The sequence below is a fragment of the Lepisma saccharinum genome, chromosome 16 (genome assembly GCF_977018435.1).
Source record: "Lepisma saccharinum chromosome 16, izLepSacc3.1, whole genome shotgun sequence".
In the NCBI taxonomy this organism is placed as follows: Eukaryota; Metazoa; Arthropoda; class Insecta; order Zygentoma; family Lepismatidae; genus Lepisma; species Lepisma saccharinum.
In genome coordinates this window covers 46,348,944-46,468,293 of record NC_139244.1, presented here as the reverse complement: position 1 = coordinate 46,468,293, position 119,350 = coordinate 46,348,944, and the positions used below count along the sequence as shown (strand labels likewise).

General features: G+C 38.6%; 1 protein-coding gene across 1 annotated transcript; it reads left to right on the top strand.

Annotated features, from left to right (window-relative positions):
• Positions 1 to 2,995: 2,995 nt before the first annotated feature.
• Positions 2,996 to 119,070, top strand: LOC146000455 (FRAS1-related extracellular matrix protein 1-like). The gene is made up of 27 exons (XM_083138113.1): positions 2,996 to 3,099; positions 7,016 to 7,150; positions 9,586 to 9,750; positions 14,242 to 14,406; positions 17,620 to 17,764; positions 20,554 to 20,769; positions 22,293 to 22,459; positions 24,258 to 24,395; positions 25,815 to 26,531; positions 45,427 to 45,602; positions 48,204 to 48,683; positions 52,163 to 53,388; positions 58,371 to 58,599; positions 69,257 to 69,407; positions 71,166 to 71,348; positions 73,128 to 73,250; positions 77,670 to 78,007; positions 85,526 to 85,636; positions 87,364 to 87,464; positions 88,416 to 88,566; positions 94,348 to 94,550; positions 97,848 to 97,963; positions 103,888 to 104,082; positions 110,376 to 110,547; positions 113,348 to 113,518; positions 116,960 to 117,104; positions 118,922 to 119,070. The coding sequence occupies exons 2-27, from the start codon at positions 7,040 to 7,042 to the stop codon at positions 118,974 to 118,976; spliced, it is 6,150 nt and encodes a 2,049-aa protein (XP_082994239.1). The 5' UTR covers positions 2,996 to 3,099; positions 7,016 to 7,039; the 3' UTR covers positions 118,977 to 119,070.
• The last annotated feature ends 280 nt before the right edge of the window (positions 119,071 to 119,350 follow it).

Genomic DNA, 119,350 nt, shown 5'->3' with positions numbered 1-119,350 from the left:
GGATCGAATAGCATGATAATAATAAACAACAACAATAATAAAATTCGAATAAAATTTATTTAATTAGGTATATATTATTAGTGTATAACAATAATTTTAACCATAATAATAAATATTATTTCTTTTACTGTTGTAATCGTAGTATATCAATGTTTAGTAAGCTTCATTTCAACGTCAAGAAGTCTTCTCAAAAACGAAACTGTTGGTCGAAGATCAACATTGCCTTGGAAAATATTAGTATTTTTTCCTTATATCAGCATCCAAAGGATCCGGGAAATTGCCAATCTTTTCTAGGTACCTTTGTTTCTCTATATCATTCAAAAATTTCAAGTGATCCATTTTGTTTCCGATCTTTTATAAGAAAATAAGATCTGTGACGATCTGTATTCCACTTGTTTACATTGGAAAATTTGTCAAACCGGAAGTTCTTTCCCCGCCAATCGATTTGTCTGATCGATTATTTTTTGTTTACTCAGGAATAACCCCCATAGGATTTTGGGAGGAGCTTCAGCCCCCCAAGCCTACCATCTGGCTACTTGCCTGTCCGCCGGGTATCGAATCCCAGACCCCTTGATTGCAAGACGTCAGCGTTAGCACTACGCCATCGAGATCATTCCTGAAAACTAGTCTTTCTCGATGAATTATAAAAAAATAAAAATAAATAAAAGAAAACCGGACTTCATGTTATTCATTGTTATTTAATGGCTTCGATTCGAGGAAACATTGTTTGTGTTTAACTGATAGGTTGCCAGAGAATGTGTAACCATGTCCTGTTCCCAAGCATGTTTGTTGGGATAGCCTAATTGAGGAATGAAACTGAGGAAAACAGAACCCAGAGGCGGATAGACAGAAGGAGAGAATAATTGTGTTCTCAAGAACATTCACAAGAGTAACATAAAAATCTTTACCACTGACAAGTCAAAAGTGGTTGACCTTGTGTGTTCAAGAAGGCTAATTGAAAATTCGGACTACATAAACAAGTTACCACGTGGTCCTACTGCTCTTCACTGTGCACAATTGTAGTTCATGGGAGCAGAGTGCATGGGGCGAGCAAAGTGATCACTCAAGTACGTACTTGATGATCTAGGGCATGTGCATGGCGACGAAACCGGAGGGACTGGAAGGGGAAGCCCCCCCGACAAGGCCCAACACATTTAATAGGGCTTCCCTGATGGAGCAGTGGTAGCGTCGTCGCCTTGTAATCAAGGGGTCCCGGGTTCGATACCCGGTGGAGGCACAGTGGGTCGGATCCCACTTTAAACCGTAGGCCCAGTCCCGATTAGCTTTAATGTGCATAATGTGGACTTAAAACACGAATTAAAACAAAAAAGAAAACATTTGTTTCTGCTTTGAACCAGACAACTTCTCAAATACATTACAATAAATCTTCATTTTGTACAAATTAATTTTGCTCAGTAATGTTAAAATTTAATGTAAAATGGTTCAATTACTACTCTACACTACACAGTGGTAGCGCTTAACTTGCTGATTTGAGTGGGCTACTGATGCCTGTCAAAGATTTTGGTGGACCACATCTTCGAATAAAAGTAGTGTATTTTTTTAATGTTCACATTGCCATTACATGATAAAACCTAGGATTTATTATCCAATAAAGGGAAGTCTGAATTTAGTAGAGAAAGCAAATTATACAAATTCATATATTGCATAACAAATGTGTTAAATTTTAGGCTCAGATCTGTATAATCCAGGAAACAGATATGCTGAATTCGAATTTAACAAAGTTTCCAATTCACTATTAACTATACACACAGGATGACCATTGCCTATTCTTGGCGCTGACTCTGATTCTATAACCCAACTGAATAATCTATTTCCTTCAATTTATTTTGCCTTCGCTGTATGGCAACTCTTGCCGAAAACATTTTTCCAGCTGTGAAACCATGAAACTTTGAATTAAGACAATACTTCCCTACTAAAATAAAGTTTCGAATGTTACACAAAAAGTTTTATTTTCAATAGAATGCTTATTTTTTAAGGAATTCTAAATAAAGGAACATAAACAAATAGGGGTTCAAATTATACTTTTAATAAATACTACAAATGTGTCTAGCGTTACAATTAGCTTAATGATGTAACAAAAGAGAAGACTATAACTGAACGTGTGTTAAAAAAAATGTGCCTTGTAATCAAGGGGTCCCGGGTTCGACGGAGGCACATAGTGGTTCGAATCACAGTTTAAACTGTTAATCCAGTCCCGATTAGCCTTTCTGTGCATAAAGTGGACTTAAAATACCAATTCAAACAACCAACCAAAAAAATCTGGATATTAACATGTCCATACTGCAACAAGAGAATAGTTGGGACAGGGACATGGGTGTCCGGCAGGGGGCGGGAAAGGGAGGGCACGTTCCGCCCCTGGAAAATGTATCTTACCATAAACTTATAGCATACTTATAGATTATACACATGGTATATTATTTCTAATTATTGGAAGGATGTTGCAGGAACAGGGGCAGCACTATTATGGGGAGAAATATGTCTCGTTTGGAAAAAAATTACCCCTCCTTGGAAAAATCCTGCGGATGTTCATGGACAAGGATTAAAATGAATTGACTGTCTCGACTTTTAAAATCAGACGTCTCATAGCTGTGCGCCCGGTGGGGGCATAGTTGTTCAGATCCCACTTTAAACTGTAGGTCCAGTCCCCCAATCAATCAATCATAGCTATGCGCGAGTCTTGGTTTATGTAGAATTGCTCATTCATGATAAAATTGTTTAAGTAGACTTTACTAATTTTACTGTCTGGTGGAAAAGACAGTTGCCAACCACTAATAAAAACATCCAGGATTTTAGAATGTGATATCGCACAGTAACTCACAATTATGGGCATAGAGACGTGCTTTATAAACAAACCTTTCTCTTCACATGCTTATGTTTTAAAAGTACGTTATTCATTAGGTGAGAAACTGCTTTTTGCAAGAGGTATATTCGAAGGTGTTTCTTGACGTTTTTATTGTATACTAGTTGGCCACTATGTAAAGCGGCAAAAACAGGTGTTTGTGTTTGTGACAGGAGAGTTCGAAGAATAGCAGGAATATTTCAGATTTTCTTGTTATTTCTGCTACTGTAATTATTAAGGTGTGAAAGGATTGTTATTTTAAAAATATATATATTACGCATAAGTTTTTGAAAGTGTTCAACATAAGCAGTTGCATTTAAGAGGGATGGAACTTTTATTTTGCGGGGTTTGTTTGGCCAGAGAGTCACGCCTATGCTACAAAAACAAAATACTTAACTGATTTTGATCACTTCGTTAAGTCATATTGGAAAATCAACACTTTAAATTAACAAGTTTGAAAGAATAAAGTAGCATAGTTTATGAGAAAGAGCTTCATTGTACATTGCGCAGGGAGAAGAAAAATAATTTTAATTAAATTATTTATTACGAGCGCTAGGGGAATTGTCTAATTTTTTAGAAAACTCCTGCTATGTCGGTGGATATTGAACTTAAGTAGCGAAAGAATTTGAAATATTGGTAAATTTCTCGTGTCGGACAAACGGCTGAAATTTGATAGTTCTTTTAATTTCAATATTCGTATTTATGAGATAATTAATTGGGAATGTTGTGCTGAATTGCGGGGTCAATGACCGACCTCAAAAAGTTCGAATTTTAAAATGAATTCAGCAGATTTTAAGTGTTTTATGTAACATTTTTTCAAAATTCGGTAAAATACAATTAATAAAGGTACTTATCTCTGAAGTGTGACCACCGTTCATTCAATTCCTTGCATCTCGGAGCTGTTTCACCGTTTTTAAACGAAATATCGGCCCATGTTTCGATTGTTTAATTCCGAACTAATCCTGGTACACAAAAATATTTGGTACCTATTCGATCTCCACCGAACACATCTCACTCTTTTATTTCGTCATTATTTCATACATTCTTTAAGGTGGCATTTTGCTATTTCCACGAAAATAATTGCAATTTTTCACATTAACAGTAATTATTGTTCTTCCTTTTTCGCTTCCGTAACACACAATATGGCGGGCACAGCTTGAGTCGCGTCGTGGATCATCAGTGGGTATGCAGTGTTTCCAATCTTCTTAACCGAAAAATGCCCCACAAATCATTCACGGTAAGGTTAGGTTAGGCAAACATAGTTAAAAAATGCCCCACAAACCATTCAGTTTAAGGTTATGTTAGGCAAACATGGTTAAAATTTATGGTCGTAGTAATATCTGGAATGTATATTCGTTTTTTCATCTTGCAAGAAAATGGCATGGTTCGAAACATTGACTGGGGGTTACGTCAACATACGCAACATCCGCTTCACTTAGAGAAAGCAAATAAAAGCAATGGCAATTGTTCGTCGGAGAGATATTTTTCTTCAAAAATACATCAATTACCGGTCAAATAGATTACACGATGGAAGAAAATACCTCCACGAACTTTGAAAATGCTACATGCTACTCATTTCCATAAGTAGTTTCTTCTGTAAAAATGAAGAAATCCGTTCGGCGGAGATCGAACAGTTACCTTGCATGTTTTCTGCAGAACGAGTTTTCCTTTCCATACACTTCTTGATGATTCCTTATTTGTGAGCAGCCATTCGTTTACTGTCGTTCCTGTAATACTGCCCAGATTCAGTACCTGGACCTCCCTGATGGTGTAGTGGGAACGTCATTGCCTTGTAATGAAAGGTTCCCGGGTCCGATACCCGGTGGAGAGACATAGTGGTTCATATCCCACTTTAAACTGTAGGCCCAGTCCCGATTAGCCTTCTGTGCATAAAGTGGACTTAAAACTCAAATCAATACCTGTTGGTGGGACGTTGCACTGTGGTTCAGATCCCACGCGTCCATAAATGCTTTTAGTGTTAGTTTAGGTGGTTCAGGTTTAAGGCCTGTAGCATTAATAAAACATCCTTTAAGGTGTTTGTTGTTAGGTTAAGTGGGTAAGGCTCTTAGCATTAAAATAACATCCATACATGCTACCAACACCTGATCACATAATATCTGGTCTCAAGCACAAATGCTTGACAATGGGTACCTTCGAGAGTAGCACACAAATCTGCTTGAACTGTGTATCTGAGATGACTAAACCAAGAACGGCTGCTCTCTGCAAAGCGTGGACACTTGCATAATCTACTTTTCATATTGGTGCTAATTAGTTTTTCCAAGCTTCAAACTTCCTTCCACAATCGTTTCCAGTATTCTGAAGCACTTACTAATATTCCTGTAAATAAAGAGAACAAAACATTAAACCTAACAACCTAAAATTACTAACACCATTAATTCTAACATTCATAACCAATTAAATAATTTATAGAATATATTGATTTTGCGCTATGTAGTTTGCAACAAGAATATTCATGAATGTTTCATCATCCGTGCGACCAACATTCATCCAATTTGTCATTGTATGTACACAACATAAAGCCAAATATAACACATGCAAATTCTAATAGCATTTAACCAAACACTCCTAATTTATATTTCTATAAAATTACTGTGAACTGCAGCATCATGAGGTGATCAATAGTACTACTTAAAACCTTCCATTACTTCCCCATAACGTATTTCCGTGTGATAGAAAGAAAACAAAACATTCATATAAGTCACAATCTTCATAAAGACAGCAAAATTTACCACTTTCTTGTGGATGTACGGAGGGTTACCATTAACTCCAGATTATAATAACTTTTGTTTTGTTTTTGGTGACAGTTGGAATCTAATTTGCTTGGAAACATATGTATCTCTTGAGGTATGGCTAATTGTCCTCCTATTGAAGTGTTTTGTATATTGTTCTTCGTAATTTGTCTAGCAATCATATATTACTACTATTATTTCATTACCTTGCTTTATGCCATTTTTTGCCACTTTTGGCTAATTGTTATGACGAGAATGATGGATGATTAGATGAAATTAAATTGATGAAGGGGTAAAAAAAAATATACCCGTACCACTGCCAGGACTCAAATCTGTGATTGTTGCTGGAGAGCACTTAACACACTCAGCCACTGAGGTGATGTCTAAGTTTATTTCATATCATTAATATTGTACCTATTTTTTTTAAATAAAGAACTTTTCACAAGGTATAACAGGATTCCCTCTGATCTATGAATCCTGAAAAACCTAGAAATCGCTAAGAAGAAAGTCTGTGCATTTTGTAATACCTTTCAAAGCCCTGGAAAAATGTGGAAATAGTATTAAATATAATTGTTATACATTCTGTGAATTTGGATTTTCCACATATTTATGAACAAATTTGATACAACAAGCATGTAAAAAAAAAAGGAAAAAAGAAATTCATTAAAAATGTATTGTTTCTTTTGTAACTCGAACCATTGCTTTCATATTCCCACTCTAAAACTATGCTGTGAACTGAGGTAAAGCACGTAGGGTGTCTGACTGTCATGTGAGAGACCCGGGTTTAATTCCTGGGGTAGGTGATCTAAGGTTGGAATTTTTCCGGCCTTTTCCCCACATAAAACGGATCTGGGGCTCACCTAGCCTCAAGTCAATGGGTACCTGGGGGCAACCCTGAAAGGTAAAGGTGGCCGGAGCATGGTGATGATCACATCACGTACAAAATGGCCGAGATGGAGAATGTGTGGGGCCCTATGCCCACATCCCCTAAATGTGCCTTCATGGCTGCACGGTGCTATATGTATGGGGAACTTTAACTTTTTATCGTGCTTGAAATTTGTTTTAAAATATCCTTTAAGGTAATTTGGTTCGGTAAAAGGAGTGAGAAACTTTCGCAACTATGTGCTATCCCCAGAAAGTTTTCAGTTAAATTACCTGAAACATAATTGGAAGTAGAATTTTCAAAACGTGGCTTTTTATCATGATTTGAAGCACATTTGAGGCTGTGCATGTTCTAGAACTTAGCCATAGTGAGTAGAGATGGTGCGATCTTTAGGCTTCAGGGTTTTCAGTGTTCATGCACACTTCAGGGTTTTGAATGTTCATGCACACATATAGTTTATGCCATTCTTTTTCCCGCCCTGCATATTTTCTCACTGGTTTTTATCATGCATTTTCCTTTTAGAAAGTAGTTGCAAAATATGCAAGGATGCTTGTGAAGTTGTCACCAGATCTATATGTTCCACTGTTTCTGTGTATTGCACTTCAGTTTTCTGTGAAGGATGTTTGTGGAGGAAGGGGCGACATACTTCTTAATGAGGTAAGTTAATTATAGTTTAATTTATTTACCTCCGTTAAATACTGTCATTCTACTAAATGTGCAGATTATGTAATCACTTGTTCACAAAAAGTGACAAGCTGTTTGGCTGTAGTGAGTGTTCTATTTTATCTGAACAGGGGTAAACTACACATACTTCTAAGCAGGGGTGCCCATCCCCCCCCCCCAAGGCCCATGGTGCACTCCCTCCAAGAAGGTACAACATTTGCACCCCACCCGTTTATGTCAAATTAGTTACTCAAATTATGTTTGTCAGATAAAATTTGTGGAAAAATATAATACCAGAAGTGCAACCAAGAATTTTTGTCTGGTGGAGGGCAAGTACCAGGATAAACGTACCAATAATAATAATAACATTAATAATGGCTTTATTATTATTACAACTACTACTATCAAAGATGTTGTTATCCTCATAAATTACGCAAAAAGAGGGTAGAAGTCTGTGCTAAGGCATTTGTTTGGAACAAACGATTTGAAATATATTTTCAACACCGTCAATTTCACATTAGCTAATAATGGAAATCAAGCACACAAACTGTATTTTTGAATGGCAGAAAATGAGTGATAAATGCATTCCGAAGATACATGCGTAACTTTCATGTACAACATGTTTTACACATATGCAACATGGAGCGACATAAAATAAGAAAATACATATGCAACAAGCTAACATTAAATTGTGTACATATGCAAAGCTTATTCAATACAAATATACAACACATATTATTTTAAAATATATTACATTACAGAAAAGAAGTAGACTGCGAGCAAGAAAATTTTTAGATCCAATTTTTGCAATTCAAAACAATATTGATTTAATAGGCTGCAAATAATTTCACTGGATGCCGTGGCATTCTCAATTTTACAACTTTTTTTTTTCATTTAAATCACCCATGGCCGACTCCCACTGCCCCTAGCAACAGCTCTGAACTTGATGAAAATATGAAAAGCAGATAATGCGAGTGAAGCAAGCAAGAAAATTTTACAAAATGAAATTTTATTTTTCATAAAATTTGAAATCGAAGGGGTAATTGCTCCTCTGCCCCCCCCCCTTTTGCAGGTGCCCTCGGTCATTAATGTTTGTCCCTCCTTGCCCCTCTAGAATTGACTTCCATCGAAGGTTGGGGGACAATGAGCCCCGCTGACTCCCCTGTGGTTGCATCACTGTATAATACAGACATATTTAAGCATATATGTTTACTTTAGATACTTTAGGCTCACTGCCATTGTTAGTCAACCTTATTCTGCACAGTTTGTCTGCTCGACTAACCTTGTATTAATGCGAATACCATGCCCCTCCTCTCCATCCAAACCGATTCTAGAGGCATAAGTGGTGGTGTTTCATTTCAACCCTATCGCCGCGATCACCCCCAGGTAGGCAGAAAAACTGTACATAATAACCAAAACTAAAAATCAATAACAAGTCAATCAAAGGATACAATCCCCCCTATTTTTGTGTGAAGATATATAGAATTGGTATAAAATTTTGTCCCCCCCCAAATTCCCATGATGCAGGCATGTAATGAAACCCCCCTGTGGGCACCACTGCTTCTAAGGTGGATTTCAGAAATCCAATTATTGATCAAAATTTGTGGATAATTTGAGTTGCTTATTTTTCAGTTGGATACTGGATGGTTTGAAATTTGGATATCTGTTGGCTAACCATATTATCAGGGGCACCAACCATCCAACCACCCAATGTGCAGACTTCTGTAGGGCATCCACCTAAATTTCAGATAACATTACTTATTTAGTGTCACACATAGAAATGAAAAAATACTGAAGTGTTAAAATCGTAAGAAATACTAGCCGCCCCCAACATCTCCACTACAGTGGAATCAAGAATATGTGGAACCCTACCTCCTATGTGTCTTTATGTTTTTTCACAATGCTACTGTGGTGCATTGTAGGCATCAATAGATAGGTCTGTCAGGCCCAATTTAATGAGCATGATGTGCAAAGAGTAAATGTTAGAATTCTTGTGAAGATGGAGAAGTTTTAAGAAAAGACACTTTTTTCACAGCTCTTTTAAAGATAAAAATCTTAGATTAAGAATTATGGGAAGGTAGGTATACAAAAGGTGTCACCCTCCTAAATTCAGAGAAATACATTTAAAACTATTAACAATAATTCATCCTCAGACCTGAGGCTTCTGATTCGCTGATTTCAATTAATTTTGTTTTGGTAAGGAGCTTATGTCACTTTATTATGAGAATGGTGCACATAGCCTCAGTGCTATGACATCCCCATTATAATTTTTATTAATCAGTCAACATGAAAAAGTTATGTGGGTATATTTGGAAAAGTAGTGTGAACCATGGTGTCTCTCCGTTATTATTATTAAAAGGAGGAATATAAATATTTTTTGTCGATGTGTGTTCCATTTCTAAATTTCTGTTTTTACTTCTCTGGAACAGGAGCAGTCATCATGGAGGACAATAGAGATTACAGTGGAGAAGGGCAGATCAGTATTTTTAGTCCCTGAACAGTTTGGATATTCAGAAATGCACCGAGGGACAATTTGTCGTATGGAACTTCTGAATGAACCTATTACTCAAAGAGTTGGGCTTTTTGAACCTCCAGTGAGTTTCACTCAGTGAAATATTGTTTTTGTTTTGAGTAATAAATGTATTGTAATAAACCCTTCATGATAAGAGAAACTTAGCTAGACTTTTCATCTCCAGATGTTTGGGTTTTCAAGTGCAAAGAGTGGTGTTGCAACAAGCCTGATTTTTGACCAGTCGTAAATGACACCTTGTGCTTTGAACATGCAGCCTTTGCTTGTAGTTCAGGGAAACACAGAGAATGAAAGACCCATTCAGTTGCTAACCAGCAGCAGCTACTTTGATTAGGCCAGCTGCACACCAGATCTGACACAATACGAGTCATTTTATTTGTCAGCTAAAATCTGATTGCAGATTTTTTCATTTACATAATAGGTCTAAGTCTGTCTTTTATAATTTGGGAAGCAGGTTAACGATACATAATAACAGTTTACAGCAGAATCAATGCATTAATAATGTACAGGGTGTACCAAAAGTCCCATTACCCCCCCCCCCCCTTTGAATTTTAGACAAACCTGCAAAAATGTTATTTTAACAGCATGCATATGATGAGAGGATGGTATACCATTAAATCTGACAAATGACCACCATTTACTCCAGAGGATCTGTGAGCACACCGCCATTTTCATGACACATTATTATTTGCCTCCATTTGCGATGTGAAATCCTCCGTAACATGGCTGGCGTGAGGGAAGCAAACGCACTGCGAACAACATCTTCTTGAAGTTCCTCAGTTGTCTGATATCAATTATGGGCGACTTTCTGTTTGATGTGCCCCTATAGCGCATTATCACAAGATGTCAGACCTGGACTTCGGGGTGGCCATTTCAGAGGTGCTGGTAAATTTGGTGATCCTCGTCCAATCCATTTGTCTCTGAACACATCATTGAGGTATTCTCTTATCTCTCCATGTTGTGAGACTGGTTTGTACTGGAATTGGAACGTTTGGATCTTCTTGGTCGAATCTGGTTCCAACAGGATGGGGCACCAGTGCACTTCGCAATACATGTAAGAGAATACCTCAATGTGTTCAGAGACAAATGGATTTGACGAGGATTGCCAAATTTACCAGCACCTCTGAAATGGCCACCCCGAAGTCCAGATCTGACATCTTGTGATAATATGCTATGGGGCACATCAAACAGAAAGTTGCCCATAATTGTTAAAAGACAGCTGAAGAACTTCAAGATGATGTTTGCAGTGAGTTTGCTTCCCTCTCGCCAGCCATGTTATGGAGGATTTCACATTGCACCTGGAGGCAAATAATAATGTGCCATGAAAATGGCGGTGTGCTCACAGATCCTCTGGAGTAAATGGTGGTAATTTGTCTGATATAATGGTATACCATCCTCTCATCATACGCATGCTGTTAAAATAACATTTTGCAGGTTTGTCTACAATTCAAGGGGGGGATGGGACTTTTGGTACACTCTGTATATGTAGAATTAATGTATCATTTTGTATGTTGTGAATTGAGTCAGTTTATATTACCTTAAATCACTGCTTATGTCACATACCAAAATATTGTGTTTTCCAAACAATTACTTGCTAGAAATATGTTCCGACAAAGCAAGACAAATGAATGTTGGTTTCTTATTATTTGATGTGTTTGGAATACAATAGAACAGCTCGCAGTTGCTGGACGCAACTAATAAAGGAATGTGCGTGGTTTTTAAATTGAACTGTGCGAAGATGGGGACAAGCTATTTAATTTCACGAGGTTAAACATAAATAGCTTCAATTATTTACAGAGATTAATAAGGCCAGCCGCACACCGGATCTGATACGATCTTCTGTTTTGGCGATCTCCTATGTCAGAATATAATCACGTTTAATTTGCAATTAAATAAGAATATCGCTGCCATGATACTGTTCCCCCAGTTTTGAAATTTTGGCCTGAAATTGTTTCAATTTCCAGTCTGTAATTAGATGTCTATGACCAAATTGAATGAATTCACACATGCACAGATCATTTTATCGCAAGCTGCTCCTTGTGATACCAAATTCCCAAGACATTCGCAAACCATCACAACATGACTTGAGTCAATTTTCATCCGGTGTACGACCGCCCATAAGAGCCTCATGTTAAACTTTCCCTGAATCGGTTTGCAACAAAGATGACTTGTTGCATCATGTCATGTCAGATCCGGTGTGCAGCTGGCTTTAGCCATGCCTTGGACCCCAAACTGTTGCTCCAACTGTCACCATGGCAACTGGTCCAACGTGATTAGTTCAAGTGTTCATTAGTCCCTCCTTACTCTTCTCTGCCAGAACCAAAAAAGAATTCCAACTCGGTTCTCTCCTCCTGTGGGGTATAGTTAACTTTGTTTTATTGTGTTTATGGCATGTCAACACTTGTTTTTTGTGATAAATCGATTGTTTCAAAAGGAATGCTAAGTTATGCATTCAGCTGGCCAGATGTTAGATTTGATAAAACACATTAAAAATGAGAAGAAAAGCAAGCATTATTAAATGTTATGGTGCATTTATAATTACAAAATGGCTCAAGCCACAAGCCATGCTTTAGTCATATTCTATTTATTACATTGCTCCAGTGCATTTATGAATAGGTCAGCATTACTGAAGTAATGTTATAATTTGGGATGCGACAGATTAATTGGTACTCCATTGGTGTCAGCCGATGTACGCATATTGGTGTATTGGTAAAATTACCTATTATTTTATGGAGTCTGTATATCTATACATATGTTATAATTTAATGCAAAATTCTGCGATTGTGTTTTATTATTTATGGATGATCTTCATGCCCCACTTTTTAAAAAGGTAAATATCTAAATATGCAACTTCTTTTGCACTGCAGTCACCTCAAAACATGCATTTATTAAGAAGGTCATTGATCCATTCAGGTTTCTCAAGGACCATTTGGAATTTTATATTGTATCGGTAAATTTCATATCGGAACTTTATTGGTATCGACTCATCCCTAGTTATAATATAAAGGGTTTTCCTAAAGCCCTTTCCACATTTAAATTTGCTGTAACTTTCTAACGAAGAGAGATATTTCAGTGAAATAAAGTTTGAACTTCACAGCAGTATTTAAAATTTAACCTGGCAACACTGCAAATCTGTCGTCCTCAACTGGGCACCATTCATGTCGATGCATTCCTGCAATCTCGTCCTGAAACCCAGAATTGCTTTCTGGTGCTGCTCACCCGAAATGCCCCACAATGACTGCAAATATTTTTGCTTTGAGGTCATCCAGATCTCTCGGCACGCCAAGGGTCCCGGGTTCGAATCCCGGTCGGGCTTGGTTGTTTGTGAATGTCCATTCATCAATTTCATCATTTCATCACTCATCCCCATCTTCGCAAATTAGCCAAGAGGCACAAAACGCGAAGTAAAATAAACTAAAATCAAAATCAAATCAGATCTCTCGGCAAGAGTCACACGGAGGCAGATCTGGCAACCTTGCGGGCCATGATGTGGGTACTCTGCGGCCAATCTACCTGCCTCCGAATTCTTGATCTAGGAAGTTTCTTACTGCAAGAGCGAAATGGGGTGGTGTCCTATCTTTCTGGAAGCACACATCATCCTTGATACCAAGTGCAATCAGCTGGGGAAGGAAGAAGGTCTGCAGCATGCTGAGGTTGGTAGCACTTGTCATGATATCTTTCTATGAAAAGAAAGGCCTGATTAGATGATCCATCAACACAGCACACCACACATTCAGTTTTGGGCTATCCCTCTTCTAGGTTTGGAATTCGGGAACCAGAATGCATGATTTCAGCTCTGCGAACCATAAAATGCACTGACTTCTCCTAAATCGACGCTATCTTAGAATCACCTGATTGCTTGTAGTCACGTGATCCTCTCAACGTGCAGTTTTGCCAGGTAAAAACTGGCAGTACAAACTTTATTTCACTGAAATATATCTGTTCGTCACAAAGTTATAGTGAATTTAAATGTTGGAAGGACTTTAGGAAAACCCTGTATTATATGAGACGTTGCAGATATTAGGGGCAAATTCGACAAAGCTTGTTTTTTTTTCTTTCAATATGGGATCATATACATTATAGACTGTATGAATTAATGCAACACCTGACGGGAGTCTATACCTCGTCTCCAATACTCTGAAATTTGCTTTAGAATAGAACAGTGCGCTAGCAATGAGGTAGATGTAAATACTTTTAAACTGCTGATTCTTGCAACTTATATTTTGCGCATTCGCCCTTAATATCCACAATGCCTCATATACTATGTATGGGAATATTTCCAACTCCCAGTATTGAAACAAAATGCTAAATACCTCTTCACCACAACCAATACACATTTTTTAAACATAATTTGGGAAAAGTGTATGAAAAATATTGGCAGACTATTTGCTGGGTAATATTTATTCTTCTTACTATACTGTTTAGTATAACATTCAATTACATGCACAGTGAAAACTAGTAGATGGGTAAGTAAGGTTTGTAGTGCAGGAACAAGTTAAATCCCAACTAAAAAGAAATTTAGTTAAATTATCCATAATGTTTTTTTTCTCCACAGGTTTTTGATTGCTTCTTTAAACAAGACAGCGTAAAATACACTCACTTCGGATCTCCATTGTTATCAGAGGATGTTGCTTTCCTTAGGTCTTATCGATTTGATTATAATGATACAATTATTACAAATTTCAAATTGGTTATTTCCATATTGGATACTCCATATGTGGTAAGTAAGCATAGCAATATTTCAAACATACAGGAAACCTGTTATAATGCTCAGTGTATATGGTGACAGAATATTATTTAACATGATTCTATCTAGATGTGATGTTTCACGGATTTATCAAAGGTCCAATGGATTTGAAAATAAAAATACACCTAAGAATAGGAAACCAGCTTATAAAGTGGAAAGAAAATTTCAGAATGCTTTCTCTCAAAGGCTGTTGCACCATGGGTTATTTTAATCAAATGGTATGTGCTTGCTACCTCACTATAGTGGAACCACAAGGAAAGAAACCTGCGCAGAACTTCATCGCGCTGGCGGGTGAGGGAATGGACAGGGGGAAGGAGCCTTCAGCACCGCTCACGTCAGTGTTGCCCAGACTTATTGATTTCTCTGGAGAATTCCTTAATAAACTATTGCTATGGAACCTCCAACGGCCTGCTCAAAAACACGTTTCCTGCTCATCTTACTTGAACATGGAGGGGAGAGGTAGAGTTGAACTCCACTCAGCCATGAAAAGTGCTGATTGAACTGTGAAATTATGCCAAACAATACTCAATTGTGCTAGGACATTATTATTATTTTATTACTATTACTACCTACATTACTATTTTTAGATGGTTGTATTTTATCCCACCCGAAAATCTATTTCTATTTTAGTTATTTTACGTCGCTTTTGTGCCTCTACGGGTAAGTACGACAATATGGATGAATGAAAAACTGATGAAATGGATGAAGTGACACAAACACAGTGCAACGTCGTTGCCTTACTAGCTAGTAACACTGACTTCGTAGCATGGGCAAATTATTTTATACATGTATGTGTGTGTGTGTGTGTGTGTGTCTGTGTGTATGTATTTCTAGCAGATGGGGAGGATAGGTGGCACCCTAGCATAAGCGTCGCTATCTTGAATTATTGAGGAAGACATGCTGTCTAATTCACCAAATATACAAGGTTCATTCAATAAATAACCGGAATTTTTTTTTTTACAGAATCTATTATTAGAATGGAATACAACACATGATTATTATTCAACGTAGTCCTCCTCAAGTTCAATGCACCTGTTGCCAGCGCTCGACAAGCCTCCCAATTCCACGTGAAATGAATTCTTTTGGGCATGTGCGTAACCAGTCATACACTGCTGCCTGGATGTCTTCATCATCCTCGAACCTTGAGCCACTAAGAGCATCTTTAAGTGGGCCAAAAATGTGATAATCTGAAGGTGCCAGATCCGGGGAATACAGGGGGTGGGGTAAGCAGAGGAACTTTAGGTCATTGATGGTAACTAATGTGACTCTAGCAGTGTGTGGTCTCGCGTTGTCATGCAGTAACAGGATGCCACTGGACACCAGACCACATCGCTTCTTCAAAATTGCTGGTTTTAAATTTTCACGCATAAGGTTTGCGTATTTCACACTGTTTACATTTTGACCTCTCGGCATGTAATGTTCAAGAATTGTTCCCTTATGATCCCAAAACAAAGTCAACATGGCCTTACCAGCACTTCTTTCAACTCGCACCTTCTTGGGTCTTGGAGATGAAGAATGTCGCCAGTCCATTGTAGCCCGCTTTCGTTCAGGTTCGTAAAATGTACCCAACTTTCATCTCCCGTGACAATAAGGTGAAGAAATGCCTCCCCTTCAGCCTCGTACTGTCGCAAAAGTTCCCAACACACATCCATGCGCCTTTCTTTCATTTCTGGTGTCAAATGTTTTGGAACCCACCTCGCACACACTTTCTTGAACATCAGTATGCCATGAACAATATGGTGGGCTGATCCAACACTAACGTTCATATCTGATGCAATCTCACTCACTGTAACACACCGGTTTTCCCGTATCAACTCGTCAACTCTCGCAATGTTGTTCTCCATGACTGCAGAGACAGAACATCCTGAACGTGCAAATCTTGAACACTTGTTACACCCTGTTTGAACTTCTCTGCCCACTCGTACACTTGTGTTCGACTCAAACAGCTTTCACCATATTGCACTGCCATCCGACGGTGAATTTCGATTGGTTTCAACCCTTCAGCTAACAGAAATATAATGACACTTAGCTGCTCCAAGTTGGTGCAAACCTGCAAGGGTGCCGCCATCTTGTTTCACTGATTCCCAGCACCTCGTTTGCGAGGCAGGCATGCCAGGCCCATCTGTTAATAGTTCTAGGATGCCACCACAAAATAACAAAGAAACACCAAACATGGTCGTATTTTCGATTTTTTATACAACTTTTTCGGTTATTTATTGAATGGACCTTTTATTTCACATACGTAATGCATTTTCTCATTATAGTGCAGGACGCGTGCTCACCCTTAACGATAGCTGTACACCGAACACCAGCAGAAGGCAAATTAATGTGTTATTGTTAGCATTCGACTTGAAATATTGTGGAAAATGAATGTTGACATAAAAATACCTATTATTTCAGACGTATGAGTTGATTTCAGTCACAGTAATTAACATCCATTATTATAATAGGGATGTAGGAACGTGATAATTTCAAACTCAAGTGGTGTTTTCTGAGAGGGCAACATTATTACGGGGTAATATGCCTCGTTTACCAGCCTGATAAAAATACATTGTTTCACCCTGAAACTGTTCCTGAAAAAAAAATCTGTGGACGTCCCCTTGCCCCCAGTGTGCACACCTATGTTTCCCCGCCCCCCGAGAACGTTGTTCATCCGCTACTATTAGATCATTGGATTTTGTAGCAGATCTTCTGGTTTCCCAAGGAACAATCTCCCGATTTTTTAAGTCTAACCTGACAACCCTGCCCTGAGCACCGATAACGGCAGGAAAGATGCGCAAATGCTTTTGAAGGAAGGTTTTTTTCCTTGTGGTCGAACTATAATATTTTCTTTCCCAAAATATGCTGAACAAATTGTATACAACAAACTTAAACTTTGAAATTTAGAAAATCCAAATTATAATTGAATTATAGTTGATTGTGTTAAGTTTCATTTAACTTTATTGCTTGCATGTAATGAACATTTACATAAGTTAAGTGTTAAAGACAGATTTCATATTTTGCATGACAAAAATTCTGTGGGAATAACTATCACCGTGCTTGAGACAGATGTTAGATGTGTAAGGTTAAACACAAAAGTCTTAACATACTGAAAGTAAGTCTCGGACATAGTAGAAATTTTTCACATGTTGAACCTTTTGTATTTGTGTAAAACATTGGTTAAATTGCATTTTTTTCTGATTAAAGATTACGGTCCTGAAGAATCCGCTGATTGTAAATGAATTCTATGGAGTTTCTTTCCCGATTGATGAGAATGTGCTTGAATTCAATTCCAATGAAAGCAATGGAGTTTGCAAGGTCCGTTTTGCACCATACAGCAGCAGACTTCCTGGTATGCGGAGTTTTATGTGGTTTCAGTTTGTTGTTTTTTAAATTTAATTTGTTTCCATTTGTTTGCTTGTTTTCTTACTGTTTCTCTTGTACCTCTTCCTCCTCAGTTGAGGAAAGTAGGTTTATGGAACAAACAAACAAAAAAAAAAAAGATAGAAGAAAATATGGAAAGGAAGAGAATTTAAACTTATTGTGGACACACTGTAATCCAGTTTCATAGTAGTTACAGTATAAATTGTATGTTAAATACTGAAGGAAGGGGAATTATGTTTTGATTTGAACTCAATCATGCAGAAATCTATTACAGTAATTGGTTATTGGTAATTTACCACTTTCATGTTGCAAGTTGGGGATGGGGTGTTTAGTAAATATTGTCTGGAGTAATATACAGTAAAACCTCGTTAATCCGGACCCCCATAAGCCGGACTTCACTTAATCCGAACAGGCAAAAGGCCAAAAAAAAAAAAAGCAGAATGCAAGGTTTTAAATGTGGCTAGAAGTCAACAAGAGAAGTTCTCAAAGAAAAGGCAGTCAACCATTCATGAAATTCTGTTTCCCGCAGACTTTGTACTATACTGTATAGTGTATTAAAGGCTATGCCCTTTAACCTTTAGCAACCCGAGCCTCTTTCGCATGCAATCCCCTTGCTGCCCAAGCTGATTTTCAGCAAAATGCAGAGTTTTATAAAAATGACTGTAAATCGGAAGCTAATTGCCGTAGACAGACATCGTTTTACTCGGAATGCACCATAGATTCGGACTATATAACATTTATGCACATTTGGCGTATATATGTAGGGAAAGTGGGGATGAACCTGAAAATTCAAGAATTTTTTTTGAAAGAAATGGGGGTTTCGCCTCCCGCACCCCGACAAAAAGTACAAGACATTGTAACAATATACATGAAAATAATCGCTAGAGTTTTAGGAACATGAAAATAATTGCACTATTATCATATGACCAATAGAACATGACTTGTACCCCCAAAACGACATGTCTGTGTGCCACTGACTCTTTCAGAATATATGTAAGTGCACCTTTGGGGATAGTAGCATTTAGAGCTCAGCTCAATGATCTTGTCAACGACAAACCTCATCTTCCACAGCCTGTCAAAATTGGGATCTTCGGGGGAGGGGTTCTTCATATTGTCCTCAAAGTGTAGGAATCTGAGCAAGTGAGAAATCTGTTACTTGACATTGTCTGTCCGTAAAACTGTGTGTGGAGGTGGGGTGTCGTAGACCAGTAGTCGTGCCATTCTGCTCTGTGGTCATGTTCCATCAGTAACGTCAATCCAATGAAAGTCTTAATTACGTCAAGGGTCACGTCACGTTCAGGCTTTGATGTTGGGTGCTTTGCGATATGCTGGCGGTAGTACCTGTTGGTCTCAGTCACCAGATGACAGAAGATTTCCTTTGAAAAAGTCAGAGTAAAAAAGTCCAGGGGAGAGGAATTCTTGTCAATATGTCGAGCCTTCAGTCCAGTCTGTCCTGGAAAGGTTGCAGGTTGGGAGCGGTCCTTCAAGTTCGGGGTGGGTGTTACCAGTCGACAGGAGATGCACGAGGGGAGGGGGAACGTGTGTCACGTCTTTGTGACATATCATCAGAATCAGATTCTGATGATATGTCAGAGGGAATGTCAAGTTGTTAGTCTTCCCACTCGGAGTCTGTGTCCATTGTGACACGGGGAAAATTCCTTGTGACCTTTGGTACCAAGAAGCAAACTTTTCACCCGTCTAGTTTCCAGTGGTAGAAGAAAAGAATTGCTAACAAATTTGGCCTTTTGTTTGTCGGAATTCTTTTTCCTTTGTGAGAAAGCTGCACAAAAAAAGCTGCCATTTTCCCGCCGTTTTTATTTGATACAAAGACGTGCAAGAGTCATAGTTGTTTAATATGTGTGTTAACAATAATGTAAAAGAAGAAAATCGCAAATCCAGCCAAAAATAGCAACATTATAATGTAAGAAACTACAAGCATGCTAGAGGATCTCGATAGAGATGCTCGGAATGCAAGGACTTACATGTAGGATCTCGATCGAGATGCTCAGGATGCAAAAGGTTAAATACACCATAATAAATGTGTTTTGTTGATATAAGCCAAGTTTTAATGCACTTTCTACTGTTCTTTTAGGTTATTTCAATTATTCCGGACTTTCGCTAAACTGGTCAACTTCCCCCCCCCCCCCGTTAGTCCAGATTAGCGAGGTTTTACTGCATTACTAAATTTTACTATAATTATGTATAATTTGCACTATAATTGTAATGCATTTTTAGAAAAAAAAAAGTGTCCTTGTTAATCATTAGTTTATACATTTTAAGTATTACACAGAAACTTATCTACTATTCTTGCTCCCCCTCTGCCCAATAGTCAATTACCATTTAGTTTTTCATGTTATTTACTTTACATGTGTAGTTAATGTCCTAAAATTTGGTTCACTGGGATTAGAATTGTGTTGTTCACCTAAATATATTAACCTTCTCACACACTCTGCCCACGTACATTAATTGTCCCATTGATTTGCTCTGGAAAATTATGGTTCTTTCTCTGGAAAAGTCAGGCAATTTTGTTTTTACATTGGTGCAAAATTAATATGTAGATGAAATTTTACAAAATTCTGAAGGATATCGCTCTAGGATTCGTACATTCCAGAAAAGTAGGTACCAATCTTGGTTATTAAATTCAAAGTGATATTTTGTGTACTAATACATCAGTACTGGCTAGGCCCTTTCGTTTGTCATGTTTTTAAAAATTGTGCTGATGATATTTACTTGATAATGTAAAATTGGTTTTTGCAGCTTACGGGCAGCTTGTTTCAGGAGATGAGAGAAGGCCTGTGGAAGCTATTAAGAGAAGTTGCAAGGAGTTCGTTCACCTGGGACTAAGGTATAAGCACATGACCCCACCGACCCCAGACAGAGACTTCGTTTTGCTTGTGGTCGAAAGCTTCGAAAAATCAGTGGAGAATCAAGTTGTATTGGAATGGGTGCAGATCCCAGTTTTAATAGTTCCAGGTAAACCTATGTATTTAATCATTGACTACTAAAATCTTACATAATGTTATGCATAATGGAGTTGTGCTAAATGTTTGCCTTTTATCTGTTTTTTTGTGTGTTTGTTAGTTCAAAAATTACTTCTTTTTTGACAAATTTTGGATGTTATTAAGTGTTGCACCCAGTGAACAAAAGTGAAATGAAATTATGTCATTAATGTAAAATTAGCAATAACGTTTATAATTTATGTCACAATATGTTTTTAGTAAAATAATGAGTATAACTTACAGTTCCAAGATGTCTTAATTTTTTTACATCAAATATCACTTTTGCACTTTAACACAGTGTGCTACGATGCCAGTGGCTCCTAGTTTGAATCCCAGTTTGAACATGGGTGTTCTTTGTGACTGTTTCTTCATCATATCATCACTCATCCTCATCTTCACGATTAGCCAAAAGTGGTAGAAAAGCGAAGTAAAATAAACCAAATCAATAAAGAAAAAACTTTTGCACTTTACAAGCTGTAATATTAATGAATATTAAATTACCATGATTGTAAATAGGGAAAGGAAATTTTCTCCCCCGACTTGGACACAAATTTAGAAGTGTAAATTCTAGGAAAGTTAAATCCAGAAGGGAGAAATTCCCTGCCCCTTTTCCCCTCCGTGAATTCTAAAACTGCTTCAGAGTTCATATGATTCTGTAATCTTAGGCTTTTGTAACACTCAGGAATTTAGCTATTTCATAATTTTTCAATTTAATATTAATTATTGATTGAAAACAATAACAACAACAACTTGGAACAATAGCTGTAGCTGATTATTTGGATCATTTCATTGTTGAGTGCTTGTTTGTGTTGCCTAGTAAATAGGAGAATTGCGAGAATGGTTTACACATTTTTTTTTCTGGAAATCCTGGAAATTTTGATAATTCTATAATCTTAAAGAAGTTGTACCCTGGGCATATCATTAGTATGGATGTTAATGTTGTTTTGGCCTTGTTTTGTAATTTCTTACATTTTAAGTCATTTTTCCCATTTGTTGTATAATCTTTAAATCATACTGTTGCATTGGTAAGTAGATAATTATTTAAAAATCAGTAGTGATGGACCACTGAGACATTTTTACCAACACATATACGGAGTTTGAAGGTAGGTATGTGATGCGTGTATGGTTCAACATGGTGATAATGAAGTTGATGCGGAGGGATGCTTAGGCAAATTATCTAGCTGAAAGGATGCTTTGTGCAAATTTTCTTAATTCTTCTTGTATGTTCATTGTAAAATTATTTTTCTTGCGGTTTATGGTTCTTGCAAGCAGATAAACACAATTTTTGCTGTTACGTTTAAGGAGAACACCCGCTCCCTTCCTCAGACATTTGTTTCTAGTTTGAATAATATTACAGTTCTCTTATAATATTATTGGTCAAGATGTACACTAACAATAATTTTCCGCACCTCATTTATGTGACTTTTATGTACTACTTTCTTGTGCTATCATAAATGATTGCCAATGAAGTTTTGTTTTTTCTTCTTTTAAATTTAGGTTTCCCAAACATCCCACCGAAAGTAGCATTTTCCAGCAGCCTTCTACTAGATGCAGATCAATTTGTTCTTACTCCTATAACAGAAACGCAAGTGGCTGGACACGATGAAGAAACCTCCGATCCGCTTCTCGTCTTCAGTATCATCAAACAGCTGGGGCCAAATGAGGTAAGGATTTTATGATGGTTGATGCCCCTTTTAAAGAAAGAAGTTCTGGACTAGTAGCTGCATTTGGATCTAGCATCAGCACAGGAGTGATTTTACATTAATATGGTGGGCCAACCTCCATGGCAGAGTGGTTATCACAATGTGATATGTCACCAGGGATCCTGGGTTTGAATCCCAGCCTGGGCATGGGTGTTCTTTGTGAGTGTCCCTTCACCAACCTCATCCTCCTTGTCACAATTAGCCAAAAGTTGCAGAAAAGTGACACTAAATAACAAAAGTCAAATCAAATCAAAATCAGTGCATATTGTGGCTGAAGTAATTCTGCAAATGGTGAAAATGGTTCCTGCCATTTCAGTAACACTTCTGCAACTGTGAAATGGAAGTGTAGCCTGTGCTGCCAATAACTTTAATAAAAATATCTCTTCTAGAGAAAATGTTATTGGCAAATGCAACTTAACCTTTGGACTGTCTCCCGTATCAGTATGCTAGTTACCTTGCCCTGAAATATTTGATTAGATTTTGTTTAGAATCCATAGTTATGTAGAATTGGGCAAGGAGGTGGGCGAGCCTTATACATGATACGTAGACAGAGAAATAAAGATGAAAATACACTTCTGCTTCCTGTCAATTGTAAACACCTGGTTGCAAATCTAAGGTAGCATCATCTACTTGAAGTCTAAGGAGTGGAATTATTTTCCTGTAGTTTACGGTTATTACAAGCATAAGAAAAGAGTTTTTTGTTGTGACGTTTCAGGAGAACACACACTCCCTTCATCAGACATTTATTTTCATTTTGACTAAAGATACAGTTACAACAATGGTTAGCAATTTTTTAAAAACAAAAGAATCCGTTATATAATGGATGTTGTCAATATAGCAACTTAACTGTGAAAAGAAGCAGTCTGTTTTATTTTTATTTCAGATAAAAAAATTTTGATCACATTATTTTTTATTTAAAATTATGAATCCCAAATATCATCAGGTAATTCAAAGTTATCATTGTACATACAAGAAAAACTAAGGAGTGGAGCCTCCCACAAAAAAGAAACATTTTCTGTAAGTCAGATATGTTGTAAAGCAGAGCTTACAATGGATATTGGAAGAATACATTGTTTTCATAATTGGTATAATTGCCTGGAATGGCCATCTATATTGTTGAGTAGGCCATAAGATTATAAACCTTAAACATAATTGCATGAATTAGATGTAAGCGAGTTACTATTATTTTCCGCAAAACTTACTTCTAGAGGTCCTATTAATTTCGGTCGTCCCTGCCACCATCCACCTGGGAACTGAAATAAAATTATAATTGCATTGTGTAATATCAATACAGACACGGTGTAGCCAAGAAAAGAACCAGAAAAAAATTCATTTCCTTTAGATTTTACAATTTAATGTAAAGGCTAAAATTATTTTACCTTTAGTATTAGTGCTTGTTTCCAGTTCTTTCTCCCCCCTTTCCCAGTTGACCGACCTATAGTACATGAAGGGTGCTCTGAAGTGAGAATCCCTGGATTAGGATCAAGAGCAAGACAAGTTTGAATATGTTCCTTCATTCAGTCTCCTTATTGTAGTAAATATCATCATTCTCTCTTTTGAATTTCAACCTAGGCCAGCAGTACCCAAACTATGCTCTAGGGAGCACTTGTAAAGATACATGCCTTTGGCGACAATAGTGCTGTGTGACAATTGCTCTCCTGAAAAGTGCCCCACAGCTCAAAAGGTTTGAGAACTGCTTTTCTAGGCTTTGATTGGAATTTATGAGTGTACATGTTAGAGAGTATTTTTGTTTCGTCAGGGTCACGTTGTACATTTGGCTGATCACACAAAGCCTATCCAATCGTTCCATCAGGCAGACTTGGAGAATCACAATATTGCATATAAGCCACCTAACAGAAGTTTTGCTGACACACAGATGTTTACCCTTGGCTTAAAGGTTTGTTTGTAATTTTTTTTTTTCACTAAGAATGTGGCATGACACCTAGAATGAAGAGTAGAGAATTTTCATCAGTTCAATGTTTATTTTGTATTTCTGTTCAGCATTACAATTGCATGGCTTTCATTACTGTTTCATTCCTATAAATTGAAATAGTAACATGAAAAGCATGTTGTCTTGCTTGAATAAACTACAGGATAAAAATGCAGACATTGAAATATAATGTAAAGAAAAACTTTCAAGAAATTGTCAATGTCTGTGAGATTTCGTACCTGTATTGTTAAGGACAGTCAAGAAGAGTGAAGTAGGTAAGTAATAATTATTACTTATTATAATCAACAAAGTGAAAGTCTACCCAGCAGGATACCCACTAATGGCATGGCTGGCTGAGATTGCCATTAAAAGCTTTTAGATTGATTTAAATTGATACTTATGGAGTGTTTTTTTTTCTTTCCAGTTTGTATTTTTGTAAATTAATTTATCCTGAGACATATGATACTGAAGAGGTTTTCTCGGGCAATCAGCCGGATACTGTCTCGCACTTTGTGCTGAAAGATATGTGTTACTATTTAAAAGTAAAACAGCACTTTCACAAGTTTCTCGTTTTAACTCGTATGAAGTTGAAAGAATATACCAGTTCATCAAACTACAAATTGCATTGACTCAAGATCATGTTCATTATGTGACAAAATATAGGATCTTGTTGTTACCAGAACTACTTCTTTAATCATATTCTGTTCTATGTTCAGTAGACATTATTGTCTTGAAAGTACACATACACAGTGAAATCTTGATTTAAATTTTTCAGGGGGGCAAGGTGAAGAAACTTAAAATGTAAAATCTAGGAAAATTTTTAAACATTTTGCTATGTTGGGGCCATGAAGATTGAGTGTATAATCTGGGAACGTAAAGCCGAGATTTCGCTGTTTTTATTTTACGGTTGGCACCTATGTGAAATAAAGATTTTGAAATGTTGTTTTTGTTTATCACTTGTTTTCTCTCATTAAAACGTATTTGTATTTTATTCTTAGCATTGGCAATCAAGTTAGCTCTGTTTAATGAAGCTGAATATTTTGTTTCTATTACATGCTCTGCAAAATCAAAACATTCCTCCCTTTCCCCGATCTATCTAAAATGTTGCAAATTCATTTTCATGCAGGGCATTTATTTTGGCACTTATATTTAAGTCAGCAGCTACATTTCCTTTGTTTGATAAATTATCCACATTCGTAAATTGAGAGATAGCATTTAACATTTTTGTTTGTAGTTGATATGTTGCATTTCTAGATGTTTTGTCTGAAATCTGTTAATGTATCCAATTGATTGTTTGTGAAATCTTACACTGTAAATAATTTTAATTACTGAAAAGTTTTTGTTTAAAATATTTGTGTTTTGTAAATAGAAATGATACCTTTGCAGATAATTGATGCAGAATTTAACGAGAGTGAGCCAGTCACACTACACATTGCCCTTCGACCGTCCATGACAACCACGCCTCACGTATCTATCAACAGCGGGCTCGTTTTACTAGAGGGACAATCACGGCCAATATGGCCTCACAACTTGGAAATTGTCGGACAGTCATCGGGGGACATCAAAATCTTCGTAGCAGGTGGTTTAAGGCACGGGAGGCTGAAGAACAAGGGAGAACCTTGCATTGCGTTCACCTTAGATGACATAGCAAACGGTTTGGTGGTCTATGAGCATGACGATAGTGACACAACGAAAGATGATATATTTTTCAGGATTGCCGATGGTGTACATAACGTATATAGCAGGTTTCCAATTAGCATTATTCCCAATGACGACACGCCTCCTGCTCTGATTGTCAATATGGGACTGAGCGTGATGCAAGGCAGTTCAAAAGTGATTTCCAGTGATGTGTTGTCTGCTGTTGATCAGGACTCTGTAATGGATCATGTTATTTACCATGTAATAAACGAACCGAAGTTTGGGCAGGTGGTGAAAAAGTTTCCGTGGGACAGAGAAGGAAGACGCGTGAGAACATTTTTGCAGAGTGACCTAAACAGGGAGCTGATCCATTACTATCACAGTGGAGGAAGGGAATCGTTGGATGATTTTGAGATTGTTATGCAGGACAGTCACAATCCTCCGAATGAATCTCCTCTTTATAAGGTATGTGCTTCTACTCCAGGTTTGCTATGAGTTAGGATGTGGACACATGTGTATGTTTTTAGCAACTTTGAGACAGAAAAGCTTTCAAAGAGAAAATACATTTAACCATTGTATAAATACCTTGCTGTCACTAATATACAAGGGACAATGTTGAGATGAATGTGTCGGTTAGCAATATTTACAGCTTTCTCTGTGTATGTTTGTATGTGTATTTCTCTGGTATCCTCTGGTGACTCTTGTCCAGTTTTAGAATCAAAAGCAACAATTACTTACTTAATTCCTGTTGTTCCCTGTGGAACATAGGGCATCAACAAAGCATCTCCACCTGGTTCTATTGACGGCAATTCTCTTCACTGTATTCCAGCTCTTTCCTTCCACAAGTGCCTCAGCGTGAACAGATTTTCGCCACGTCTGTCTAGACCTCCCTCTTTTCCTTTTTCCCAGCTGGTTCCAGTCTAGTGCAGGGAGTCGTAACGTAACGAAATGGAACGGTATTTTCAATTACGGTTTCCGTTACGTTACAACCAGAAACAGAATAACTTTTTTCGTGAACAGAAACGTTACCTCAGGTATATGAACATTACGTTACAGGTGTGCATAACGGTACCGAACCATAACTGATCTGTAAAGCAGTAGGTCGTTAGGTGACGCTTTAACGTTACATCCATTGCCGGCAACCAGTAACGTTACAGGGTAAGAAACAAGTTTGTCACGTATTGACTAGTAACTTTAGTGTGTATGGAAAGTGATAGTAACGTTACAATTAACCAGTAACTTAATTGAGGCCACGACTGTAAAAACGTTACACTCCTTGCTTCAATGCAACAACGTTATTGATAGCTGGTATCATACAGACGTTCCGATGTGCAATACCGTGTCCGATGCCGTGTTCCGGAGAGAATAACATAGGTCTCTCGTATAATTGTGCTCGTTATTTTTGTAACGTTACAGTTCTTTCCCTCCACAAAAGTCTGTTTCGAAAAAGTGATACACATATCCGTTACGAATAGCAAATACCGTTATCGAAGGCGTGTTCGAAGCAGGGTTTCGGAGCGGAGTGCGGAGCGTACTAAAGGAGCGCTCCGGAGCGATTTCGAAGCGTCAGTTCTACTCCGCTCCTCGCTCCGGAGCGGAGCGTGGGACGACAGCACTCCGCTCCGGAGCGGAGTGGTTGGATATTTTTGCTTGCACGCTCCGATCCGGAGCGGAGTGGTTGTATGTTTCTGCTTCCACGCTCCGATCCGGAGCCGAGCGTGGTGCGATACCACTCCGCTCCGGAGCGGAGCATGGTACTACAGCACTCCGCTCCGGAGCGGAGTGGTTACTTATTTTTACATGCACGATCCGATCCGGAGCGGGGCGAGATACAATAGTGCTCTGATCCGCAATCGGAGCATTTGAAGTGCAAGCTCATATCCGGTGAGATAGTTATTTTTATATATGAATGGTGTAACCGCAACTGCTGGTCTAGTCGGTAGGGCGTCTGACTGCAACGCTGGAGACCAGGGTTTGAATCCCGCGGTGGATGATCTAACTTCGAAATTATTCCGGCCTTGTCCCAGCATATAGCGGCTCCTGGGCTAACCCAGACTCAAATAAATGGATAACTAGGGGAAACCCTCGGGGGGGGGGGGGGGAAAGGTGGCCGGAGCGTGGTGCTGATCACATCACCTCCAAATGGCCGAGCGAGATTGGGAATGTGTTGGGCCCTACCCCCACATCAATGGTTATCTCAACGCTTCACGACTCCAGTCTGGGAATTGGAGTTCTTTGTGATTGACCCTTCTTCAATTTCATCATATCTCATCCTTATCTTAATTTGGATATGAACCCGTTCAAGCAATCAGTGTTGCGGGATTGTACGTTTGCTTATGCTACCTCCCCCACACGACAGCCCTGTTTGTTTTCGTGTTCTGCGCTTCTTGTGTAGGTGACTGACGTCAGTGCTACCGGCTAGCGGATTGGCCTTCTTGTTCCCCTTTCAAGAGGAAAGGTGGAGGAAACTGGCGCGTAGTGTCTTGCTCGCTCCTTGGCAGGTGCATTGCGTCATGACTTCTGCTGTTGTACGTACTTGGCAGACAGATCGTTGCCTTTTCGAGGGAGATGCAGCGTTGCCAATCGTATTAAAAGTGTGCTACACCGACTCTGGCTTACGCGTATTGTTACTTTCTTAAAGAGACGTTTTAAAATATGTATTCTCTTCTAAAAGTATGTGCATAGTATGTGTGCCTGTGAACTTTGATTTATGGGCATTTAAAATATTTTTTAACACGGATGGAGGGATCCTTCCGAAACAGTCTCGGTTAGTGGAATTATAAGCTGTCTACAATTATTGCAAACAATGTACAACAACGACAAATAAAATCTTTAATCGTTAGTTCCATGCATCTGAAACCTTGGTAATCATTCAAGGTCTATAGTAGAACTAACTAATTAATTGATTGATTTGCTTTATTTTACTTCGCTTCTTGTGCCACTTTTGGCTAATTTGCGAAGATGAGAATGAGTGATGATATGATGAACTTGATGAATGGCCACTCACAAACATCCATGCCCAGCCGGTATTCGAACCCGGAACCCCTGGCGTCATAGCGCGATGTGCTAACCACTCGGCCACAGGGTCGGGCTCGTTTTACATGTCACCCCCTTCCCACCCCAGGGGTGCCAGGAGTGTCTTGGAATTGAACGGCATTGAGAGTGTCATTATTAATCTTAGCGACCCCGAAAACTATTGATTCCACACTAATATCGGTCGTTTTTTATTATTTTTACATGTCACCCCCTTCTCACCCCACCCCTAGGGTTTCCAGGGGTGTTTTGGAGTTGAACGGCATTGGGAGTGTCACTATTCATCTTAACGACCCCGAAAACTATGGATTCCACACTAATATCGGTCGTTTTACATGTCAACCCTTCCCACCCTCACTCCTAGGGGTGCCAGAGATGTCTTACACAGTATTTCTTTCGAGATTGCAAGTGATACGTGTTCCAAGTTTGGTTGAAATCGTTCCAGGCGTTCGAGAGTTATGCCGGAACAAACATACAGTGAAAATTAGCAACCTGAATTCCCAATTACTTTAAACTTTTATCTTTCGCTACATTCAAAGTATCATCATAACCAGCGCAAAGAAAGTTAGATATGGCAATCATGCACCAGCGAGTGTTTTGTTTTGCATGAACACCTGTCTGCCTGTCATCTTCCTCTGTACACGTTGTTTCGTCTTTCCTCTGCGTGCTCGTGGCGTTCGAAAGGTCAAATGGATTCTCTGCAGTAGTTTGACCAATGTTACTCGAACCAATATTCCGGAATAACTCACTTCTCCCACGGTGTGGACTGTAACGTCGGACCGATATGCCGAAGTGCTTAGCCCGAACCAGAAGTCGAACGGAAATGAGTTTTAGTCGCGATCCCTGGTGGCAGGAAATGAGAGTTCCATTCTCTCAACATATAAAACCACAGGTGGCACACCTGCTATTGAAATATATTGTCCCCAGAAGTAGTAGTAGAGTAGTAAAAGTGATAATGAAAATAGTAATAATAATAATAGTAATAATAATAATAATAATAATAATAATAATAATATCGCTCTCTTCACGAAAACAGTCCAGTGAAGATCAAAGCTTCCCCTTGCCTCCTACACACCCCTGGTTCTCCAGGTTTTCCACACTTCTTCTACGCTTCACAGTTGACACATTGCGCGTTGTACGTATGCGGTTGATTGTGCCTTCCCTGGTGTATTGTGTAAGGATTATTCCTTGCTTATTGGCAACACTGTAGGTGAGTGACGTGATCTTGACTGGACTGTTTCCGTGGCGTTAGCTTTAGTAATAATCAGTTTTATAACAACAATAACAGGCGATGTTCAAATGCCGTACAAATTCCACAAACAAAATTACTAATGTACTCGGAACCCTTGATCGTTAGTTTTCTGTATACACTCGTATTATCCAACCTCGGAGCGCTCCGGAGCGGAGTGGGCAAGTTCTTATAATCTCGCTCCGGAGCGGAGCGTCACACGGTATCGCTCCGCTCCGGAGCGGAGTGAACCATTCTATAAAATTTCGCTCCTCGCTCTGGAGCGGAGCGAGAAATTTTCCAACTTCCTCTGCTCCGATCCGGAGCGGAGCGTGTCAAGGTAGCGCTCCGCTCCGGAGCGGAGTGAACCATTTTCTAAAATTTCGCTCCTCGCTCCGGAGCGGAGCAAGAAATTTTCCAACTTCCTCTGCTCCGATCCGGAGCGGAGCGTGTCAAGGTAGCGCTCCGCTCCGGAGCGGAGTGAACTATTTTCTAAAATTTCGCTCCTCGCTCCGGAGCGGAGCGAGAAATTTTTCGATTCTCGCTGCTCCGCTCCAGAGCGTAGCGGGCTAAGACATCGCTCCGCTCCGGAGCGGAGCGAACCATTTCTTAGAATCTCGCTCCTCGCTCCTGAGCGTGGGCAACAGCTGGAGCGTTGATCCGCTCCGCTCCGAAACCCTGGTTCGAAGAAGCCTCATAATTGTGATCGGCAGCATAGTAACATTACAGTATTTTGACATTTTGAAAGTCATTAAATTATAATACGTATTTTCGTTTTGGATGTCAGTGAAAAAATGAAATTGTAAAACAAAACGTTTGAAAACATCCGTAAACAAGATTCGGCGTGACAGAAGTCCTGGTTATTGGAATTTACTGATTAACTATGTATTTATCACAAATATATTTATTTTCTGCATACTAAATCACTTTACGTGGATTTGTTCTAATTTGATTATCTATGCAAGATGAATTTTAACATGTGCGTTCACTTTATACGATAGGAAAACAAACGTTTGTTGTAAGAAAACGTTTATGTATATCTTTCTCTCTCTCTCTCTCTTTCTCTTTCTCTCTCTCTCTCTCTCTCTCTCTCTCTCTCTCTCTCTCTCTCTCTCTCTCTCTCTCTCTCTCTCTCTCTCTCTCTCTTTTTCAGTTTACATGTGTTACATCAATTAAAAAAATACAGTGTGTTTGGCGATGAGAATGATTCGTGCTTTGATTAAGTTGCTGAAGGACGAAACATAAAGGACCAACCAAAGAATCATCTGTGCTACGCGTTCATCCACGTAAGCGAGAGGCAAGCTTTTTCCTATCGGAAGACGAAAAATAGTTGCTTGCTGCACGACCTTGATAAGGCGAACTGAATCACAAGGAAAGAAACCTGTGCAGACCCGCGACTCCTGTGCACTGTACTACCGCGAGGAGGGGAGGGGGAGAGTTGACCGTTCTTCCTTATGGGCCGAGCTGAAGAGTAGAAGGGAAGCTGCGTTGGGACTTTTCGTCCAAGGTTTTTTCCCTTGTGTTCGCTCGTAGCAGCAGCACCACGCAAAATCGGAAAATGTGAATCCTCAAACTTTGTACACGTGACCTTCGGTCACGAAGCAGCCGAGTAGAGAACGCCCTGGGGCGATATGAAAGGCACTTTTAGCAAGTAGAAACTACGTAGAAACGAAACGTTAGATGGAATTGTTGCAACGCGAAACCGCGTTTGTGCAACTGGTTTGTGGCTAGACAGGGCCATTGGACTCTCAAGAAGGCAAGAATTGTATGGGAAGTGATTCTCAAAACTAATCGAATAAAAGGACAGTATATTTTATCATTTACAAGGGCCCTCATCCGCTTACAATTTTGAAAATTACTTTCAGTAATTCTTGTCTTCTTGGACAGGAGGTTCATTAAACTTTTTGGTGTAGAAACAGACAGAGCGCCCACCTACCACGTTTGAAAGAAGAGCATAGGCAGACATGAAAGTAATTTTCAAGTACGTAAGGACGACAGTCGACGTGAACATTGAGCAACGTCTGACTGAGAAATAAAATCGTAACAAAGGACAGGATTCTTCAAGAAACAGTAATGTTATAAAACTTCCTATCATTAACTCAGTTCATCCTTTTATCCTCTTTTGTTTGTTATACATTATTCTTGTTTTATATCTCTTTTCTGCCACTTGTAGATAATCGCGACGATGAAGATGAATGATGATCATATTAAATCTATGAAGGGATGCTTACAAAAAAAAAAACAGCCATGCCCAGGTGTCTACTCGAACTTGAAATGTTTGGTACCGAGTGTACCACCCAACGACTTCGGTCTTCGAGGCTAGGGTTTCAGTTGCAACATGCAGTATAATTACGTTTCTACTATTACTACTTAAAAAGCCCCCTTGATACATGAGATACTACAAATAATGTCAGGCATACCCTCGAATTTTGATTGCCTGGCACTTTTTTAAACTAAGTAATGAAGTGACGTTTATATTCATATTAGGCCTACGACTAGCTCGAACTAAAAACTCTTGTGAAATACTATATATATGTTATCCTTGTGAAGTGAGAAACTTCATATTTTGCTAAGAAAATATGCATGAAAAATTATATTTGTAGCTACTACTTGAAGAATTCAAATTATTATGATGGAATTTCAACTTACATATACTCTGCATATAACGTGGTATATAGTTATCGCAGAGGAGTTTTTGTCTCGCAGTCGATTTATTTTTAGTTGAGGAACTCGAGAGTAAGTTGGAAATATTTAATGACCCACGTTGTGGTGTGCTGTTCTATTAATCAGAATTGGAGTGAGAGAAGTCTGTAGTTAAGGTCATTCAACACGTCAATTTGTAACCGTGAATGGAAGTTTTCTTTGATTTAGCGGGAAATCAGTCAGCTATTGTTGTACGTAATAAATTGAAAGATATATATTTTCTGCTCGAGTAGGAATCCACAGCCCTTATCCAATCAATCAGTTTCTGTGTTTGAAACTTCTGTCTAGGAAAGCTACATACAATTTGCTTTTAATAACAGCAGCTTCAAAATAACCTATCCATTCTTGTCTTGCAAAGTAATGTTTGATTTTGATTTGTTATATTTAACTTTGGTTTTCTACCACTTTTGGCTAATCGCGAAGACGAGGATGGGTGATGCAATGACAAAATTGATGAAAGGACATCACGAAGAAAATAATGAAAACAATACACAGGCTGGGATCTGAAATCGGGACCTGTGGTGTCGCATCGTTCATGAAATATAAACATAACATGTACAGTGGCTCACATTAGTAATCGAAGATGTAGCATTTTGTTGCATTTCTTCACAATATTTCTAAATTAATAACATGTACATAAATATAAACGATAGTGAAATATTTATAGGCATTTATTAAAGCTATATTCCCCGTTACATTTTTTCTTTTTTAATTTTGGGTGCGTCAGCACTTAGGCTATTTTGCAACCGCCACGTTATACGGGGTCCAGCCCCTTACCATAACAAATAACGTAACTGTAATATCGAATAACTGAAATATTAAAATATTCTGAGTTAGGTTAAAAGCTGAGGCTCTAAAGGGGCACTCAGCACACATGACAAAAAACAGAACACACAGAATTATACTGGCTATAGGGTCAGTCGCCAGAGCCTCGTTAGTCTGCAAAGAGCAGTCCAGGGTGTACTACGTGGAATGAAGTTGACGATTGGGTGTACTACGTGGAAGGTCACCTCTTACACCCCTGTTACGGTTTCAAATCTGAAAATAGTTATTTATGTTTGGGTGTGAAAGAAGAGATCACTTTAATATTCAGACAAATCGTGAAAGCCTTCTGTTTCTGTTAAGCTACGTTTCCATTCTGACAAGTTCCAGATCCATGAGGTGCAACATGTGCCGGCGCATGTTGCGCGTCATTTAGTGTACTCGTACTGCTTCCAATTCAAAACTACTTCTTCAAAATACGTCCGCAACAACACTGGAGTGCAGGATCGCAGTGTAGCGTTGTGCAGTGCTTTAGAGTAGTCAGTGTTTCTTCTCTTGTATTGTAATAATTTGGTGGTGATTTAACATGGGTAAAGATGAACAATAAAGCTATGGCGGGTTTTGTGGTTATGGCAGGCGCGTATCATGAATTTCTAAAAAAAAAAAAAACGAGGCGAAAACAACCTAGATGGTGGATTAGAAGTTTTCTAGCGAAAAGAAATTCGGAAGGAGCATATAACTCGTTGATGAGAGACTTACGTCTTCAAAGTGGATACGAAAACTTTGTAAGAATGACTGCAAGTGATTTTGCATTGTTATTAAATCTTGTTGGACCACAGATTGCAGTCGCGTCGTCTGTTTCTACTCTAGTGCGCATGCCCGTGCCCCAGGAACTTGCTGCAGGCTGTTTCCATTGTCGCCGCGCACGTTGTGCGTCTTAATCATTTGGGGCAATTTTGTCCCCGGCACTTGCGCCGCGGCATGTTGCAGACAGTTTCCATTTCAACAAATGCTTGGCACATGCAGCGTCGCATGCCGCGTGTCATGTTGCGCGGTAAAATTTGTGGTAATAGAAACGAGACTTTACATAGTTCTTTTATCGGTCAACTACAGTGCGGGGAAGTAACAATTCATGCTATTTCCTAACTACGTCTGTTACCAGTAGCTCCATTGCCCCTGACTGAAGTACGAGAAAAATGGGTAACAAAAACAAAAATACAACATTTGACGAACTGCAGTTATTTATTTTTACCTAACCAAAGGGTGCAGGTACAGGGAAATTGAAAATGTTAAGTACATGTAAGCGTACCGTGGGTGACGCAATAAAACGTAATGAAAAGGAAAATGAGGTAGATTCCGTATCTCAGAAAATTCAACCAAGAGCAATAGGAGAACGAAATGAACAAGCTTCAGTATGAAAAATCAAGACCCTTTCCTCATCCCCACTCCCTTTCCAAACCAAGAGCTCCGAAAGCAGCTGTGCAACTTGGAGCAGGCACTGGGACTGCTGTACGGTTCAGTAGCGTTTCGTCCGAAAGCGAAATTCCTAGAAAAATGCTACAGTTCGTCCGCGACGGTTTAATGAGTTGCGTTTCGTCCGAGCCTGGCTGATGATGAGTCACACCTTGACTAACCGGTGGCAGCGGTGGAATTGGTGACTAGGATACCTCAGTTAACAACTTTTAAAACTACATTGCATAGACAGCGGAGTGCAGCGCAGGGAGTGCAGACTCAGTCAAATCGTCGAGAGAGGGGTCCCGGGTTCGATACCCGGTGGAGGCACAAGTGGTTCGGATCCCACTTTAAATTGTAGGTCCAGTCCCGATTAGCCTTACTGTGCATAAAGGGGACAACAAATAAAATCGTTGAGACGAAGTGAACTTGGATCCAGAAATTTTAGTCATGGCAGTCAACACTACTACTTCTAAGCAGCTCCCATAAGTGACTGAGGTTAGAATGAAAGTTTGTCTTGTTTTAAGTTCACTTGTATGCACAGATAGGCTAATTGGGAGTGGGCCTACAGTTTAAAGTGGAATTCGAATCACTGTGCCTCCACCAGGAATCGAACCCGGCTAGAATGCAAGTGGTTTCTCATACTCAGATGGGAAGTTGTTTATGTTATTGTTTCACATAATTTGTAGGTAGTCACACGTGGTCTGAGAAACAGAAAAGTCACACATAGCCTACGCATAATTCTCTCGAGGCAGTTTGTTGCAAGAACCTTGCTTGCAGGCCACGGACAATAACTTTCATGGGTAAAAAAGTGTAGCTTTCCTGACGAAGTGTTCTCGGCTTGCGAGCCAGCTTAAATCGGTGTTAGCGTCCAATGTTTCGAGCGCATACATTGGAGCATCCTGCTTAGAGGAATGTACGCGCTCCAAACGTTGGACGCTAACGCCGATATAACCTGGCTCGCAAGCCGAGAACACTGTTCGAATCTCCACAGGCATATAATAAAAATGTAGTAGCGTACCCAAATGACACATCTGGCGTAATACCTAACGTGCCAAATTTTGGAAAATAGGAGCTGAAAGCGTGTGTGAGAACCAGAGCGACTTAACTCTAATTTATCAAATTAATAGGAGAGGAAATAATGTATTCTTAGGAATATGACTCTTAAACGTGACTCCGCCTTACAGATAAGCATTAGAAGTGGAAAATGTCGATTTACTCCAAATACTCTTCAGAGGATTTTTTTTCACGAAACTGAAAACGGCATTTTTGTAGTTACGTCCCTCTGATTCCCGTAGGACGATAGGTGAAATACATTTCATGAGCGATGTTTGAAAGAAGTTGTGTTAAGATGTCAAACATGTAGCCGACAGCCATGCTGTATGAAGAAAGCATATAGGATAAGCTCCAATCACACTTAATCTAGGCTCACAACGAAGATAGCGGCTGAGTGACCTAGCGTAATGAAAGGCAAAGAAAACAGTTAATCATTGGAAGAAACAATTAGTTTCATGTTTAAGATCATTCTATCAATTAATGCAGTTGCTTATAAAAATAAAAAATGGTCCAAAATGCTTCAAAGTAATTGAAAATATGAGGCATTGCGGATACGAAGGGCGAACTCAACAAAGTGCATTGTGATGGAAATGCGTTTCAAGTTGCCAGGCACAGTGCAAACTCCATAAAATCTTTGAAAATCACGCATGAAACATTCCGATCTACTGTTACCAAGTTTTTGTGGAGCTCGAACTGTGCCTGACAACTTGAAACGCATTTCCCTCACAATGCACTTTGTTGAGTTTTTTCCAAAGAGGGGCAAGCAAGGTAGTTTTTCCGGGGGGGGGGGGGGGGCAAACAAGGTGCATAACAGTGTTGTCTCCTCAAAAAACATTGCTTTAATTTGAAGTTATCATATTCATCTTATTTGAAAATAAGATCCTTAGGAAAATATTTGGACCTAAAAGGGATGAGGAGACAATTAGAATAATTAAATCAAGAAGACTTAGGTGGGCAGGCCATGTGGCACGAATGGGAGAGGAAAGAGGAGTTTACAGGATTCTTGTTGGGAAACCTGATGGTAAGAGAACTTTAGGAAGGCCAAGACAAAGATGGAGGGACAACGTTGAGATAGACCTAAAGGAAATCGGTAGGGATGGAAAAGAGTATATAGAACTTGCTCAAGATAGGGACAGATGGAAGGCCTGTGTTGCTGCAGCCATGAACCTTCGGGTTTAAGAAGGCTAGAGAGTTAGTTAGTTAGCTAGTTATGTTCATGCAATAATTAACATATATTATTGCAGCTGAAATGGAATTGTGTGATATATATATAGTTTTTGGTTGACTTTCATTTTCCAGGTGGGTCGTGCACCCCCCCCCCTCCCTTGCCTCTCTTTCGGACTTCCATGCAAAGGTTCTATTTTTATTTCGCGTCTACAACTTTCTGATAATCGCGATGATAAAGGATGTGATAGGTGATGGAAGTGGTATAAAGACAATGACCCAACCCATACATATTTTCTAGTCCAGGCTCTAATCTGACATTAGACTTTGCAGTTTATTACGCTAACCAATTTGCCACGGGATCGGCTTCTTCGTGTTTGTCTGCTCATCAAATGATTAATTAGTTATTCAAACTATATAGGTAGGAAAGCTATCTAAAATAACGAAACAGAAAAATAAATCCACTTGACGTCTTGTAGCACTATCATTAACCTACAATTTCATGCTCACAAATCCACACAGAAAACTTCTTGTGGCATTAGTTTTACGGAATGGCCTTGGGGAATAAACATCGCCCATTTCCTGGTTCAGCTCGAAACAATTCAGGTGCCTTATCGAAGCTGCTCTTGAGCACGCAGGGTTTCTAACCTACTTCGCCGTAATTCAGTTGTTGTATCTCGTTTAATATGATGTATTGTAGAGCCAACCGCAGATTAAATAGGAGAAAAAAGATTTTCCCGACGGAAAATAAGTTGGTAATGCTGCAAACACCGAGGCATTCTTGATAAGACGCTTGAAGAGCGTCGAGCAAACTTTCCTGAAAAAGCACAACCCCAGTATCGAAGGTCATGCTACACGTGGATTGGCAACTTTCGGGAGCATGCTGTCTGTCTACACAATTCTACCCAAATACCTGTTTGAAAATGAATCTTCTGTTCGCATTTTATTTTTCAAATGTAGTTCTGACATTGTAATCATTTTGCAATTATTTTTATTTGTTCTTATTTTGCTTCGCTTTTATGTCACTTTTATAATTAATCGAAAATATGAAGATGGATGATAATTAGATTAAATTAATTAAGAGACACCTAAAAAAGATATTTACAGACCAGGACTCGAACCCGGAACCTAAAGCGGATAGGTTGTGGGGAAAACCGTCAATAACTCCCGCCACGAACTTACTTATAATTTTTGTAATTTCTCACGAGTATTTTTTGTTCTGTTCATGCATAATATACCTGCTTTCGGAAAGTTAATTTATAAGTGACACACTTCGTTCGGTAGGGACAAGTCACGTATTGTTTGAATGGAGGGACACATCTCGTTCATATACTACTAGATACAATCATGGACTATACTTGAAATGGCCTCCCCGATGGCGCAGTGGTAGCGTCGTCGCCTTGTAATGAAGGGGTCCCGGGTTCGATACCCGGTGGAGACACAAGTGATTGGGATTTCAATTTAAACTGTAGGTCCAGTCCCGATTAGCCTAACTGTGCATAAAGTGGACTCAAATTAATCAATCATATATGATAGAAGTTACGAAAAATATAAAAGATAAAAATTTTAGAAGAGATACTGTGAGCAAGTCGAGTTGGAGAGAGATTGTCTTTTGTCTTTTGTCTTTTGTCTTTGTTAAATGTATTTCATGTAGTTTATATAACATGAAGTTATAAGTTAAATAAAAGTTGTTTTGTTCGTTAACGTTTGGCTTAATTGAAGATTATTACAATATACTTGAAATGTGACGTGCTAAACACTACTTTCGGAGATCAGTTGGACATGGCAATTTTGATATACAAGTTGCATTTTCTCTACTTAGATTCATTATGTCCAAATTTTATCCTAATAGATAATCTCCCAACAACGCAAAATGTTTTAATTGACTCGAATTCACAATGACTCATACAGTGTGTTTATAAATGAACGGTGGGGTTTCAAAAATTAATAATACATCTATTTATTACCTTACACGGGCAAAACGTACACCGTAAGCAGCAGCAACTGTCCAAGTTTATATAACTTTATTTATATTTGTATAAAGATAGAAATCAAGAGGGGACAATTGCCCCTCTGTGCCTCCTTGCAGGTGCTCTTGACCGTCTGGAAGAAATAGTGCACGACAGACGTGAAAACTAAATCCATCTTCAGTATCCCTTTGTCTTGCTACTCTTAGATTCTGCAACCTTTCTTTCTATAGTCCAATGTTTGCCTTCCTTACCTCCTAGAATTGATTTCCGTACAAGTTTGAGGGCTAATCTCCCCTGCCCTCTGTGGTTGTGCCACTGCACCTTCTTCCGCCGTTGTTGCTTTGTGAACTTTCATCGGCTTCGAAATACTTCATTTTCTTCAAGAGCATAATATCGTTTAATAACCGGCGATAAGATTCCTCAACCCTAAATTTCTGGATTAAAGTATAATAATATAGGAGCATGGAAATCTGAAAGGGGCGAGGATGGCCACATCTCCCCTTTAGAAAACGAATGTCAGCTAAAAGTATATATTTCACGCGTATAATTTGATCCCAGTCATAGTAATGTACATTAATGTATCATAATGGGAATGCAGGAATGCGATAATTTCGAATTCAAGTGGTGTTTCTTGAGGGGGCAACACTATTATCTGGTTAATATGCCCCATGGAAAAATACCTTGCTTGTCCCTGCGTCGAAAATATCGGCAGACGTCAATGATTAGGGGGTGGGGCATGTGCCCCCCTCCCCTTTGCACCCCGTGCGCACGTCTATGACTACTCATTTCTACACTAGTTGGAAGCTGTATTCAATTTCGAGCCAAAAATGTAATTTTCAAATCAGGGTTGTTAAACGTCCACGAACCCATAAATTCTAATGGGTTCTATTGGGTTCCGCAACAAGACCGGAACCTTCTTTATCGCACAGTTTTAATTCGGTCCAAGTTGCGTATTCTTTCATTTCAATATGGAACTTAGACAGTCTTTAAATTGATCCGGAAAGAAGGTCCCTGTGCCGTATTTCAATTGATCCGGAGAAAATGTTCCTGGAACGAATTGAAATATTTTAAACATAAAAAGGCTCTTTACGGTCCAGATCTATTTATGCTTGCTAATATTCTCTGCTGAACCGGAATTGAATTGATTTAAAATTCCTGACCCTTTAACAACCCTGGTTGAAATTCATTTTTTTACAAACAACCATATTTTTAACGGCTATTTCACATTAATCCCATACGATATACTGAGTTATTTTTCGCAATGTTCAAAAGAAAGGTAAGAGATTTGGGCTATTCCTTTTTCTTCCTTTATGTTTAATAGATTATATTTGTCACGCGCCTATAACGTTGCCAGCTAACATTTGTGAATTGTTCTTTCCTTGTAACGTTAACATCTACCATACTGAATGTATTTACGTTCCTTATGCAGATGGTATGTACCCAACTGCATTTTGTTCCGTTCTGCTACAGTGGTTTACATTTTGTTACATTCCTATGTAACGTTAATTAACCATATTGCCTTTCACTTCGTTCCGTTACGGAGGATTGCATTCATTACGTTCCTATGTACCGTTATTTACTACCATGTTGCATTTCGTTACGTTTTTTTGTAACGCTAGTATATACCATATTGCATTTCGTTACTACGTTCCTTGTAACGGTAGTATATACCATATTGCATATTACGTTATGTTCCAATGTGCTCATTTCGTTCCGTTCCTTTATAACGTTAATATCTACCACAATACATTTTGTTACGTTCCTTGTAACGTCAGTCTATAACATATTGCATTTCGTTACGTTACATGGGTACCAGCAGTGGAACCATACTCTTCCTCCTACAAAATGGAATGTACCGTGTAACGCAAATTGGGTACGTTACGACTCCCTGGTCTAGTGCTTCTCGCTCGACAGCCTCAATTTTCTTCCTCAACGTATGCCCTATCCAATTCCATTTTCGCTGCTTTATTTGTATGGACACCTCAGTTTCTCGAGATTTTCTCCAAAGTTCTTGGTTTTGAATGACTTCTGGCCAAAATATATCCAAATTTTTTTTCAGGCAGCGATTGATGAATGTCTGTAGTTTCAAGCCAAGGTGATCGTTTTTGTTACCTTCCATGTCTCAGACCCATATAACAGTACAGACTTAACATTACTTCGAAAAATACGAAGTTTGGTCTTCATAGATATCTTCTTGTTTTTCCATACTGGATAGAGCCTCACAAAGGTGCCATTTGCTTTTTGGATACGTTGAGAAACATCCTGTGCAGCCCCTCCGTCTTTTGCCACCACACTACCCAGGTAAGTAAAGCTATCCACATTTTCAATAATATCTTCACCAATACTAAACGGGTCTGTTTTTGTGGAGTTAATCCTCAGTGCCTTGGTCTTCTTGGAATTAATCACAAGTCATACTTTTTTTGCACTTTCTATCAAATCTGCTACTTTTGTTTGCATATCACCATATGCTTCAGACAAGAAGCACAAATCATCTGCAAAATCAAGGTCTTCTAGTCTGTTATTCAATCCCCATTGGATACCACGTCTTTTCCCTCCTATTACATTTCACATCACTGCATCGATCACAATGTGGAACATTGTGGGTGATAATATACAACCTTGCCTCACTCCAGACTCCACATCTATTGGCTTGGGTTCACGGCCTTCATGTGTAACTCTACATGTATAATCACGATAAGTTTCTCGGATAAGATCAATAATTTTTGTGCGCACTCCATATCGTTTCACTTCCTTCCACATTGCCTTTCTGTTGACCGAGTCAAATGCATTTACGAAGTCAAGGAAAACTGTATAGAGATGAGATAACCATTCTATACATTGTTCCAAAATTATCTGCAAGGTGTTAATTTGATCGATACAAGAACGATTTGCTCGAAACCCTGCCTGTTCTCTTCTGAGTGTCAAGTTAACATGTTCCTTAATTCAGTTTAGGATAATTCTAGTGAAGACCTTACTCGGAATGGAGAGAAGTGCTATAACTATCCAGTTGTCATACTTTGATGTATCCCCCTTTTTCGGAAGCTTCACCAACAGGCCACTCCTCCAGTCCTTAGGCATCTCTTCCTCTATCCATATCTTCTCAAATAAGGGCTGCAACATATTTGCTGTGGTGTTTGTCATTTTTCATCACATCATGTTGTCAACACTCGCTGGTTTACCATTACGTACCTCTTTCAGAGCCTGTTTAATTTCTCCTACTGTTGGAACATTAGTCCTAATTCTTACACTGTGGTCAACATCACCATCATTATAATTTTCATCTTCCCCCTGGTTTATCTTGAGCATCCACAGAGCGATTAAGGATTGTAGAGAAGTGCTCCTTCCCAACATCTTCACTTCTCACTGGTCGATTTCTCTGCATCTGTTTCCTTGACAGAACTTTTGTGATGTTGCATAGTTCTTTAAGATTCCTCTTTTTTGCTGCTTCCTCCGCCTGTTGGGACAGATTGTCTACCCAATTTCTTTGATCCCTACAAACACTACTCTTTACTTCTCAATCCTTCTCTGTATATTTTGTTTGCAATTCTGCCTTCCTTGCCCTTGTCCTGCTTGAGTTAATTGCATCCTTAAATATTTTTCGCTCCTTAATTTTTTCCCAGGTCTGCAGATATATCCAATCTTTTTTCCTCCTATCCTTAAAGCCCAGAATCTTTTCACGTACTTCTGTGAAAGCAGATCGGAATTTTGTCCATTTTCTTTCAATGGTTTCATTCTCCTCACTTTCATCGGTCAATACTTGGAACCGATTTCTCAGTTCAATCCTGAAGGTTTCCTGGAGATTCTTATCCTTCAACTTACTAACATCATACCGCTTTCTTATCTGTTCCGTTATCTTCTCCTGAGCTTGAATTTTCATTTTAAAGTTAGCCACTACCAAATGGTGATCACTCCCAATGTCTGCACCTCTCTTGTTTCTTACATCCTGTAGTGAACGACGCCACCTCCATCCAATTGCCACGTGCTCTATCTGATTTTCTGTTCTACGGTCTGGTGACACCCACGTTATCTTACGGCATTTCTTGTGAGGAAATATAGTACCACCAATAACTTAAGTCATGCCTAGCATAGAAGTCCACAAAAAGGTGTCTATTCTCATTTCGCTCTCCTAAGCCATGTTTACCCATGACATGCTCAAGGCCTTCGTTGTCCTGCCCAAGCTTTGCATTTAAATCTCCTCCAATTATTATGATATCCTTCCTTTTTTGCTTCTTTATTGTTTCATTGAGCTGCCTATAAAACTCTTGTTTATCTTCAGGCTCTGCTACTTCTGTGGGTGTATAACACTGTATCATAATGATGTTTCTCATATTGGTTTTGAAATGTGCCACAATTATCCTTGCAGACACTGGATACCATTGAATAAGGCTCCTTTTAGCTTCCTTATCCATCAATATACCCACACCATCATGGCCACTGCCTGCCGTAGTTTTCCACTCTCCTGCAGGGTTCTTACATTTCATATTCCAATTCTCGTTGTCCTTTTCAGGCCAAATGTCGTCGTCTTAGAATCAGTTCGGCTTCCTCTTGTTCATGTTTCTTTAATAGTGTGATTTAAAGTGTGCGGATTATTAGCCCACAGCACCCAATCTTGATGATGGGGCTGCCACCTAAGCCTCCAAGCAGGCTAATTTTCTGTCGGGGTATTTTCCCCTAGTCTTTGAGGATCCCTCCTCTCCACAAGACAGTGATTTTTTCTCACATTTATACTCGATGATAATGAGTGCCTCTTCCGCCAGCTATGCCGTTCCAAAGGTCTCCTTCTCCGCCATAGTTGCTGTTGAGGTCTTCATCATAACCCTGGCAAGGGGCCCTTACAAGGTAATACCAGCGGGTGCCAGCTGGGCCAAGGTTTTTTTAAAGAGGTGTTACTACTACATACCATACTCATGTATTATTTCTTCACAACTTCTTTGTAGTATATCATAAAATATCCATCCTGGCAGTTTCAGCCCATAATCATCTCTTTCATTATCATATATCATTGTATTGATAACATAGACTAAACTACATTTTAACATGGAGATAATGACTATGTTTACTTAAGTTTCAATTTCACTTCACGGTCCATATTTGAGGCCCCACTACCAGAGAGAAATTATGATTACATGTGTACTATCGAAAGTAGCATAAGGTTACCAGCTAAGCATAATTCAAACATGATTGCTATATATCCATTTTAGCTAAATGGTGTGATTTCATTACTTAGAAAAATCAGAATGAAAGACAGATGTGATCGACAAACATATGAAATCCAACATTTCATTCCTAGGAACAAGAATCTTCATCCGGTAATGGTAATAATGAAGTTGCTGGTGAGGATGGGAAGCTTTTTTTTTTTGTTTGTTTTGTTTTCTTTCTTTTTTGCCTCTCATCCTTATTTTTACTTTTTCTCATGAAGATTCTTGTTTATAGGATTGAAATGTCAGATTTTATCAGCTTGTTAATCCTCAAATGTCTTTTATTCTATTTTATTAACAGAGTGGTATAACATGATCACTTCCCGAGAATTCATTACTCTGTGTATGTAGTGGAACCTTGATTTTACATTTTACAGAGGACCAAGGTACCTTTATTGGAACCATAAATGCTAAAGGTACAGTGGGATCCATGAGTATTAGCATGCAATTTGCCCATCACCATGTTTTGCACTTTATTTGACCCAATATAAGCTTCAACTTAAGAGAATACTCAAAACAAGCTGTTGATAACTTCTACACCGGCACACATAAAAATCCATTGCTTAAAAGCACATAGGATGTAAGAGAAATAGTAATGAAAATAGTCATGGACAATTTGCATGGTAATACTTATGGATCCCACTGTACAATGTGGGAAGATGTGAAATCTAGGAACGTAAAATCAGAGATCCACTGTACTATACTTTTCTATTATCGCACAAGGTTCTGCATTTTTGTACCTTAGAATTCTCTTCCTGCTATTACGAGCCCTGTATGTTCCTCCTGTGTCATAGGTAACTGTCCATATTGAGCCTGTAGTAGATGGAATACCTCATCTAGATCCTACAAGCCTTCTCTTGTTAATGGTGAAGGAGACCGAACCAGCCGTAATCACACAGGATATCCTGCACTATATTGACGCTGATTCTCCACCACAAGATGTGATATTTACTGTTACCTCTCCACCAAGGTAAGCTATTTGCTTTCTTGTGTGTTGTGTTCATTAGAAGTTTCTGATTCATATTTCTTGGGTACTATTTATTTGGTTTTATATTTAGTTTATGTTGGATAGAGTTCTGGATGATATTCAAGTAAATTATTCTCTTTTGCATTGTTGAAGAGGAAAAGAGCAGCAGTTGCCGGCCCCCCCGTGGCAGAGTGGTTAGTACATCGTGCTACGATGCAGGGGTCCCAGGTTCGAATCCCGAGCCTGGGCATGGATGTTTGTGAGTGCCCATTCATCAATTTCATCATATCATCACTCATCCCTATCTTCGCAAATTAGCCAAAAGTGGCACAAAAAGCGAAGTAAAAGATAGCAAATCAATCAATCTAATAGAGCAACTTTTACTTGTTAGAATTATCAAGTAATCGGTGGGAATTCGTAAGAGTATCATTATGGTTTAGCCATAACTTTTTTAGTGCATGTTACTGATTTATTAGTTCTAAGCTGATATAGCTTTAAATCGATACCAATACAGATATTGGTACTCTTACAAATATCCACAGATACCGAGCAGTGCTACTTGAAGAGTATTTTTTTTTGTTTATTTATTTATTATTATTTTTTTATATATAAATCTTAATAGATGTACTCCATTGGAACTAGATCATTGCAGTCTAACATAGTTTAACTGTAAGATATTTGTTACATGTAAAGGCCAAATCACAAGGAAGTGAGTTTCCAGTAGGAATGCCCTAGTTGGTGCTGAACTGGCTACCTGAGCAGAAATCATGGCCGCCTGGCTGGCTGCTTGACTGGTTTTGAGGAATAGGCCATGTTCTAATTGCAACTGGCTTTCCTCGACTCGATTCTGTGAAGAACCAATCAGAGCGAAGTTTGGCCATGTGTAAATAATCTGTGAGTTTGTGAAAGGAAAGTTTTTTGTCTGTGTGGTTTCCGAGTGTTGGTTGTTTATTTTAATAGTGTGTCATGTTCGCTTCTCGATAAAAGAAAAAGTATCAGACATGATTAGCATTCGTGTTCAGTTCATTAATATTTAGGTATTTATGCAAACCGATGAGATGTGTACGTGAGAAATATGATTAGCCGATAATGAAAATCCTTATTATTGCAAGTGTATTAAATGTTTGATGTGTTGAACAATTTTTTTTATTTTTTATGAATGAATCCTTCGAATGTCATGTATGAACATGCATACCCTAGTACATTAAAAAGCTTGTTCAGTTCGCATTGATTACCATATTTTCTATCGAGCCAATCTAGAACATACTTTTCTTTTTTTTAATTTTTAATAACAGCAGTATTTCCCCTGCAACGTTCTTCAAATTTCTTGTCCATCTTTTTAGATTGTCTGCTCTGAGTGTCTTATGGGAACAAAAACATACTGACAAGTACGGTAACAAGTAACATGTGAGGCGAAAACTAGCCAGTGGCATTCCTTCTGGAAATCCAGTTCCGTGTGATTCGGGCTTTCCGCTCAGGGTGTCTACCAGTCTGGAAATTCTAGAAAAGTCAGGGAACTTATTTTTTCTAGAAATGTCAGGGAAATTTACTGTGTTTCTGGAAGAATCAATATTTTTGTAGTGTGCAGAAAAAGTAGGTTTTTGAACAACGGAAAAAAAAAATTACAGGCAAAAAATTTTAAATGTGTTGTGGACAAATTATACTTAAATTATACTACTTGGAATCTTTTCCACAACTCACCTGGTCGATAGCCAGAGAGAACCTTTTCATCATTCGTCAGCAGGAAAGCTTCAAGACTTATTTCAAATTATACTTCAGTTTGGTACATTGATTATTACTATTAGTTACAGTAGAACTTCTTATATTAAAGGAAAGGGGTCATGTTTTGAAATATTTTCAGTTAGAAATCTACTACAATTAGGGGATAGTGGTATTTACCAATTCCTTGTTGTGATTTTTGGGTTGTTTTGTTGATGTTAAGTTTATTATATATAATACTAAATTTTATAATAATTATATATTTATGCTACAATTATTTATCTTGTAGTCTATTGTTGTTGCAAGCATAAAAACACTGTTTTTGTTGTGATATTTCAGGACAACTTATGCTCCTTCATCAGACATTTATTTTTAGTTTGATTAAAGATACAGTTATAACAATGGTTAAATTTTTTTTTAACAAAAAGAATCAGTTATACAATGGATCTTGTCAGTGTTGCATTGTAACATAGCAACTTAAGTGTGAAACAAGCAGTCTGTTCTTATTTTATCACATTTTAAGAAAGAAAGAAAGATTATGCTATAATTGTTATGCTTATGGTATAAAAAGCAATATTCGTTTATGTGACAAGTATTATGTAAACCTCACCCCAGATGCCCCTATTGAACAGGCAGTTTCTGTTCAGGTTCTCTTCTTATTAATTTCAGCATATGAAGTGAATATTGTAAAATTTTTAGTTAAGTGAGATATAAGTGTGGTGTTAGCTAAAATGTAAAGACCTATTAACACACATGTTTTTAATACATATTTGGTCTGGAAAACCTGGAAATGTCAGAGAATTTTGTTTTCACAAAATTGTATACACACTGATCAAGAAGAGTTTCTTGAGAAACGCACCTTATATTGAGGTTTTTATTTTACAGATTTGTTGAGAGGCATATGTCAAGAAGTGCTGGAAAAATAACCCGCTGTGAATACCTTTTGGAAGGAAGAAAGGCAGCAACATCTGTGGTCTCTTTTACCCAAGAAGAAGTAAACCACATGAAAATCTGCTATTTGCCCCCAGAAGATGATGTCGGGGCCTCCGTGAAACACGTGCAGTTTGCTTACATTGTAGGGGATGCATACGGAAACTCAGTCAGTGGCAATGTTTTCAACGTAACAATTCTTCCGGTTAACAACCAGTCACCAGTGGTTAGGAGCTCTCCGTTGATGGTGGTCGAAGGGGGAAACGTAAGCCTGTCACAGAATAAGTTCTTTGCTTATGACCCAGACACTCACACAGAAGATTTACTTATCAAGTTACAGGCCCCTCCAAAGCATGGGTCTATATTAAAAGATAACACCATACTCTTGAATGGGAGTAAAATATTTATGGACAATATTCTTCGGTCGCAGATAAGGTGAGTACAGAGACCATCCAAGCTATTTGGACTGCATTGTTGTTTTTTTTCTTTTTTCCCCCACAGTCAAGACTAGAGGTGGTGTGTAACTTAGACATTGATAGTTCATTTCAATTTTTTTTTAAAAAAGAAAGCTTATTATTTATAGTTGATAACAGAAGTAAAGTTCAGCTATTCAGCAGAATAACCGAAGGAAAAATGGGTTAACCTGAAAAATTGAGTGTAAAATATGAGAACCGGGTCAGAACTTAATGTTTTTGTATTTTATCATTTAATATAAAAAATATTCGATGACTTTTATGTGATAGGTCACACAGGGTGAACTTCATAACTAAAATATCCCACTCTTTCAAAGCTTTCTCTTGAAACAGGTGTATAATGTGGAATAACTATGCATATTCAGTATGTTAATGGTATAAAATGTGAAAAAAATAAAGACAAACAGTTGTTGATTGATTAATTTGGTTTATTTTACTTTGCTTTTCTGCAACTTTTGGCTAATTTCAAAGATGAGGGTAACTGATGATATGATGAAATTGATGAATAGACACTCACAAAGAACACTTGTGCCCAGGCTGGGATATGAACACCATGACTCCTGGTGTTGTTGAATGCTGTGCCAACTACTCCGCCACGGAGATCAGCGACGAACAGATGTGTTGGATATTCACTCATCTAGTGTATCAAGTGGAAGAGTCTTCCCAATGATATATAAAATAATACTTATAATAATAATAATAATAAAAAATAAATATTATTTCTACCATTCACCTAGAGCCTGATCTCCCTTACAGAAATTTCTGTTGATGGTCATTGCATGGATTGCAGATGTGCAGCAATAATGAGAAATAAACTTTGAACTTGAGCCGCCTTACAATTAGGCAATCCGTATAACACAACAAATTAGCACATACTATACAATGCAAGAAACACCATTATGATGGATAAGTACATGGTGAAAGAATCTGATCAGCTCCACATCATCTAGCATTGTGAATTAGCAGAAGAATAAATACTGTTCACTACTGAGATGTCTAAATATAATAATATAGCTAGTGTTCTGTGATGACTTCAAGGTTAATCACACGAAAGATGCTAAACAGGAATCAAATGCACTGGGGAAGAGCTCATGATCTCTTAACAACACTGCCTGCTGATGTCACAACTTAACTTCTAAAACTGACCTCTATCATGAAAACGAACTGTCAGACTACCTCAAACATAAAACCAATATACAAAAAGGGGCCTAAAACAGACCCCTTAAATTGCAGACCAATAGCAATTACTTCACCCTTCTCCAAAATTCTCGAAAAAATAATCTCCAATAAAATTCATTATTTTTGCTCCAAATTTAATATTATAAATGAATATCAGCATGGTTTTCAAAAAAACAAATCAACAAATTCTGCAACTGTACTATTTGTAAAAATAATCACTGAAGCTGTGGAGGACAATGAAATTCCGAGCACAGTATTCCTAGACCTGTACAAAGCATTTGACTCTCTCAACCACAACACACTTATGCATAAACTATATAGTTTAGGTATCCGAGGTGGCATATTTAACCTAATTAAGTCATTTCTGTCTGATCGAATACAATGCACTCAAATTGACCACATAGATAATTCATCTATCAAAACCTTGTAGTCCAGCTTTAAATCGTCAGAGATAGGTGTCTCTCAAGGATCATTATTATTCATCCTTTACATCAATGATATACCGAAGAACAACATGACTCAAACTATCACCTATGCAGATGACAGTAACATAATATGTAGGGCAAAAACAAAAGAACAGTTAGAGATCCAAATGTACATTTCAATTAATCAAATAACCCAGTACTTAAACACTAATAGCCTAAATGTGAACCATCAAAAAACAAATTTCATGATTTTTAACCCTGGCAACAAGAAGAACTTTGATAACTTGATGGTTTACTTAGATGAAAATGAACTAGACTATGGCAACCATGTAAAATTTCTAGGATTGATTATCGATGATAAATTGAATTGGGCATATCATGCTGACTATATCTGTGATAAACTCACCAAAAATCTTTATCTATTGAAAATAATGCCACAATATATCAAGGATATCAATAGGAATCTTTATTTGGTCTTAATTATCCTCACTTAGATTACTGTATTACAGCTTGGGGAGGAGCAGCTCACGTACATACAAAAAGAGTGTTCACACTACAGAAAAGGGCTGTTAGAATTGTATGTAAAATAGCATCCAGATTGTCATGCAGAATTGCCTTTCGCGAAAACAAAATTATGACTTTATACTCGCTGTATGTTTATAAATCTATTATCTATGTACTTAATGACAAAACACAATTTATAAACGAAGAAGTTCATGGACATAATAATACAAGGCAAAGGCAAAACTTCCATATCCAGACTAACAGATTAACTCTGACATGTGATCACCACATTCTTCAGGTTTAAAATTCCACAACAACTTTCCCTCTTGGCTAAAATATACCACTCCCTTAAAGAAGAAATTGCAGCTAATCAAAAAATACCTCACAGACAGTGCTCTGTATGACATTATTGAACTATTAATTAGACTGGCTACAAGTATCAAGTATACAAAGAAATTCAATAATATCATAGAAGGAATAATGTATCTCTAATTTAAAAAAAAAATCATGCATGTATTTTATATATATGTGTATATATGTATGTATTATATATATTCTGCAAGTATATATGTTTATCATTGTTTTTAACATTGTGAATATAATGTACAATTTATGTAAACTTCATTATCACATATGTGCAGCATGTAAAATTTTTGTTCTTATACTGTAATAGTCTGTATACCTTAGCTTATATTATATTTTCATGTATCTGCCATGCATGCATTTTCATGTATACCCATGCAAAATGAGTCAACGGATGAATAAAGATTATGATTATGATTATTAAACATAGAAATGAAGATGTTGAAAATTTCATAATTTTAAGCATGTCAGAAGTTTGCATAAATTAATTAACCTTTATTGACATTTGGTGTTAGTTATACATGTTAACCTATTTCTAGTGAACAAATCCTAAAACGTTTATGTATAGTGTTCATTTGCCTACTGTTTTCTTTGTGTAAGTTTGCGAACCTTCATGGTGGAGTGGTTATGACAGTGTGCTATGACACGAAGGGTCCCGGGTTTGAATCCTGGCCTGGGCATGGGTGTTTGTGAGTGTCCCTTCATCAATTCTATCATATCATCATTCATCCTCGTCTCCACAATTAATCAAAGTGGTAGAAAAGCAAAGTAAAATAAACCAAATCATTCAATCACTCAATCTTTGTGTAAGTTCATTACATTTGTACTTGAGAAGAGCAAAAGTAAATAGTATATTTCTTTTGTTACATAATACCTATGTAAAATGCAACAGTTGCAAATAAAATAGGTAATTTAAAGTATTTAAGATTGTTTTTAGGATTGATTTCTATTATTATCATTTTTTTTCCAGATATCATCATGATGGTTCTGAGGTTACAGAAGATTCCTTTATTCTTTCTATATCGGATGGAAAGCACATTGTTAGTGAGAGAATGATTGTTAACATTTTCCCTGTTGATGACGAACCACCTGTCATAAAGGAACCTGCTACAAACATCATACATGTGAAGGAAGGGTCATATTCAGTCATAAATTCCTCTATTGTGGCTGCAGAAGATGCAGACACTGCCTATGATGAATTGATATTTGTTATCATTGATCAACCAAAATTAGGCCATATTGTCGTAAGCGGTAACACCACAAATATGTTTACCCAGTATGATGTGCGACACAATAGTGTGTTTTATATGCATTCTGGTAATGAGACAGGAGTTTCCACAGTGTACGACAAGTTCACATTTGTTGTTACTGATCATATTTTCTCACGCATGTCGGCTGAAAAGAAGAAAGAAATAGTAGTGGCCGTCGAGCCTGTAAATAACCAACCCCCGATCGTTGTTGCACATAACAAAGTAATGGTTGAAGAAGGTAGATTTGTGAAACTTACGCCTTTCCACATTATAACAGAAGACGTGGACACACCTGCTGAGTCTGTAGAGTGCGTAATAACCAGTAATCCCCAGTTCGGATATTTGGAGAATACAAAACCATCTCCTGGTTCCGAGAAGAGCAATACTGGGAATCCAATCGTGGCATTCAGCCTAGTGGACTTGTTAGGCGGGATGATTAACTATGTTCAGAGCTTGCACAGCAATGTAGAACCCGTTAGTGACAGCTTCTCACTGTACTGTACGGACTGCAAGCATCAGTCCCCAACTGCCACAGTGGAGGTGGAAATTCTGCAAGCTAACGACGAGGAGCCTGTTATCTATGCAACGGACATGACTGTACTTGAAGGTGGACGTGCAGCAATTGACGATAGCGTTTTCACGATAAACGATGCAGACACGCCATTCCATGAGTTGATGATTTCTGTTTCCCAGCCTCCACGTCATGGATCATTGCTTCAGGCTGTTTATGTTCCGGACATGAAACGCATTGTTGAAGTCCAGTTTCATGAAATTTCTGTGAGCGAATGGCAGCGAGGGAAATTTTATTACCAGCATGACAATTCAGAAAGCTTCAGTGATATTTTCTCTGTTGTAATTTCTGATGGGATCCACGAAGTAAGCAAGACCGTGAAAGTGACCATAATTCCAATTAACGATGAACTTCCAAGGCTGAGGTTTAATCAAGGTAAGTTATATGTGTTTCACCACCAAACTCAAACCCACTACATCTTCATTCTTTCCCATTCCTCGCATGATCTCAGACCACTTCTCTCTCCCTTACCTTAAATGAAGTTTTAAAAATGTTTACCTTCCTCTATGGAAACTTTGTCCAAAAGCAACTCTGAGGTGGGAAGGGGGTTGCAGCCACTTTTGTTTGTGTCCATTTGTTCAGCATTTTTGTTTTATCATTAAGAGACATTTATGTGCACTAGCAACTTGTGAAATAGGCCCAAAAAATGATGTATCAACATGAACTTGTTACAAATGTTCTTAGTTACACAATTATTGACTTGAATTTATTGTAATTTTAGTGTTTTGCATCTCTTTTCTGTTACTTTTGTCTACCGCAACAGCAATGATGAATGTGATTAAGTGAAATTGAAGGAGGAGAACTTGCGAAACAAGAGATTGCCGTCTACAGCAGTGGTTCTCAACTTCGTGAGCCTGTGGTCCAGTAAAGTTGTTTCTTAATAGTTGATGTCCTGATCCCAGCAAATTTTACTGCTAAATAGCTTGCTATTTTTTTAAAACTTTATACGTTATTTAATATGTACCCTTGAAATTATTATTAATAAATAAATTATAGCATAATCATAGAGCGTATTAGTTCAATTATGCCTAGGCTTCTTGACAAACATAAAATTTGGTTTAAATTAGGTAACAACGACAGGATCTAACACAATCTCTTTTAGTTCCCTCTGGTGAATATCATTACATTAATTTGGTAAATGCTGATTTTCATTGCCATGTTGCATTTCAGACACTGGAAATTTCCAATTAATCAAAATATTCTCACTAATATATTTTTTTAATAAAAATCGCTGCGCAAACTAAATTGACCATGGTGCCTATCCATCACCCTCCAAATTTGGAGACAGGGAGCAACATGACCCGGATTGGGTCACTCACCGCCACTGTTGCGAAAGCATTTCATGTTATAACAGTCAAACTCCAATCCTGTACGAAGGCAATCTATCCAGATGTTTGTCAGCTTGGGTTGCACATTGTTTCAACCTTCTGGCCCCAACTTGAGAATGGTCCCACAGTTGTAATTCAAATTTGAAAGCTGCATGGGTGACCGTCCGCTCTCAGTAGCTTTGATTTCTCACCAGCAACAGCAAGAAGGAATTTCCTCCAAACGAAAGGCCATCTTTCCAGGTGGTTTGCAACTTGGCCTGCAAGTCATTAACTTCAGGAGAACCTCTTGCGGGTGGGTATAATTAATGTCAGGGCCTGGTACCAGTCCACGGCCTGGCAGTTGAAAATCATTGTTGTACAGTAAACCATGGAGAGAACCAAAGTATCAAGAGAAAGTGGGAGTGAGCAAAAAAATACTCCAGAAAAATAAATTTTAGACAAGAATATACCAAATAAGCATTATGTGCACTATAAAAAATGTGCTGTCTGGTTCTAAACAACATGTAATTAATTTATAACATTAAAGCTTTTTTTTTAATAAAAAAGACAAATAGACAAATGTCACACTAGAGTCATTCCATGCCAAATCAACACAGATATGTGCAATTTTTAACCTGACCATCTCCGATTTTCATGAAATTTGGGGAGTTGAAACTATGCATAGAACTTAGTAACTATGAAAATTTTTAGTCTCGTGCGTCTTGTAATTGTTAAATTATTCAAGGTCAAAGTTAGCATAAATTGCCTTTTTTGAACCCGCTTAGCTATACTAAATCTGCTGTAACTCCGCCCCTATTTTGCCTAGGAAGCTTAAATAAAGCTTATTGTACAGGGAATTGAACAAGCTTTCCAGTGATATATAACAAGCCTACCTTTGGATAAAAATATAATTTTGTCACGTGACCTTGACTTTTGACCTTGAATATCTCAAAACATGTCATCACCAAAAATCGTCAAAAAAATATATTTGGTCCCTCATTCCATACTATAAAACATATCAAAAAATCATTCTGGGACTGCAATGGGATCAGAAGACACAAAATAATATGTGTAACTACGTGACTGATAAAAGCCCGATTACATGAACTATGAAGAGTCAAATGTCCCTTAACACTCCCTACAAAATGTGAAGGAGTTATCCTGGGTATAATTGGACATGAAAGAAATAGGTTAGGCACAGGGAGATCCCTAGCCGTGTGTGTCAAGCGCAGGTCCGGCATATTGTTGACCGCCATATTGAATTCAACGCAAAAATTTCAAAGGAAAGGGGGTTATGTGATATATCAAATCAGGCTAGAATTTCACGAGAAATGAAGTGACGAAGGTTTATCCAACATATATTTAACCAGCAAAAATTTATTACTGCATGCTTGTAACCATTTTCTCCTTTTCGAGGTGTTAAAAACAAAGCATTGGAATGCTCCTAACGTGTTAGGAACTCATCGAGATCACGCTGACATCTTGGGAGAGAAAGAAGTATACGCACCATTGCATATGATTTTAATCAGCTACATTCACCAAATAGTTGAATAGTGAGGAATATTGGGAAAAGTATCTCAAACAATTACGTGACACTTCCTTTGGAATGAAAAATTCTTCAGTGACGAGGCAAATTTTTATGTTCACGGTGAAGTTAATAAAAATAATATTCAATACCTGTGATTTGCTCAGTCGAATGGTTGTTGCTGGTAAGCTAATTATGTGGTATAATGTATGGCGAACGGAAATGGTTGGTCCATATTCAACAACGGAACCTTAAATGGTGAGGGCTTCTTGGATTTGTTAAGAGAGCAGGTTTTTTCACCCTTGCTTACGGGATATGGCACTTTTCGAGAGTTTTGAAACAGGACAGAGTGTGACCACACTATGTAGACATTTTCGCAATTTCTTCATGGTAATTTTCTAGGTAGATTGATGGGCACACGGGGATCTATTAAAAGGCCTGCACATTCCTTAGATCTAACATCTTAGGAGAACTTACTTTTACCTTCAGAAACATTTGAAGAGAATGGTGCATGCACTAAAAGTCCCTGATATTGACCATCTGAGAGAAGGCATAGTTGCTGCTTGCGATGTTGTTGCACATGCTACATTACCAAATGTTCTATGCGAGTGTGAGAGACGTCAACGAGTGTGCTCACAGGAACATTGACAACATTATAATGTGCATATATCGTAAGTGAAAGATATGTGTATAAATTTTTGCTGGTTAAATATATGTTGGATAAACCTTCGTCACTTCATTTCTCGTGAAATTCTAGCCTGATTTGATATATCACATAACCCCCTTTCCTTTGAAATTTTTGCGTTGAATTCAATATGGCGGTCAACAATATGCCGGACCTGCGCTTGACACACACGGCTAGGGATCTCCCTGTGCCTAACCTATTTCTTTCATGACCAATTATACCCAGGATAACTCCTTCACATTTTGTAGGGAGTGTTAAGGGACATTTGACTCTTCATAGTTCATGTAATCGGGCTTTTATCAGTCACATAGTTACACATATTATTTTGTGTCTTCTGATCCCATTGCAGTCCCAGAATGATTTTTTGATATGTTTTATAGTATGGAATGAGGGACCAAATATATTTTTTTGACGATTTTTGGTGATGACATGTTTTGAGATATTCAAGGTCAAAAGTCAAGGTCACGTGACAAAATTATATTTTTATCCAAAGGTAGGCTTGTTATTTATCACTGGAAAGCTTGTTCAATTCCCTGTACAATAAGCTTTATTTGAGCTTCCTAGGCAAAATAGGGGCGGAGTTACAGCAGATTTAGTATAGCTAAGCGGGCTCAAAAAAGGCAATTTATGCTAACTTTGACCTTGAATAATTTAACAATTACAAGACGCACAAAACTAAAAATTTGTATACTTACTAAGTTCCATGCATAGTTTCAATTCCCCAAATTTCATGAAAATCGGAGATGGTCAGGTCAAAGGCTGTGTTGATTTCGCATGGAATGACTCACTAGTTACCTGTCATCACTGAATGGTTATCACTTTTTTAATGATTTTGTGTTGGTGCCTTTTTCTTTTCATGGTGGCACCTGTATGCTAGAATGTTATCTTTATTAACAATGGTCACACTTCCACATAGTACACCCTGGATCGCAGACTAACGAGGCTCTGGCGACTAGCCCCATGGCCAGTATAATTCTGTGTTGTCCTGTGTTTTGTCCTTATTTGTGCTGAGTGCTTCTTTACAGCACTAGTAGTGGCTACTAGAAATTCATTGAATTCCAGGAATTTTGCGAGAATTATTGGTTCTGGGAATTCTGCATGATTTTTTCTCCATAAATGTGAAAAATTGCAACTTTTATTATAAATGCCTTCACAATTTATTGAGAAATCCATTGAGAAATTCACTCAATCCATTTACTTTGTTAGTGTACTTTGCAGAACAACCTATCTGACAGACGGAAGATTATTGCAAGATAATATATCTTGACATTGATTTGGTAAATTCGAGTTTGAAATTCTTATACAGTTAACAATTTTTCGTAGATTAGTATATCCCGTAACAGTTGTGACTTCCGTTTGCAGGTGTATGAGTATATGAAATGGTAAATGTAAACTCCGCACGTAAATTAAATAATAATATACACATATATACCATTTAATTGAATTGAATTTTAAATTTTTGATACATTGGAATCACACAAACCCTTTATAACACTAATATATTTGTGTGTGTGTCTCGTTGGGTGGTGAGAGGTGGTAATATATAAAGTTGAAATAGAGAAAACATCTGCTTGTACCCTTAAATTTTTGGAAAGTTCACCTTGAAAACAGGGAATTATACTTGAATTTTATCATAGCCCTGGAGTGGCCACCCTGTCTACTGACTGGACCACTGTGGCTCTCCATAATGGTATATTTGATGTTAAGAAGTTCGCGGTATCTACCTATGAAATTTCCATTCTTAATCTACCGTTGGACAATGCTGGATAAGTTTCATGTGAATTATTGCTGTACATAATGAGTTACTGAACAGATAATCCATGATTTTCTCTTTTACCAGGTATTAACTTCACGGATCCAGAAGTGAACGAACTTAAACTAACAAGTGGCCTGTTGCTGGCTTCTGATATAGATACTTCAAGCGTTGGCATTTTCTATGAAGTTGTAAACTTGCCAGAACATGGTGCAATAGTTATACAACGTGTCAATGGAAGTAACGGTGAGGAAGAAATTTCTGGAAGGGAGACCTTATCATTCTCACAGCATGACATAAATGCTGGTAGAGTTTTGTAAGTATGCTAACATTGAAATAATACAGAGTTATTCAAAAAGAACTTCCTGGTTTCTTGAAACGTAACATCATTACATGGGTGTACATCTGTGCCTGGGTGCACAAGTTTTTGTTTGAATAATCCCACACCGCTGGTTCCAAACTTCGCTGTTAGAAGCTTGCAGTTCCAGGAAACAATCTCTGTTTTGACAGTACGACAACAGTGGAGGACGAAAGTTGAGAAAGAGTCGTCAACGGAGAAAAGCATTTGTAAGGAGTACAATCCATTCATAGCTACGGGTTTTCTCTGCAAAGGGAAATCCAGTGGCCAGCCAACAGTGTTGAACAAGACTTTCCAACGAAGCACACAGAAACCAACAAATCATGCAAGTCGAGAGCTTCAACTGTCACAAACAACTGCGTAGAGAATTGTCTGAAGGTGCCTACGAAGGAAGCCATACCACTTGCAATTGCTTTGTGGAATTGCTGGGCCCAGAATGCCTTCTCCTCTCCTTATGCCGCCATGTTGTATTGCACGTTCCTAGCGGCAAAGTTCGGAACCAGCAGTGTGTGGGACTATTCTAATAAAAACTTGTGAACATCAGGCACAGATGTACACCAATATAATAATGATAGGTTGCATAAGCTCTCCACAATAAAATCATTAAACCAGGAAGTTCTTTTTGGATAACCCTGTATTATTTATTTTTTTAAATTTGTGGTTTGTTGGAGTTATAAAAAGAAATTATGAAAAGAGCCCTTCAGGTGTCGGAAAGTAGTGGCTAGCTATTGCTAGTAGTTACTTATAAAAATGCTGGATAAGGCTGCAGTTTCTTTCAAATGCCTAAAACTATATGTGGAGAGAATTTCGCTTACCTTCTTTTCAGTTTTTCTTTTTTTTGGGTGGGTGGGGGTGGGGGAGGGGGGCTTTTAGTATTTGAACCTAATTCTTGGTTATTCGTTGATCCACCTCCATAACTACCAATAATTTTAGGGATTGGTCAGATTAATTTGTACCATATGAGTATTGCTGGTACAGACATATCAACCAGCCTCCATTTTGGAGTGGTCTGTCAGAGGTCCCCTGTTTGAATCCTAGGCAAGGCATGGGTGCATGTTTGTGTTTGTCCCATCACCCATCTTGTCAGTTCATCTTTCATCTCCAACCCAAGAGGTAGAAAAGCAACATAAAATAACCAATAGATATATGTACTAAAAACACTAAAACACACACAAACAGCATGATAAAAAAGCACTATAGCAGTTCTACCGAGCTTACGATCCCATCTTGGGATTATCCTCAGGGCTGGTCGAGGGGCGACAGAAGGGACCTGGTTCAATTTCTGCTACTCACTACTCACTTCCTCCCTTCCGTCGCACCTTGACCAGCCCTGAGGATGATCCCGAGATAGGATCAAAAGCTCGTCAGAACTGCTAAAGTGTTTTTTATCATGCTGTTTGTGTGTGTTTTAGTGCTTTTAACAAATATGTTGCTGGCACGTGACATAAGAAGTTTTCTACGATGTGCCAGACCAAGGGACCGGAGCTGCAAGGTAAGGTCATCCAACTCCATCATGACAATGCCAAGCCTCACACAGCCATGATGACACAGCAAAAAATCATGAAAATGGGATTGGAAGTCGTCTCTCAGCCTCCCTATAGTCCAGACTTGGCTCCTTCGGATTTCTTCCTGTTTGGTCGTCTGAATGCCCACCTGGGGGGAAAAACATTCGACAGTGACAAGGAACTCATTTCTTGTGTGAAACAATGCTGTAAAAGTCAGCCACCTGAATTTTACCAAAGTGCATTGAAGGCATGGAAAGAAGGTTGGACGAGATGCATCACAGCAGATGGAGGCTACATTGAGTAACCATGTAGCCAAAGGATCAAAGTATTTTCACCTTAATTTCATCATCATATTGCAACTAATAAAAATATTATAACCATCTGTGCAAAACTTATTGAACACCCTTTGTATTTACGTATTTTTAAAAATAGAGATACAGGCATTGATTGATTTGGTGTTTTAAGTCCACTTTATGCACTGTAAAGCTAATCTGGACTGGACCTACAGTTTAAAGTGGAATCCGAACCACTATGTGCCTCCACCGGGTATCGAACCAGGGACCCGTTGATTACAAGGTGACGATGCTACCACTGTGCCATCGGGGATACAGGCATATCAGTGTATCACTTTGTAGAAAAGCAATATAAAATAACCAAACTAGGAAAAGAGATATAACCATATCAGTGTATCAACTTATCAATAAAATTAACAGTAACTTTACTGGTTTAATATTTCTATAATTATCATGTAACTTAGTGCAGAATTTTGCTATTTTTGTTGTTATTTTTATGAATATAAAAGTATAATCCATGTCTCATCTTCTTGTAATCCGATTTTCAATATCCAGTTTCTCTTCCTAACGCAAAAGCTGTAGCAGTCATGTGGCTACGTACATTAATTAAGGAGGTGAATGAATTCTGACTTTCTAGCAAGCGAAAGGTTTTATGTACAATGTACATCCATTGTTGTGGTGTGTTGTGTGCTGTATTGTTGTCCTAATAGAATCTATGGTTTACAGATTTTAGGTACCAAATATTGAAATCAGGTGTTTTGCTTTGTAATTGTGTTTCTTACCTTTTGCATTGAAGAAAAAATGTTGTAAATTCAAAAAGAGATAAGAACACATGAACTAAGCTGACACATGAACTAAGCTGTTGTGTTTACTACGGAAGTCTTCCTGTGTGATATAAAGAATTGTTTGCAAATGAAGAAAGAACTAATTCTCTTCAAGTGTAGGTAGAATTATGTGGTTTACTGCAACGTAACCCAGAGATGCGAAGGCTAAGTCACAATGCTCAGGCTTTTTTCGGTGCAAAATTTGAAATGATTAAAAGTTACATGCTTTCTTCACCTCTATTTGTCATATAGCAACAGCAGCAATCAAATTACTCATGATTCACTCTAAAGTCATGTATCACTACAAACATATATCTCCAGAACATTATCTGAGCTTTATTATGTTCTCAAAGTCACATAGTAAAATGTGTCATCTTCCAGAAGAAATGGTGTCCCAACTCAGCATAAACACGAAAGCTCATTGGGACAGACACTGTCCCAACTTAGTATTTAAGAGTTAAACTGAACAAGAGATTACTGCAATGTCGACAAATGTGCATTCTGCAGAATTACTGATTTGAATCAAAGTATGTAAAGGATATTCAATAAGAAAGTGATTAGGTATCTTCTTACACAAATATACAAGGTGTATTCAATAAATAACCGGAAAAGTAGTATAAAAAAATCTAAAATACGACCGTGATTGTTATATGTTTGTTATTTTGTGAAGGCATCTGTATTCATAGCTGGGGCTGGCATGCCTGCCTTGCACACGAGATGCTGGGAAAGAGTTACACAAGATCGTGGCACCTTTACATGAGTGCTCCAAGCTGGAGTAGCGAAGTGTCATGAGATTTTTGTTGAGTGAAGGCATGTAACCAATAGAAATTCATTGCCGCATGACAGTTCAGTACAGTGACAAGTGTATGTGTCGATCACAGTTACAAGTGGGCTGAGAAGTTCAAACAGGGCAAATATGTTGCTCTGTCACTGCAGTCATGGACGCAACATTGCTCAAGTGGAGAACTTGATACGGGAGAACAGACATATTACTGTCAGTGAAATTGCTTCCCAGATGGAAATAAGTGTAGGATCAGCCCGCCATATCAGTCATGAGATACTGAGGTTCAGGAAAGTTTGTGCAAGGTGGGTTCCGAAACGTTTGACACCAGAAATAAAGGAGAGATGTGTTGATGTGTGCAGGGAGCTTTTGCACTGTTATGAATCTGACGGTGAGGCATTTCTTCATCTTATTGTCACTGGAGATGAAAGTTGGGTTCATTTCTATGAACCAGAACGTAAGAGGACAGCAATGGAATGGCGACATCCTCCGTCTCCCAGACTGAAGAAGGTACGTACTCAACGGAGTGCCGGAAAGGTCATCTGAACTTTGTTTTGGGACCACAAGGGGCCAATTCTTGAACATTACATGCCAAGAGGTCATAATGTAAACAGTACCATCTACTCCAAACTTATGCGTGAAAAACTGAAACCAGCCACTCTGAAGAGACGATGTGATCTGGTGTCCACTGGTGTCCTTTTGCTCCATGAAAATGCAAGACCACACACTGCCAAAGCCACATTGTCTACCATCGAGAACCTAAAGTTTGAGTGCTTACCCCACCCTCCATATTCGCCCAATCTCGCACCTTCAGATTTCCACACCTTTGGCCCACTGAAAGATGCACTAAGTGGATTTAGGTTCCAGAATGATGACAAAGTCCAGTCAGCAGTGCTTGAGTGGTTACGCACTCATCCAAAAGAATGTTTTTCCTGTGGAATCAGGGCCCTTATCAAGTGCTGGCATAGGTACATTGAACTAGGGGAGGGGTTATGTTGAAACATATTTGGTCTAGGAATTAATTCGTGCAGTTGTTACGCACACATTGAAGCTGTAGTTCAAACACAAAATACATAAATACCTTAAGAAAAATATTGTCCATCGCGAGCCACCACTTTCGCCCATCTGTCAGGCAAGTTACAGATTCCGTGGCGAAAGAAGTCCTCATCCTTTGAAGCAATCCAGTCAGAGACCCATTTTTCGATATCTTCTGAAGAAGTGAACCGCTGTCCAATCAAATCGTTATTCATGCAATCGAACAAGTAGTAGTCCAAAGGAGCAACATCTGGTGAATACGGTGGGTGGGGTAAAACTTCCCATCTGACATTTTCTAAATAGGTTTTGACCGGTTTTGCGACATGTGAGCGAGCGTTATCATGTTGAAAAGTAAGTTTATCATGTCTGTTCTCCCATTCTGGTCGTTTCCTGGCCAGAGCTTGCTTCAAACGCATTAATTGTTGTCGATAACGTTCTCCATTAATAGTTTCACCCGGTTGCAGCAGCTCATAGTACACCACACCTTTCATATCCCACCATATACACAGCATAACCTTTGCACAGTGAATATCTCGTTTCGGTTGTGATGGACCTGGTTCACCTGGCTTCACCCAGGCCTTTTTTTTTGTTTCAGGTTCTCGTAATGGATCCACTTGTCATCGTCAGTAACAATGTGATGCAAAAACCCCTTTCTTTTCTGTCTTTGAAGCAGCAATTCGCAAATGTTTTTTCGTCTTTCAACGTCTCTGTCTTTCAATTCATGTGGAACCCAATGTGACATCTTTTGAATAATTCCCATGGCTTTGAGGCATTTGGAAACCGTTGTTTGATCAACGCCAAATGCTTCTGCAAGTTCTTCCTGCGTTTGACACGAATCCTGATCGAGCAATGCTCTCAATTCTTCGTCTTCAATTTTTTTTGGCTGTCCAGGTCGCTCTTGGTCTTCCAGGCTGAAATCACCACTTCTAAACCGTGCAAACCACTTCTGACACGTTCGCTCAGCTAGCGCATGGTCACCATACACTTCCACTAAAATACGATGACTTTCGGTAGCACTCTTCTGCATGTTAAAGTAATGAAGCAGAACACCCCGCAAAAACACTTTATCTGGCACGAACTGCACCATGTTCAGTTGACTACAAAATGCTGTTGTTGACACGTCAATCAACTGCCCTATACTACGAATGATGCACGCTGACAGGAGTTTTCAACGCATGTGTGGATACACGGAACTGTGGGACGATACGCTCGTTACGCCATCTCTTGTCCAGGCGCACGAATTAATTCCTAGACCAAATAGTACTGTAGTTCTTTTGGTACTTGTAATAAATATTTGTTACAACATATTTCCGGTTATACAGGGTGATTCTGAATTCCTATTACACACTTCTAGAGGTTATAGAGGGGACTTACTAGATCAAGTTTTCATAAGGAACCCATGTCCAGAAACGTACCGTTTTGGTACTACACAGATGACAAGATCACATAATTTCACATCTCCCGCTTCATGGTAGATAACCCACATTGATGGAGGGCGACATCTTCAGTCCCCTGATGTCATGTGTGCTGCTTCCAACATCCTCTTTTTACAATCGGGTGTTCTTCAACCTTCATGTCCATTGCTATTCAGTCGTGGCTGCAAACAGTTCACTGTTTACAATCCGGTGTGCTTCGACCTTCACACCAGTTGCTATTCTGTCGTTGTGGAAGACAGTACATTATGGTTGAATACACGTTTGCCGAGAACACCGACATGTTGTTAATTTACGGTGAAGCTGGACGTAATGGTAAAGATGCGCAACGTCTGTATGCAGAGCATTTTCCGCATTATGTCACTCCATCACATAGCTACCATTTTTGCCTGATTAGAGCAATGGCTGTAAGAAACAGGTAACTTCAAAGTTAACAGGGCCGACTGTGGTGCTCCATGGACATGTCGCACTCTCGATGTTGAAGAGGAGCCCCTTTTTCGAACTGACTAGCTCCTGTCGACGAGTACTCGCACCATTGCATGTCACATGAATGTGTCTCAGAGCAGCATCTGGCATATTCTTCATGACCAGCAGCTTCACCCATAACATCTCCAGAAGGTACAGGCAATGGGTCCAGCAGATTTTGTACCACGTGTCAATTACTGTGGAAGTTTCAGAGTTTCCTCGGCTTGCTCTTTTTACTGATGAAGCACATTTCACCAGGAAGGTGTTTTCAACAGTCGGAACAGCCACATTTGGGATGACGAAAATCCTCGTGCCATACATTCTCATGGATTTCAGCAACGGTTTGGCATCAATGGGCTGGTATCATTGATGGTCGTCTGATTGGGCCGTACCTTCTTCCGGGCTGCCTAACAGGTTCGAGGTACTTGACCTTCCTGCAAGAAGTATTGGTGCAGTTCTTGGACGATGTGCCGCTGCACATTCTCTAGCACATGTTGTTCCAACATGATGGCGCACCAGCACACTTTTCCCATGATGTCCCACAACATCTCAGTCAAACATACGGGGACAGGTGGATAGGTTGCGGTGGACCAACTCCTTGGCCACCACTATCGCCGGATCTAACCCCTCTTGACTTTTTCGTATGGGGCGACATGAAGAGTCTTGTTTATGAGACTCCTGTTGTGTTGGAGGAAGACCTGGTTACACAAGTTCTGGCTGCAGCAGACACGATTCAGCACACACCAGGTATTTTTGAGCGTGTGTATGCAAACATGCTTCGGAGGTATACTGTTTGCAATGAACTTCAGGGTCACCACATCGAGCAGCTCTTGTAGTGATGCAGTTTAAGTGGGAGATGTAAAATTATGTGATCTTGTCATATGTGTAGTACCAAAAAGGTATGTTTCCGGACATGGGTTCCTTATCAAAACTCGATCTACTAAGTCCCTTCTACAACCCCTAGAAGTGTGTAATAGGAATTCTGAATCACCCTGTATATTGAATGAGCCTTGTATAGTAAATTTGTATAATTTTTCATTAAAGTTACATGAAATTATTATATATTTGTGTAAGAAGTCATGTTTGTGCTATGAATTTAAATGAGATTAGTTTTTTAAAAAATAGATTTTCTCATTAATACCATATGATGTTTTTCTTAGCATTCAGAATTTTTATAACCTAATTTGTCTGTAATAACTTTAACCTTCTTTCTTCCAGCCTGCTGTTACTTTGCCTGAGAAGATTAACTGACATTGCGAGTACATGCATGAGTTAGCTTGTTTGCATTCTCACTTTATATGCATCAGGTAATTATGAGAAGCATGTAGCCTGTGCAAAATGTGAAACTTTGTTTTTTAGTCATTAATTATCTTTATTCTCTATAAGCTAGTGAGAATCTTGCACATGTATGTTTCCTTAGAAACGTTTTCAAAAATACCACTTCAGTAGTTAATGTTCTTTGTAATTCTACTCTCTGCATTTTGTTATATAACCCTTGATATTGACACTGACAAGAGCCACAGTAGTTCAGTCAGTAGAGCATCTGACTACCATGTGAGAGACCCCGATTCCTGGGGTTGGGAAAATTTTCAGCAGTGTCCCTGCGTAATGCGGCTCTGGTGTTCACCTAGCCTCTAATAAATGGGTGCCTCGGGGTATAAAGGCAGTTGGAGCATGGTGCAGAAAGTGTGGAGCCACATAAATCTACCAGAGTTTTGCTTTTAAGTATTCTGTATAATTACCTAAGAGATAATTTGAATATTAAAATAACTATCATTTGATTACAGACTTCACTTTTGCCACATAGCATTGGTTCAAATTGAAATAAAGTAATATATTACATAACTGGCATTTTAAAAAGTTCAGTTACCACAAGTCAGTTTCATTGTTGTTATAACTATGAATGTTGTAATAAACAGTGTAGCTTTCAATTATTCCACAATTACCTGGAAACAGAATTTAAAGTAAGCACAAGAAACTGATGTAATTATGATGTGTAGAGACAATCTATTGAACTAATTTGGAAACCCAAATTCATCATTTCCCATTTTGTTGATTATTCTTACAATGATAGTATGGGACAGTGTCATCAGTGTATCCGTCACTTTTTCACCTTACGATCACAGCTTACCAGTGGTTGAAGGATAGTTTGGAATTAACTAATTCCAGTTCATATCAATTTGCATTGGTAAAAATTTCACTCTTTTTGTCATTTATTAAATGTTACATTAGTATCTTATTAAAATTCTAGATAATAACTCGTTTAATTTATTGAGCTTTTTATCTATCATTCACTGCATGTGAGTAATAAAAGAAGGGATGCAATTTCCTGTTTCTTCATTCAAATTATAAGCGTTTATGCATCATGATCTTTTTTGACTTGCATTTGTTCCTTTTTGCATGACAGATTCCATGTGTCAGTGATATGGATTGATGTGCAAGTGCACCATGTTTTGGCAATTTGTATTAACTTCTGAATTTAACTTTATCTCATCTATGTAATGCAATTCCTACTGTTCAACATAATCTGTTTTTGTTTAAAAGAAGCAAGATGACTTGTCTCTCTCTTCTTAAATTTATTGCAACTGTGGAAGCATGTAAGAGGAACTCTAGTCCCCTTCCCCCAAGCAAGATATATTATAGCTCACTGAATGTGAAAATTGGGGCTCAGCCAGGCACAAAACCTGTATCTTTGCCAATGCTCTAGCACTGAACTACCTAGCCAACTAGGTAGCCTTTATATTTCTGTGTAAGTTTTAATGTCCGTTCTCTTAGGCATTGGACACCCTTGGATATGTGAACTTCAATGGCATCTTTCTGCAATTGATGTTGGTTTGTTGTTCGTTAGTTACATGAATTGGTACACAATTTGCAACAGCTAGGTTTGATCTCCAGTTGAGCGACATTTTTTATGAGCAATTCGACATTGTTTCTTTATCATTTGATGTATCATGTGTTCATATGTTGAATTTCTTCTTCATTTTTAGCAACCTCTAGCAACTTGTTTTTCTCAGGCAGTGCTAGAAATTGTGTTTTTCTTCATTGCTCATAAATGACAAAGAAATATATCAATCGTTCATCTAGTAAGATATAAAACATTTGACTGAATGTTTGGTTACATCTGAAGGTATTAGTTTGGCCAGTGCATGGAAGAAGATAATCGAGTCACAATAGCTTACCTTAAGTTGTTGACTTTGATCTCGCTACACAAGTTCCTGGGTTCAAGTCTCAACCAAGGCATGGGCATTCCTTTTGAGTGTCATCTTCATCTCCACTTTGCCAAAAGTAGCAGAAAAGTGATTAAAATTGCAAATTACTCTTCTCCAAAAATAGATTTTGTCACCCTTCTAATGGCCTCTTGTGGTGAATGGGGTTGTTCTTTCTTCTCCAGAACCTGGTAGAGTTATGCCAAAAACCTCCTCCTATGTCTAAGAGTTAAACACAGACACAGAATGACCACCACAGCAATGATCAGGTATCAAGCAGGCTAAATCAGAAAACATAACAAAACCTACTTGCACAGTGCCACAAGTCCCACCAGTGGCAAGAAATGGAACTGCCACAATCATGCTAGAAAACAGAGGAAAATGACTCAAGTTATCCAGCACCACTAGGCTTCCCGCTTCACCTGTACCAGAACATGCCTCACTTGAAGATGCTACTAGAAGGTGAAGAATTCAGTTGGTGATTAAGAATTAGGAGGAACCGCGAATAAACTTGTAAGGGTGTATTATCTTCTTCCATGCACCAGCCAAAACTATTTCTTAAGATATAATCATTCAGTCAAATATTTTAGATCTTAGTCAATATTTATTAAACATATACTGTACATTAATAAATACACAATATTATGTGTAAAATATTATATCACATTGAATTGATTGTCGCACTGTAAAATATAGATTATAGTGATGGAAATTTTTTTGTGTGTTGTTACAATTTACTAACCACTGATAAGCCAGATTTTTTTTTAATAAATAGGCACTTGGTGTACCAATAAAGTAAGCAAAACTTTATTTTGTATTATTACAGCTGTATTCACTAATCTTTTATTAGGCCACAATGGTAACAATTTTCTTTTGTTTTATTTGTAATTTGGATCTTTAATTTTAAACCGTAGTAACTTTGATGATTAATGTTTTAAAATAGTCCCATGGGTTTACCATGACAAGATATTGTATTAATTCTAAAAATTAAAGTATGACTTGCATTGTTGTAATTTTCTAATTTGTAAGTGCATAATTATTGTCACGCCATGTGTCTTTCTTTGCCATTGCAGATATATTGCCAATACTGGGACTAGAGCTTTGAAAGATTCCTTTACATTCAGAATATCAGATGGTGTGCACATATCCTCCGAACATCTATTTTTTATATATTTTATGTACAATGAGAAGGATAATTTGCAAGTGGAGACAAACACACTTGAGGTATAGTGCAATTTTTCAACATGTATTATCACAACTTACACACACAGGAGATGTACTACATAGAAATTCGAGTGAAAAATACTAGCTCAATTGTAACTCACTTCTGAGTCTCTGGAATACCGTGTCATTGCTCTACAATTCTATATAGGTAAAACAGAGGAGGCAAAGATTCAGGCAAAACCAGGCTGGCTCGGTAGCTCAATTGGTAGAACAGTGGCACAGTATGCCAGAGACCCAGGTTTGAATCCTGGTCAAGTCTGCAATATTTCCTTAGATTTCTATGAAGAGTTTTAATGTTATACCAAAAATACTCCATTCTTCAGCATCTGCTGTCAGGATGCTTATCGTCCAGCAAGCAATGTAAATACTTCATGGCAACACTAATTTGGGGCGTAAGGGATGACCTTCTGTTAAGGCACCCAAAAGTCAACTATACTTCCCGTAGTACATCCCGGTAACTGCTTCTTGCAGGCCAGACTACTACTCTGTGGAGTTGTGTTGTCCTGTGTTTGTCATTGTGTGTACCAAGTGCACCTTTACAGCTTTAGCTTTTAATAGGTAAGATATTTTATCCCTCAGAGACAGTGTAGTTTTAGTTCTTTTTAAGTAATGAATGAATGAATAGTTTTTCTTGTATGTACGCATTGCTTGCATTATGAATGAATAGTTTTGAAAATTGAGTTAGAAAGTTTTTAACTGATCTATTTGATTTTCTTTCCTTGTGTCCTCAATTTTGTTTTAGAAATTTAAACATCAATCAATCAATCAACACTCATTGGTGCAGAGTGATGAAACATTAAAAAAAATGTTGACAAAATCTTACACCTTGTGCTGGACATTACATTTTATTCACATTTAAATACCATGAGCAGCACAGTCTTTCTTATTTCACCATCATACCCAATGGGTTTTGGAAGAAGATACCTTGTACAGTGAACTACATTATGTTTTGAATCTTATTCTTTGTGACAAAACATGATATCATAGTTGCCAGGTCTTCTGTTTGTAATTGTAATTTTAAGTTAAGCTAGGCATAATATTGGCTATTAATATACAGTAATACCTCGTTAATCTGGACTAATGGGGGAATAAGTTGACTGGTGTAACGAAAGTCCGGATTAACTGAAATAACCTAAGAGAACAGTAAAAAGTGCATTAAGACTCCGTTTATAGCAACAAAACATGCTTATTATGGTGTATTTAAAGGGCATAGGCCTAAATACACTGTACAGTACAGTAAAATGTAAAGCAATACTGTACATACAATGCAGTACGTACGACGAATGCGATTGTTGACTTCTACCCACATTTAAAACCTTGCATTCTGCTTTTTTTTTTTTTTTTTTTTTTTTTTTTTTTTTTTTTTTTTTTTTTTCTTTCTGGATTAAGCAAAATCTGGCTTATCGGGGTCCGGATTAACGATGTTTTAGTGTATCTAAATTTTATGTTTTTGTGAAAACATCCTCTCTTCCACAAAGTGCACCCTGGATTGCATTTTGCAGACTAACGAGGCTCTGCATCTGAATTCTTGTGGGGCTGTGTGCTGTCTATTTGTATTTGTCATTGTCCCTTCACCATTCATTCTCATCTTTGCAACCAGCCAAAAGTGGCAGAAATGTGAAGTAAAATAAATCAAATCATTCATTCATTCATGTTCTATGTGGATTTTTCATAATTTTGTCTTTTATGAGGCAAACATATGGCTCTGCTTACGTTTGATGTTAGGTGCTATGATTTGCTCTTACATGTATGTTGCAGGTGAAATATGGAGGTGAGGCTGTTGTCAGCTTGAAACAGCTCAATGCTTTCGACAACAGCAATAAACCTGAAGAGATTTTCTTCTACATGGTGGATACCCCTCTCTATGGTGATTTCAGAAACATTGATCAACCTGACATCTCTGTTCAGAACTTTACAATGCTGGAAATATTAAGTGGAAAGGTGAGTGGGAAGAGAGAAGTTCTTGAGTACCATTTTATACACATGCACATATGCATACACTAGATGGGACAGAATAATTATTACTGTATCAGTATTGGCCAATGTAGACATTACAGTGTATTGGCTGATTACCAATATCATATCAGTTTTTTGCCAGAGGTATAATTTTACTTGCATATGCGTATTGCTTACATTGTGGAATTATTTCTCTTGAAAAGTTTACGGTTCTTACAAGCACATAAATACAATTTTCAATTTGACGTTTTGGGACATGAATATCTGATGAAGGGAGCGTATGTTCTCCTGAAAATTGAAAATTCTGTTTCTGTGCTTGTAAGAACCATAAACTTTTCGAGAGAAATATTTTTTTGCAGTGGTGATAAAGTATTAATAAGAAATTTAACACTGACCAATATTTATTCTAGTGATCCAGTATAAAATTGTAACTTTTCCAAGAAGAATCTGAATGGTTCATTCACCTGGTTTTTTTTTTTTTTTTTTTTTTGTTAATGTCTTGTTTTAAATGACAGAGTTAAGGCCATACAAAGCCTTTTCTTCCACTCAGCCGTGAACATAAAATTATACATTAGTGTGTGTGTGTGTCTATATATATATATATATATATATATATATATATATATATATATATATATATATATATATATATATTAGTAAAAAGGTAAAGTGCTCCCCTGTGCATAGCACCATGCCATGAAGGCGTATAGGGGGTGAGGGGGTAACGCCCCACACTTTCTTGATCCGGTCGTGGTTTGGGTGATGTGATCAGCATCACGCCCCTGACCACCTTTACACCCCAGGGTTTCCCCCAAGTACCCATGTTATTCGATGCTGGGTGGGTGCCGGGGCTGCTTCCAACGTTAGAAAAGTTCCTGGATTTGAACCGGCTGGGGATCGAACCCGGGACCTTTAGCATGGTAGTCAGACGCATTACCGACTGAGCCACCACGACCATTGATTGATTAATTCACTTTATACACAGAGACTAATCAGGACTGGACCTACAGTTTAGAGTGGGATATGAACTACTGTGTGCTTCCACTGCGTATTGAACCTGGAACCCCTTGATTATAAGGTGGCGACATTACGCCACCAGGGAAACCATTCACCTCTTTACTTGATTCATGTAATCAGGTGACTGTAATGGGTTTTGTATAAAAATCACAGCATTTTGCACAAAGTTAAATGTTAATTATAGAAATATTGGTAATTTTACCAAGAAGAACCAATACACCAATATGCCTACAGGGTGTCCCATAAATCTGGACTAACAGGAGAAAAACATGTAGAACTACAGAGTTTGTTCAGAGTATCCACCATTGTATTGCATATGAAGTTCAAGACGAAATCTCCCCTCCTGCAACACTTTATGGATCACAGTCACAGAAATTTGCTGACACGTCTGCGCAGCATGTTCTTTAAGAATAAGAATGTTCTGAATTTTGACCCTGCACACCACAGCTTTCAGGTGGCCCCGCAAATATAAATAGAGTAAAGTGAGATCTGGGCTCTTTGGAGGCCACTTCATTCATCCTCAGCTTCAAATCCAATGTGTGGGAAACTGTATGTTTAGGTAATGTTGCAATGTCAGCATGTAATGCGGAGGGGCACCATCCTGTTAAAAACTCCTATGAATCAAGGCTTATGGGACACCCTGTATATTGTTCAATTAATGAGTCTGACCTCTAATATTTGAAACACTGTAAATTTGAGATTTTTTGTGTAGTAGGCTAGTTTAACTGCTGCTACTTATATTTACAGATAGTATATGATGTCGAAAGTTCTCAAAATTTAGCAAGCATACAGAGCATCGTTAACCTAATAGTGTCAAATGGTGTTCAAGAAGAAGAAGTAAGCCTTCCAATCAAGATTACAGAAACAAAGGTAAGTTTTGTTGTTGAGTGTGTTGTTCTTTTGGTATTTTATGCTTTATTGCCCCTCTTTAGGATAGTGTCCAGAATGCATGGCATAGATGATGAATTCATCCAAACTAAACATCCGTAATGGCATACAAACCTGTCTTCTCATTTTGCAATGTTTCACATTGCACATCAGAAGTTGAGTTCAAGTCGTTTTTAGCGTTGAGCCTACTCTGCTATATTCCTTTGCTCTTCCATAACTGTTACCAAAAAAAGTAGCATTGCTGAAAACTTTTATGAACAATGATAGTAGTTCAAGGATATACACTCCTCACAAAAAGTTTGGAATATTATATTATATTAGGAAAAGGTGATAGGTGAAAAGACTAGAACATCCACCAGACAGATATAGTGGAACCACAAGAAAAGAACCTACACATACTCGCAACTCCTGTGCATCTTACTCCCTTGTGGAGGGGAGGGTCAGAGTGGAACATGCTTCCTTATGGCCCAAGTTGAACGGAAGAAAGGGAAGTTGCACGGAGACTTTTCACTGAAGGTTCTTTTCCTTGTGGTCGCTCTATACCATGTGTTGTTGCATTCCAAGGCTGTGTCTTATCATCTATTGTCACATATAACAATATTCCCAACTTTTCGTAAGGAGTGTATAATTACTAAAAAAATTATACATATGTATAAAAAGGTGGCGAAAGACCTAGAAAAACTGGGAAAAGTAAGGGAATTGGAGAGGTCAAAAAAAGTCTGGGAAATGTCGCGGAATTTTGCCTGGGGGGGGGGGGGGCAATGGAATTAATTTGCCAGGCGTTATTTTGAAATATGTCATTTAGCGCTGCATGGGAACAGGAAATCTTGTTGCTAAATCTCAGCCTCAACTATTAGGCCCCTTTTATGCACAACACAACCACAGTGCCAAAACAGAAACCAATGATGGGGGAGGGGAGGGGGGAGAGAAAGAAATTTCCGGAGGGGCAGAAAAATTTGATAAGCCTCTGAATATCACATAGAAAATGCATTGTATTATCATTTTTGTTGTCTGTAGTATTAAGGACAGAACAGTCAACAGATGGAGATATTGGGTGGGGGGAGGGCATTACCACTGTGGCACTGTCCGATAGTTGTTGAACATCGTAGCATGGTATTTTGTTGGACATTCTGAAGGAACATGGTAACAAAAAGGGTACTATGCAACCCTGTAATTTGTTAAGTGCTGTTGTACAGCATTTGTCAGATGAACATTTAGGCTCCATTGATGCATACGAATTTTGTCGGATATCGCCGTTCGACTAATGTGGAACTTCGACAAAATGTTCAAAACAACATGCAACAAAAATCGCATGCATGGATGGCATTCTTATGGATTTGATTTTTGTTGGATGTCTTAGGACTGCAACATCTGTTAAAAATTCCATGCAAAAACAGAGCCTTGTACATCCGAGTTTGTCTGGTGTGGTACAACATTTCATTGAACAAACTTTTTGGCTCCTTATATGCATGCGATTTTTGTCAAACATAGCAGTTCGATCTTTGTCATTCTGCAACATCCGACAAAAATCACATGCATTGTGCTCTCATGAATCCGATGTTTCTTGGATGACATTTTTTGTCATTTATGATGTTTGTCGGATGGAACATCCAACAAAAATGGAGCCTTAGTTTACTGCAACACTGCAAATATGCTGCTGGAATTTTATTACTCTTCTGGCTCACTTAATCGTATTCAACGTAGAAAAGTGTATGAAGGTTTTCTTTCATCATCCAGGCTTAATACTGGTTTTTGCACATGTTAACATTCGTTTACAATGTCATCGAACTATAATTCCATGTCAAGAAGAATCCAACGAGTTGGGATATATATGTTGAATAATGTCACAAAAAAGTAAAACAGAAATCTGCATTGGTAAACATCATATAAATTTGACAAGTGCATGATGCTCCCAAACTCAGGTTTTCTGCAACACTCATATTGCAATTCACGTCACCCCCCCCCCCCCTCCCTCCCCTTCAGTCTTGTCTGTTTAAACTCTTGGAATGTCCAATGTTTTGAAATAAAATTATAATAATAAATACGTAAAACTCTAATATCATAATTACCTGAATCATTGAATCCTAAAAGCATATCACTTTCTTCAGTAATTGACGTTTCTCTGCCAGACCTGCTAAATTTTTACTTTTCATCTACTAATTTATACAACGGGCATTCAGAAAGTAAGTTCCAATTAGTAAGGGCCTTGATTTTTTGCAAACACGATAATTGTGAAAAATATGTGAAGTAGAGTTTATGAATGTGCAGTGATGTGTGGACACATTTTTCACCCATTTGAAATAGTGAAATAACGAGAATTTGGGATAAAATGTGAATTGTTGACATTTTTCGTGAATTTTAAAAATGTGCTTAAACACCGAAAAATACCTCAAAATCCGACATTCTTGTCTTCTTTAGGCTTAAAGAAACCAAATGTGCCAAGTTTTCCAACATTTTATCCAAGAAAAAACTATAATGCATGTTGTACGTGGAATTATTCCTACAGCCACGTTCAATCAAATATTTATCAGGATTTTCTCAACTTTTATCATAACAATTTGCACTACAGAGCAAAGTGGCAGGGTTCACACAGAAGCCGCATCATCAGTATTTGTTGCCCGAGAGGTGTTTTGAATCACCAAGCTAAGTGGTGCGATTTTGGTGGAGATCGAGCGAGAAATAATAGAAAATAACTTTCTCAAAAATCAGTTCCAACATATCAAACTGTCACGAAAATACGTATAATTTTAGGTATATTTGCCACAAAATGCTCTAAAATGAAAATGTGAATTTTGGGAAAAATAACACTGAATAGTAAAAATAAATAATTAAATAAAAAGAAAAACACCAATTTGGAAGAAAAATAACAAAATATGAAGGTCCTACTGATTAGGCACAAATAAAACAAGAATATCAGTAGTAATTAAAAGCATTAGTTACAGTGACTCCTAATCTAATTTTCGGCATAATCACCACTGTTGTTCTGGCATTGGTCGTAGCATGACACTTAATTTTGTATGCCCATGGCATATGTGTCTGACATCAAAGACTGGAACTATCTATGTAAAAGAGCCTGCATGTACTCAGCTGTATGGAGTTGTGCATATTGGATTGGCCTTCATCGTCTGATCATTGCTTATGATGTCTGGTCTGTACACCTCACACGATTGCTGGTGGCTCTATGCTGGATTCTGAGCATGCAAATATCTGATTATCACACGTACCTTGCAGCCGGTGGGAGACTGCATGAGAGCTGCCATCTTTAACCTAGAACTGTCCTAAAATGGCTGTGTTTTACTGCACCAGATTACAGCCACATGACGCTTCTTCCTGCTTGCATATGCATGTTGCGCTCTGACCACTAGCGCTGCGAACAGGTGCCATTGGAACTTTTTTCTGGATGCCCCTCGTACATAAACTTTCGGAAGCTGTTATCAACAGTGTGTTCTTGTTTTAATATTTGATTAGCTAAATCAGGCACCTTTACAATGAAGTAGATTCCCCTTCCATAATTTGCTTGCGTTTAATTTTTAATACATATATACCCTTTCGCCAGTAATAATGTTATAACTAACTGCATGTTGGCAGTTTCATAGTACTTCATTTGGATATACTGTAAATGTTTGTACTGAAAGAAAAGTCCCATTGATAATGTAAGGAAATATGACACTCATGGTTCTTGCAAGCAGAGGTTTTCCAAACCTCAGTGGAAATATTAAACGAGAAAGAGATTAAAAATTACAAAATTCCTTTTGCATCACTAACTTCACTCTAATCTCTTTTAGTCATAACTTTAAAAATAATCAAATAGTTCATTGAAAAACTGGGTGCATATGAAAAAATCCCATAATTCCTCTGTAGCTTGTGAATAGTAATAATTTTCCAAATTCACTATTTTGCAGTTGAATGCAAATCATAGAGAAATGAAGTCAATTTCGTGGAAGCTTATATAGGTACTTAATATACGTGGATCTGTATAACATTCTTATTTCCATTTGCAAAAACATGAATTTAGTTTATAATTGTCAGGGGGAAAATCTAAATTTTGTTCTGGAAAAACTGGAAAAGTCAGGGAATTTCATTTTATTTTTGTCTGTAGCCACCCTGGTATATTTACTAGGGCTGAATCGATACGAATGCTGATACTCTAATCAATTCCCACTGATATTGATACTTGAAAATTGTAACAATTCAAAGTAGTTTATGAATTGTATAAGTTTTTTGTTGGAAGTGTATAGCAATCTACCAGAATTTTTTTTTTAAAAAAATACTAATAATTTTACATAAGATAACTATGTAATCGCAAAATCCATTTCTTTGATAATGTTATTGCATTTTTTTAATGAAGGACTAATTAATGTGTAATTTGTGATAAATGCATATTTTGTTATCTTTGTACAGGCAAGAATTCCAGTGCTGGAAGTGATTCATGATTTGGTAATTGAAGAAGACAAATCAGCTGTGTTCACCTCAACGAACCTTCAAGCACACTACATGCATGTGAAGGCAGATGATATAATGTATATCATATCAAAGCATCCAAAGTATGGTATGTTGCTGCGGAGTGGAAAGAAAATAGACTCTGATACATTTTCTCAGGAGGAAATTAATGATGGCCTAATATCTTATCATAGGTATCCTGGCTCTGGGACCGATCCAGATCATTTTCTTTTCAAGGTTACATACAATAACCATTCATTCTACCATCTGCATGCTGGATTGATGACTAACATAACTAGGTAAGTGATATATGTTTGTGTTTTGTTTATTTGACACATCTGTACTTTTTTAGGTTGATGTTGAATGAAGATCAGTAGTATGAGGATTTACAGGCACTAAAAACTTGTTAATAAGGCACAAGAATTTATGAAAGTAGGCTGTGTAAGGTAAATTTAAAACCCACCAAAATAGACAATGAACATGAACTTGTTATTCTGCTTCTAGAGCTTCTTATGCTTCTAGAACTTCTCTTACCTCACCTGGCTTCCCTTGCTTCTGAAATTTATCCTACATCTTTTGACTTCTCCTGGTGTTCCTCCTACCTCTTTGATTTTTGCTCTTGGAGCTTCTACCTCCTCTGGAATCTCCAGTTTATGGAGTTCTCCCTTTCTCCTTGGGCTTATCCTGTTACCCAACCTCCATTTTCTTCCTCCTCCTCCTCCTGGAGCTGCTCCTACCTCCTCAGGTTTCTCCTGCATCTGGAGTTGCTCTTACTTCCTGCTTCTGATACTCATCCTACCTCGACTTGCTCCTGCTTCTGGAGCTCTTTAAATGTCCTCTGCCTCTTCCTCCTGGAGCTACCCTTACCTCCTCTGGCTCCACATTCTTCTGAAGCTCTTCCTGGTTCTGGAGCTCTTCCTACCCCTCTTACTTCTTTTGCTTCTGTAATTCCACCTACCTAATCTGTCTTCTCCAGCCTTGGGAGCTCCCCCGTACCTAGTCAGACTGCTCCTTCTGGAGCTCCTCTTACCTCCTCAGGCTCCTCATGATTATGGAGCTCCCTACTTCATCTGGCTCTAATCCTACCTGCTCTGACTCATGCTTCTGGAACTCCCCCTACCTTATCTAACTCTCCCTGCTTCTGGGGCTTGTCCTACCTTCTCTGGCTCCTCCTGCTTCTGGTGCTCGTCCTACTACCCCTGGGATCTCATGCTTCTGGTGCTCGACCTACCTCCTCTGGGTTCTCCTACTTCTGGAGCTGCTTCCATCTCCTCTTGCTCCTGCTTCTGGGGTGCCTCCTACCTCCTCTGGGTTCTACTGCTCCTGGTGCTGCTTGCAGAGCAGTTCCTAGCTGCTTCAGCTCCTCCTCCTTCTGGAGCTGTTCCTAACATCTCGGGCACCTACTGCTTCTGGAGCTGCTCCCACCTGATTTAGCTTCTTCAGGTTCTGTAGCTGGTCTTACCACCTCTTGCTTCTGCTTCTGGAGTTCCGACCTCATTCAGCTCTTCCTGTTTTTGGAGCTGCGCACAGGTCCTTTTGCTCATACTGGAGCATACTCTTACCTCCTGCTTTTGATATTCCTTCTATACCTGTTTTACCCCTTCTCCTTCTTTAGCTCCTCTTGATTCTGAAGCTCCTTCTACCACCTCTGCCTGCTGCTTCTGGGGATGCTTTTACCTCCTCTGGCTCCTCCTCTTTCTGCAGTTCCTCCTACATTCTCTGGCTTCTTCTGTTTCTAGAGCTGTTCCTATGTCCACTGGCTTCTATTGCTTCTGGAATTCCTCCTACATCAATTGGCTTTTGCTGTTTCTAGAGCTCCGCCTTCCTCTGCTGACTTCTGCTCCTTCTGGAGTTCTACCTACCTATGTGGCATACTGTTTTAGAAGTAATATCGGGTGGGGCCACGCAGAGCATGTCCGTGGCGGCCAGCCTATGGTAGAAGTGCAATGTTGCACAGTTTGGAAACTACAGCGTGCCAGTTAAATGCTGTGTTCTATATTTTTCTTGCAAGCAAGAAGTTTCCAAAATACTCGCCACTTTTAGGTTAATCATAAGATGAGGTAAGGCATTTGGAACCTGACTGTCGAAGTCCCATAAATTTCCATCACCTGCAGCCGGAGTTATTGATTCTCAAAGAAATGCTGGGAAACATCACGTTTCAACATGCACATAATGACCCCTCTCATTTTCATTCTGTCTGTTTTTTTCATTGCCACCATGTGTCTTGGGAAAACAGTGTGTGGTAAATTCATCTCAACATGCACAATGACCCTTCATAGTCATGTGTGTTCTCGTTGCCAGTCTGAGTCAGTTTGAGTTCTTATATGCTGCAGTGATATGATATTATAATTCTGTGTAGAAATATTCACTACATTATTCACTGTACTCATATATACTGTATGCATTATAAGAAAAATAGTTGAATATTGGACACAGCGAATTCTATGTCTTTCCCTTCCGCTAGCAGTTAGTTTGGCAACAATGGAATAGCATTGGCTGTGTATTAGCTGAACTCATATTCGTTCTAAAAGCGTACATCATATAATCTACCTTCTTCTGCATCTGGAGCTCTGCCTTCCTCCTCTGACTTCTGCTCAAGGACCTCTACCTGCCTATTGTACCTTCTCCTGCTTCTGGAGCTGCTGATGTAGCCTGTGACTCCTCCTGGAGCTCCCCTTATGTTCTCTGGTTCCTATTCTTTCTGGAGCTCCTCTTATTTTTGGTACCTCATGCTTCTGGAACTCTTCCTTCCTCCTCCTGCTTCTGGAGCTCCACCTGAATCCATATTTAGGCTAAATAAAAACTCTTTTTTTTTATTTATTTAGTTTTTCGATTTTGCTGGGAGGAAGGGAGACTGTCCGACTGGGGTGTGTTTGACTCATATTGATATTCATATCAAGAAATCAATATCGCACAGCCCTGCCTCTAACTACTTCTTTTTCTGGAGCTGGCCCTACCTGTTCTGGTTCCTCCTGGTCCACCTACCTCCTCTGGCTTCTGCTGCTTCTGGAGCTTCTCTATCTCTGCAGGCTCTTCCTGCTTCTGGAGATCTACCTACTTCCTCTGGTTCCTCCTGCTTCTCAAGCTGCCCCCATCTAATCTGGTTTATTTTGCTTCTGGAGCAGCTTCTTCCATCTCTGGCTACTTCAGCTTCTGGAGTTGCTCCCACCTTCTCTGGCTACTTCAGTTACTTGATCTGCTCCTACGTGCTCTTGTTTCACCTACCTCCTCAGGCTTCTGCTGCTTCCGGAGTTTCTCTAATTGTTCTCCTCCTGCTTGTGGATCTGTCCTATCTTCTCTGCCTCACCTCCTTTTGAGGCTGCTACTGCCTACTTCTAGATCTCCTCAGCCTTCTCCTGCTTCTGGAGCTCCTCGCATCTCCTCTACCTTCTGCTTCTGGAACTGCTCTTACCTCATCTGCCTACTCTTGCTTCTGGAGTTCCTTACCTTCTCTGTGTACTCTTGCTTTTGTAGTTCCTCTACTTCCTACTGCTTCTGGAGTTTCCCCTACCTCCTCTGCCCCCTCCTGCTGCTGTACCTGCCCCTATCTCCTCTGACTTCTACTTCTGGAGGTGCTCCTACCTCATCTAGTTTCTTCTACATCTGGAGGTGCTCCTACTTACTTGCTTCTGCTGCTGATACTGGGGCTGCTCCTACCTCGTCTGGCTTATTCTGTTTCTTGAGCTGCTGCTCTCCCCTCCAGCTACTTTTGTTTCTGGAGCTGCCCATATCAGCTCCACCTACCTCCACTGGCTACTTCTGCTTCTGAAGCTGCTTCTACATCCTCTGCTTCCTCCTGCTTCAGAGCTCCTACCTAAGCTGCTCCTATATCCTCTGCCTTCTACTTCTTCTGGAGGTGGACCTACCTCCCCTGCTTCTGGAGCTCCTCCTACCTCCTCTTCTGCAGAACCACCTAACTCCTCTGCTTCTGGAGCTCCACCTACCTCGTCTGCCTCTAGACGTTTTTCTGTCTCTTCTAGCTTCTGCATTTGGAGCTACACCTACCTCCTCTGATTACTTCTATTTCTTGAGCTGAACCTACTGCTCTTACCTGCTCTGGCTTGTGCTGCTCCTCTATCTTTTCAGGATCGACCTGCTTCTGGATTTGCTTTTAGTATCTCTACTTCCCCTTGTTTCAGAACCCCCTAGCTCTTATTGCTTCTGAAGCTACTCATACCTTATCTGCCACCTCCTGCTCTTCATACATCCTCAACCTCCATCTATATTCTGGACCCTCTTACCTCCTCTGCTTCCTCCTTCTGGAGCTGCTGTTACCTCCTCTCCTTCCTCCTCCTAAGCTGCTGTTACCTCCTCTCCTTCCTCCTCCTAAGCTGCTCTTACCGCCTATGCCTCCTCCTGGTGCTGCCCCTAACAACTCTGCTTCCTCATTCTTCTGGACCTGTTCTTACTATCTCTCTCTGCCTCCTCCAGCTTCTAGAGCTCCTACTAACTCTTGTGCCTGCTCCTACTTCTGGAGCTGCTCTTGCCTCCTCTGCTTCCTCTTTCTGGAGCTGCTCTTAACACCTCTTGCTCTCCCTTTTTTCTGGTGCTACTCTTACCTCCTCAGTCCTCTGCTTTCCCTTTCTTCTGGTGCAGTTTCTGCTTCCTCCATCTTCTGGGGCTGCTTATACCACTTCTGCTTCTTCCTTCTTCTGGCGCTACTCTTACCTCTTCTGTTTCCTCCTTCTACTGGAGCTGCTCTTACCTCTTCTGCTTCCTCCTTCTACTGTACCTGTTCTTACCATCCCTGCATCCTCGTGCTTCTGGAGCTCCTCCTAAGTCCTCTGCCTGCTCCTGCTTCTGGAGCTGCTCTTGCCTCCTCTGCTTCCTCCTTCTGAAGCTGCTCTTACCTGCTCTGCTTCCTCCTTCTAGAGCTGCTCTTACCTCCTTTGCTTCCTCCTTCTGGAGCTGCTCTTACCTTCTCTGCTTCCTCCTTCTGGAGCTGCACTTACCCTCTCGGCTTCCTCCTTCTGGTTCTGCTCTTGCTTCCTCTCCATCCTTCTTCTGGAGCTGTTCTTGTCTCATCTGCTTCTTCCTTCTTCTAAAGCTACTCTTACCTCCTCTCCCTCCTCCTTCTTCTCGAGCTGCTCTTACGTCATCTGCCTCCTCCTTCTTCTGATGCTTCTCTTACCTCCTCTGCTTCCTCCTTCTGGAGCTGCTCTTACCGCCTCTGCTTCCTCCTTCTGGAGCTGCTCTTACCTCCTCTGCTTCCTCCTTCTGGAGCTGCTCTTACCTGCTCTGCTTCCTTCTTCTGGAGCTGCTCTTACCTCCTCTGCTTCCTCCTTCTGGAGCTGCTCTTACCTCCTCAGCTTCCTCCTTCTGGAGCTGCTCTTACCTCCTCTACTTCCTCATTCTTCTGGTTCTGCTCTTGCCTTCTCTGCTTCCTGCTTCTTCTCACCCTGTTCTTGACTCCTCTGCTTCCTCCTTCTTATGCAACTGCTCTTGCCTCCTCTGCATCCTTCTTCTTCTGGAGCTGCTTCTTCCTTCTTCTAAAGCTACTCTTACCTCCTCTCCCTCCTCCTTCTTCTCGAGCTGCACTTGCCTCATCTGTCTCCTCCTCCTTCTGATGCTGCTCTTGCCTCCTCTGCTTCCTCCTTCTGGAGCTGCTCTTGCCTCCTCTGCTTCCTCCTTCTGGAGCTGCTCTTGCCTCCTCTGCTTCCTCCTTCTTCTGATGCTGCTCTTGCCTCCTCTGCCTCTTCCTCCTTGGAGCTGCTGTTGCCTCCTCTTCCTCTTCTAGAGCTGCTCTTGCCTCTTGATCCTCCTTCTTCAGAAGCTGACCTTGCCTCCTGAGCCTCCTTCTTCAGAAGCTGACCTTGCCTCCTCCTTCTTCTGGAGCTGCCCTTTCCTCTTTTACCTTCTCCTTCTTCTGGAGCTGCCCTTACCTCCTTTGCTTCCTCCATCTTCTGGAGCTGCTCTTGCCTCCTCTGTCTCCCCTTCTGGAGTTGCTCCTACCTCCTCTGCTTCCTCCTTTGTATGGAGCTGGTTCTACCTCCTCTGCCTTATCCTTCTTCTTGAGCTGTTCTTGCTTCCTCCTTCTTCTGGAGCTGCTCTTACCTCCTCCTCCTTCTGGAGCTGCTCTTGCCTCCTCTTCTTCATCCACCTTCTGGAGCTGATTTTGCCTCCTCCCCTTCATCCTTCTTCTGGAGTTGCTCTTATCTCCTCTGCCTCCTCTGCCTTCTTCTCGAGCTGCTCTTGCCTCCTCTACCTCCACCTTCTTCTGGAGCTGCTCTTCCCTCCTCTACCTCCACCTTCTTTTGGAGCTGCCCTTGCCTCCTCCCCTTCATCCTTCTTCTGGAGTTGCTCTTATCTCCTCTGCCTCCTCTGCCTTCTTCTCGAGCTGCTCTTGCCTCCTCTACCTCCACCTTCTTCTGGAGCTGCTCTTGCCTCCTCCCCTTCATCCTTCTTCTGGAGTTGCTCTTATCTCCTCTGCCTCGTCTGCCTTCTTCTGGAGCTGCTCTTACCTCCTCTGCTTCCTCCTTCTTCTGGAGCTGCTCTTCCCTCCTCTACCTCCACCTTCTTTTGGAGCTGCCCTTGCCTCCTCCCCTTCATCCTTCTTCTGGAGTTGCTCTTATCTCCTCTGCCTCCTCTGCCTTCTTCTCGAGCTGCTCTTGCCTCCTCTACCTCCACCTTCTTCTGGAGCTGCTCTTGCCTCCTCCCCTTCATCCTTCTTCTGGAGTTGCTCTTATCTCCTCTGCCTCGTCTGCCTTCTTCTGGAGCTGCTCTTACCTCCTCTGCTTCCTCCTTCTTCTGGAGCTGCTCTTCCCTCCTCTACCTCCACCTTCTTCTGGAGCTGCTCTGATCACCTCTGCTTCCTCCTTTTTCTGGAGCTGCTCTTGCCTCCTCTTTCTTCTGGAGCTGCACTTGCCTCCCCTTTTTCCTTCTCCTTCTGGAGCTACTCTTGTTTCCCCTGCCTCCTCATTCTTCTGGAACTACTCTTGCCTCCTCCTCTTTCTGGAGCTGCCCTTGTCTCTTTCTTCCAAAACTGCACTTGCCTCCTTCTTCTGGGGCTGGCCTTTGCCTACTGTACATCCTCCTTCTTCTGGAGCTGCTCTTACCTCCTCTGCCTCCCCCTTCTTCTGGAGCTGCTCCTACCTTCTCTGCTTCCTCCTTCGTCTGGAGCTGGTCTTGCCTCCTCTGCTTGTTCCTTCTTCTGGAGCTGTTCCTACCCCCTCTGCTACTTGAGCTTCTACCTCTTCTGATTTGAGCTCTTACATCTTTATCTGCATCTCAGACTTCTGGAGCTCCTATTGTCTTCTTCTATCTTCTTAACTTCAGTTATTTCTGCCTGATCTTCTTTCTGCTTGTGGAGCTGTTGGTCTTCTAGTTTCCCTATCTTCCAACTATCTTCTGCCATGTTGTGTTCCCAGTACATCTACCTGCTACTCAAGGCAACTCGGGTTTGATACCCGATGGGGGAACAAGTGGTTTGGATCTGACTTTAAACTATAGGCCCAGTCCGATTAGCCTTCCTGTGCCTAAACTGACTTACAACCAAAACTCAGTTTAATCTACCTGCTACTGCTCCTCTTTAGATGTAAACATTAATTATTGTTAGAATGCAAATTTATAATAATCACATATGCAATTAAAATTGAGGAATTATATGTATGTGCTAAAATTAATACATAAACATGATAATTGTTATTGTTATTTGATATTTTCTGATTTTCTATCATGAATCTAATATTTTCCCACTTCCATTTCATATCGGAATTTTTTTTAAACATTGTGGTGAGCATCATATTCTTTACTTTATTTTTTGTTTATTGAGACATAGCTAGTTACTGTTTTACTAATATCTTATTTGTACTTTGCAGATTCAACATTCAAGTGTCGCCCCATCACATTGCAAATGTGCAGGTACTAATGTCAAGTCCTGATGAGTTAGAGTTCCTAAGAAAATGGAAACAAGGATTTGTAATTGCAAGGTAATGGTTCAGATCTATATTGTATCGTTTCTTTCACTATTCTGACAGTCTTTATTCTGGGTAATTAGATTAGGTAGGGTTTTATATCCCCCACCAACCACATCTAAGCACACACCTGAGCTAAATCGGCACTTTTCTCGACCATATGGATAACATGGCCCTTGCTATGCAGTCTAAGGTGCAAGGTTTTGGTTTCAGCTATGAGACGTGTGCTTGTTCGAGTCTCCTGGGGGAAGCGTAACAACTTTTCTCCTGAGATTTCAGCCAGTGTTTGGCACCGGTGACCACCCTCCATCGATAGGAAATTGGGGAGCTACGAATGAGTAGCGTAACCTGGCCATAGAAAACCTACAGTGATGACTGGGGGTTCGTTGTGTTGGACACACGTCACCCTGTAACTGGTTAGATCCCTCACAGGTTCTTATGTCATGGGTTATTATTATTATCTATAGCTAATTAAACTTGACAATACAGTAGAGCGTCGATTATCCGAAGTAATTGGGGGACATGGGTGTTCGGAAAACTGGTTTGTTCGGATAATCGAACTGTACATGTTTATTTGCCAAAAAGAAGTACTGTACAGTAAATTTATTCATAAAAACAGGCATCTCTTTAAGTATGTATTACAAAGTAACGTACAAAGGCAACTTCAGTAGGAATATATAGTATGTGGTACAGTTTATTAAACAAAAATATGTACATATTACATACGCATTTTGCATGAACAATACACACAGTACACAAAATTAACGTTAAAAAAAATCCCAAATATTTATAAGGATTTTATCATTTTTGTTGCAGTGTTAAAAACATATTAAATTGTCAGAAAGATCATTGACTGTCTAGAAGCAACAACAGCAACAAAATTCAAACTAAAATGTAGAGTTTATGCTAAAAGCTGTGCTCTTTTTAAGTTTGGGTGAATCATTATTGTATTCAGCACACTCCAGGCGAATATGGAATGAATCAATCAAGGAATTGTTGTTTTAAGTTCACTTTATGCACAGATAGGCTAATCAGAACTGGACCTACAGTTTAAAGTGGGATCCGAACCAATGTGCAATGTGCCTCCACTGGGTATCGAACCCAGAACCCCTTGATTACAAGCGACATTATGACCACATCATCGGGGAGACCTCCAAAGATGGTACTGTCAATGAAAGCATTGAAGTTTCCTCCCATTTTCAAGACACTTCCCTTCCTTCACCTCTTCATTACAGTTGAAGTAATTTGAGAACATTAAATGATGTGGTCGAGTGCATGAAGTGCTGGTGTCATGATCTCACCATTTACTTTCAAGTTTGGCATGAACATTCCTTTGTGAGTGTCCCTTCATCCATTCCATCATTCGTCCTTGAGCCTAAAGTGACAGAAAACATATGCAAGATAACAAAAATAACTAAATGATGTAAATAAACGACCAATGCACAATGCAGCTTGTAGCAACAAAGTGGCAAGTGAATCTATTTAGATTGTTTTTTCCTCATTGTGTACCTATATTGTGTCCATGTTCTTTAGTCAAGGGCTTGTGGATTTGTGCTGTCTCATTAAATAAGCAATATATGTTCTTATTTTTTGGATATTGTTATTCATTGCTTAGTTTTATTGTGATGCTTGCAAATTAGAGCAAACTGCTGCTTATTCATTTTAACATACCCTGGATCACCTGCTATTTGATGAATATTCAAAGCACATACAACATTGCACCACGGTTTTCTTATTTTCAGGCATAATTTGCGAACAGAAGTCAATGGAATGAATAAAGGAGATGTTTATTACAAAATATTGGCTCCACCTTCTCAGGGATACTTGGCTGACCTTACAACAGGTATGACAACTTGAAATTGTTTTGATCGTATATTTTTTAGACTTTCTGGTAATACTTTATTTTGGATTTTGATTAGATGTGCAATAAAACAAAAAATAATAACATGCAAAATCCTAGTGCTAATGACAGAAGGTTTGTGTCACTGTAAAGATGAGCTCTGAAATTTATGAACCTGGTTTGTTTAGACATGCATTGCATGCATGCATAATAGCAGGAGAGGCATCAGTCGTCATGTGAATGACATGACGAAGGTTTATGTGTATGTGTGTGTTTTGTTTGTTATTGTTTCAGAAATTGAAGTTCATTATGTTTGTAGGTAGGATTTTTTCTTACTTCTTTTAATTTTGCATAGATGAAGTTTATGAATATGGAATTATAATGGAAATTTGTATTTTGTATAAAAAGTGCAATATTTAAATCCAATTCAGGATTTTATTCACTATTTTAACCACAAAATGCTACTTTATCACTTGCGATTACAAAATGTGCTATGTTTTTGCACGCAAATTTTGAACTTTTATTTACCACAAGCATTGTTCGTAGTGTGAGGAGAAGCAGAAGGATGGTATGCCCCAGCTTGCCAAACAAAGCATCCTGCAGCTGTCCAATTGCTACCATGTTAAAACATAGAAGCATGCTCCCAAGTTAGACTAAGGATCCACTAAACATCGTAAATCCTATTTCATGTTACAACTATCTATAGAAAAGTAAAATCAGTACACATACGTAGATTTCCCTGAATAATATAGGAGGTTATCTGAAAATATCCAGTATTGCAGAATTTGCAGTGAGAATAATTCTTCAGAATGACAAGTATATTTAGCAGCATTCTTGCTATCAAAAGACTGACGAAACTAAATTTGTTGTGTGGCTGTGATTCTTTTATTATTATTATTATTATTATTATATTTTATTTTTATTTATTTATTTATTGATTGATTTATACTATAGGAACAATGAGGTCTGAAGGTTTCCACCAATATGAGGTTGATAAAGGTGTGGTGGCGTACATGCTGGATAACCCTGATACCGGAGTATACCATGACGAGTTCATCTTTTTGGTTGTTGACAAGATGGGACGAGTTCTTTCAACAAAAGAGAGGTGTGGAGTATTTGCATTGTCTGTTTTTTGTTTACAAATTTACTTACTAGCATTAAATGAAATTTAAGATTTCTCATTCTTATCAAGTGGTTTAAAGGGTTCATTATAACCTGTACAGCATGTCTTGCATAAAGAAACCAACAGGTAAACTGCAATTTATGTTGTGGATCATAACAGAAATTTACCACATAACATAGTTGTATATTTACAATGTAAAAGGTGATGATCACATCACATCCACCTCACCACCTTACTACAGTTGCCGGATTGCTATAAGCAAAATACGGGACGTAATCATTCATAGTAATATTAGGTTTGAACTAATGCTGATATTTGTACTGATTCCCATTCATACCAATTCCTGTGTTTTAAGATGGTAACAGTTAAAAGCTGTTGAAAATATTGATTAATATGACTACACTAATTTACCAGAGTTTTGCTTTAAAATATTCAAGAATTATATGAGAATATTAAAATAAGTAATTACAAAACCTACTTTTTCACACACACTGGTGCAAAATAAATGGAAACTTCAAATTTTGAATACTTGTTTAGACTCTGTGAAACTGTCATGTGATATTTTTTTGCAGATCTCTTCCTCTCCCCTTCCAAAAGATCAAAACTACATAAAACTGTGGACAAGTATTGGTAAATAAATTCCAACTGACTTTCTGATAACCAATAATTTGGCATCAGTTTCATTTCAGACCTAAATATTACATAATATTAGGAAATGTTAGCAAACAATGTGAAATTGGAACATTTGCACTTCAAAAATAATGAATTTTTAAAGGAATTTTCGTATACAATTTCCCAAACTTATAATCAATAGTATTATTACTCCTGTCTACTCAGGAGATAATTAATTTTGCTGGGATATTCTGTTTATCCAAGTGAAAGATGCATGTTCTGAATAAAAGTCACGCGATGCTCAAAATGTTGGACATGTCTGAGGAACTCTACACCTTACCTCCACATGTATGATACGGTGTGTGCACAGGAAATCGCTCTAAGTTTATCAATTATTTAGAAAATATTTTCTTCTTCTCTTGCACTCCCAGAAATCAATTACGAAGAAGCACTGCGAAGGTTGTCATTTATATATACGGGTGTAATGATCAAGCTAGTTCCATTTAATATGTATATTGCACACAGTGAAAAAGATAAGAGAGAGTCATATGACATAACACGTACCTGTTCAATCATAGATGTTCCTTTCTGAAAATTTTCCATTCCCAGTTGAAAAGCAACTCATCTGATGAATCCACATGCATACACACACACAGTCATGGTAAAATTCATGGGAGAAATTTCAGATATCATCTTGTAATGTAGTTTTCCTCTTTGGATTGTTACCATGGAGCCTCTCTCATTGTTAGACTGTGTTGATTATTAAAACCTTACTGACTATTGTTGCCATCTATCAACGTTCAACAAAAGAAATCAATGGTCAGTTTATTTGCAGTAAAAGTTCCATAACCTTAGTAATGAATAAAAATTTGTAATATGCAAAATATTCCAAGAGAAAATGTAATATTTCAGGTAGGAATAATTACCAATAAATATACAAAAATAATGGTCTGTAATTCAGACATTTTGTTGTAGTTTTTATGAATATAAACGCATAAAATGTGTACCTTGTTTTTGTAAAATCGATTTCAACCATGCAGTATCTTTTTTATGGCAAACGTCTATTACATATGTTATCATCATTGATAATGTTTAGGTCAATACTTTATGGGTACTTGTAAAAATTTCACACTGCATCCCTAATTTCAAATAATTATAATCAATGCATTTAAAATTAATTTTCCTGGCTCGGAGGCCAAGCATGTTAAGTGGTAGACTTTCAGACTCGTGACCAAAGTTCCCAGGTTCGAGTCCCAACCTGGATGTTCTTTGTCAGTATTCATCTAATCATCAGACCCTTGTCATTGCAATTAACAAAAAGTCACGGAAAAGTGTGGTTTAACCTTTTGGTGCCCAATTGTCTCGATTGAGATGCTCTTGGGTAACCCTCGCTTTGTCAAGGTCGTAGTTTTTACGTTATAACTTCCCTATTTTTGGCTAGAATTCCTATTCTCTTTTTTCATATTGTTGTTAACACATGAATTTAACAGAATGATTGTTGCACTTTTTTTTTCATGAAAATGGGGAAAAAGGCGACATCTTTTTTGCGTCTTTTTTCATGGGAAAAATTTTGCCGACATAGGAAGGCTGGCTTTGTTGTTCTAAAGCAATGTGTTTCCCACACCCCTGAAAACTGCATTTGAAGGAAATTTGTTTATCGGTACCCGAGGTCAAAAGAAATGTTTTCCGTGTGGGCGCAAGCGGGGGGGAGGGGGAAGAGGGGTTGTTGAAACTGTGTTGTAAGAGTGGAAGTTCGAGGTGCGCTGAAGAAAAGCCTTTGTTCTTCAGCACAAGTGGCTACAAAGGTTACCCTGCATTGTCTAAAAATTAGGGATGGGCCGATATGTAATTTTGGCCGATACCGATAAAGTACCGATATAAAATTTACCAATACCGATAACCGATATTCTACCGATCCGATATAAAGTTAAATATGGTACTTGAAGAACCTGAAATGTTCATTGATCTTCTTAACAAATGTGTGTTTCGAGGTGACTGCAGTGCAACAGAAGTTGAATATTTAGACAATTACTTTTTTAGAAAGTAGTGTATCAAGATTGTCCATAAAAATTACAACAAAATGGCAGAATTTTGCACTAAATTATAAGATATTTATCGATATATCGGATCGGTAAAATAATCGGTAATTTTACCGATAAACCGATACACCGATATGCCTATATCGGCCGATACCGATAGAGTACCGATTAATCGGTCCCATCCCTACTAAAAATAGAATTTGAAGCAGTCTGAATTTGTAATTCATTCCGCATACAACGGTATATCATTCATCTCTAGAGCAATTAGCCTCTGAGCTATAGTCATTTCAATGTAACCCTGCATTTCACTGAAATCCGAAGCTTGAGACAGTGGCACGCAGGCCTTACGTTTCGGAGGTACAACTCGAGTTACATTGGTCATATGATAATAATTCAAATATTTTTCTGTTTCTTACATGCCAGCGATAATTTCTATGTGTATGTTGACCTTTTCATTTCCTTTTTTTCAGGGGGGGTGATTTTTTGGGGATTCCCCCTCCATATATACGTCGAATGTGCATAAATTTTATATCACCTGAATCTGTGATTCATTTTGCGTACAACGGTATATCATTCATCTCTCTAGGGCAATCAGCCTCTGTGCTACAGTCATTTCAAGGTAACGCTGCATTTTGAAGCTTGAATCAGTGGCGTGCTGACCATTCCTTTTGGGGGTACAACTCGCGTTACATTGGTCATACGATAATAATGCAAATATTTTTGTGTTCCTTACATGCCAGCGATAATTTCCATGTGCATGTCGACACTGTCATGTGCTTTTTTCTTGGGGGGAGGGGGAAATCTCATTTTTCCTGAAATTTTGGAATTTAGGGGTTCTCCCCTCCCCCTCCGCCACATGTATGCCTGATTTGCATAAATTTTATATAGTCTCAATCTCTGGTTCATTCCACATACAACGGTATATCATTCATCTCTCTAGGGCAATTAGCCTCCGATCTTCACTCATTTAATTGAAAGTCTGCATTTTGCTTAAAATGGCCTTGGGCTCCAAAAGGTTAAATAAAGATACATATACAGGATATTTCGGTGACCATGTTACAGACTTCCAGCAATGATGGAAGGGAACAAACGCAACAAAATGAGATAGGGAACCCTGGTCCAGAAATGCCTCAGTCAAAAGTTACAAGCCAAAACCTTCGAAGGGCAGGCAACCATGCACAACGTGGAGGGAACCATAAACGAAAGGGGAAAGAATCCACAGTGCATGCCCTGGAACATTTAAGAGGTCCGTATCTTTTACCGCCACAATTAACTGGACCAGTGTACACTGTGTTTCAGAGAGACATCCTTCCCACTTCTCGTTCGTCAACACATGTGGTTTCAGCATGATGGGGCCCCAGCCCACTTTGTAGCTGGTGCTCGTGATATTCTGACGCAGACATTCCCACTACGGTGGATAGGGAGAGGCGGACCTGTTGCTTGGCCTGCCCATTCACCTAATCTACCCACCTGATTTTTTTTTTTGTTGTTGTTGTGGGTTCATGTCGAAAGTGTTGTCTACAAGATATCTGTGAGTAATGTAGAGGAACTCTTGGCAAGAATCCTTGCAGCCTGTGATCTGGTCTGAACGACTCCTGGGATATTAGAGCGGATGCGACAGAGCTTATTGCGAAGCTGTCATGCATGTATCGAAGCAGGGTGGGGCGTCCATTTGAACAACTGCTGTAATGATGGCTGCATTTATTACTCATTAAAGCTACTACAGTGATTCTTCTGTGTTTGTTTTCCACTTCCATCTTCCACATCTTTTATGGTTCCCCTCCATGTTGTGCGTGGTTGTCTGCCTTTCGAAGGTTTTGGCTTGGTAACTTTTGACGGGCATTTCCGGACCAGGGTTCACTATCTTATTTTGTTGCGTTTGTTCCCTTCCATCATCCCTGGAAGTCTGTAACACAGTCACAGAAACACCCTGTGTAGTTTTCATAGGATAAGTTTGGTGTTAGTATGTTGCGAATTTTATGTTATTGCAATGGCCCACTTACTGCCTTCATTAACTGAGAATGGAGCATCTGGAATGGAAATGGTATGCATCACTGCTTTGTTTGTTCCCAGGCAGCAGTAGTCCCATTTTCTCCCATCTGGCATTGCTGGTGCGTGTTTCTTGGTTTGCGTCGTCTCCTGTGTTGTCCGCTGGCAGCTGTTTTGATTGCTGTCATCTGGCGGCATTACAGGGTGGCGACTGGCAGGTTGGGTTGTCTGCTGCATTGTGTTGCTTGGTGCACTGTTGTTCATGTTCCTTGGGTGGGCGGAAGGGGGTTGGGCAGGGGGACCACATTTTTTCTTCTCGTGGTCTGGGATTTTTTTTAAGAACAGGGTGCCTTGTTCGGTGTCCTTGTCAGTTGTCTAGGTTTAGTGTTGGTTTCTGTTGGATAATGGCATGGTTTTAGCTGCTGTGGCATTGGCATTTGGACTCGTAGACCCCAGAGGATGCAAGTTTGGATAGGTAATATCTTTTGAAGTTGTGTAGGGCTCTTACAATTTGAGATATAGGTTTGTGTGTGAGTCTGATGTTGAGGGGTTTAACAGCTTTGGATAATTGCCTGATGTGGTGAGGTTGTATGGGAAAGCAGTGAGCTTTCGAAATTAATCTGAAAACATCCAAATTTGCAGCATTGAAACACCAAACTTTACGTACGAAATACTAAATCTGCGTTTATCACATCTATCATGAATATATATATTTTCGTTTCATTTGCAATAACAATGGAAAAAATTGAGATTTTTGCCAACGTCAATACAGTACTGGTATATAATTTGCTGGTACTGATACTACTGATCCAATTTAAAATTGTAGGTTTTCCAAGAAGAAAGCCAATGGCTTATTCATATCCTTAACTAAATGCATGCCAGCAGATGATTGTAATTGATTTGCTTAAAAATGAAAGTGTGCATGTAGACATTACTCTACAAAACCAAGGTAAATATATGGTTCCTTTATATTCATAAATAGAACATAATGTAATTTTTCACTAAGTTACAGAGAAATATTGGAATTGTAAAATTATCAGCAATTTTACTGATCAACTGATCCAACAAAATGACTGTATCAGTAAATTGTGTCCCTCCACTAAATCTTGTGTATTTTCTTTAGATTTTTCATCCAGTGGTCGGAAGTGGCTTTTACAGAGAGACGATACTCAGCCTGTGAGAACGAAAGGTTTCTAACAGTAGAAATCAAAAGGACAGGTTTCCTCCACACTTCATCTTTCCTCAGCATCAAAGCAGTTCCAGGGCTTGCCGTGGAGTTGGAAGACTTCGTCGTGGATCAGAAACACCAGATTCAGTTTAATCCAGGTGGGGGTCTTATTCAGATAATGCAAAACTTGCCTTTTCTACTGCCACAGACATTTAAGCTTTAGTGGACAGCAAAACCCGCTCTGGCCTGTTAGCTCTTGGCATGGGAAGATTTGAAGTGCATGGTTTTCAAATTTGACATAATTTACAAAATAATCGTAGCAAGAGAACTAATTGTTAGAGAGTTGAAATTAGTTTTCTTCTTTCTTTCCTTTTCAGAATGATAAGACTTTAGGCTACCATAACTTTTTTTTAATGCATGATAACATTGTAAAACTCTTTGCTCATCTGAAAGTCAGCTTTATTGAAAATCCATAAACATATATACAGTACAGCGTCGATTATCCGAACGTCGGTCAACCGAACGACCGCTTAACCGAACTGTGTACTCGCTCACTTTCAGATATCTGTAATGAAAAAAGTACGTGACTTAGCTGCTCGTAAGCGTGTAGGCTTGCTTAGACAGACCAAAATAAAGGATTTTTTTAAACGTTAATTTTGTGTACTGTGTGTATTGTTCATGCAAAATGCGTATGTAATATGTACATATTTTTGTTTAATAAACTGTACCACATACTATATATTCCTACTAAAGTTGCCTTTGTACGTTACTTTGTAATACATACTTAAAGAGATGCCTGTTTTTATGAATAAATTTACTGTACAGTACTTCTTTTTGGCAAATAAACATGTACAGTTCGATTATCCGAACAAACCAGTTTTCCGAACACCCATGTCCCCCAATTACTTCGGATAATCGACGCTCTACTGTATTAACATATTTTGGCCTTTATTACAAGGCAAAAAAAATCGCTAAAGCGTACTCTGCATTTTACATATAGAAAGAGTATAGTCACAACAATGTTTGTTACTTGTAATAATTTTTTTACGCATATTGAAGGTTGAAAATTTCAATGTAATAACTAGGCCTATAGTGTCCTTATTTTGTTTCAAAGTTTGGATATCAAGAATGAAATGGATGTTAAACTACAGAAATACATTTGTACATAAGAATACTAAGAAGTCAGCAATATTTTACAGTTGCATTGGTTGTATTACCTTAGTCCTATTCCAAGCATTCAGTACAAACAATTGATGAATGATCACTACAGATACGACATGCACATTTTTCACAATGTTTTCTGGTTGTTTTGTCTCTCGCCCTCCTACATAGGTAGCAGCGGCCTCCACTGTTACCTTGTTGTCTGCCCCCAGGCTGTGGAGTTCCTTCGATTCCAAGAAGGGCCTTTCCTCTTCTCTTCAGATGTGCAGGGATGAAAGGAGGCTGGATTCTACTCTCAATCAGAGGTTTTATGAGTTCCAACGCCAAACTTTGCAGGAATTCTCGTCTTGCAGGTGGTTTAGCTGTAGCATTGTTGAACTTGTAAATGATTGAGGCGTTGACCACATGTTTTGCACCACAAGTTCTAGGACTTCTCTTATAGGCGCAAGCCGATCAATTTTTCTTCGCTGCTGGCGATCTCTGATATCATCAAAATGAAGACATCGTATGAGAAAATGAAATCTATTCTCACTCATGGCAAGGTAACAGACTTCCACACCGGTCCCTGCAGAGTTGACCCACACCTGCTTAGTTTTTTCCTGTTACTGCCCAAACAGCCGGTTAGTAGCAAAATGCCTGTGAAACCACGAATTTCAACAACATTCGTGTATTTGGCGTCCCTGTTTCAGCTAAAATGCTCTTTTATATGGTCAATATAAATGTTGGTTGATGTAACTATAGTTCCAATAACGTTATCGTCCAAGTGTACAAAGCAATCAACAGCACTGCTTGCTTCCCTACCCTGTCCAGTTGGTCCTGGGAGCCACAAAATAATGTTGTCAGCTCTGGTTCGTACATTTCTGGGCTGAGGGGGATAGTTTTTCCACTTCATTACATTTTTAAACTCATCTCTTACCATGTATAAATTTGCAAATGGGATATTCTCTTCATCACCGGATTCTTCTTCCGCATTTGGCGCCAGTTCATTTTCGGTATTTTCCACTTGGTCGTTTTGTAGCTCATCTGCTTCTTTGGTGTCAGAAAGATCATCCTGGACATCTAAATGGTCATCTTCACCATCGTCACTATCATTTTCCACAACATCGTCCTCATCAGAACTCTCACCAAGTAATACGTCCAAAATAAGAGAGTCATTACACAGTCGTGGACGCTTTGGTGCATTCATAACGCCGCTAATCCCGTGGGGGACAAATGTCAACCAACTGACTTTCAAGCGCAATAATATGGGCCACTCTTCACTACAATGTACAAACGCACACTAGTCAGGTAGCTGGGAATGTAGGCGGAAGGTACTGAAGTCCCTGCCACTCCCCTCCACTGCACTGCTTGGCGGTAACAAAAACAAAGGGGCTGGGTAACAATGGTCACTCGCCCCGAGTACTGTAGGTATTAAAATAACAAGATATCTTCATTCATCGATATGTACCCATTGGATATATTTGAATACATCCATTATATATACTTGTTGTGCCTCTTGACTTGATAGTAGATTTTAACAATTTTGACTCTTCTTTTTTACTAGGGATGGGCTGATATGAAATTTTGGCCAATACCAATAAAGTACCGATATAAAATGTACCAATATTCTACTGATCCAATATAGAATTCCAAGTGGCTCATTGACCTCCTCAATAAATGTATGTTATGGGTTGCATATTTAGACATTAACTTTAAAAAAAGTATGGAATGGAGATTAGTTGTTAATGTCCATAAAAATTATAACAAAATGTTGCAACATTGCACTAAATTGTAAGATATTTATAGATATATTAACGTAACCCGTAGTTCTACAGCCCTGGAAGGGACTTGGCCTCTCTCCCAACTGCCAGTCTCCCTCCCACAATCCTACCTAGAGGTGTGTAGATCTTCAACCAGTAATGGGGTGACATGGGGTCAGCATGTTGAACCATCAGCCGTTATAGATGATTTTCCAGACCAGATTACGCTACTCACTCATAGCTCCCCAATTTCCTCACGATGTTGGGTTTCCACCGGTCCTATACACAGGCCGAAAACACAGAGACTGAACCCAGGCAGACTCGAACCCGACTTGGAGTCCAAAGTGCAGCACCTTAGACTGCATGCCCATGGAGGAGGACAGTAGATATATTGGAGTGGTAAAATTATCGGTAATTTTATGTATAAACCGATTCACCGATATGCCTACCAATAGAGTACCAATTAATCTGACCCATCTTTTACCATACGAAGGTATGTAAACCTACCTTATTGTGTTACAAAATAGACTAATCTAAAACATTACTGGATTTCAGGAGTGGGAAACATATCAATACAAGTATCCGTGGTTGAAGATGTTGAAGAGGAGCTGGAATTGGAAGACTTCCATTTACTTCTCCACAATCCTATCAACACTGTAATTGGAAATATGGTAGGATTTTTTTACTAATTACTTCATATTAATTAACAGATTATACTAATTAAATTGCATCCTAAAGTGTTGCGGAATATCAGTTTTCATATTATTTCTATCTTCTTCTAATTTATGAGTGTTAAAACCATTTAACCTTGAGTGGATGGCCAGTTTAGATTGAAACCACCTCCTTGTAGCAGCAATTAACATGCCATTTCTTGAAAACTACAGACAATTATTCTGTTCTGTGTTTTTTGTTCATTTATGTACATTTGAACCAGCCTCCATGGTGGAGTGGTTAGCAAAGCAGGCTACGACGTCAGGGGTCCCGGGTTTGAATCCCACCCTGGGCAAGGGTGTTGGTCAGTGTGGCTGCTGGCTGGCTGGCTTCTCCTCCTCTTCCTGGCTGGTTGGCCCCTTCTCCTCCTCCTGGCTAGCTGGCCCCTCCTCCTCCTCCTTGCTTCCTGGCTGGTTGACTGGCTCCTCTTCCTCCTGGCTGGTTGACTGGCTCCTCTTCCTCCTGGCTTGCTGGCTGGCTCCTCCTCCCCCTCCTGGCTGGCTGGCTCATCCATCTCCTCAGGCTAGCTGGATGGCTCCTCCTCATCCTTGCTTCCTGGCTGGCTGCTGGCTCCTCCCCCTCGTCCTCCTGGCTTACTTCTGCCTCCTCCTGGCGTGCTGGCTGGCTGGCTGGCTGCTGGTTCCTCCTCCTGGCTGACAGGCTCCTCCCCCGCCTGGCTGGCACCTCCTGCTTTTCTTGGCTGGCTGGCTCCTCCTCCTCCTCTTGGCTGACTGGCTGGCTCCTCCACCTCCTTCTGGCTGGCTCCTCCTCCTAGCTGGTTGGCCTCTCCTCCTGGCTGGCTGTCTCCTACTCCTCCTCCAGGCTGGCTTCTCCTCCTCTTGGCTGGCTGGCTGGCTCCTACTCCTCCTCCTCTTCGTCCTGGCTTGCTGGCTGGCTCCTCCTCCTGGCTAGCTGGCTGGTTCCTCCTCTTGGCTGGCTGGCTGTCTCCTACTCCTCCTCCAGGCTGGCTGGCTGTTTCCTCCCCCTCCTCCTCCATGCTGGCTTCTGCTCCTACTCCTCCTTCTGGCTGGTTGGCCTCTCCTCCTGCTTATCCTCCTAGCTGGCTGGCTGGGTCCTCGTCTTCCTTCTGGCAGGCTTGCTCCTCCTCCTTGCTTCCTGACTGGTTGACTGGATCCTCCTCCTCTTGGCTGGCAGGTTGTCTCCTACACCTCCTCCAGGCTGGCTGGCTCCTCCTCTTCCTGGTTGGCTGGCTAGCTCCTCCTCCTTCTGGCTGGCTGGCTCCTGCTTCTCTTCCTCCTGGTTTGCTGGCTGGCTGGCTTCCTCCTCCTCCTCCCGGCTGGCTGGCTGCTCCACCTCCTTCTGGCTGGCTGGCTCCTCCTCCTGGCTGGTTGGCCTCTCCTCCTCCTCCTAGCTGGCTGTCTCCTACTCCTGGCTGGCTGGCTTCTCCTCCTCATCATCATCCTCCTGGCTGGCTGGCTAGCTGGCTGGCTCCTCCTCATCCTTGCTTCCTGGCTGGCTCCTCACCTCTCCTCTTCCTGACTAGCTTCTCCCCCCTCCTGGCTGCCTCCTCCTCCTCTTGACTGGCTATCTCCTCCTCCTTCTGGCTGGTTGACCTCTCTTCCTGACTGGCTCTTCTTCCTCTTCTGGCTCCTCCTTCTCCTCCTCCTGGCTGGCTGGTTGGCTCCTGCTCCTCCTCTTCCTCATAGCTGTCTGGGTCCTCCTTCTCCTGACTGGCTGGCTGGCTCCTCCTCCTTCTGGCTGGCTGGCTCCTCCTCCAGTTGCTTGGAACTTCTATCAGCTTGGGAATACTTCTTAACATTCTTTAAGAGAATAATATTATTGAATTCTAAGTAAAAGTATTAGGGGCATGTCCCCACCATGAAAATGAATGTCAACCTTAAAGTATATATTTTATATATATACTTTCATTTCAGTCACAGTAATTTTCATTAATTATTTTAATGGGGATACAGGAAGGTGATAACTTCAAACTAAAGGTGTGACTTTTTGAGGGTCAACACTATTATGGGTGCAATATGCCTTGTTTGCCTACTGAAAAAAAAAACTTGTTTGTCCCTCCATGGAAAAAAATCCCTCCATGATTATGGGACATCCTCCCCCTCCCCCCTCCCCATTTGCACGCCTATGGTAACAATTGTAAACTAGAGAGATGAATTCTTCTTGATGGTGTACATTGTTTGTTATTATCATGAATGCTATCAATTTAGTGCACCAGAAACCAGAATGCAAAAAAGTCAATGAACGAGGTGAAATTGCAAGATAAAGAAGAAGATGAAATAGAGAAAAAAATTTGCCAAGTTGAAATATGTGGAAACGGGGAAGGAACAAAATGAATATTTCATATAAAGCTAAAGAGGAAATAAAGTGATTGTTGTTGCACAGGTGTCGTCTCAAGACTACTAGAAGGAAAGGCTGGGGTCAGACACGCCTCTTTTCGCGACTGCTGCGGGTGTGACGTCATGGGCGGACAAAACCCAGCTGAGTCTTTACCCCATACGGAAAGAAACGTGGAAAGGCTGATCTGTTTTGTTCTTTTCGCTCCATTTTTCTTGTATTTCTCGATTGCTGGGTTCAGGGTGCGAAATCCTGGAGGGGACGAGGGGGATTTCCCCCCACCAACAATCTTGGCCACAAAAAAAAAACACCAAAAATTTCCCGGGGGAAAGAGTTTTTGTTATAACAATGAAAAGATAAGCAATTACTTTAAATTTCAAATATACTTTACTAAGAATAATATTGAAAACGCACACAAATTAGTGTAGTTGTGAGTGTTGAATGCTTTCTGTCTCAAGAGATCATTAACAAATCTACATCAATATGTATGAAAGTAACAAATTAATTTCTAATTAATAATCACAATAATTATTTTAATTGAGTAATTTATTTATACTTTTAATAATTTGCAGTTCACAATGCCTTCAGTGAGGTGTTGCGACGTGTCGTGATCTCCGATGAAAAAAATAAAAACAGCGGGCGACAATATATAACTGAACACATCGCATCTAACGAGACTTGTTAGTGGATTGCAATACCAGTAGTCTCATTACACAACATCAGGCTACCATACACTTCAAAATACACAACTTGCTATTTATATACGAGTGATGCTTAAATGACAACGTAGTTCAACTTCCATCCTCCATTGTTCTATTATTTATTCAGTCAAATTTTCATCACAATCCCCCCCCCCCCCAAGTTAAGTGGACTTAACCAGCTTTCACATACCCGCCTGTAGGCACCCCTGTTCGACATTCCACTGATTATATATACGTATATACGTATAAGTATATAAAGTGACCCTCGACTTTCTTCAGTTCTATGTCTCAAGTTTTCGTTCAGTGAAAAGTTTTTTATTAAAGTGTGTGTTACATAATACGCACGGAACTTCCTCACATTCCTCCCTGTGTAGTTCAAAGATTCATAAGACTCAGAATTGTAATCTGAATAAGGAAAATTAATTAAGAAATAAATACCAATAGTCGAAGCAAAGTTACCAAATTTGAAGAAGTTAAGTGAAAACAGCTCCTCTCTCACTCCTAAAAGAGAGCAATAGACGAGATTGTTTTCTTTTACATATTCAACTTATCCATAATTTTGGCTTTCTGCCTTTCTTTATTTAACAAAATTATTTTACGCATTCAACATATATATTTTTCTTTCTGCCCTAACAAAATGCATTACTAGGTGTATTAACCGCAATTTTACATGAAACTAATGTTTCACAGAGGAATGTGACGACTTATAAACTACCGATAAAATGTGTGCGTAAATGGCTGTGTAATCCAACTGTAAGGACATACGTTATGTCGGATCCTAAGTAAGTCTCCGTATTCACTCCCAATTAGCTTCTGGGCATAATTACGGCTCTTTTTTTGTTCATAATTACTGCTTTGATTCGGCTGCGAAACCGGAGCGTAGAGCGATCTGTCCGCGCGTGACGTCACGCCTGACGTCAAGGACCACGTGATCAGGTATGGCCCCAGCCTTCTACTCTAGTAGTCTTGGTGTCGTCTACCTATAAAGTTGTAGATTTTCCAAAAATAAGCAGTGAATTGAAGAAGAGAAAAGAGATTTTAAACCTTGTAATAAAATATGAAGTTTCCAACAGGCACAAATAGTATATTAGGAAATATAAAAGTTTTTAATTGAATTTGTTAGTTTGATTTTTATATGGAGCTTTGTTATTGTCATTTTAGCAACTTTAGAACTTAGCATTGTTAATCAATGTAGGAAACATTATTGCAAATTAATTTAGTGTAGTGAAAGTTTCATTAGTATCAGTAAAACATTATTACTTTCAATTGTATGCTTGTTTCTTTTTACTTAATATAACATAATCAGTTTTCATTATACGAGGAACTTGTGCAAAAATATTCTCAAAATTAAGGTTTAATTTGTACACTAGGGTGATAGAATAAAATAGACACCTACTGACAGAGCATCGTCACCACAATGGTGCTTCTAACTGATGATGTTTTCCATTCCAAGTTCGAACAAACATCAGGAAGGAAGGAATTGAGACTATCAACCATGCCACGTGTGACAGGCACCAATTTATTAGCGACTTTACACGAGGGCACATCCATTATTGGGCAATGGGAGAGTGGTGCACCTCAACGAGAGATTAGTACATCTTTGGCCATACCATTGGCAACAGTGACATGGCGATTGTACAATTTAAAAAGGACAGGAAGACAAGTGTATATCACAAACCCAACCGACCAGGGCACGTGTCAGACGAGCGATAGTAAGACACATCCTCAGAAATCCAGGGATCAGTGTGGCGGACGTCGCGCAAGTGGCACAACTTGCGAAAAGAACAATTCAGCGGTATTTCCATAGGGAAGGGCTTTATAAACGAGTGGCAAGAAAGAAACCACTGTTCACAAAATTAAAAAAAAAAAAAACATAAAAAAACAGACGTTGCAAGTGGGCAGAGGACATGACATTGCACGGTGACAACTTTTGGCGAACTGTCATCTTCTCTGATGAAAGCTGGTATTGCCAATTCAGTGATAGCAGGAGGATTTGGGTGTGGAGGCGTGCCTCGAGCCAGCTGGATGACAGATTTGTCAAGCAGAGGGTGAAATATGGCGGCATCAGTGTGATGGTGTGTGGGGCAATTTGGCATGGTGGACGTTCGCCATTCATATTTTGTGATGGACACATCAATGCAGCAAAATACACTGCCATCTTGCACGATAGACTGCTTCCAGTGTTCCACAACATTCTGGATAAAACCTGGTATGTTTTGTATGGACGATGGGGCCCCATGCCACAGAGCCAAAAAAACAGCTGTTTGGAAACGTCAGCAAGGGATCCGTATCTTGCCTTGGCCTGGCCAATCGCCAGATTTCAATCCAACTGTGAACGTGTGGCACCTTATGCAACAAAACATGGACAAGAGGTCTGCAACAAACATGAGTTAATAGAACAGGTGTCAGAGGAATGGGGACATGTACCACAAGGCATCATTGACGGTTTGATTGAAACCATGCCATGTCAGTTACAGGCGTTGGTGGCTCACAAAGGTGGACAAACCAAGTATTAAGATTCCACATTCACAGCAACCGCCTGTGTATTTGCTTTGCCAATAAATGTTGGTGTTCCGTATCACGGGTGTCTATTTTATTCTGTCACCCTAGTGTATATAACATTATATTGTTACTGGAATTCTACCTGAATTTTATTTTCATGATAGATTAGATGTTCATAAATAGATCCAATTTTTGTTCATTGTTTAGATTTTTTGTGTTTTGTGACATCTCTATTCAATATGCCAATGCTTTATTGAAAATTGAAAAATTTTTAAAAGTTAGAATTTGCTAAGAATTCGAATTCAGTTTTGTATGTGTGTGTGTGTTTTTTTTTTATTCTCACATTTTTCCTGCACTGTTCTTAGAATAGAACCACCATCACAATATATGACGACGATGGCATTGAGTGTTTGCTGAGGGCTGGAGAAAGGAACTTTGTCCCATCATATGACATCTCAATTAATCATGCCTTTGGAGGGGTGAGTGAAAGTTCACAAGAGGAAGAGGACTCACAAGTGCAAGTAGTTTTGCAAAGAGAAGAGATCGGCATTAGCACTTTCGTAAGTTCTGCAAATTTATTTTCTTTCTACATATTTACATATGTTATATGTATTATATAGAGCAATAACTACTCTAACCACAATTACTAAAACTTAGACATTTATTCTAAATACTAAAATGTAATTGCATCATTTGCCTACAATTTCTGTGGACTCAGATTTGAATGTCCTCCGATAGACACTTCTTACAGTATTAGATGTAATAGGTAAAGTTCCTCATGCTCTTTCCAACATGATTTGAAGGTACACAGGGTGATATGGAGGTAGAGGAGAGCCCTACACATTAACGATCTCAACAGTTTTTGAAGGTGAAATGATCAACACAATGCTCCAACTGCCTTAAACTCATTTATTAAAGGCTGGGCGAACATAAGAGCCACTTTATGCATGGACAAGGTTAGATCCCCCACCCAGGGAATTGACTGGGGTTTCCTGTGGCAGTCACATCACATTACAATACTTAATAGAATCGTCAATTTTTGCATGTATCAAGAAAAAACGTCTATTCTTACTAGGAATGGGCCGATATGAAATTTTGTCCGGTACCAATAAAGTACCAATATAAAATTTACCGATACCAAGAACTGATATCCTACCGATCCGATACAAAATTTCAAATGATCCTTAAAGAACCAACCTTAATGGTTCATTGACCTCCTTAATAAATGTATGTTACCATACCAGGTGACTTCAATACAAAAGGAGCTGCATATTTAGACATTTACTTTTTTAAAAAAGCAGGGCATGAAAATTATATGTTTATATTCATAAAAATCATAACAAAATGGCAAAATATTGCACTAAATTATAAGATATTTATAGATATATGAAATCGGTAAAATTATTGGTAATTTTACCGATATGCTGATACATTAATATGGCTGCATCGGTTGATACCAATAGAGTACCGATTAATCAGTTACACCCCTAATTTTTACAGTACATGTTACTTCAAAATAAATGAAAACCTCCCGGGAAATGGAAAGGAACTAGTCATGCCATGTCATCTCACTTCTTTCCTATTGTACACAAAAGACACTTCTTCGCTGGGTTTTTCAGTCTTCTCTAAATCTGAGGTAGGCATTGGCACATTAGCCAGTTCTTTCACTGCAGCCTTAGGGCTGTTGTGCCTGCAGAAGCCTTCCTGTAGTTTCGCAGAGGTAAACAAACACATCCAGAGAAAGAAGGGAATAGCACAAAGCAATGTCCAATGTTTGTGCAAAAACACATTCTGGATTAGCAAAATGCTAGTGTAAAGAGAAGACACAAAGTGCACTGTTTGTATGAAGCAGTGAAGGTACATTGAGCACCATCTGTGGGCAATATTAAGAACAGGGGGAAAAGTAGTGAGCTCTACCTGCTAGAATCTTCAATATGTCAAGAGCCGAACTGAATCATGTGAACATGAGATGTGTAAAGAAGTGAATGGATAAATTAACACATAATTTCTATAAAATATCTTAATGGATTATCAGAATATTATTTAAAAAAACGCTTTTATATTGTTTAAATGAAAACCATTTCTTGCCACCTGAAATTCATGCCTTTTCTTCATTTGTGATGTTCAAAAAACTGTTAAAATTACATCTACTAATTACATCTTCAAGGTACAGTTAAGGTTCATGTTAGCACGTAACTGGAAGTTTGTGTAAATTTCGTTTTTTCAATGTAACAGTTAGCTTGTAACTGGAACTCTGGTGGCGATTATCTTTACTGCTAGTTCTTCTTGCAGTTACCATACTAACTGGAAGTTGTGAAGCAACATGGATGCCTCATGCAGCTATCGAAGTTCCACACTCGCAACTTCACTGTCAGATTAAACAAGATATGATTCATAAAAATGTTAAATTTGTACAGAAGAAGACTTGTTTTGTTTGGCAGAGCTTACCAATGTCCATGCAAATATGGAAATTAAGCAGCGTAGTTGCTAGAATTTGCTTGGCGAGGAGGTCATGTTGGAGAATTTGTGACAAGGATATCCAGTCTACCAGGCGGGACAATCTCCAAATGAGAATTTGGTGTAGTGGTTAGCAGCACCACTTTGCGGAGCATGTTGTATTTTGTAATATGAGTTCGAGTCCTGGTCATGGATCTTTTTTTTTTCTTGTGAGTTATTTATTACATGTGTTGCCTTCAATTCATGCTTTATTGTTGAATGATCTTCTCGGAAAAATATTACAGTAAATTTTAAAATTATTATTACTTGTACCTTCATATTTTGAGAACTTGACCTACAAAGCATGCTTTCTAACATGTTCTTTTTTCGTTCAACAAACATGCATAGAGAGGTACAAAGCATGCAGTCAAATGTACAATATCTACATATTAATAGTATTTATATCAACAGACAGGTATTATTAATGTTTCGACATTTGAGTTCTTCACACTCCCTCGACAAGAAATTATCTGCGCTTGCACCTCATAACAGCATTTCCCTCACATGGAATTGACCTTTATTAGAACAGAGCCAAATCTGTAGTGCTAGCGTTCGTTATTTTATTTCATAAGCATACAGAATGGATACGCAGCCATTGTTCCAATCGTTTCCTATAGAATAATGTGCTTTCGAGCATGGCACGCTTTTATTTCTATATTTAAACACCAGGCTGTGTGCCAATCGATGCTTTTTGAAACTATACTAATAGATGTGCAGATAGATTCCTTATTTTTCCATGCTTCAACGTTACCAACATGCTATTTTGGAGTACAAACTTAGGATTTGCTAACTGCCAGTTACTTTCACATTGAAAAACCCGGTGCTGGTTAAGAGTGGCGATTATCTGCAACTGACAGATAGTTAACAGAAAGAATAACTGGACATTAATAAACTTGCCCTAAATAATGAAAATTAAAAATTTGGCTTCTCAAACTAAGAAGCAGGTGCAGAGAATGACCACAGAAAGTAGGCCACAAGATCAAACATTATTATATGTGTATCCTATTAATAATATATAAATTGAATTATTGTTAATGTATATTTTTTTGGACTATGTTTAAATGCAATGTTATGTATTTGCTTCCACGTGTATGTGTGCATGAGTGTAAGGGTGAGAATGAGTTTGTGTGTGTGCTCTACGTTTTGTGTATTATTTTTTTTGTTGTGTTCTTCTTTTTTTATTATATTAGTAAACAGACAATATCGAAATTGATGGTTAAATGGAAGAAAATCCATTATGGCTTTAACTTCAGCTAACTTTCTGACTTAAGTAGTAACTAACCAATTACTGCCTAGCTGGCTAAGCTATTTGTGGCATTCCCTTCTGGTAAGGATTACCATCTCATGCCAACTTACCCAATCTCTTTACGTGGTTGTATTATGAGACTTAAAATATGGCTGCACTGAAGCTTCTCAGAACATGATGTAAAATTACAACTAGATAACTTACCTTGAATCCAAGGTTTATTGACACCTCCTTTATCGCACAGAAATCTCAGTACAATACTGCGACGACAATGGACATGTTTGGTTGCTAACATCTGGATCTTTGTAGTAGAATTCATCAACTTTGGGAAGCTTCTGGAATCTGGAAATAGGTTCAGCTTCCAGTGCAGTTGCGGTGGGTTCCTAGACAACTCCATTGTCAGAAGAACAAAGGCTTTACATCAAGAATTGTTGTCGTTTCTGATTTAGGTTATTGTTGAGCTTTGTCTTTTAAGTCTCTTCTCGCAAAAAACAGAAATATTGTTTTTAAACTGGTTATATCTACATGGATAAAATCTTCATATTAAAATTAGCGGTACTATTATCGTATGAGGGAAACACCTACGAATCATATATTTCGGACTTCTTTACATTGCTAACGTGTTATTTTCGAATGTGAAACATTTCCTACAGTGAAATAATGCATATCAATGTCTATTTCTTAGATTTACGAGTACTTACTGTTACTTGTTGTTTCGAATCTGTAACACATTATGGCCGTGATAGCGTACAGGTTTAGGGGGCATTCTGAGAGTGTTTTGTCGATTTATGCAGTGTTGCAATCTTGTTTACCGAAAAATCTCATTATGCTAATACCTCGCAAAATAAGAAAATATAAAAAATTAAAAACACTTCATGACATTAAAATTCACTTCTTTACTTACTTATATAACTTCACTTTAAAAAAAAAAATATGAAAAATTACAAACACTTTATGACATTCAAATTCACTTTCTTTTTTAATTATATGACTTCAGTTTCATCACAATCACAATATAAATCGTGCTTCAACATTCTACGACATTCTCGTATATTTACATATACTTCATTTTACCGGCTTGTTTAAAAAATTCATGCATTCTTCTGTCCAGTGGAAAATTGCTCTTGAAGATGTACTCAGATAAGTAGCCCGTGAAATGGTATTTCTTCCGTCCGAAGACTGGGATTGAATGTCGAACATTACGCCACGCTCTCTCTATATTCTGAGAGTGAACAGGAATGTCTTCGTTCATCATTCGCTGCAGGTTCTCTTGATGTATGTGACCACTTGCTGGTGTATCGATGAACTCCACACTATGGTTCACTCTCAGGTGTCTGTAACCTGCTCCTTGTAAGTTGACATATGCCTTCCAGCAATCGGATATGATAGTTGTTCCAGGAAGGATGAACTTCCGGACGACTTCCAGCAGAGTTTCTTCGCTTTGGTTTTTTACAGGAACCATGAAAAAGCATGTAGCGTTCCCCCTCTCGATTCCTCCAAAAACCCACTGCCCGTCAAGAAGACGTGCACGTCTATTGATACATTTTTTCGATTTTCCAAATTTTGCTTCATCAATTTCTACAATGACTCCGTGACCTCCTATTGGGGATGAATTAACAATTACCCATTCCTCACACACTTGCCTACAGTGGTTCGACCAGTCCACAACTGTGTTTGGCCCCATGTCTAGTTCATATCATATGAGATCACATCTTGGGTAAGGCAAAAATAGCCACATATTACAAAAGATTATAATCTTCGATACAGGAAGTTTACTTCCTCCCAAAAATGTGCCGTTTCGGGCATATTGTTTAAATCCACAGGGAAATCTTTTGAATTTTAACCTTCCACGTCCGTGTCCGTAGACTCTCTCTGTACACATATACATCCACTTCCCATCTTGTCCAATGTGCAGTTTGCATATACTTCCACATCTTCCACATTCCATTTCTTCCTTCAAAATCCCATGTTGAATTACAAAATCAACAACATTTTCAACACCTGGCAACAACTTCACCGCACATCCTCTAGACGTCATCTTGAAGCAACACTCGCTACAGGGTTCACATCATCTTACCCAGGGAACAATGTGCTCTCGTGCAGAAGTGATGTTCTAGTGAAAACACGGCGAGGCTGAAACACTGGCTACGGGGTTGCATGATCTTAACACACGGAACATTGCACTCTCGTGCGGAAAGCTAATGGCGGGAGCAGAAACAGCGTGTCGGACAGAGATTTTCGCAGAAAACAACATGCATTCACATTAAAATGGATCAAATCTACATTCAGGAACTTCCAAAATGCTCAAGAAACTGATTTCCGTAAGTATTTCTCCTGTAAATTTGAAGGAAATTTGAAGGAATCCGTTTCCCTCATACGATAATGTTACCAAATTAGCTCGGAAAACTGTAAATAGCTATCTCTCTGGATCCAACAGTCCAATTTTGCTTAACTGATTGATTTGGTTTATTTTACTTCGCTTTTCTGCCACTTTTGGCTAATCGTGAAGAGTGATTGTGATGAGTGAAGATATGGTGGAATTGATGAGGGGACATGAATGCCCAGGCCAGGATTCGATTCTGGTACCCATGGCTAACCACTCTGTCTTAGAGGTTGGCCTAATTTAACTGAAACATTCTTTCAGTTGCATACAATGAATATTCCTCGACATAAGTGTAATAACAATGAACAAATTATTAACAGTAATAACAACAACAAATACACAAATGAAATTATTTCTCTTATAGTTTACGGTTATTACAAGCATAAAAACACACTTTTTCGTTGTGACATTTCAGAAGAACACACACTCCCTTCATCAGACATTTATTTGTAGTTTGATTAAAGATAAAGTTATAACAATGGTTAAGAACAAATGAAATGGCCAGAAATAAAACAAGGAATAGCATGTTACGTGGTCAGTTCACAATCTCGCCACTGAAAGTTCCAGGTTTGGGCCTCAGCCTAGCCATGAGTTTTTTATACATGTCTGCTCATCAATTTCTTGTAATCATTATTCATCTTCATTGTCACAGCCAAAAGTGGCAGAAAAGTGATCCAATATAAGTATACAAGTACACACAGTCTTATTTGAATTTTACTGAATTCCAGAATCCTGCTTTGAAGAACACATCCTTAGAGTATACGGAACCGCCTGAAGAAATAAGTGTAGAGGAACCAGAGGAAGGGGAAGGCCGTTACTATAGTCAAAATGGAAGAGGATTTACGGTCTCAGAAAACAAGGACTTTGTGAAGGTTCTGCAGGAAATAAATTGCCCAAAGAGTATGTATGCTTCTAACGTTACAATATGAAGTTTTAACCGATACTGATTTAAAATTCCAGGTTGTTCCCAATATGGAAAGCCGGGGAAAATCCTGAAGATGAAGTTAGAATGACAGAAAAAAGTCAAATAAATTTAAATCAAATCAAATCGATTTTAAACTGACATCAGGGAATAGCATTTGCACTTTTTAACCACTAATGAAACCAGATATTTCCTGCCTATTGATCTCAGTTAGGGTTTGGATTGATGTTTTAAGTCCACTTTATGCACAGATAGGCTAATCGGGACTGGACCTACAGTTTAAAGTGGGATCCAAACCATTATGCAATGTCCCTCCACCAGGTATTGAACCTGGGTCCCCTTGATTACAAGGTGACAATGTTACCACTACACCATCGAGGAGGCTACATAAACATAAGTGTGGTGGTAGTTGTTGTTCTTGTTTTTGTTCAGCACAGAATACATCTCCCACTTATGTTAAACATAATATACTATGCATACAAGAAAAGAAAATATCAATTTTCCCCCCTCTAAAATTGTATTCTATATAATATATTCACTCCTTTTTTTCTCTGCACTCAATAAGTATTAAGATTTCCATATTAAGTAAGGCAATTACTTTAAATTGGAGGCAAATACTTCCAAAATTGAATAAGATTAAAGATAATACTGAAATATTTTATATAATTTTATAAATAGGTCCTAATTATAAAACACAATAACAAAAACCATAATAAACAATTTTATTTAACCCACTGTTATAACTTACATATAAATAAGATGCCTGAAAAAGTGGTACCATGATAGGGTAAAATATACAGGAAACCTATTCTATCACTATAATTGAAAGAATTTAACTTTCTCCAATGGTATCAAACCCCACAGTGCATCATCATACACCAAAATATAATAAGAAAGCTAAGCTAATTAAGCTAGCGGGCTCATATCCCACATATGAAAGTTATAATTTAATTCTTCCCTTTCTAACCCCTAAAAATAATATTCCTATTGACCCTCACAAAAGAAATCCTCCTTTATATTTCTTCCACCTGATGATACTGATTCACCAAGACCACGAGAGTTCCAACAAGCACCCAGCAATGTTCTTGTTACCTACGATTTAGAAGTCATTTTCCTTTGTTACACAGTGCCGAAGGAGTTTACTGTGAACAGTGAGTGTTACCGTAACTTTCTGGAAAATCACCTTCATCCAGCTATTTGTTTAAAATGACCAACACTTCTGGTAAGACATCTGATTGTGCTGCACCACAACTCAAAGTGCCATGTTGCAAATTCAGTGGGGCAAATGCTTCAGAAGTGGGATCAGGGAATTATATAGTGCTCCTGTAGTCGGGACATTTCTTGCAACTATGACTTGTTTCAGAAGCTACAAGAACCTCCTAAGAGAACATCGCTTCAAGACCATAGTTGACGTAGTGCAGATCATAGGATCATTAATATGTGAAAAAACGATTTTGTTGATGGTGTGAGAAAATTGCCAGAAATTTCACATGTGCTATACTCAGCTGGAGACTATTTCGAAGGAATACAGTAACCTTGTCCTCCACAATTATGTACATGGGGCATACAATAAGTTCGTGCCCTGACTCACATCCGGTTGTGTATGATGAACCAATTTCTGTAGTATTACTCATGTATCCTTTCGTTGTATGTGTTGCAAGTTTCAAGCATGTATCTAATAAATGGAGCCTTCAGAGTTGCGAACTGTGATCAAGTATCTACGGTTGAATGGTCTTTCACCTCATGAAGTCCACAATGGTATGGTGCAGACATTGGAGGATAAAGCACCTTCATATTCCATGGTAAAGAAGTTGCATAGGGAATTCAGCTTCTGTTGTGATTCATGTGAAGATGAACAACATACCGGAAGACTATCAACAGCCATTACCCAGGAAACTATCCATCGTGTGCAACAACTAATCAACACTGATAGCAGATTCACCACTAGGACACTTTCTGACATTGTTGGCTTATCAAGCGGTAGCATTCATACCATTTTAATTGACCACTTGGGATTAGAAAGAGTATGTTGTTATTGGGTGCCTTGAATGTTGCCAGATGCTAAAAAAAGACAGCAGGTGTAACCTCACCGGCTATCCAATCCTGTGGCTTCGGCTTCAAAAGCATGTGACATCCACCTTATATACCAGATCTGGCCCTGAGAGACTATTACCTGTTTCCTAAACTAAAGGAAGAGCTGCATTGTAACAATGTTCACAATGATTCTGATGTCATGGATGCTGTTGAGGGGTGGTTACAGGAGCAAGACAGAACATTTGATTCTACTAGAATTGCAGTGTTAGAAAATCAATGGCATAAGTGTCTGGCACTCAGATGGGACTATGTCAAAAACTGATGGAATAAATTTTCCGGTACCACTACTAGAAATGGGTCAGGGCACTAACTTATTGTACACCCCTCGTAAGTAGACAGTTATGAGCATGTAATAACTTTTTTTGAAATGATCCTTATAAATCAAATGGCAGTATAAATAATTTATTTTTCCTTAGATCCTTAGAAGCCCATCGGAACTTACTTTCTGAATAGTTTTCATAATTAGATTGTTATTGTAATACACATTGCATGTTTTTTTTTATTGTTGTTTCTTTTAGGTCTACTTGATTCATATATAGGCTAATTAAGGTTGAACCAACAGTTTAAAGTGAAACCCAAATCCCAGGCTCTGTGAACTATAAGGAGACAGTGTTGACCACTTTTCTACCAGAATGTATTTTGTGTAAGATTATGTTGCTGATGCTGATAAATCTCTCTTATCAGATTGGAATGAATATGGTGGATTCTGCTACAAACACATGCCAAAGAAGAGAACGTGGAAAGAAGCTGAAAAGGCATGTGTAGAGAAATATGCTGCTTCTCTAACATCAGTTCTTTCAGAAGAACACAACCAGTGGCTTTATGAACTAACAAATAGGCAGCCAGCATGGATTGGTAGGTGTTTGTAATAAAGTTGTTTCTACTATTGCATGGACTTGTATTATTTTGTTTTCTTTTGTGCAGTAGATGAAATGCCAGAATAACTGTATTTACTGTGGAATCCCTGAATAACTAGCTCTGGGGTTCATGCAGCCTCTCACCAGTAGGTGCTTGGTGAGGGGAGGCAGCCAGAACATGGTGCTGATCACATCACCTCTGCTATGGCAGGCATCAGTGATGTGTGGGGCTCTGTTAAATTTACATTAATATGAAGAAGAGCATCATGTTTCTCAAGAAATTATAGCCCACTTAGATATGTCACATGCATACCTTTCCATTTATGAAAATGAACTTGATTTCAATATGACCGACTTTAAGATGCCCCTTTTCTACATCATTCACGATTTTTATATCACAGAGGTATTTACTCGATTTGGTGATGAAACAATTCAATGACTGGCATGTTTGAAACATGTTTTGTGTCGATTTCCCCCCTTCCAAGTCTATGATGTTTTTCAAAGCTCTAAAGAAAACAAAATGTCTGACGCCACTGTTACCTGCACACGGATTAGAGGGGGCAGTTCCCTCCTACATTTTGCCCACGCACTATGGACTATAGACTCTTAATGCTAAGCCTTGTCTACTAAGAGAAAGTAAACTGTCCTTGCTCCCCTTCCCAGTGTCGGTAACCAATTGTCTACTGCCTGCACAGTCCAAAGTGAAAACTTCTGATCCATGTGTTCTTATTCACTTTCTCGTCACTTCGGTCCTTTTTGTGGCATTCAAGCCTTGCGAAGTAACATTTCAACATTCAAATTTGCAGCACTGACTACGTTTCTGTTGAATGATAATTTTGAGCACATAAAATGATCCTCACAGGCGGAGTTTGACTATGGATAACACGAAAACAGATTCAGAGTGGTCACTAGGGCCATGATAAAATTCAAGTATAATTTCCGATTTTCATGGCAAACTTTCCAAAAATTCAAGGGTACAAGCAGATGGTTTCTCTGTTCCAACCTTGTGTATGACCGACTCTCACCACCCCCACACACAAATATATTAACAATATAAAAGTTCGGTCTGCGTGATTTCAATGCACCCCAGAAATTTACCTAATCACCTTCAAGGTATCTTATGTTGCAATAATCTTCTGTCTGTCAGATAGATTGTTCTGCAAAATACATTAACAACTAACAAAGTAAATGGATTAAGAGAATTATGTTTTATTTTCCATGCAACTTTCTTTTTCTTCCTCGATAAAAAAGAAAAGCTAAACTGAGAGAAACTTGCCTCAGGCCATTTATAAATATGTATAAATTTAATTATATTTGGATTTTAAAAAGTTGACATCTTTATGTCTACAGAGGAAAAAGTTGGAATAGAGAAAACATCTGCTTGTACCTTTTTTTTTTCATGTTTCACCAAAAAGTCAAGCATTATTCCTGGAGCCAAAAATTCACGTATAATTCCAAGTGAGTAGCCACACTGATATTGTGCAGCAAATTATACATACGTAATTCATTTTTCATATCAACAAGTAACATTTGCTAACAGCACAAGAATAGTATTACAATAATATGTGGATAATTTTTAAAATGATATATAGAAATGAAAATTTGGTTAGAAAATTAATATTTGGTTTGTTATAATTAGAGCCCGGAAGTTCAGGCATTTATTTTTGTTAAAATAGGCAGGCAAAAAGGCATTTATAATGTGGAAAATAGGCACTAAAAATGAAAAAAATGCAAAATAAACCGAGAAAAGGCACATTTGGAAGTCGCTTACTTTTATCTATAATTTCTGGCAAAATATTAAAATCTACATTGGGAAGAGCATTTCAATTTTCTCCGTCTTGATTGCACATAACTACAAGGTGTTTTTTTTTAAAGTTCTCAACATTCATTGATAGTCGTCTGTCAGAGAGAATGTTTTTCATAGTAGAAAATGATCTATCTACTTCGACAGAAGTTATTGGAGCATACATAAAACAAGCTAATGTAGCTGGACTCATTTCAGTAACAGCATTTTCACCTTTTAGAATATCACAAATTGTTTTCAGTTGTTTCAAGTCCTCATTTGCACTCACTACCCGTTTGCAGTTTTCCGCAACAGCTGACCCCTTTTCTCCTGGCACTTCCATCATCTGCTGCATAGATTCCTCGTAGATTTTCATGGATGCTATAATTGTAATTGTCTCTGGCAATGCATCATAATGTGCAAAAATAAACTTGAATAGCACAGGAGTTTTTTCACTTCACGAATTGAAGCCGCTTCATTTTCTGGAAGAGCATCGATCACCTCACTGATTTTTTCAAGGTTGTTAGCATAATATATAGTTGCCGATATCCAGGTTCTCCATCTCGTCAAGACTGGTTGCGGAGGTAAACTAAGCTCAGGCGCAACTTCCTCAAATTTTCGGGTTCGAGAGGGAGATTTCAGGAATATCTTCTTTGTGTTCGAAATCAACCTGTCCACTTCAGCAGTCAATCATGCACAAGGAAATGTTAACCGAAAGGCAATATCCTAACGCAGCATGAAATACTTTTTTCTCACACTTTTCTCCTTCAGCAATGTTGAAACATGCGTGAGTTCAATATTACTTAAATAAGGCGAAAATTATTCACATAATAAACGGAAGAAAAATAAATGCCAACAACGTTTTTTGGGAGAAAAATAATTTATATACACATTTTTTTTTTAAAAAAAAAGTCAAATTTCATTGAAAAAGGCAAAAAAAGGCATTATAATTAAAAATAGGCAGTGAGGTCCCAAATAGGCAAAATAGGCAAAATGAAGAGGCTTCTAAAACATTCGAAACAACATAAGAAACGTATATCCGGGGGAAAAAATATCAATATATGCATTAGATAAAAAGAGGCATTTTGCCAAACTTCCGGGCTCTAGTTATAATATACCTAATAAAATTTCTTACAGTCCTTGTGAATTTTTTTCAATGATTGTATTCAATCAGGATTTTTCGAGCCTAATTTAATATCTTTAGAACCTATTTTAGTATTTTTAGAGATTATAGGAACCTAAAAGCACACTTTTTAGAACCTAAAAATCCGAGGTCTACTTATGAACAAAAAAACAAAAGAACTTCAAGATGGGCAAAAAAGAAAAAGAGACGAAAGCGAAATAATTTTTAATTGAGTTGGTGCATTTTTCATGTAAGCATCAGTGAATTTCTTGTTAGTACCTGCAAAATTTTTTGTATTGATACAGTAACTTCCAAAAGTTACTTTTAGTCTATTCATATATCTTATAATTTAATTCCTTCTTTTGCTTTCTGCTGTACATTTGTACGTCCTATTTTCATGTTAAAATGTAGTAAACTTTCATTTCCATGGCAAAATATCATAGTTTGAAAATAACAGAAAAAAATGCAAGTGGCATTTTGCAGTGAGCATTTCATTTAACACACAATTCATATGTTGTTGTATTTACTTGTAGGTCTAACAACAGAAGATATGCACAGCCGGTGGCACTTTGTTGGAAACCATTTTGACAATTTTACATTCTGGGAAGAGAATTACCCAAGGAAAAAACCCAAACAGTTGTGTGCTTTGTTGGGAGATGAAGGTTTCTGGATCAACAGGTTTGTATTGACTGTTGTGTATTGATTTGGTTTAGACTTGTGTATAGAGTTGGCCCTAAGGGATGTCAACTTGGACACTTGCCCAAGATCCCACGCTAGATAAAAATAATTGTTTGTGTACGTGTTTTTTTATAGGACACTGGTGCTTCGAATTAAGCAACTTATCTGATTCATGGATTATCATGCCATACTTAACTATATTCAAAATTATGGAAATCATATTCTGCAACAAAGTAATTGATAATTGTATTCAAATATTTGTGTAAAAAAATAGTTAATATGCATTGTTTATTTATTTATAGGTTGAAATGATGATGTGTAAATATTATTTTACATGAAACAATGTAAATTCACTGCAGTGTCAAAACCCAGTGAAAGTAAAAAAGGAAAACAGAATTATGTTATTGGATATGATTAAATATTGCCACTTTTATAGTTAAAGTAACAGTTTGATATTGAACCACACACCCAGTTTTGTAATTAAATATAATTAAGGTCACACTAGGAGTACATCAAAATTGAAATGAAACAATAATTTTGAAACTTCTATTTAGCCATGCATAATTCTCATTTTTAACCTTCAACATGTTCTGCTTATTGCTCTTAGGCAATAATACAATATATATATATATATATATATATATAATCATGTTTATATTATAATCATATAGGACAACTGTACCTTAGACTAATGAAAGTATCTGATAAATTTGTATTATAGGCCTGCGAATTTTGTATGCCCCAGGCCCCACACCCACAGGACTGACCCTGTTTGTGTCTTCATAGATACAAAAAATTGTTCTACATCAGTTGCAAGTGTCATAATTAGTAATACTATGTGTTGTCTGTGGTGGAGTGGTTATTGTAACATGCTATGATAAGAAGTATTCTAGGTTTGAGTCCAGGGCAACGTGTGGATATGTTTTTGTCCTTTCATCATTCATCCTCATTATCATGATAAAGGGGTAAAAATGTGTTTGAAAATAGCCAAATTAGAAACAAAAATCGAACAAATGGTTATTGAAAAATAAAGGAGATGAACAAAAATTTGTAAAAACATGAAAAAAAAAAAAGTTAGGGAACTTTTTTTTGCTAGAATTCAAGCTGAAAAATACATTTCACATTTGTCTCCAACAGGCTTATAGGTATTTTGTGTAAACATATTTTATTTTCCTTAATTTATTTCGTTAGTGTTGAATATTCTTCAATCTTTCCTCTGATCAGCATGTACAGTGGGATGCATAAGTATTATCAAGCAAATTGTCCATCACCATGTTTATACTCTTTGCTTTACGCAATCAGAGCTGCAAGAATTGAAACTAAAAACCAAACAAGCTACCGACAACCTCTGCTCCAGCACACACAAAAATCTAATCCCTAAAAACGTGTAGGTTGCAAGAGAAAATTTAATGAAAATGTTCCTTGACAATTTGCCAAACAATACTTGTGCATCCCACTGTAACTGTACAGGTGAAGACTTAATTATATATTTGATAAAGCATTATAAAATGACCTGGAAATCTTTTTTGAAATTGCTTGGAAAATGTGGAAAAGTTGAGGAATTTGTTTTGCCAAAATCAATGGGAACCTGTAATATTAAATGCATATACAGTGAAACCCTGATTTTACATTCTCATATTTTACATTTTCCCGCATTATACATTCAATCTTGATGGTCCGAACATAGAAAAATGTAAAAAAAATTGCTCAATTTTACATTTTCCCGCATTTAAAGTTTTTTCAGTTTGTCCCCAATTGAGGTTCCACTGCATATCATTAGGAAAATGTGGTGCTCATGTTGTACTTCTTCATTTCAGGTCTTGCAACAAAGTGAAGTATCCATTCATATGCTGCAAACCTCAAGATGCCTAGTGGTTTAGCCGTTATTCTGAAGTTACATGTAATCTCATTGTAAGACTGATCACACTCTTCATTTACCATAATTTTAATGTATTTTTTCATTGAGGCAAGTAAACACATTTTATATTATATATGTTCCCTTTAAAATTCTTTGTAATTGTCTGCATTACCAGAGTATTCATTTCATGAGCTTTGATTTGTACATAAAAAATTGTTCCTACTGTAGTATGTTTTTTCTGTATTCTCGATGTTTTGATTCTACAATTCTTTCTCAAGGGTTACAATGATTGTACTTTGAAACAATATTCTTTAAATGTATAATCAGAATAGCTTTTGAGAAAGAAGAAACATGTATAAAATATTTTTGTGTACAAATCAATGTTCAA

Bases quoted from the DNA above. Each gene is read 5' to 3' on its own strand.
- LOC146000455 (XM_083138113.1), top strand. From the start codon at position 7,040: ATGCTTGTGAAGTTGTCACCAGATCTATATGTTCCACTGTTTCTGTGT. The intron at 58,600-69,256 runs GTAAGTATGCTA...TTGCCATTGCAG, and splicing joins ATAAATGCTGGTAGAGTTTT to ATATATTGCCAATACTGGGA. The intron at 113,519-116,959 runs GTAGGTGTTTGT...ATTTACTTGTAG, and splicing joins TAGGCAGCCAGCATGGATTG to GTCTAACAACAGAAGATATG.